This window comes from Rasamsonia emersonii (genome assembly GCF_000968595.1).
Source record: "Rasamsonia emersonii CBS 393.64 chromosome Unknown ctg1118621759679, whole genome shotgun sequence".
In the NCBI taxonomy this organism is placed as follows: Eukaryota; Fungi; Ascomycota; class Eurotiomycetes; order Eurotiales; family Trichocomaceae; genus Rasamsonia; species Rasamsonia emersonii.
The window spans coordinates 1-132,033 of record NW_013563337.1 but is presented as its reverse complement, the minus strand read 5'-3'; the positions used below and the strand labels follow the sequence as shown (position 1 = coordinate 132,033).

The window sequence follows — 132,033 nt, the reverse complement described above, 5'->3', positions numbered from 1 at the left end:
CCGCCTCCCCCAGCCGTCGATGGTTCGGATGTCGCCGTCCTCAAGCGCGTTGCGGTCCCTGACAAAGCCGCGCTGGCCAACATGAGGACCGAGGTGGAAACAATGAAGAAGCTGAAGGGCCACCGGCACATCGTCACCTACATTGACTCCCATGCCTCCCAGCTCAAGGGCGGCGGCTACGAGGTCTTCCTCCTCATGGAATACTGCGCCGGGGGTGGTCTCATCGACTTCATGAACACGCGGCTGCAGAACCGGTTGACGGAGCCTGAGATCCTGACCATCTTCGCGGATGTCGCCGAAGGTGTAGCGTGCATGCACTATCTCAAGCCGCCCCTGTTGCACCGGGACCTCAAGGTCGAAAATGTCCTGATCTCCCTGTCCGGCAGTTCCCCTGTCTACAAGCTGTGCGATTTTGGATCCGCGGCGCCTCCACGACCGGCGGCCACGTCGGCTGCTGAGGGCCGTCTCATCGAGGATGACATTCAGCGACATACGACGTTGCAGTATCGAAGTCCCGAAATGATCGACGTCTATCGAAAGCAGCCGATCGACGAGAAGAGTGATATATGGGCCTTGGGGGTGTTGCTCTACAAGCTGTGCTACTACACGACCCCATTCGAAGAGGTCGGCCAGATGGCCATCCTCAATGCGAGCTACAAATTTCCCGCCTATCCCCCGTTTTCTGATCGCTTAAAGAGGCTGATCGGTGCGGACCATCCTTATCTTGGTGTCTGTTTCCTGGACTAACTGGTGTCGGCAGCGTCTATGTTAATGGAAAACCCGCAGAAGCGACCCACGATTTATGAAGTCTTGCGGGAAGCTTGCAGCATGCAAGGAAAGGAGGTTCCAATCCACGATGTATGTGACATTGTCCGTGGTATGTTGCAGATGGGTTAACTAACGTGTGCCAGATTTACTCCCAACGCACCCAATCGGAAACTCGTAGTTACCAGGAACTTCCTCCGTCGACCACTGAAGCGCCCAAGGTCGGTGCGATCTTCTCACCTCCGATACAAGAGACTCAGATCATCCCCGATATTGCTCCGATGCGACGAGGTCGTCCGTCGAAGCCAACTTCGCAACAGAATTCTGCGAACCCCAGCCCGTCTCCATTCCGGGGAGGAAATTCCAATTCCAACGACCCTTTTGCTGCCCTGGATGGCGCAAGGCCGAAACTCGAAAATACGGACGAACTGTCAGCCCGGTTCCCGACACTTGACCAGTTCTCGCTGCTGCACGAGAAGAATGGTAAATTCGAATTCGAGCCTACTGTGACCGAGACGAAACTCGATGCTGCCGAGGACTTGTCCCAAAGGATCACGAACGCGTTGGCTGACGAGGCGTTCGTAAAACGTTCCTCTCCGTCGAGGATACCAAGCCAGGAACCCACTGGGAATAATCACCAGCAGGGGTCGTCGTCTACCGAGAAGAGACAAAACGAGTCTCTCGACCAGCGCGGAGAATCAGCCAGAACCCAGACACCGCTGCACCAGCCCGTCCCGCAGAAACCCAAGATGGTCGACGCCGGTACCATGACGGACCCTCCCCCTCCAGGGCCGGAGATCACGTCCTATTCAAACCGCCCCATCTATCGATTCCCACCACCAGGGCATGAGCGGCGACCTTCGAGTCAACCATGGTCTGTTGAATTGGAGAGATCACACTCTGGTCTCGGCAGCGGCGTCCCTTCACAGACGACGACTATCCACAAAGTGGAACCGAAGCCAAAAACATCGTCTGAGAAGATTTCCAATGCACCAACCTCTTCGCGACCGTCGCTGGAGGTTACCAGACCTGCCCTCATCGATCTTGACGATGCCGTCTCTCGACCCAAGTCAGCCAATTCCCGGGCTCGCCCTGCAAGTGTTTTTGCGGGTTCGAAAGTCGATTATGCGAAAGAGCCTGATGTCCGTGGCTCATCGTTCGATCAGCACAGACCCCAGTACGAAGACGGAGAACCGCTCCGGCACATGCGGACCGATGGGGATCGGGACCTTGACCGTGCGAACATCACATCGGATGTCGACTTCCTGCGCGCACGAGAGGAGGAAGAGATGAATCGCAAGAAGGAGAAACGGCACAGCAGTGGTTCGAAGCATGTCAAACGGTCCAGCCTGTCCTTTCTATCTGGGCGATTTGGAGATGCGTTCCGCCGTTTCGAGCAGAATGCTCAGGACAAGGATGCCGGTAGCCAGCCGCCATCCCCGGACGACGCAAATAAGCCTCTGACTCCGATCGCTGGGTCTGAAATGACGGACACCAGTGATGACGGCTCCGGTGACAACGATCCTACCGATATTTCCCCAGAGATGCGGCGAGAGCTGGAGCGCAGGCGCCTTTCTCAGGAAGAGAGACGCGTGGCGAACGCTGCTGCTGAGTATCGACTCCGTGTCGCTGGAAAGGGGGTCGGCGGTCGTGATGGCACAAAATCGCCCGTTATCCAAAGCAAAGTCCAGTCCCTTCTCCAGAACAGCAACCAACCTCCTCCCCCCAAAACGGCCTCGGGCTATGGACGGTATACCGACGCGAATCCTCCTCTGCCGGCAAGGCCGTCTGAGTCCCAAGCGGAGAAGGAGTACGCGCCGCCGCTGCCGGTGCGGCCGAAGCCACCACCGAAGGAGATCAAGGTTCCTTCGAGTGGGTCAGAGGGGCTTGTGAGAGATCAAACCGCCACCGACGCGTCGCAGCGTTCAGTTCAACGGCCCGCGGCGCCTCCCAAACCGAAGAACCTGAGACCGGGCGGTGCGGCTGAGACACCCACGAATGAGGCAGGACCAGTCAGCCCTACGTCTGACGACTGGGAGGCGAATTTCAGCCGGCGCTATCCGAGTCTGTCCGGCCTAGAGCTGGTGGAGACGGAGATCGAAGTGCCGAAAATGTCGACGATCCGGACGCGGGAGGTGTAGTCGACAGCATTGTCGTTTCGTCTGTTAAATTTGTGTCACTTTTGTCTCCCAGTGCCATTTTGAGTGTGCTGCTACATGCGTGTAGTATTTTCCACGGAGCATTCGACGAATCTGATCGGTTCCATTCAACGCCATTCCATGCCATTCGATGCATACATATATCCAATTTCCGATTCTCTGCTGGACGGACTTTGTTGTTGTTGTTGTCGTCGTCGTCGTTGTCATTATCGCGGAGTGATGATGTCCTAATAGCCATCTACAAACTGATACTACCTACCCATTATTATAAGCTTTGTTTGCTACTTACTTTTGAGTTGGAAGATGCAGACACGGGTACTGTATGTATTGTACTGTACATCGGTGCTTGAAACGAACGTTCTCTTTCTTTTTCTTGGGATAAATTTTTTTTTTATAGACAGAAGATATAATTGAAGAATATCATTGAGCTTGCATAATAATAATCTGGAGTGGAAATCATGTCAGGAGTCATTATTATATTATCAAGCGGGCAGAGCCATCATGGCATCGGATATATGCTTGTCGAGAAGGGCGAAACCAGCGCCGTCTCTTACCGGCTGTGTGCGAACACTGTGCGATCTAGAAAGCAACTCCGGAGAAACAGCAGGACGCTATGAGATTCTCTGCATTTGCAATAGATGCTGTACACTGTCGAAGTGCTATATAATGCTGACACGGCCAATGATATTGATCCTGATAGGCTTGTGGTCTAACCACGATAGGCTAGCGCCGATCACCTTCTTGCGGCAGCCGGAGGTCCAACTCCGCGCTCAGCGATCCATCCAAGCTATAGACCATGGACAACGGGGCATGAATATATGCCCAGATATGTCTTCTTCATCACCTTCTGATGCCATTCTGTCTTAACGAAGCATTTACTAAATCATAGACTTGAGAGCCGGGATGGCGCCCATCACGTTAAGCACAGTCGATAGTGAGTATCCATCCATCAGAGCAATCAAGCTTTGACGAATCTTAGCTATCCTTCGATGATGTGCCCTCGCGCTGACCTTTCCGGTTCTGCTTAGACGACCTGAAAGAGGTCATTCAGCATCTTTATGAGATCCAGTCCGCTGTCCATGGCTACCTTGGTCCTGAGACCCAGACGGAGCTGGTGCGGAAGTTGTATGTCTGCCATCCATCCATTATATACCTTTTGTTTGTTCTGAAGAAATCATACCCTTTCTGACTAAAAATTTACAGACAAAACCTCACTCTCGCATTATCGACGCTGTCCACGCACACCCGTCCCGATCCGACCTACAACCAGTCTCTGCCCCCCGACCGCGACTCGTATTCTCGCGACGACCCTCCGCTCGCCAGCATCCAGCTCCCGCCCGAGATCATCGACTACGTCGACGCGGCGCGCAACCCGGACATCTATACGCGCGAGTTCGTGGAACTGGTGCAGCGCGGCAACCAGGATCTCAAGGGCAAGAAGGAGGCGTTTGCGGGGTTCCGGGACGTGCTGGCGCGGGAGATGAGGAGCGCGATGCCCGAGTGTCGTCGCGAGGTGGATCGCGCGGTCGCGGCGACGGGCGGGATAGTCACGCCGCCTGAGGCGGAGGAGGAGGAGGGAAAGTCATGACGGATCTGATCTGAAGAAGAAAAGATGATATGATCTGCGCATTTCTAAGATAAAACTGGGTGAGAGCGTTCTATCTTTTTTTTTCCGTTCGTCTGATGATACCGAATAAGTTATAACGAGGTTTTGTCCAAGGCGTTCTGGGAAGGAATATGTTTTATATTGTCAGGTTGATGTTGTCGAATACTCAGGGCAGTTGATTTGTGTGCATTGGTTCGACTATACATTTTCCTCGAACGAGGTGAATTCTGGTCGTTGCTTCATGTCGACAAAGAGTTCCTGGCCCTATTTTTCGCCGTTCTTTGTTAAAGTTCTTAACGACAGTCGTGGAACGATGCCATTGGACTCTGCTCCTGGGATGCTGTGCCCCGACGGTGAATCCTGCTAAGAATAACAGGCAAACTGGAAGCGGGGCCCTTAGCTGCTGCATTCTTACTGCTGATTGGCCCGGCTGTCTTCTTTGTCAGCATCCGCCCCAAGCTTGGCGCCTGCCGTATTTGGCGGCTGCAACCTTCCGATCGCGCCTTCCCGTTTCCGTCCGCGATCCTCGCCTCACCTGCTGGGCGTTTGGTTTTTGGCTTTTTCCTTGACACTGTTAGTGTTGGTCCCAATGTCGGCCGCAAAATGATCAGCGATGGCCACCAATGAGTCCTGTCGCCGCGTTCCTAGGGCTTATTTCACGCATGCGCTCCCTCCAGCACACAGTCCGTTCTCACGCTGCTAGTCCTCGCTGGTTGGCGAATCCGGGCGAGGATTCGCAGACTGGGGGCTTTCTCCGCAGAGGCCTGTCTGACGATGCTTCCTTCGGCGGTACAGGCTAGCGCACTCCGCTAATGGCCTCAGTTCAGTGGGGAGTGCGTCCTGGTGCGCCCAGCCGGCCGGTTTCCTTTTTGTCTGACTCGTGGGGGAAGAGCCAAGGCTGTCGGCCTAATCATGACTCTGTCAAATGCGAAAAAGGACGCTTGCTCTGCTCTGAGCCTCATTACCTCTCTCAATCGCTCTCCATGCGTGTCATGTCGAATCGTCCAAAGCTATCTCCACTGGCGGACGCTTTCCTGACAACCACCGCGGCCATGACCGCGGCGACCATGTCCGCCTGATAATTCTGCTTCTGACGTGGGGGCGGTACGGCATCTTGTGATCTGACCAGGATGGCTTCGAGCGCGGCCGCCTCGCCCAGCGATGGCATCTCCGGTGGTTACACGGGCGACAGTTTGGGGCTCAAGATCACCATGGCCATGTTCATTGGGATCGGCTGGTACAACGCCATGGAACTGCTCATCCTCATCTTCGTGACCTTCAAGCAGTTTCGCGGCCTGTACTTCTGGTGTTTACTGGTCTCCGCGGTCGGCATCATCCCATATGCGCTGGGCTTCCTCCTCAAGTACTTCCAGTTGACCTCGGCCACCTGGCTCTCCGTCACGTTGCTGACCATTGGCTGGTATGCCATGGTCACCGGGCAGTCCATGGTCCTCTACTCGCGGCTGCATCTGGTCGTGCAGAACCCCAAGATCCTCCGGCGGGTGCTCTACATGATCCTGATCGACGCCGTGCTGCTGCACATCCCGACGACCGTCTTGACCTACGGGTCAAACTTTGACCCGGACAACGACCACTTCATCAACGGCTACAACATCATGGAGAGGATCCAGATGACCGGATTCTGTCTCCAAGAGTTTATCATCTCCGGCGTCTACATCCGCGAGACCGTGGGACTGTTGAAGGTGGATCCCGAACCGGGCAGCCGCTTGATCATGTACCAGCTTCTTGTCATCAATCTTCTGATCATCCTGATGGACGTCGGCCTCCTCGTGACCGAGTACTTGAGCTTCTACATCGTGGAAACGACCCTCAAAGGCACGATCTACAGCATCAAGTTGAAGCTGGAATTTGCGGTGCTCGGGAAACTCGTCAACCTTGTCCGCAACCACAGCTGGAAGCCGGAGCCGGTCAATGCCAATGATGATGGCCATTGTTCCGTCGAGCTCCCCGATTTTGTGGACGCCACCCGGGTCACGTCCGATGTCACCCATGCCACTTCGCCCTTGCAACACCGAGCTCGGCAGCCTCCGTGGATGGATCCGTATGAAGTCTTGATTGCCGAGTTTGAGCATTCGAATTGGGGTTCGGATCGGGGGACAGGGCCGTCGACGGCGTCGGGCAAAGGGAGCAGAGATAGCCGTGCTACTGGCCTGGACGGGCTGGAAGCGCTAGATTCTATCGACGTGACGAGTATCAGTCGGACGAATATGGATCACCACCCGGGGTGAATGGTGATTACTTGGGAAATTTGCAATTTACAATCCTCATCTGATGGAGCAGGTTCAGCCGTCTCTGATAAGATGTGGGCGACTGAGATATGTACTGTACATGCTCATGAAACACCGATCTGCGCCTCCAATCAGCCACGAAATGGCGGTTGCTCAGAGCCCGCCTCAGACGATCCCAGCGTCGTTAATCGACATGGGACAAGGACAGCTACTCGACTAGAACACGCTCGACGACATGAAAAGAGAAGAAAATTCTCCACAGCTCGCCGTTCTGCGGTCGAGATGGAATACGAGCCGGAAGATTCTCGAACCCCACTCAATTGGCGTCGACAAAATTAAAATTAAGCAGGTAGCTGTTTTGCGGCTTGTGCGGACTTCGGACATTAATCTAGATGAAGATCTAGGAGGAACCACGATCAACTCGCCTCTTGGTGAATGGTTTATGGTACTTTTACGATGCATGATCTGATGATATCTATGATAGGAGCAGGTTATGGAACAACTGGGTGAATGTGGTATAAACTGCATAACGGCGTGCACATATTACAGTACAGTATGTATGTACAGTGCAGTGCATTTCATCCTACCGTCCTTCCAGACTAATACGAATACTAATAAAATAAGCTATTCTTGTCTCAGCCACAACCAGCGCAACTTGTGTGTAGAATATTCTTCGTCGTCATGATACTTATGAACAAACATTGTGCCAGCCGACTAATTAGGTTCAATTTCTCCGCGCCTTTTTCCCGCGGGGTCTCCACGCGGCTTTTGTCTGTGAGCCAGACTAAAACAAACGCAGTTAACAAGACTCCATCTGTCTGCTCAACTGCCCAGTCATGATTCATCGTGGATGTTTGTCCTCCACGAATGCCGATATTTCGCCGTCCACTATTACCGGCTACACGCGGATACTGTCCAATTACGCCGCTGGAATGGGGAGTGATTGCGTCACAACCTCTGGAAAGGGAAAGCTCTGACAGCTCCCCAGGTACAGTACCTACCTACCTAGCTAGACTGCTAGAGGTCCATGCTCGATTTCTACGAGCTTGTCCCAGAATTCAAGCTTGAAGCAAAACACCTGCCCGTTTGGGGAATCAGTGTTTCTACAACATGTGGGGAGCTTCATTTCCTCCGTACCCACGTGCGCGGATATTTGAGAGCTCTGCTTCCCTCGTCAATTCAATTCCCTTTATCTGTGGGATGACATTCGTTTGTTCGCTTTTCTTTTTGTGAACGTTTCACCATGACCCGGTGGTATAACAATCTTGCGCTGGGCCTGGGGTTGTTGAGCCTGGGAACAGGCGCGAGCGCTGCAGCGCCCGCGTGCTCTTCCGCTCCTGCAACGCTCCATCTCCCGGATCCGCCGTATGACAACTACTTCTACTCGGACTGCAATGTCGCCGCGCAGGTCGTCGTGACCAGCCCGCTTCCGGACAGCAATCTGACGCTCATCAGCCCGCGGCTCATCGTCGCCTGGCCGGCCGGAAACAGCGGCGTGTGCGCGTTCTTCGCGCCGCAGAATGGCATCAATGGCACGCTGGGCATCGAGGTGGTGAATTCGACGGTGGGCAACCCGCTGGCCGCGACGTACCAGCCTGCGTCCTCGAATGCGTCTTATCCCAGCGTGGGTGTCACAGGCGTGATCCGCTTCAACTCGTCAGCTGTCCTGACGATTCCGATCCTGGGGAGCATCCGGACGATTCGCGACTTTACTGAGGGCCCCAGTCTCCTGCGGCCCGAGATCCAGGATGCCATCCAGTTCACGGCCACGCCGGGCGGGGGCGCCTCTCTTTCGCGGCTGTGGCTGGACAACGTGACGACGACGCATCTGAACTTTACGCCCGTGGCCAACACCAGCGCGGTCGAGATCGACGGCAAGACGCTGAAATTTGCTGCCGGCGACTACATCTTCGCGGCGGACCTCAACTACCCGCAAATGACACAGTTGACGCCAGCGCAGGTGCTGAACGCCGAGTCGTCGGGCCTGATCACGCAGGATCCGGGCGACACGACGGCGCTGTCCTTCCTGTCGTACTCGACCAAGCTGCTTGCAGGGGCATGGCGGTTCCTGACCTACTTCGGGCGCGACTCGATGATTGCCGCGCTTCTGCTGGAGCCGGTACTCAGCTTGGGAGAGAACGGTGCGATGGAGGCGGTTATCGGGTCTGTTCTGGAGCGGTTGAACAAGACTGATGGGAGTGTCTGTCATGAAGAAGTCATTGGGTGAGTACACCACAAAAATGAAATCAAATCTGTCGACGAAAAGCAGGCTGACCGTCAAAGTGACTACGCCACGTTTTTGAACCTGCAAGACAACATCACCAGTACTGCTGCGTCGTGCACCTACCAGATGGTATGCCACCGGGCATGGTTCATTCTAACGGATACCAACTAACAACGATTGCAGGTTGACCCGGACTACTACCTCCCTGTCTTGATGAAGAAGTACTTTATCGACAATCCGGTCGGTCATTCCCGGACGGCCGCTTTCCTGAAGTAAGTGCCCTTTTTCCCGCAGTATTATTACACCGTTACCAGGCATTCAGCTAACAACTGCTAGCACCACCGCAGGATCCTTCAGTCCCGCAAACAAGGGCCTGACCTACGGCCAACTGGCGACGATCAACGCCGAGCGAGTGATGCGGCTAGCAGCGCCTTTTGCAGGGAAGAACAACCAGACCAAGGAGAATCTGGTGCACTTGAAGCCGGGACAGATCGTTGGTGACTGGAGAGATAGTACTTACGGTGGGTTATAACCCCCTGCATGGATTAAATTACTACTCCCGGGCATGCAGCTGATAGTGATTGATGCCAGGCATCGGCGGAGGGCGCATTCCCTACGACGTAAACACAGCCCTGATGCCAGCAGCCCTGCGAGCAATCGCCACCCTCTCCCGACAGGGATTCTACTCATCGCACCCAGAATGGGGCGTCCTCGCAGACGAATACGCACAAGTCTGGGAAGACGAGACACTACAATTCTTCGAAGTGACAATCCCCCAAAAGCAAGCTAAGCAGCTAGTCTCTTCCTACGCCAACACAATCGGCTTCTCGGGGCCCAACCAGACAGACACGATCGACTCGGACGTACACTTCTACGGCCTGGCGCTGGACGGCTATGACAATCTCAGCCAAGTGGCAGTCATGAACACGGACGACTGCTTCCGGCATTTCCTCCTTAACACGACGGGGAGACAGGACCAGCTGACTTCCTTCGTCAACCAGACAGCCAACAACATCCGTCGCGTCTTCCCTGCTGGACTGACGACGAGCGCGGGCTTACTAGTCGCCAACCCAGCGTACGGCGACAATCCAGTGTACGCGCAGAACTGGACGTCAGGCGCCTACCACGGAACGGTAGTATGGTCATGGCCAATGGCAATGATGGCGAAAGGACTGGAGCAGCAGCTGGGACGGTGCCAACCTCACGGGGATATCCCGCAATTCTGCCACGACCACTCCGTCTACGACAACCTCAAACAAGCATACAACCTCCTCTGGGACACCATCGAGGCCAACACGGCGCAGCTCTCGCAGGAGGTGTGGAGCTGGGTGTACAGCAACGGTAATTTCCAGGTCATGCCGTTGGGTGAGATGCCTCCGCCGCCGGGGCAGGCTTTTCAGACGGGTACGTTACCCTACAACCTACTAATCTACAAACAGTATCTACAGTATCGAAGACGTGAAGGTTACTAACAGATGGTTTCTTCTCTTACAGAGTCTGATATCCGCCAGCTGTGGTCATTGACCTTTTTGGCTGTGAAGAGGAATCCTTCTTTCAAATAAACTAATGAAGAAGGAAATGAGTAGGTGTTGATTTCAATACTTAGCTAGCTAGGACAGAAATCTACTGTATATACATGCGTTGTACAGTATATAAAATACCTTCTTTCTTTCTATGCTGCCTAGGACAGACAGGTACTAGCATAGCATACCTAGCATAGCATAGCATAGGCAGAGGAACAGACTAGGAGTGAAGGACCATTGGGTACCTACCTACCTAGGTATGTAACTACATACATACATGTTTGTACAACATACATGCATTCATGATACTCGACTTGAACTGAGACAGGACAGTACAACATACATACATACACATCGAGCGCGTTACAAGACCATCACATATTTGTCGTCGTTTGTTCTCATGTTGTATTGTACTGATGGTTAAGGACAATAGAACCAAAAACAACAAAACAAAAATCAAATCATGAGCATAACAAGCATAACGCATCACAAGCATGGCATACGCAACAAGCATCATAACACAAGCAAACACACGCAAGCTCATATCTTGAAAAATCGACTCCCCTCAACCAGCCCACTGGCCAGCTTCGACACGGCCACCCAGTCCGGACTGTACTGACGGATCTCGTCCAGAGCCGGAATCACACCAGGCGAGTTGTCGTCGCTCCACAGGCAAGTCGCCTTGCCGCTCAGCTCGCTGCTGTCACCCTCCCACTCGACATCAACTGTCCATGTATTCTCCCACGTGCGGCTCCACAGTCGGATCTCCCTCAATCCTGCAGGAGAGGTCGTGGGGAACCGCTGCTCGTCGACCGCCGATCCGGCAACTTGGAATCGCGAAATCGGCAAATCGAACTTCAGCACGCACGCGCGCGTGTTCAGGCCCGTGATCTGGAATCGAGCCTGATGTCTGTTCTTGCTGTTACTAATATCGTCCGTGCGAGTCACATTATACGACACCCAATCTTGCAGCGGCGGTTCCTGGCCCTCGGTGCCAATAACATGCGGCGCGAGCCCGTCCCACGAGCATTTCAGACGATCTGTCTGCCATGCACACGTCACATTCTGGTCCGCGGCACTTGGGATCCACTTAATCGCGTCGTTCACATAAGGAGGAATGCCTGTCAGAGAAGCGCGATTGACGCCCGTGTCGAGGTCCACCTCTTGCAGGAAGAACAGCTTGAGTCGGTTGCTGGCCGAGAACGGGAAGGCAACCAGATTGTAGATCAGGGTCGCGATGAAGACAAGGAACAAGAACGTCGGAATATGATACGTGTACCGATGGATGAACGGCAGAACAGGCGTGAAGAGCAGCGTTGTGAAAGCAGCAATGGACAGGTAGGCCACCAACACCGGACTGCCGTCCTGACCGGTCTGATGGACAGCAGCCGTGACCAGCAACGCCAATTGTCCGATGAGAATAATAACGATTGGAGCGATCAGAAGGAGCTGCAGCACCCATGTCCATTTAGGCAATCTGGCACTCCATGGCTGCTCGTAGCCGTATACATTGGGATCCCGACCCCGCTCCTGACCCGCGTCCTCAGGAGTGACAATGTCGTCTTCTTCGACCTCGACTCGGGTGTAGTTTGCAAACGTAGTCCGCTGCCCGCCTCGCAACAGAGACGTCGATTCCGATGGCTCCTCTTCCTCATTCGGGACAGCACCCCCGACCTCGTCGGCAGACGGCGACAAGAGACGGCTGCCGAGACTGCTGGCTCGTCTCGATCCGCGCCGGAACTGGCTGGCATACTCTCTCTTCCGTGGCAGCGCAAACAGCTCGAGATAAGACACCCATGTCGCCAGGAACGTCCCGAACGTGTAGAAAAGAATGAAATATCCAGCAGCTAACCCATCCCGGTTCTCGTATACGGTCGCGACGACAAGAAGAACCCACGTCAGCACGAACATCCAGGTCAACGTGTGGATGCGATGCAGAGCCGTTGGTCGGGCAAAATTCGCAACGCGGGCTAGAAACCATGCAGTGAAGACCCAGGCTGAGACCATCATGCTCCACACCGCATACTGGCTGCTATGAATGATCAGAGGGTTGACCTTGGTCAACAGAAAAGCCAGCGCGACGGTGACACCAGCAGAACAACCGAACAAGAAGGGGAATCGAAAGAAACCTCTCACACCACGCAGCGAGACCTTCTCATCGCTGTCGTCGATCGTAACCTTCATGCTAAACAGGTACATGCGGTCCACGTTGGACAGGATGATGCTGGTGATGAGCAACGTGAGCGGAGCCACGATCAGGAGAGTCACCGAAAGAGCAAAGAGCGTATGGAGTTGGAAGACCGCAAATGTACTGCCGAAGAGATCGAACCAGACAGCCCGCGAACCTCTCCCACTGGGCACTTTGCCCGGCCCCTGAGGTTCGCCCTCGAAGTCATCGCTGGAGTCCGAGACCAGTCCCTCTGTCGTCGCAACTGCTGCCGACAACATATGCCACAGAGAGTCCTTGTTCGTGTGTCTTGCGTCGTCCTGGTCCGTGTGGTACCGGGCTCTAGGTTCCATGAACGCGACATCCAATCCCCGCAGACCGAGATCGCCCTCAAAGACAATATAGTCGGTCTGGCTGCGGATCAGACCCATCTGAAAACCCGCGTCTGATAACACAGAGCCAAACGGATGCTCAGACCTCTCGTAGAATCGAGTGACCTCCGTGTCAGAACTGCGGAACAGCGTGGCTCGTCCTCCGGCACCGGCGCCCTCCAGGTTCAGGAAGGTATGCGCGAACTTCGATATGGGATGCTGACTATACACGCGCGCGCCATTGAGAAAGTCCTCCTCGCCATTATTGAGCAGGATGACCAGTCCCCTCCGCGGCTCGTGCCCTGGCGTGGTGAAGTACTTGATCAGCTGCAGACAAGTGACCACGCCGACTCCATCGTCAGTAGCACCGTAGCCCGTAGACACGCTGTCGTAGTGCGAATTGACGAGCACGCCGCCCTTGCCAGACGGTCGGCCATCCGGTTGCTCCCACCAGTTCGTCTTATCGTCCTCCGAGCCTCGGATATACACGATGATATTCGTGCCTTCGAAGTAGACGCCCAGGTCCGATTGCGAGAACGTGAGATTCGACCGCAAATCGTCGAAGACAAAAACCTCGGGCTGGCGCGCGTCCTCCGCGCCTCGTCGAAGTCTCCGGTCAGCTGCCGACAATCTTCTCCTCTCCAGGATGATCTCATCTATCCGGTTCAACAGCCAACTCCGCACCTCGTCGTTGCGGTGGGAGTTGTACGGATGGAAACCGCCCGTGAGATACTGCAAGTCGCGCCATGCTTCGTCGATATCGAGGCCGTCGGGCGCGGTCTCTGGCGCGGCAGGAAGGACGTGGTGGACAACGAGCAGCGGGGCGAGCAAGGCGACGTAGACGAGGGTGGTGATGATCGTCACAGGCCACCGGTTGAAGGCCAGGGGGTTGCACCGCCGTGGCTTCGTAGGAGCCATTGGGATTCTCCTCTCACGCGGAAACCGGTCTGGGGGTCGTCATTGAAAGGGAAACGAGAGACACGGAAGCACAATTGTGCTTGCTAAGTAGATTGCAAACGAGGGGTTGATAATCTCCGCGCGCGTTCCATCCAAAGCGGAAGGTGAGATTAATTTAAGGTATCCGCAGCTGCAGTCAGGTGGGTCAGCCGAACCAGAATAGCCCATCTCGACTGCCATAGCAGGAAGTTCATCATATCCATCTTACGAAAGCTTGCACGATTGTTTAAAATAAAATGCAAAGATCAGTTGGTGTCTCTAATCAGTTAAATAAATCAGCTGCAAATCTGTGTCTGCCATAAATACTAGAATAGACCAGTACAGGCCCGAAATATGTTGCCCAATAAATACCACCGTGATGTGAATGTCCTTTGCGAGAGAGATGGATGGATAGTCCCTGATTCGCTCGCGGAAAAAGAGGTATCATGTCATGTCATATATTCTCCAGTCACGATCGAGAAATAATGGTGTTCAACCAATACAGGACATAATAGAAAAAGGAATACGATCAGAAAGTGCCGGAAGAATGCAGATATTAGACTATATCTGTACAATGCAATCTCAGCTCGACCGTGCCGCCTCAGCATCCCCAGAGACGCCCGCCCAGCCCCATCATAAGGTCTATGGCTTCGCCATGAACTCGACATGGGCGGACGTATGTAAGACCATCGCGAGAACACTTCCCAGCGCCGCCAGGCCGCTGTAAAAAAAGCACGGCGTAGAAATAACGTCGTTAATGGTAGACTGCGTATGTTCTCCTAACGTCACTGAAGAAAGGAGGAATCGACGGATTCGCTTTGCACATGCCGAAGTGTTGCAGCCCCGCTTGAAGAGCTGACCCATAATATAAATGCTTTCTTTCCCTCCCTAAGAAACAGGCCAGTATCACCTGAATTATACAAAGACGTGCAGAGACCACGAAAGCGAAAACAGCGCGGAATCGAATAAACTGAAAAAACATCGGGGTATCAACCATGAGGATGTCTTACGTCAACGCCACCATCCCCCATTTCATCATCCTCTTCGTCATGGATGGCCGCGGCGTTCATTAGGCCAGTCACCTGGCCCTCGTCTTCATCGAGCTCTTCGTCGTCATCGTACATTGTTGCCTCCGTCTCCTCGTGGAAAGGGACGTAGTTCCGATTTAGAAACTCTCGCAGCCGTGCAACGCCCTCGCCGCTGAACACACAGAAGACTTCACGCTGCTGCTGCGTAAACTCCGGGGGAGCCTCCCGGCAGAACGCGGTGAGGTCTTCTCGCAAGAAGGCTTGAACTCCCGTAAGACTGAGATGAGTAAGCCGGGGACAGTGATTCAGGAGGGCATGAATTCCCTGGCATAATTGTCAATAATCGAATTCTACGAGAGAAAGAAAAAAAAACTTACCTCCATAGTCAAATTCACACAATAGCTGAGGTGCACCCGCTCCAGACAGCTCACGCCCAGAGGGTCAGGCGAGGCTCTCGACCGCGCCAAAGCCAGGATGCTGCGATCCGTTATGGACTGGCATTTGACCAAACCGATCCTCCTTAGCTTCGGCAAGGTTGCAAGCTGTTGGACGCTAGCGTCGGTCAAGAGGTTGCAGCACGCCAGGTCGATGTATCGAATGCGGTTGCAGGACTTGATCAGCTGAATCACCGCAGAATCGGTGATGTTGGAGCAATGGCCCAGATGCACATAGTGCAGGTTCTTCCCCAGTCTGCAGATGGCCAACACGGCGCGGTCGGTGATGAATTTGCATTTGGCGAGAACAAGGTTCCTCAGGCGTGGAGCCGAGTTAATGATCCGCTCGACAGCATCATCCTTGACGCGTTCACAGGCCGTCAGGTCCAAGATGCGCAGGCTCTCAAAGATCATACCCTCCGGAAGTTTTAAGAAAGCCGAGTCATCGATTTCCACGCAATGCGCCAGTCGTAATTCTCGCAGGTTCCGGAGTGTCGAGAGGAGCGTGGTGACCGAAGGGCTTGTAACCAGCTTGCAGTCATGTAGATCGATTTCGAGAATGGACGGGCAGTTTTCTGCGAAGGAGACAACGGCCTTGTCCGTGACTTGAACGACGCCGTTCAGTTTCAACTGAGCGGACAATCTTAGTAAACTCAACGTAGAGAAAAAGTATGGAGCAAGAGAAAAAAGAAACACTCACCCTCTTCAACTGCCGACAATTCTCAGACACGACGATCAAAGACTCATCCGTCACCTTAGCACAGCCGGTGATGTTCAACCCTTGCAGCCGTGGACAGTTCTTGGCCACGGTGAACAAGGTATGGTCCGTCAGGGACCGAAGCTCCGATACATCCAGAGCCTGAAGATACCGATTGCCCTCCACCAGATCTGACACGCCCTTGTCCGTCAGCTTGGAGCAGTTGGTCAAGGTCAAGCGCTCGATCCGTTTGCACTGGGTAAACGGCAACACCGTTCCATCGCTCACTTTGTCGGTCAAGGCCGAGAGATTCAACCGTTTAATGAGCTCCGCATACGGGAAGAGACTGTCCGGCTTCCCTACCGACGTCACCACACTCCGCAGGTTCTCGAACCGGTTGCACGAGGGCCGATGCCATAGAATTCCCACGCAATTTGCCGCCCATTTCTGGCATACCAACATGCAGTTCAGTAGGTCCGCCGGGGAGCTGAGTTTCGAGAAGATGGAGATCAGGATCTCCGGAGGGAGACGCATGATCGGAGGCACGACGACATTCTGTCCGTTGCTCACGTTGAGATCGCGGAAGGTTGCCACCCCCACGGACGACTGGGAGTCGTTGGCCTGGGCCATGAAGAAATCTGTGTCATCGTCGGCAGCACGTTCGGGGGAGGTCGAGGTCGAGGACTCGGAGGGAGCTTCGCTCGAGAAGCGAGCGGCAGGCCGGGAGCGAAGCATTCTCGCGGCTAACTGCCAACCAGGCCGACAGTGAACACGTCCTCTTATACAGCAGAGACGGGCCTGTTTACATCAACGAGAAATCCCCTAACCAGCTGTAGTGTCCTGTCTCCGACCCAACGATTGAAAGATGCTTGCCCACCCGATCAGACGTGCTTGTTCGTTCTGTACAGCTCAATGATTCGTAAGCGGTGTTCGTCGTTTGGAGGTTGTAGCAGGTCGACTGTCGAGAGGCAGCGGTCACAGGGCAAGACCAGGCAGGGCGTGTGAACGTGATCGAGGTCGTACAGCGGTGTCTGGGCTCTATCAAGGGAGGAACCAACGCAGGACTGGCAGCGTTGAAGGGGGGAGGAGGCAGCAAGGACTCGGGCCCAACGCAGTCACTGGCTAGGTTAGAGACGGGAATGGACAAACACTGAGAGACAAAAGCATAGAGGATTGAGCAGAGGTCGGATCCGGGACAGGAGACCCGGTCTGCAGGGCGATATCAGGAACAATGAGCAAGGTTTGGGCGGGAGGCGCGAGAGCATACGCTCCGGCGGCAGTGAGGCAGGCGGAACACAAAGTGGGATGCGGCACCAGGAACCCGCAGGCTGCGTGTCCAGCAACAGTTAACAGCTTGCTTGGTGATTCGAAATTGCAGCCACAACTGAAGGGCTGAGTGACTGCCAGAGCATGAACTAATTAATGGATAATTTCACCAGATGGCAGAGGGAAGAGGATGAATAATCGCCTCAGCACTGCGTACCTGCTTGGGATGTCCCGTGCGTGCAAGGGACGCTGGGTGCCAGACGAACAAAGGCGCTTTTGCAGAATAAGTAAGGCTGCGCATGGGCGGGTCGGTTGACGCCATGCGGATGGAGAATGCCTGATTTATTCTCTTAGCCCAGTCAGCCTTAGAGGCTTAGACGCGGCCCTCACGAGACCGGCCCTCGATCACACGGCCTTGGTCAGTACAGCAATACTATGCTACATGACGTTGACTGAAGGGCTGACTAAAGGTCGCATTTGACAACATCATCCTGAAACATTCCTAATGATGGCGATACAGGGCCACCGTGAAGAGACATGGAGCAGTTGAATCGCACGCTACACGTGAACTGCGGTATGTTGACACCGGAGAACATCCAATCTTATTTCACACTTCGCACGAGTCTGCCACCTCTAAATGATGCAATATCTGTATGTATATGGAACAACAGATCTATACCGTCCAGTCTACAAGAAACAAAACTTGACAACTTCATTCACTGCACCAGTTTCCTATCCGCACCCTTCGCCCACTCCCGCAGGACATTCTTCTTGATCTTCCCCGTGCTCGTCTTGGGCAGCTCCGGCACGACCTCGACCTCGCGAGGGACCATGAACTTGCTGATTCCGCTGACGTTCCTGGCCCACTCGATGATGTCCTTGCCCTCGACACTGCGACCGGGTTTGATGGTGACGAACGCTTTCGGCCGTTCGCCCCATTGTTCGTCGGGGACGGCCACCACGCCGGCCTCGAGGATGTCGGGATGCGTGACCAGCATGGACTCCAGCGCTAAGGAGGAGATGTTCTCGCCGCCTAAGGAGGGAAATGTGCGTTAGTAAAGGACTGACAGGACTTGTACTCCGTTAGTGAGAAACGGGCTTACCGCTGATGATGATGTCCTTTGCGCGATCCAAGATCTGAATAGCCCCGTCGGGATGCCAGACGGCCAGGTCGCCCGAATGGAGCACACCGCCAGCAAAGAGCTTCCGCGTGGCCTCAGGATCCTTATAGTAGCCCTTGGCACAGATGTTGCCCTGAAAGACGATTTCGCCCAGCTCGAGACCGTTACGTTCCACATCGATGACAGTCCCCTCGGGGACATCAGTCTTGATGACGCGAACAGGAAGACTGGTGACGAACCCATGGCCCTGTCGCGCCATCTTCTGATACTTCTCCTTGGGCGGCAGCGTCTCCCAAGCGGGCATATGGTAGCCCTTGGTGATGGGGCCGTATGTCTCCGTCATGCCATACACGTGGACGGGATGCAGGTTCAGGTTCGTCATCTGCTCGAAGAGATGGGCTGTGGGCGGACTAGCTGCCACCGTCACTCGGACAGGGTTCGGGAGCCTCTCCGCCTCCTTTGCGGCGCACAGCAGAGTGTTGACCGTCGGGGCGGCATTGAAATGCGTGATGTGTTCATTCTTGAGCAGATGCCAGATGAACGGGTAGTCGATCTTGCGTAGACAGTAGTGCGTGCCTCGAACGGCCGTGACCGCCCAGGGGAATGTCCATCCTGAGAACCTCTATCAGTCACACTGCACCAGACAAGCAGTGGGAAAGATATCACCAACCCATAGCATGAAACATAGGCAACGTCCAGAGATATCGACAGCGGCCCGTATGAAAATTCAACCCAGACTCAATGACATTCCCCATCGCAGCGAGATAGCACCCGCGATGCGTGTACTCAACGCCCTTGGGCCGTGCCGTCGTCCCGCTCGTGTACGCGAGCGCAATAACGTCGTCTTCGTCAGGGGCATGGGCCTCGAGGCCTTCCCAGCCCTTCGCACCGGTCTCGGCGTCATATTCCAAGCCCTCGAGGACGGCCTTGTCAAAGGGACCGCTGAGCTCGCCCTCCGTGGCATTTGTGTCCGTGTCCACGATGAATGGCACGTCCGGGTGCTCCCGTCTGTACGAATCGAGGAGGTGCACAAACTCGTGGTCGACGATGATGGCGTCCGCGTCGGAGTGGGTGAAGATGTAGGCGACATCGTCGGGTTTGAGGCGGTAGTTGACCGCTGCGATTGTATCAGTACGAATCGAAAAAAAAATCAATGCGATTTGTTACATACCAATATTCACAGCCCCCGCAGCAGCAATACCAAAAATCGACTCGAGGAACGCCGGGGTGTTTGGGGCAAGGATCCCGACTCTCTTGAAGCCATGCTTCTTGAGATAGTACGCCAGGCCACGGGCGCGATCCGCCGTCTGGAGATAGGTCCTTCGAATCGTCTTTTTGTTTGCGGTGACGTGGTAGATTGCTTCTGCCTGTAACACTTTCATTCAGAATCGAGTCCACCTTTATAGATATATATAACGCACCTCGGGTTCAATCGCAGCAGCGCGCGGGAGGAAAAATGTTGGAGAAAGGGTGTGATAGTTTACAGGTCGAGAGGGAGAGTCCGACTCCTTCGCAGAAGCAGTCTCAGTCTGCGTCTGCGTCTGCGTCTGAGACGAAGAAGAAGGGAGGAAATGGCCCAGCAGGCCCGAAAGACGGGTCTTTGGAGAAGACATCTTTGTAGTAGCAGAAAGCAAGAACACACAGCTAACAATATTACATGAATAAATGAAATGAAATGATACTCTCTTCTAGATGATATAATAATTATAGTAAATAGGTACTAGGTGACGTGATATAAATGCAGCTACTGATCTACCACTACTAATTACCTAGGGGCTGCCTCGGACCGGGGAAAGATGGAGACAATAGAATGCGGGGGAGGCAAAGCTAACCCCGACCCGGGGCCGAAAGCCAGGGCAAAGTTCTAGGTAATCTTGGGGGCAGAGGCCGCACAGCAAGCCGGGTAGCCTCGGGTGGGGAGAGAAGCGGAAGTTCCAAGGTTAACCGTTAAGCAAGCTGCTGGTGCCGACTGATACAACCTTCTACATATACGTCATGTTTCTCTAAGCACCTAAACTACAATTACAATTCTAGATCTAGATGCTAATGAACACTAGGCAATTGATCTTGACTAGTTAGTTACTAGTAAGTTTAGGGACTTGGTAAACGGGCACTTTTCACGAGAACTCTCTCTCCATGCGGATGCCAAGAAACACAGTCAAGTCAGTCAGTCTATGTAGGTAACGAGCTGCATAAATTATACAGTCTCAAGGGTCCGGAATTTCCTTGGATTATTTATTGATTGATTGATTTAACGGGTCAGTCAGGAAAGCATGCCCTGTTGAAACCACCATTGCTTTGCTCTCTCTCTTTTTTTTTGTCCCAAGCGACTCCGTGCAGAAAAGAAAAAATAAACAACTTTCTTGGGCCCTCCCATGTCCGTTTCAGCATATCATTTGATTTTCTTTTTTTTTTAAATTTCATCAGGTAGGAACCGTGAAATGAGAGGAGGTTGACGGCGCGCCGTTCAGTTCCGCGATCCTATCCCTCCATTCTTTCTAAATACAACAACCAAACCAGCGTCAACACCAGGTATCTAGTATCCGTACTCAGCCAGCTGGCTCTTGATCTTCTCATCCACATTCGCCGTCTTCTGGGCCTGTGCCAGCAGTCGTCGAGCAGCCTTCTTGCGCTCGTAGTAGGCGGCACTCTTGACCTTTCTCCGCTCCTCCAGTCTGTTGAATTAGAGTCAGTAACCACCCAATGGTAACGATTTCCCGACAGAGCAACAGTCCGTACCTAGCAACAACGTCCTGGTATTTCCAGCCGACCTCGTGGCTCAGTCTGCCAACGGTGCAGTACTTGCGACCGGGCCGGAGACGGAGGATACGCAGGGCCTGGGGGACGACAACACGCTTCTTCTTGTCGTATGGCGGAGGAATACCCTCGAACACCTTCAACCGTTCCAACGCAGCAGCACCACGGGCAGTCTTGTGCGGGATCATGCCCCGGACGGCCTTGTAGAAGATACGGGACGGAGCACGGAAGTGGAAAGGACCTGTAATCAATCGCGTGAGCTTTTGTTCCCAAACAGAACGCTGCTTGTTGCAGCACGGATTATACTCGGTTCTCACCACCTCTTGTCGGGTTGTAACGAGTGGCCTTGCGGAGGTAGGCATGGTACTTCACTATATCGCAGAATTCCAGTCAGCGTCTGTATTCCCCCTCGACCACCATCATTTGCATTATTTTTTTTCCTGCTATCGCTTCCTTCCCATCCATTGCTTCGGAAACGGAAGATACGCAAACATCAGATCCGGGTTGACATACACTTCGCGCGGAAGAACTCGCCGGAGATGTTGAGAGCTTCACATCGCACGACGACGATCTTCTGCCCGTTCAGCAGCTGCTTTGCCACAATGCTGGCCAGGCGACCCAAGAGGTGTCCCTTGCCGTCGATGACGACCTGTAAAACATCAAGGCATGTCAGCCATCAGTCACCAGACCGAATAATATCAAGAAATGAATTGGAGTCGACGGTGTCGAAACGCGTCTCGGGGAACACGTACAACTGGCTCGAAGGTGGACATCCTGCTCTTGTCACCGGTTCTACAAGGAGAAAATATCCAGCAAGACAAAGAGCTGGTTGCTCTGGAGGTTGGTTGTCGACGGGTTGTTGGCGTTTGTGGTCAGGTTCGACGCACAGCACGAAGTCGGGATCGTTGGCAGCGAGGGCTAAGCGAGGCTAATTGTGCGAGGGTCGTCGAGGGTCCCAGCCCTAACCGGGCCGCCGTCATTGGCCAGCGGTCACATGCATGTGGGTCCATCCCGATAGGAAGGCCGCTACGGAGCAGATCACATGACTTGCTGTCCCTTATCATTTTCCGCCTGCAATAAAGTTACAACGTTTGAGTCACAGCCCAATTCATGCGGAATTACATTATTTAAGGCTGAAGGATCTTGCCATTGGATGAGGAGAATACCTCGTCTGCTCAGCTCACCATGAGGATCACGTAATTCAGAAACTGTGTTTCCGTTCCTGCTTCGCAAGGTGAAGGAACGACCACCGATGGTCACCTATCGAAAGACACGCTTTGTATGCGTCTCCGACACTCATGCCTACATACCCTCAGAGGCGGGATTCCGGCTGCCACCCGGAGATGTCTTGATCCACGCCGGGGATCTCACGAAACGGGGCAGTAAATCGGAGCTGCAGCGGACCATGCAGTGGATTCGGGATGCGGACTATGAGGTCAAGATCGTGGTTGCTGGTTAGTGAGAGCGTCTCATCTTGGAGGCCATACTAAACAATATCAAAGCTTATAATAATGTCTGTGTATGTTGACTGATGAATGACCGTAAACGGCCGCAGGCAATCACGATGTCACACTGGACGCACCGTTCTATGCGGAACATGGTCCTCGTTTCCATGACCAGAAACTGGAGAATGCAGAGGAATGCATGGAACTTGTCGAGAGATCGCCGTCGGTCATCTTCCTCCGTCATGCTTCAGCGCTGGTCAAATTGACCCGTCCAGATGGACCCCGGACCATGTTCAAGGTCTTTGGCTCGCCGTATTCGCGGTTCCAAGGAGTCTGGGCCTTTGGATATGACTCTGCGGAAGAGGCGCAGCGCCTCTGGGACCAGATTCCCCTGGACGTGGATATCGTCGTGACGCATACGCCTCCCTTGGGGTATTGTGATCATCGTCGAGAGGACGGTGATAAGGCAAGATCGCTTGGTTGCGACGGCCTCCGTCAGGCATTGAGCAGAGTGCGGCCGATGCTTGCGGTCTGCGGCCATGTGCACGAAGGCCGTGGCTATGAGAGAGTGCGATGGGATGATAGCGATGATGGGGCGTCGAGATCCGCGCAGGAGGCAGCACTGCCTCCGATGGGGAGCAAGAAGCAGAGTCTGGTCGACTTGACAGGCCGAAAACAGCGACGCCTGGAGAATATCAGTTATACTGGGGCGGCCAATGCATCATCATTGCCGCACGGTACAGTCGGTATTACTAATAATGGCGAAACCCCTGAAGGGGTGATACCAGCGAGGAAAGAGACCTGCATCGTCAACGCGGCGATCATGGCCACAAGCTTTCCACACAAGGAAGGCAAGCGATTCCACAAACCGATAGTCGTTGACCTGGACCTTCCCGCTTGGGACAGCGACCTCAACCCAACTTGACAAAAGACAAAAGACACGAAGGGATCATTCCCGAAGGACATCTATCCGTTGTATGCATGCACGCTGTATGTACAGCTGCCATTGCCATGACGTACATGAGATAGATCATACCCAGAGGGAGAATGTTCCCGAAAAATGACATTTTGTTTCTTGTTCAGCCCTACGTGGTTGGCTATTCTGGAATGCATAGATGCCTGCCCTGGGAGGGAGATGCATTTTTCTTCGACAGTATGATTCTTCTTCTTCTGATGATGATGATGGCAAACTACTTCATGCCACATTTGACGAGATAATAGATGCTATGCATGGAAAGTTCTATCTATTCATTCATTCTGTCGGTGGGAATTTATTTTATGAACAGATAAGTTGTCAGACTGGGCTGTGCTGTGTGGCTCGTACCTAGTACTACTCCTAGTAGACTGGCAGACGAATACAAGATGTCACCAGGAAGCGAGTGGTAGGACAGGTGTAAATAAGTAGATGCTAGCAGAGATGAGACGGCGATGCGTGCACACTGCTAGCCATCTCGAGGTAAAGACACTATAATAATAATAATTGGAATTTCCGGCCTGAAGATAACCCATTATTAATCTTATTACAAGATGTGATTGCGACCAGTGCATAACTCTCATCATCGTCATTATTAAATTATAATCTTTGATGAGGATAATAAATAGAATACGGAGTATAATGTCCAAGTGGTGTATACACGTCCGTATGACCTCGATGATCATGGAACAAGGATGATGACCTGGTAGTTGGTAGTTCTGTTTCACAGGCGCGTGGAAGAACAACCAACACAAGTGGGTGATAAGACAGGGACGGTAGCTAGCTCATCACTAACACTGTAACCATTGTCGCAGGAAAAATCAAAAAGGTATGTCCATGTGCCCGGTAGTGCAACATACACGTAAGTAAGTACCTCCGGCGTACTCCGTACCTAGCTACCTTGGTAGGTAGGCAGGCACGTTGTGGATCGAGGTACTGCCTCGTTTTTAACCATTTCTGGAATGAGGAGAGACGGACACGAGGCTTAATAACTAAATGCTCTTGTGATAAGGCAAGGCGACTGAGTTGACCAGTAAGAAAAAATCAAGCAATGGGATATTGTCCATTATTTGAACAGGACAGCCAGCTTACAGGCCAGCGGCCAAGTTCACGAATCACGCCAGAGAGGGGCGAATGACTGGACGGCAAGGCGAGACGAGGTTGGAGCGGTGCATGACTGGACTGCATGACCGGCCTCGCTGCGTGGCCAGTATGGTGATTATTGGACTGGATTTAGTGACGGTGATGCGGTGGGCTGCCTAACCATGGCGGGGCGGCCCCTCCAATCGATAAGAGAGCGACCTGCCTCATCAGCGTGCGCTGGACAGGCCTCCCATGAAGTACAGAGTAAGCTGGTGATTAGGTACTCGAGTCGTATGTCGTATATCGTATATTCACAAATCTCGTCACAGGTCATCATGAATGAAAGAGAATCGTCTCGACTCGCTCCGTTCTGTTCCCGTGATCGATCGGGTGGCTCTCGGCGTTGCTGCAGCCACACGGTGAAACAGCCTCAGGCCTAGCATTAAGTTTTATGATCTGGCAAGCACTTACGAGGCTAGCTCGCTCCAGATCAGATAGGAGAGCCATTTTCTGTCGCGGGGCGCGCAGTTACCGCCGCAGGAAGCGTTGTTTCTGATTTGTACTGGACAACACACGCATGCAGACATCTCCACGTCGGGTTAGACGCCCGCCACCCTTCTACCCCTCAGCAAGGATTCGAGAAAGTACTCCTCAAGGACAGGGAAACAGGAGAGCTATAAATCGGTAGCAAATAAATTGCTGGTTCTCTGCCTTCCAGGACGCAGCTCCGACCAGGACGCAGTTCGAGGACCAGAGGTGGGTGAAAAACGCCCGACGCGTCCTTTTTCGCGATGGAGCCGCCTCGTGGTTGCTTCCCAGCCGGTCTAGCAGCTCTCTGGAGAGCAACGAGGCCAGCTGGCTTGGACACGCGGTGGCCCCTGGAGCGGACACTGAGACTCAGGCCCTCTCGGCATACTAGCCATCCTCTCCGTCCGTATCAAGTGGACTGCTCTATTCAGTAGCTATCCAACGGTGATGCACCTGCCTATCACGGCGCGGCCGATGGACACGATCAAACGGAGCCATGCCGCAGTGGAAATGGCATCTCCAGCCTGCCAGCCACTGGTGCTCCGTATGTAGGTACAGCCGGGCACCGGAACAGCGGACCACGACCGGTGCGACGGATGTGCAGGATCCAGGAGAGGAGCCTCTGGGGCAAGGCGAGGAGAAGACGACGAGGGACAGGATGATTGGAGGCGGTCGAATCAGGCTCTGAATCCGAGGAGCGCGGTGATCGGGGACTGTCCTGGCGCGTCATTGCCTGCCCTGTGCGGGCGGAGCATGCCTCGTCACTCGTCCAGTCTCCATGGCTACCTGGCAGCTTGGCTGAGGATGGAAAAATAATGGAAGTGGGAGAAGAGATTAGCCTGCTCCCCCTGGGGATCGTGACCCGGGCGTGCCTCTCGCTAAGGAAACTAGGCGTCAATCAGGAGGGTGTCCTGACCGGCCAGCAAGTAGGCGTCGCTGGTGAAGCGCCTGTGGAGATTCTTCAAAGGCTGGAGGGTTGATCGCGTAGAAAATGGCGATATCGATCGAGTGATCAGAAGACGCCGTTGCGGCTGCTGCGCAGGTATTAATCGTACCAAACCGCCCTGCCAGCGGCGTTTCTCTGCCTTGGGAGCATGAACCTGTCTCCCTGCCGTACATAAATCGACCCCTTCCCTGGGAAGCGATTATTGCATCACAGCTCCATCGCGGCCAGCTCGGTGATCGGATTACCCCGCCAGCAATCGCCTTCATCGCGGAACCCCACGTCTTGTCCGGCGGGGCGAATCACTATTCCTGCCCGTTTTGACCGCTCCTTGACGCCGATTCACCAGAGTGGAGTGCAGTTGGGTTACTTGGGCAGCCTTCACCGCTGCTTTCTCTGTCAAGGAACGACCTTCTATTCTTACTCATCCGGTCCTGTCATCGCACGTTGTCACCTCCGGGTCGAAACGTCCCTGACCACATCGCCTCTTTCCAACTCCTACCCTCCACTGGCATACAGATCCTGCAACAACCATCAGCGTTACTAAGCATCAGCAATTTTTGCTCTCCTCCTCCTCGCGACCAGCGAACCACGTCTCAGCCCGCCTAAAGCCGACCAGGGTGGCGCAGCGTCTGTCCCCTCTCTCGCTTCCAGTGCCTTTGCACCGGTGCCTTTCGCGCACGCACCGCCCTCTGGCAGCGGTTCCTGTGGCTCTCGTACAGTTGCAGTGCCTGGATCGGTGGATCTTTCCGTCTAGCTTCCAGGCGGGTTTCTGCGCTCTTCGGCCCCAGCAGCCCTCGTCCAGCAATCAATCAGCAAGCCCTGCCAACTCGCCGTCCTCGGCCGTCATAAACATCGCCCGCACCGCTGCACGCCATCTCTCCTGCCTCCATTGAATCCCTGTCTGCGGTGCATGGGTTCCTTCCTTTCGTTTCGGTCGGCGACGCTGTGAAGGGACTTTCCGCAGAGTCCTCCATCATGTGTTGATTCCTTCCAGAAACCAACGCCAACCTCCGACCGAATCGTCCCACGTTTCTTTCCCCCGTTCTGCCATCATTCGATTGATCTCCTCCCTTCCGGTACTGTTCTCACGGATCGGATTCATGCTCGGCTGTCAGCCGCCTCGTCATAGTATATCAGAGTCTCCATTATGTCCAGCTCTCCCCCCACATTCGACCCGTACCTCGTTCTCGGGGTTGATAAAGATGCCGGTCTTCCAGAGATCAAGGCCGCCCACCGAAAACTCGTGCTCAAGTGCCATCCTGACAAGGTGAAAGATGAGTCGTTGCGGAGCCAGGCCAGGGACGAGTTCCAGCGCGTGCAGGAGGCCTACGAGCTCCTCTCTGATGAGAAACGCCGCGCCCAATATGACAATGAGGTCCGTCTGGCCCAACTGCGGAAAGAGAAGATGGAACGGTCGTCCACGAAAGCGACTAGAGGCCGAGAATATCGTGATGGACGCTTCTACGAAGAGCGCACCCCGGCTAGTGCCAGCTACTATGATGATGTCGATGAAATCCGGCTCTCGGAGGAACCGCGGGCGCACTCTCGGAAACATGACGACCATGGGAGGCGATCGCATTCGAAACCCACAGAGGAGAAGAAGAAGTCGAAACCGGTTCCTCTCAGCACCCCGCGGGCGTCCAAGGAGAGCAAGGAGAGCATTCGCGAACAAGTGAAGGCCAGCCATCATGACCGCGCCAAAGATCGGACCAAGGAGCGCCGCAGAGACTTGGACGACAAGTACGAGCGGACGAAGGGTCCCTACGTCGTCAGCGACGTCGAGGACGAGTCCTCGGCGTCATCAGATGCTTCCCACAAAATCTACATCAAGGTTAATAAACACTCGTCCAAGTCTCCCCGGTCCCGCGAGCCTGATCCACCACGCAGCAAGCCCGAACCAGAACCATCTCGAGAATCCGAGTATCGACGGTATGATGCGGATGCAGCCGTGGATGAGGGCGCGGACGACTATGTTGATGAGTTGCAATCCAAGTTCGACGACCTGGAAAGCTCGGTCAGGGATTATATTGAACGCTCCAAACACGATCCTCACGTCGAATACGATCATCGACGGCCCCAGTTCTCGCGTTCACCGCACACCTACGGCGGGTACGAATCGAGCGATTGGTACGAGCGGGAGGCCACACGGTATTCTTCGAGTCGCTCGCATCGGAGAACGGAGAGTGCCCGGGTTGCGACCTCGTCGCCGCCGCCCCGGAGATCGCACGAACGCCTGGACGATCCACACCGGACGTACGAGCGTACAGTGCCCAGCATGCCCACGGCGCCGACGGCTCCCAAAGTCTCTTCTTCCTCGAGGCCTCCTCCCCAGCCGACTCGATCGTCGACTGCACCCTACCCTCGATCTCGACGCGAGGGCTCCAGCTGGTCGGAGCCAAGTCCGCTCTACAACATGGTCAATAGCGTGGCTGATTCCCCTCCTCCACGGACCAAGTTGAGGAGCGCCGACCGCAATGACTCGGGCTATTCCAGTCCGGGGACGCCTGAGATGCCGCAAAGCAGCAGCGGTCCGAAGGTGAACCGGTACAAGATCGTGGATCCGCCCGAGACGATCACGATAGAGCCGCAGGAGACGCATCGATACCAGCGGAGCACGTCGCCGATACGGTCGGAGCGTCCATCGGTCACCACACGGACGCCGTCGTCGAAACCCTCGCGCAGCTCGACAACGACGACAGCACCGACCAAGACGTATACCTATTCACCCGAGACAGGAGTCCGGTATGAGATGGCTCGGCCAGCGGCCGCGACGGCGGCGGCAGCGACGACGACGACGACGACGACCAGAGCGCCTCCGGTGCGAGTGGTATATGAAGAGGTTCGGTATGCACCGGAGATCAAACTCGAGAACATCCAATATGCGTATCCTCGCTACGAGGACGTTCGTTACACACGGCAGCCAGCCTACTGAGTGGGAATACGACAGCACGGTATTGCGGGACCATAATTTCCTTTTCGGATTGCTCTTTCGTTTTCACTCGATGGGTCACACGCACTGCTTTTGTTTAGACGCATTTCGCAGGCATGGCACTGGCCTGCCACGCTGAATTGATACATTTTCAAAGATGGTTTATTGAAAAGAAACCACAGTAAATACAATTGATGCATCATCTGTCCTGGGTGAGGAGATTCGGTCATGTTCGGCGTTTGTTTCGGGTGTTCTTTTTTATCTCTCACCAGTGTCGGTATGACTGAGTATGAATGAGCATTGCTGGGCAGGCGGGATGACATATACGATCTGATATGTCTTTACTGTCTCTCACACGCTTACTAATATTATGCACTTTTGGTTTATTTCGACTGCGGGCAGTATGGTATGGTAAGGTGTGGTTGGGGTTGGTTGGATTGGAACTGAAATGAGTCGTACTCTGGCATGGGTTTGGTTGGTTTGGTTTGGCTTGAGTTTCTGCTGGCGTTGTAGTTCTCTTCATTTATTTTTGTGTGAGTTAGTGGTATTCTTTTTCTTGGGTGAAACTGACTTATTGACTACATGAAATGAATATTTACTATATTTCTGAACAGAGCAGAACAGCTGACAGGCATGCAATATGACAATGACATTATCTGAGACTTTACTTTCTTCGTTTTATAGGACAAGAACCATCAATCAGCAGTCAGTCAATCCTCTCCGAAGACTGACTGACTGCATTAAGCCAACGTAACGTAATGCAATGCAATACAATCAAGATAAGACAAGATGAGATAAGATAAGATACAGGGGTGATATATACTCCGTATATTTTGTCACCACAACACCGTTATAAACAAAGATTGGTAAATACCTTTTTTTCTGTTTTCTTTTTTAGAAAGCGAAACAGAAGTAAATATTTGATGTATGTACCGTACATACATACATACTCCATACGTACAGACATATGCATATGTGCATGAGTATTACGAGTATATGTTTGATCACTGCTGCTTGATTTGATATCAAGACAGTACAGTACAAACAAACCAGTCTGTAATTATGGTAGACAGTAAGGTAAGGTGAGCATTGAACTGAACTGAGGTGATTTATATGATGATGTCATCGACCGACCTCCATACATACAATTCCAATTTCAGTAATAAAAGTAAATAATTGGAAGTACTGTAGATGAACATATATTATTATATTAATATAATAATCCCATCCCACCCTTCCCATGCAAATTTGTATAGTACATAATATAGTATATAGGAGATCCCATCCCTCCCTTCCCAGGATCATGAGTGTTTAGTACATGCAATTTGTATAGTACATATAATAAGCCCATCCCACCCTTCCCTGACTGATATGAGTATTGATACATGCAATTTGTACATGATATGATATCTATACAGGACCAATATCCTCCATTTATCTCATCCGTACATGACATGATACATGATTCATGATACATTCTCGTAATATTGTCTGTCACAGACAGACATACAAAAACAAAAAGTACAGGATATTAAGATAGTCAGTCTGGTATAGTACATGAATATTATTAATATAGTCGAATATTCACATATGAAGGCGGAGTTCATGTGATTTTCGAACTCTGAAGAAATCTTTTTTTTTGTTTCTTCTTTTTTCCTCTTTATGATGGTGAGGGACGCCTTCATATGGAATCGAAAAGAAAAAGAAAAGAAAAGAAGTTTCCAGTCTCAGACTGGATGGATTGGATCCCATTGGGAGTCCCAAATTGATCTGTCATCTGGCATGGCACAGGCTCAGAGATGGTGTCTTCCCATACTTGCCTGTACCATGCCAGCCGTTTCTTTCTTCTTCCTCCACAAATATTCTTTCTTTCTCTGTGGCATGGTACAGGTTCCAAAATGTTGTCTTCCCAGACGTGCCTGTACCATGCCACACACTTTCCGTTTTGTTTGTATTCCTCCTCTGTCCGTTCACCATCCCCTCCCTCCTGTTTTTGGGTCGACCTGATGGTGATAATCCACCACCATCAGGTCACAGGAGGGAATATGGTGATGGTATTGGTGTTGGTGGTGACGACGGTGATGGTATGACGTCTTACCAGTCGACCGCCCGGCCCCTGACGATCCCTTCTTCGACATCCGGGGGGAATTTCGGTATCGCCCCCGTTGCGATGAAGTGGATGATGGTGATGAGGCCGGTGGCGCTGGCCCACTTGGAGACGGACGTGGTGTTGGCGGAGGTGTCGGATATGGATTCCGACGAGGAGGTGACCGACAGGCAGCTTGGGGTCTTTGGTTTGGCCCCGAAGCTGGTCGGTTTTGTTGGTGTTTGTGTTGCTGCTGCTGCTGATGCTGCTGCTGCCGGTAACGTGGCTTTGCAGCAGGAGCAGGAGCAAAAGATGGAGTACCAGTCATGATAGTGTCTTGGTCTCTATCAAGCCGGTGTCGGTACGGCCTTGTAGCCGGAGTAGAAGAAGGTGGTGGTGGGACACCGGTCATGATGGTATCTCCGTCTCTGTCAACCCGGTGTTGTCGGTACGGCCTTGTGGTGGCCGAAGGAGAGGGGAATGAGGATGGAACACCAATCATGACGGTATCTCTGTCCCGATCAAGACGGTGTTTGATGAATGGCGGTCTCTTCGCTTGATACGGCATCGACTGCGGCCGCTTCAAGGGCCCGTTGATGTATTGGGCACCAAGAGCATTTTGGGGTACCGCAGGAGCAGGTGCATAAGGAGGAGAACCGCAAGGAGAGTTGTAACGAGGGGCTCCCGTCATGACGGTATCGCTGTCCGCGTCAAGAGGGTGCTCTTCCTCGTCTTCAGTGAGATCAGACATTACGACGTCTGTCTCGGCGGAGTCGATATCCATTCTGTCTTGGATATCGGTGATGGTGAGGTGGTCGGAAGTGAAGGAGTTAGGGGTGAGGGTGTGGATTGGAGCTGGCATCGGCATGGAGATGATGGTAGTAGGATTGGCATTCCATGCACGACGGACGTCCATGATTGACGAAGAAAAGGACACCATGTCAATCGGATGGGCCTTTTGGATTTGATGAAATTGGCTTGCAGAAACGGGGCCCATGTCAAACGTATGGGTGTCTCTGGGTTGACAGTTGATTGCAGAAAAGGACGCCATATCAGAGCGGATGGGTTTTTCTGTCTTTGATTGTTTTGTGTGGTCTGAAGTTCTTAGATCTTGAGAGTGTGTGGTTTGTAGAAAGTTCAGAGTAGCAGGTTTGTAAAAAGTTCAAATGCGTTTGTAAAAAGACTTGCAGTTGCGATTTAAAAAGCACTTTTGTTTGAAGATTTGTTTGAAGCTTTTTGGGCTTGAGGAGAGAAAAGAAAGAAAGAAATCCTCCCTGCTGAGGACATGGCCTCCTTATAGACAATTCCTGACTCATAACTTGGTAGCGAGAGCATCTGCCTGGCTTGTACATGTTGCAACCTATAATGAACCAAGGGTCGAGGAGTCGATGAGTCGAGAGGACTTTTTTTTTGTTGATTTTTGTCGGTGTACATGTCGAAGCAGACACTTTTATATTGGATATAAAGTATCTCAGGACCGCAAGAATCCGGGGTAATCAGGGGCAAATGCCAGTTCCATGGAACTGGGGTGTTATGACACTGGATTGAGCAATGCTGCCTGTCCGTGCCTGTCGATGTCTGCGACGTCATGGCGGATGTAGACGTCATGAGTTCAAATATAGGACTTTTGACGATACTGCCTAAATATAGAAGCGCATAATCAGCAGGAAATTCACATGCAAGACTCTGGGGTAATCCGGGGTGAATACCAATTCCATGACTCTGGGATATACTGCCTGTCGATGCCTGCCATTTCACGGCATATTGTAATCGTCATCACTTCGAATAAGTGTAATTTTCAACATACTGACCTAAAAATAGACGCATATAGTCAGTATACAGAGTAGGGTGCAAGCTCAGGGGTAATCAGGGGTAAAAACCTATTCCATGGATCTAGGTATGTTGCCTGTCGATGACTGTGGTGTAGACGTCATGACCTCAAGTAAGTGAATTCTAAAATTACTGCCTAAAGATAGACAGCAATGTGTGCTAGGTCAGAATGAGTGGCAGCATCCCCGCTCGGCGGATGGAGGGCATGCAGAGTGAATGGTAGGTGTTGTCTATTCTAGCTGATGTTTCCCTGTCCGGCCTCGGCTGTAGAATTCGAGCTGGGCGTATTCGAAATAGATGTCTATTTCCTATTGCTATGAGAATTTGATGCTGCCACACTGAAAGAGATCTCTATCTCACCGTTTTGAAAGCCATAAACCGCAACTGATCGGTAACCTGGATGAATTTTGATGATTTTCTCAGAAGATGAATTCAAAATCTACGTCTCTGCCCCCAAACGAGAACATAGTCATCAAGTATTTACATGCCAGCAGCTGGGAAGAGTTCGAAATCGATGCAGGAATTTTCAAAGGGTATGGATGCCTCCAAATATATCGTTCCAGCCTGGGCAATGAACTTATAGAAAGAAAGAAAGAAAAACGAACTTGTAGAATTACTTTTTGCATCTAGCATTTATCGTCAATAATCGTGCCCGCTCACAGTTCTGCTTCGTCATGGCTCCGTCCAATCCACCTGCTCTGTAACAGGAGCTGCTCCGTCTTTGGAGTAAGTGATGCGGAGACGCAGACGAAGTTTAGGCGGCAGAGGCTGTAGAAAAATTCCAAGTCAGTAAACAGCTTCATCAATAGTAGACAAGGCATAATACTCACCCCATTGATGGCAGCAATCTTCATCCCCTGAGTTCCCTCCTCTCCTCCATCAAGATCCGCCTTGGTGATCGCGCTGAGTTGTAGCCGCTGGCTCTTGGGAACGGCCGCCTGCAGTCCAACACTGGTGAACCGGTTGAAATTGGAGGCGTTGCGGAACCGAGCCAGGACCTGCGCACCGGTGCCGTTGGGATTGCGCTGCGCCTGCAGCGTGAGAACGAGGTCGTCTTTGCTGAATGCCGTGTGCGCCGTTGGGCCAGCAGATGGCGAAGCGGCTGGAGCAGGAGACGCGGCGCCGCCCAAACCGCCTAAGAGGTCTTGAGACGCGGAGGTGGAGGCAGGGGACTGAACCTGAGGACGTGCGGAAGGTGCCGCCCCATTTGAACCGAGTAGATCCATCATCGCACTGGTATTGGACGAAGGTGCTGGCTGCGAAGGAGCCTGCGAAGGAGCCGGCGACGAGACCGATGAGTCTCCGCCGCCGAGAATATCGGCCAACAAATCTGCCGTATTTTGGGAAGTACCGTTGACAGCAGGCGTGGTCGTGGGAGCGGCGTCGCCCATGAGGTCTAGCAGCATGTCCTCCGTTTGTTTCGGCGGCTTCTTTGACTTGTCCTTCAGCATCCGGCTCTGCCGCTTGTTGGTCGGCTCCCCAAGCACTCTCTGCTCTTCCCGGATTTCCGGCGGCGGCATTCGCTCAAGAACGCCCCGTCGGATCTGATCATACCCGAAAAGATTGGTATACTCGACCGCCCTCTGTTGCACCTCGACGTTGAGATCGGCCGTGCGGCTGGCCAAGAAACGGCGGATTCGCTCCACTTGCGCCGGATCCGACATCCGGACTGAGAGCTTCATCGCCGCGGTTGTGATATATTCCGTGACGGTCTGCGTGGCATAGGTGCTATTGAGGATGTTCATGAACAGGTCGATGATGTCGCTCTCCCGGACCTCCTTGACCAGCTCCTCTTCCTCATATTGGCCGCCACGGAGAAGGGCGTCTCCATATTCCCCGATGACCCAGGCGGCCGCAAGCGTGAGACCCTCCTGGGTGATATCCTCCTTGAGACTGGCATAGAGCTTCTGCACAGCATACGTCTGCAGCTCCGGCGTCGTGGCGATGAGGCGCACGAAAGACGACAGGATCTGCTCCTTGACATAGCTCCCAGCCAGTTTCAGGACTCGCAGCATTGTATCGACATGCCACCGCTTGTTGGGCGCGAACCGATCCGCTGCAATGCCGATCTGGGTCGTCATAACCGGCTTGAACTCATTGTCAGCCACCTCCAGGAACGCGAGCAGTTCCCGCACCAAAACTCGGACGTTGCTCTCGTTAATCAGAGTAAAGCTCAGATCGAGAGCCCGTCGGCGGATGCTGATGTCCGGGTCGCGCAAGCATTCTAGGATGGTGTTGCGGTGGCGCTGAACGGCGTTGGGTTCGACGGCGACGACCTTGAGCAGCGTGTTCAGGGCCACGTATCGGATGTTGTTGTCCTTATTAGCGAGGAATTTGCCCAGGATATTGACACCCAGGACGCGGAGGCCAGAATCCGCCTCGATGTCGAGGATGGTGAGGACGGCTTCATACAGGATGGCATTGCCAACGTTCTTCGACGACTCTGTGTTGGTTGCAACCTGGGCCAGAATGTCGTTCATGAGCTCACTCGTGGCTGAGTCTCCCCTTCCTAGCACTCGAAGGAAGCGCAGAATCTTGACCTGGAGGAATGGATCGGTGATGCCGGAGACATCATGCTCGGGCGCATATCCAGAGGTCGTCAAGCTCTTCAGGGTGCGGACAAGCCCGCCCGCCAGCGGCCGGAATGTCTCGATCACACCTTCAGCGCCGTCCTCCGACTCCTCCGCGTGCTCGCAAAGGTCGATGGCCAAAGTCAGCCCACAAAGCAAAACGCCATGATTCCGATCCGAGAGGAGCATCTTAGCTTTCTCCAGGAAGTGTTCCTGCAAATCGGGGACCTTGCGGCAGATGCGCATGGCACACAAGGCGGCCTTCCGTCGGATATAAGGATTAGCCGTACCAAGGAGGCTTTCGACTTCGGTGAAGAGGTCTCTGGACATTTCGACGGAGGCGATGTTACCCAAGGTGCAGAGGGCGAGGCCGACGATGTACTGGTTGGAATGATTTAAGTCACTGGACTTGTCAGCAAGGCCCCGGCTACACGTCTCCAAGCTGGCGGCCACTCACTTTTTCAACGAATTGGTGACCAGGGTCAGCACCTCTTGGTTCTCATCCAAGAGCAGCATGGTCCCCAGATACCCCAACCGTTTGTCCGCAAAACGCGGAGATGCCAGCAACTTCAGACATTCGATCTGGCCGAAATGTGTCCGCTCCCCCAACGTGAAGAGATACAGCAACTTGGCGACATTGTTTCTCCTGTCCACCAACGACCAGTGTGAGCAAGACCAATTCCCGACCGCCGGGCGCCTACTAACCGGACACTGGAATCATGGCTCTCCTCCCGAAAAGACGCCCGGATGGCAGCACTTTCCTTCTGGATAACCGCCCGTTCGTCAGCAATCGTCTTGGCGGATCGGACGTTGCGGATGAACTGCTTGACTGCAGCGAAGGTCAGAGTCCAGATAAATGGCAGTGGAATGGGTGATTGTGTGGGGAAATCTTACGGGAGGTCATCGCGGTCGCTGGGACCCCCGACGGGGTGAGGACAGCACAGGAACAGTTACTGGGGGTCTAGGCTGAGAAAGAACGGCGAGACCAGGAGAAGAGGGCTGGAGTCCTCTGTGCAGACGGGTGTCCCGATGGCAGATGCGGGTTGGGTTGGTATCTGATGCGCGAGCTGGCCGCTCTCCTGACGCCAAGGCAAGGGTTGGCAGTCGTACAGATTATCTGGCACGAGGCCCGCGTGTGTGGCTTGCCCGTGGCTTGCCTGAGGCCGCCCGCGTGTGGCTGGTGCTGCAGAGTGTGGCTGGTGCGCGGCAAACTGGCCATCCCGTTTGGGAAAAGCGCGTCACATGACAGTCACATGAAAGTGGGCATCTGGCCGCCGAAAACGGTTAGCCGATCCGACCCCTCGTCTGACCAGCATCTGACATCTCTTGCTGGGAATTATTATTAGGAATGGGTGCGTGATTATTGCATTCTGTATCGTATGCACATCGTCTTTGTTATGGAGATATTTTAAGCAATTGTTGTTCAGCCGCACGGGGCCGTCAGGACAGCCAGCCGCAGCCTTACCCACCGGGTCGAGACGGGAAGGCCCAGGCTGACGTAGTGGTTCGTTAGTTGGAGATCCTTTTCTAGGGCAAATCAGTCATCGACTCCCTATGCATCCGCCTCCTTTTCTTTCTTGTTCTCGTCTCAGGAGATATGCAACTGCGGACTTCTCATCCTCTCTGATGGTCAATTAATCGATCCAGCAGCGAGCATGTCGACGACTTCCATGTCCAATGGGGCGACCTCCTCCCAGGTCCTGCGGGCTCGGCAGCTGAAACCCAAGGCGGAGGACCATAACCTCCCTCCGTCTCCTGAAAAAGTTGCAACAGAGGCGTCAAGGTTAGGTCGAGTTGCTGGAGTTCTATGGTTTTTCATAACCTCTATTTCCTATATGGCTTCCTGCTAACCCACTTGACAGTGGCACGTCGACACCCGTCCCCGACGATGCTCCCCCGTCCGTCCGGTCGATTTCCTCGGCGCGCAAGCAGGTTCGAGCGCGCCATCGTCTCTTCCATACGATCAACTATGTCCCCCGAGTCTCCCACTTCGATCCTCGGAGCGACTATCACAACTTTCGGGGGTTCTTCACCCTGTTCTGGATTGGCCTCTTCATCATGGTCGTCACCACGGTGCTCCGCAACATCAAGGATACCGGTTATCCGTTACGGGTGAAGGTCTGGAGCTTGCTGACGGCCAATGTCTGGCAACTGGCTTTGAGTGATCTGGCTATGGTCGTTAGTACGGTCGTGGTGTTACCTTTACAGCGCCTGATGCGGACCAGCAAAGGATGGCTCCGCTGGTCCCGGGGAGGCATGGTGATCCAGAGCCTTCTCCAGTTGGCGTGGCTGACCCTGTGGATTAAGTGAGTTGACCGGACGAGGCATTGAGAGGACAGGTCTTGCTGATGATTAATTGGCTAGATGGCCCTTCATGTTGCACTGGACCTGGACGGCCCAGGTGTTCTTCACGCTACATACGTTGACCATGCTCATGAAGATGCATTCGTATGCATTCTACAACGGACATTTGAGCGAAACAGAACGGCGCCTCTCCGAACTGGACCAGCCTGACTCGGCCTCGGCGTCGATGGCGGCGGCGGTGCGGTACCCCAGCTCGACGGTTCGGGAGAGCAACATGGAGGAAGTCTTCGAGCTAAAACACCAGGAGCCGCTCTCCAGACTCCGAGAAGATCTGGCCACAGAGCTCACATCTCCACTGGGGCATGTGACATATCCCCAGAATCTCACCCTGGCCAACTTTGTGGATTACTTGTTCTGCCCCACCCTGTGCTATGAGCTCGAGTACCCCAGAACGAAAGAAATTCGCTGGTCGGAGGTCTTTTTGAAGACGTTGGCAGTGTTTGGGTGCATCTTCCTGTTGACGCTCACGAGCGAGGAGTTCATTTTACCGGTTCTGAACGAGGCCAGTGGAAGGCTGGCAACAGTCGGAAGCGTCTCGGAGAAGGCATTGATTCTGGCCGAGACGACCAGTATGCTTTTGTTCCCGTTCATGATCACCTTCTTATTGGTCTTCCTGGTGATCTTCGAGTACGTGCTGGGTGCGTTCGCGGAGATCACCCGCTTTGCAGACCGCCACTTTTACTCGGACTGGTGGAACTCCTGTGACTGGTAGGTTGTGAGCATGGAATGGATGTTGAACCAGATGGCTGATCGATTGTCTATAGGCTCGAGTTCTCTCGCGAGTGGAATATCCCCGTTCATCACTTCCTTCGACGGCACGTCTACTTCTCTTCCAAGACATATTTCTCACCTCCTGTGGCCATGTTCATCACTTTCCTCGTGAGCGCGCTGGCTCACGAGTTGGTGATGAGCTGCATCACGAAGAAGCTGCGAGGATACGGGTTCCTTTTGATGATGTTACAGCTGCCCATCATTGCGGTGCAGAGGTCCCCTTTTGTCCGTCGGCTGAGGACCTGGAATGTGAGTCTCACTTGCGCAGTGTGAATCATCGAAGCAGTTGGCTAATCATCTCTTTCTCCAGAACATTTTCTTCTGGTTCTCTATGATATTGGGCCTTTCTATGGTAAGCCAGCCAGCCAACGTTTGTTCCAGAACTCCAACTGACATCTTACTCCCAAACAGATGTGCGCACTGTACGTGCTAGTCTAGAGTCGAACGCTGCTGTAAGGTCTGCTTTTTCTTCTTCGGCTGGGCCCTTTTGATTACACAGATTCTGGAGATCAACACTATTATATTATATACCCCGCTCTTCACCATCCCTTTCAAACCCGTGTGTTATTATCCAGCTTTATTTTTCTCTAGGGAGGGGTCTGGGGTCCCCTTGGCGTCCGGTTGAGAAGCGTTGATATTTGCTGTCGCTCTCGTTGCCTTATACCCTGTTTTTTTTACTTTGCTGTTGTCGGATTGGATAGAAGTCTCCTTTAGTTTAGCTAAACGGGTGTTGTTCTTTCTCTCTCTCTCTTTTTTTTTTCTCACTCTTTTTGATCAATTACTGGTGTACCTTATAGAAATGAAGGTCATTCTTCTAGCACCGGTTATACAGAAATTAAAGAGCAGGAGGGGTAAAAAAAAGGATTAGAGGAAGAATAAAGAGATCACGATTAGTATTTCATCGACATACCGTACATACATACCCACAACTTCTAAGAGAGCTCGAATGTCTGGACCTTGCTTATGGAGCCAAACGAAGAACAGGAAAAGGTGGGGGGAAAAAACACATAAACATAGTGAATGCTCATGAATTTTGCTGTTTTTGTTGCCGAGGTCATCTTTCTCTCTCTTTCAGGAGCCTACTCGCTTCTTCTTCTTCTTCTTCTCCCTTGCCAGTGGCATGTAGGAGTAAGGGCCTCAGCTATCCATGGTGTGGAGTGAATGTTGTGTATTTGGATTCCCCAGGGAACTCATTCTTATCGTGCCGATTTCTCTCATATATCTTGATAAGAATCGTAACTTGGATTTTTTTTTCCCGTACAAGCCACAAAACAGCCTTTCTGCATCACCATCAAACAGGTCAGGCGAGAGGCTGAGTGAAGCCGACTTTGACTCGACGGCAATAATGAGTGGGAATTGTTTTGTTTGTGCAAGCTCTGTTGCATCTACTCCGTAGTGCGATAGTAAGTTTACATTCCCGAAGTGGCGGCGAACGTAGGTAGCTATGCGTGTATCATTATCGAATCAGAAGTGGTGCAATGCTCCTTTTCCCCCATCGAGAATGGTACTATGTGAGCCAGTTCTATATCTATATCGACTTCCATGTAATCGCTTCGATTGAGCCCCAGTTTCTGCCGGCCATTTATTTGAGAATCAAAAACCTTCCAGTAATAATAGATAAACGCATTTATTCCCGTCACAAGCCCAGACAGGCTTGTTTCGACCATCCCTGAGAATCCGCAGCCTATTTTATTCATTCGAGAACGCGACGTTTTTCAATGTCGTCTTCATCTTCAATTCGAGGCCGAAAGCGAGGAGATGAAGATGAAGTAAGAAGAGATGGGAGTCCTTCCGTGAGCTTTTTTTTTCTTTTTTTTTTCCTTTTTCATTGGAAAAAAGGAAGAGACCTTCAATGAACAAGAGAAAGCGAAAGCGAAAGCTGGTGGTAGGTATAAGTGTTCGTCTCCATCACATTTTGCAAAATATATCAGCGGCCAAGTTTCTTCTTCTTCCCATCTTGGGGAAGATGTTCAAGGAACGTGAGCAGAACTGGAACGGTGCTATTGTCTGCCTTTTTTTTTGAAGGCTTGTATTTGTTGAACCGGTGATCAGCATTATACTTGAGATCCGAAGAGGAGAGACAGGCGACGGCAAGGCTCACTGCTCAGGCACTTCCAAATATTCTGAGGAGTCTGGCGCTGGAGAGAGAGCTCGAAGTATCCTTTTGCGTATGGTCTGAGAACAGAAATGGTTCTGGGAGAAGAAACGAAGCGAGATCAAGGATGAGTAGGTTGAAAGAGAGCTGGGGAGACAAGGATTGGGGATTTATATGTAAGGTCATGTGCCATTTAGCTGGTGAATGGTCACACTCGGTAACATCCATGGCTAATCAAAAGCGAAGAGCTCTAATTGCTATTGAAATTTACCCTAAGACATCCATGGATTTCAAGTATCTCAACAGTAGACTCCCGAAAGTATCTCAAAAGTAGACACCCAACTCCCATCCGTAACTGGAACATCCAAATCCCAGGCGTTACAAGAAAAGAGTACTCTCACCGACGCGCCCTATATCCGTAATGACGCGAATCAGTCCCAAAGAAAAATTCTCAGATTCAAAGTGTTTCACTGATCCGATAGTTTCCCAAAATCTCCAGGATCTGGGGGATCCTCCATCTTTCGTCATTTCTTTAAGATTCATGAATACGCGCTGGACACGCGCTCACAGTACAGGTTACCAAGGTCAAGGAAACTGATAGCAATGCAATAATGGACACGCTGTGACAATGGCCCCTGGAAAACGCTTCCTGCGTTTTCTCCTTGTGGATCTATAGTTCATGCTTCACAGTGCGGAACGGCGTAAAGCAAACACAACATTTCTGTAAAACCCATTTGGATGCAAGATTTGTCTACAAATGCTCGATCGGTTCTTCCGGTAGTAACTCCTCCCTCTCTTTTGGCAGGCATGCCTTGAGCGGAGGCCGAACGATGTCGTTGAATAAAAACGTGCCGTAAACAAGCAACGCAAACCCTACGACCTGGAGCCACTTGAAAGTTTCCCACCCAAGGCCAAGAGACACCAGCCAAATGAACAGGGTGCGGCAGGTGTCAATGGTGCTGCGAGAGGTTGCGGAAACAGATCGAGTGACAGACAGACCAAAGAAGTTAAAGCCACTATCCGCAAAACCAGTTAGCTAATCAAGCTGAAGTACTTGTAAAACAAAAACTATTCTCGATATGGAAAGGAGCAAGAAAATAAAGGAGGGCATAACGGGAAAAGTCAACATACCCAATGCTAATCATAATCAGGATGCTGGACACAGCAATAGCTCGGTTAGTGGTAATCTGCCTCCAACCTTCCTTGGCATCAAAGTAACCATATTTGCCAGCTTCAGTCCGTCCTATGGTCAAGTGAAGAATGATCATCGCGATAATTGTCACTGAGAAGCCAAATACCCCCTCCCATCCCACAACACTCAGAGGGGCCATTGCATAATGCTCGAGAATCCACTCCTCCAGGACAAACTGAAACGCCGTAAAGATCTGGGCAGCTGCAATGAGTAAGACACCAATGATGGCCCGGACTGCCTCTGGTGTCCGTGCAGTCGTATGAACGTCACGGACAAGCTGAGAGACGGCCTTGATGCCATCTTCAGGGTTATGTACAAGCTCGCCGCCTTTATCCCCAAAAAACGCACCAGCGAGACCGACCAAACCGACACCTATGACAACCACCACCAGAGCAAGCCACTGGTACAAATGTAGTTTCCGACGGAGGAAGAGGACGCTGAAGAGCCCCACGAAGAGGACGAGTGCTCCACGAGTCATCTGATAGATGCTGGCTGCCACGAAAAGCAATCCCACATTCATGAGAGTCGTACCGGTGATATCGCAGCATGCTGGAGCAGCCAGCAGAAGAATCTTCCATCCTTGAAGCTTTGTTCGTCCCTCGTCAGTCGCGACCAGTGGTTTCGCAGCAGGGTCCTCAGGTTCAGTGAGGGTTCGATCTTCCTCCTCATCATTGTCGACATCGTCATTTCTGACAGGCCGGTAGCCACCAGCAAGGAGAGGAGCGGTTGAAGAAGAACGGGAAGAGATATAACGGGTGTATAGGTAGGAGCCAAGCACAACAAGCCAGCACCCCATCTCACCGACAAACATCTGGGCACTATGATAGAGTACGTCATCAGTTTACACTCTTTGTACTCACCACAGCTCACTGAAGGAAATGAATAGTTCTGGAGAGAAGTTGACTGCACATACGTCTGTATTACTGGCTGCTCAAAGAGCTTCCGCTGCGTCGGATCAGGGGAATCACAATTTCGGACACATTGCATATCCTTCCGGCAATTAGACGGGACATCACCGAGAAATTTCGAGAAATTATGGGACTGCAAACCTGGTATTTGTTGAGGATGGTATTGCAGACACCTGTCACCAACATCATGGTGACAAGGAAGGGGATCACTGCTCGAGAAGTCATCTTGGACCATGTACGAGCTGCCGAAAACCAGATTAGGTCAGCCGAGAGAATCTGATTCGAGACCAACTTTTGAACAGTGGTATATAAGATGATGGATTGAACCTCTTGCAAGGTTCGGATGATGATGCGAGGTTGACGTTGCGGACCTGAGCCTCTCCTAGGAAGGCAGTCACACGGGGCTTATCGGGATCACCTGACTAATCCTTATCAAAGCTCCACTCCGCCCGGCGGGAAAACGGCCCGAAGCCGACTCCAGCCAATGAAATCATGCCTAGATAATTGCTTATTTACCTGAATCTTACTTTGTCGAGGGGAGCTACTAAGTACCTTACTTGGTCTGTTCAGAAAGTTAACAAGGAGTTGTTTGGATGAGACATCAGTTAATTGCCAAGGACTCATGATCAGCTCTTATTAACATCATAATTATTTTGAGTTTTTTAGCCACTTGACTCACCTCGCCCTGTATTCTCCTATGTCACTAGCATATCCGATACATAGTATGGACATCTACCCCGTAGGCTGCTTATCCTCTCTCCTATATTTAGGTTTGATCTAGTCCTATGCGTCATTCCTGCGTCGTGGATTGATTAAAGATTACGGTAGATGAAAACCAGAAGAACAGTCAAGTCTGATCAATGCAAAAAAAAATTGCTTGGATCCAACTCGGATCGTTATCTCGTGGCATCGATGGTATCCTATGAGACATGACGCAGGCAAAAAACATAACAAAAATCACAGCGACCAAAACGTCCATCCATCCTTCTCACAGTCGAGGCATTCTAAAAAAAAAAGATGGGCCATAACCGACTTTTTCCACCCCATTAACGCCTGGGCTCGTCCACAAAACATTCACGCGAAGATCAAAAGTGGAAGCGAGACATTAGTGGAAATTAGAAGGGGAGGGAAGACGTAGAAGAAAAAGCAGAAAGAAAATAAACTGCACAAAACCCCCCGCGCTGACGAAATACCTAATGTACAGCCACCAGCCATATATGTGCGCCCCGAACGCAAACGCAGTCCATGTTGAGATCGCCTGGATCGTAAGAACATTACCAGAAGTGGAAAAAATACACTAGCTCGAGATAAAGGTCAGGCCACCATCATCACCACTGATTGGATCGGCCTCTTTACGTTCAAGAGCCTCCCAATCAATGTCAACCCACGGGTCCTCTATGAACATCCGATCCCCGAGCGGGCCAGGGTGAGAGAACCAATCGGCGGGAATCCAGTTGTCATCCTCTGGTCCGCCAATCTTGATGACCACGTCCTCCCTGGACAAGTCCCCATCCTTGGGGGTCTGTGTGACGGCGCCGCCGCTATCAACAGAATCGGGAGTATCTTCAGCCTGCGCCAGAGTGAACATGTCCGCATTGAGGAATTCATCAAACGGATCGCCGCGCAGCCCGAAGTAGTCTTCATTCCTAGCAGAATCGAATACCTCGCTAATCAGGTCGAGAGATACGGTACTGTCCGCCCACCCGTCCTTCAACTGGGCGTCCTCCGAGGTCACCACCTGATCGGTAACCTTTTCGGATTCTTTCTTGCTATCTTTGCTCGGAGTTGGTCGGTTTGAAGAAGGAGCTTTTCCGGCACCCATCCGCGGTGTTGGAAGCTGATTTGATGCTGGAGACACCGATTTGGGGCCCGCCTGACTGGAAACACGTCCCATTGGCGTCGTTCCGGCAGTGGCCGGGGTCGCGCCCTCGGCCTTGATTTCCTGCTTGACACTGGGGCCGGTCGCAGACTTAGTCGCGGCACGCTGCACGTCAGCGGCTGCCGGTGGCTTATTCGTGGCTTTTGTTTCGGACTTCTCCTTTTCTTTCGCAAGATCGACCAGGGCAGATTTGAAACTATCCAGTGCATACTGGAGCGGGTCCTCAATTTGTTCCTCAGCTTTGTGACTTTCCTCAATGTGCTTGTCCAAGGCAGCCTGACTCGGAAAACCTTTGCTGTGATGCTCGCACTCGGGAACAGAGCATGTGAAGGATTTGGCCTCCGCATCTGATGGCTTCGAGGCCTCCGGTTTCGCTTGAGCGGCGACTCCAGTTCCGGGGGTAGTTGGTGTCGTGGTAGCTCCTGCATGGCTCTGCTTGCGTCTCTTGGAAGGGGGAATCTTCAACTTATCGGGAGAAAATCCACCAGGCCCATAAACATGTGGAACTCCCTGCGGAGAAGGTGCGCCCAACGGGAATGGAGGTTGTGCAACCGTAGGCGCCGCTGGGACAGCCTGGTTCTGTGCTCGGCGAGCCCGCTGAAGTGCTTCCTCCTGTTGTTGAAGGGCCTGCAGGTTGGTGGCATTGAGAGGAGCCATGGTGGGCTGGCCGCTCGGCGGCTGCGCAGCGGCTCCTCCTGGCCTCTGACTCTGCTGCTGATTCTGTACTCTGCTGATCATTGCAGCAAACAAGCCTTTGATGTACGCGATTGATTTTCTCAGGTATTCGGGCGCAATGGAGAATTGGTCATTAAGTGACCAATCCGGATCCTTGAACTGCCTCATCAGTTGTATCCGCTGTACCCGTGGAAAATACCAGTCAGCTGGTGATCACACAACAGTCATCCGTAGATGAATCAGGGGATCGCTTACCATGCTAAACAAGACCTTAACATTTTTCTCTTGCCCAGGAATCTTCGCAAGCCACTGAACCAGTGTGTCCAGCCTCCCAAGCATATCTGTGGACTCCCGGAGCTGCCGAGCCATCGTAGCCTTATCCTCCGGCGAGACAGTCACCGGCTCCGGCGCAGGGGTGTTCTTGGCCATCTCCGTGTACAGATACTTGAGCTTATCTGGGAGATGATTCCAGGCTTCCTCCGCAGCAGCTTTCGTGATTTGCGGCCGTTGTTGCCGCCTTATTTGGGCCTCAAGCTGTGCCCGCTGCTGAGGAGTCATGGCAGCTAGCTGCTCCCGAGTGAAGGGTAGCGGGGGTCGCGCAGGAGCAGTAGCCGTCGTGCTCGCTTGGGTCGTGGTAGCCTGCGAAGCTGGCTGGGTCGTGGAATTTTGAACTTCGACCACCTCATCGCCATGAGGCCTCTTCTTGGTAGTCGACTTCGCCGCTGCCGCCTTGGCATTCTTGCCAGCCACCATCGCGCCCTGAGCTTGAGCTTGAGCTTTCGCACCGCCTGCCTGGGCCGTCTGCACCTGTTGGTTCGACTGCGGAGTTTGTGGCGGAGGTTGCAATGACGGCGGCTGCTTTTGTTGTGCCGGATTCTGAGGAGCGGCGGGCTGCTGCGGGTGGGACGGTTGCTGCGACTGTTGGCTTTGGTTCATCGCTTGAGCCGCGGCGGCCTGGGACGCGGCTCGATTATGAGCATGTTGCATGAGCTGCCTCTGGCGATGCCTCTGGATCAGATCCCGCAGCTGCTCATCCGTAAAATTCTGAGCCTGCGGCCCCAATCGCTGACGAGCCGCCTGAATATCATTGGCCGTAATCGGTCGCATTGCAGGAATATTGATTGGCGGAGGCTGCTGTTGCTGCGGCTGACCAGGCCGAAAGTTCTGCGGAGGCATGAACGGTTGTGGCGGGCCGAGATGGTTCAACGGTCCATTTTGGTCAGAATTTCGGCTGGCCATCGTCTGAGCGAGATGGAGCCGTTGGAGTTGCAGTAACTTGGGAAGATCGACATTTCCGAGAACCTGGGGGTTCTGGGCCACCCACTGCTTCAGCTGACCCCATGTCTTGACCGTCTTGGGTATTGGCGGATTCATATTCGCATTCGAGTTGAGTATTTGAGGAGGGAATGGAACGCGATCCATCTCCCGGATCTGCTCAGGAGTCATATCCATCTGCGACCGCATAATCTGCTGCTTGATAAATTCATTGTGTTGTTGCTGTTGTCGCTGAACTTGCTGCTGTTGTTGCTGTTGTTGCTGCTGTTGCTGGGACATTTGTTGACCTTGGAGCAATGGGTTCTGTGGCTGGGCACCACCCATGCCGGAAAGCGACTGCTGAAGCGCCAAGGATGCCCGCATGTTCTGATCACTGACCAACTGTCCATTCTGTCCCGGTTGGGACATGTTGGGTTGCATGAGCATGGACTGTTGGCCATTGGCTCTGGCCATGGCCTGACTGTTAGCCAGAAGACGACGCTGGTGGTTCATCAAAAAGGCATTGATCTGCTCCGGAGTCATCTGCGACAAGCGTTCCTGGACGGCGGGGGGTAGATTCGGGGGAATCTGCGGTCGAGACTGCATCGTGGATTGTTGGCTACCTGGCTGCTGGCCGGCCATGCCGGGAGGTCGGGAAGGTGGCCGACCTTGGGACGCGGTCTGCGCGGGAGACATCTGCGGGCCCATTGGGCGATTTAACATCGACATTGCGGGACTTTGCTGGGGAAGCGTCTGGGGCACCTGAGAACCGGCTTGACCCCCGGCTTGCGTAGTCATGACCATCTTCGCATTGTGGGCGGCTTGGGCGCGTGCTTGCAACTGTGCCTGTGCCTGTGCCTGTGATTGCGCCTGCGCCTGCGACTGTGCCTGAAATTGAGCGGCCTGTTGGATACGTTCTTGCTGGACACTTTGGGCATTTTGGAGGTGTTGCTGGGCAAGAAATTGTTGCGGGTTGACACCAGGCCGACTGGTGTTCGGCTGGCCGTTCTGTCCGAGCTGCTGTTGTGCACCACCTTGAAACATCCCATGAGAATTGGCAAACTGCTGTGGATTCATCTGCGAGGTGCTTGCCGGGACCACCAGCTGGCCCGCTTCCTGAGAGCGGAGCCCGTCCGCTTGTTGACCTTGAATATTTTCGACACTGCCCATGAAGGAGGTCGGATCGAGGTTCTGCTGCCCGTTCATCGGGAGGGCTGAATTGCGCTGCAAACCCATCATGTTCGGTACCATCTGCCGCTGTGCCGAATTCATCATAGGGTCACCACCCATCATGGCGCCGTTGGCACGAGCCATCTCCATCCGGTTACGCCGCATCCGCAGCTGCTTCAGAGCCTGGGTACGAAGGTACCAGGTCAAGGGTTCCATGTTCTTCTGCGCAAGCATCTGCTTCTGTTCAGGTGTGAGACTCCGTTGGACGTTCATCTTAAGCCTCTCGAGATCCTCCGGAGATGTCTTCATCAGGATCTGGTTTGCCATTCGAGACACCTGTTCGAACTCCTGCGGAGTCAGCATGCTCAAATCATCCCCTGCTGGCATCCCGGCCGCAGGCCGATGTTGAGCTTGTTGATGCTGCGGCTGCTGTTGCTGCTGTTGTTGCAACGTCGCTTGCTGGTTGGGGTTATTCATCCCCATGCCCATGGGCTGCTGCACAGGAATGGGAGACGACTGCATGGGTCGGGTCATCTGCGGAGTAAATTGAGGTTGGATTTGATTTGGGCGGACTCCCGGCATGCCACCGGCAGCACCTGCTTGTTGCATCATTCCGCTTTGCATAACGGCGGCCTGCTGCCGAAGCCTGGTGTCTCGAATGGCCAGAAGTTTGTTTGTGCACTCTTTCTCATAATCCTCCTGTAAACCGATAGATCAGCACACGATCATGATGAATCCGTTGCAGTGTTTGTTTCCGGAGAGAAACAAACCTTTTGATTTGCCTCACGGAAGGCTTTCTCCTCAAAGGTGAGAGCAGCCTGAACGGCATTTTGGAGTTCGACGCGAGGCTGGATCAGCCGGAGAGAGCTTATCCTGCAACAAGCACCGTTAGTCTCGAGCCAGTATGGTAAGACTGGAGAAGCTCCATACATTTGGAGGACCTTCATAGCCCTTTCCTGGACGGGCACTTCGGCGCGCCATCCAGTGAATGGGCCTTGCGACTGTAGGGCTTGGCCGACATGTTTGAAGACTATTTGATTATTCATGCTGTCACCCTTCTGTGGTTGCATTTGGCCATGGGGATTGGAAACACCGGGTATGCCTCCGCCGCCCACATTAGAATAATTTGCAGGATTCATGTCAGAAGCCCTGGAGATGGGCAACTGTGAAAGATCCGCGGTGGTCTTCGCCTGACGTCAGCATTCGCCGGATGCCACACCAAGAAACCAGACAGGAAGGTCGTAAGGGAGGCTCTGGAGAACGAGAGGAAGATTTCGAGAGTGGGATGCGCGGGGAGCGAGTGATTCAGCGGTATCGGTCGGGGAGCACGGCCAGCGAGGGCGAGGGATCTCGATCTTCAGCGTGGCAGGTCCGGTGGTGGTGGAGTACGGCCAGGCTCGTATTCTCGAGGCGTCGCTATGGCTTGTCACGGTGACACAACGCACGGGCACCGCTGGAGGGGAGGATGAGAAGCAGATAAGCAGGGACCCGGGATGTTGTCACAGGAGGACGGTGGTGGTGCAAAAGAAAAGAGGCTTTTTGGGCACGAGTCAGTCCGGGCAAAGGAAGGTCGGGCAAGCTGGTCCAGGGCGGGTGACGGGAGGCAGCGGTGGCGGCCTTGATAGGCGGAGCGGTGCTGGCGGGTCCTGGGGGGGAACAGAGCAAAATTGCCAGGCGGACAAACCTTGAAGATGGCGGTTACTCGAACGAGAAACCCAAACACACCGGCAGTCTGCAAGCAATACGAAGGTTGCGCGGGCCAGGCGATGGCAGTCCTCGATGCCTGCGCGTCTGAAAGCCTGCAGAATCGAATCTCTGCAGACGTGGAGGCGGAGGGGGGGAATAATGGCGTCGTTTCAGTTTGGGAAGATCGGGATCGGGCCGTAGGTAAGATGCGGATGGGCCACAGGAATGGGCGAACAGAGAAGGGAAGGGAAGCCAAAGAAGACGCTTAGAAAGGGGAAAGGCAATCGTCTACCGTGCGTCTCCAGCAAAACTGCACGGGAGGGAAAAGGAAAGAGAACGAACGAGAGGAAGGTGGGTGTAATAATGCGAGAGAAGAAGAGAGAGGCGTACGAGATGAGATGGAGGCAGACAGGACAATTGGGAGGCGTAGGAAGCAGTAAACGAAGGAGAGCGAAACCACACCTAAGCAAATCAAAGGACCTCAGGCGATGACGGAGCCCCAGCTGGGGATGGGAGGGATGAGAAACGATCAGTGGCAGACAACGACAGGCCGAGACGCAACGGGGAACGAGAGCCGGGCGGACAGCCAGTCGGCTCTGGGAGATCGGTTTGGCGTGGAATTAGTCGCTTGGTCCCTGCCCGTTAGGATGGTTAGTCTTAGACCACGGGAGCGATGGGGCGGTGGGACAGCACGGTCGTTGCTTGAGTCGCTTGACTGACCAGCTGACGGCCCCTCGCCCAACACTGGACCAGAAGCAGGACAAACGCAAGAATTGCTGACAGGCAGGATGGCCGCCTTGAGACGAGTGCAGGACGAGTTCAGACGCACGGCAGACGGAGGATCGGATGGATGTCTGACGGGTTCAACGGCATGAATGATGCCCTTGAGGCGCTCTGGCCTTGCTAGTCTTAGCCTATGTAGCTTAGTGAATCCCGGGCTACGATCCCAGGCCCCAGGGGGACCACCCACGAGGCCAGAGCCCTGCCTAGGGCCCCTAGACGGAGGGGACGGTGAAGCGCTCTACTCCTCCAATTCATTGCCAGCAAGAATGTGGAATATTCTACGAGATGGTTCTCTATTGAAGGCAATAAATGCCCTCCATATCGTCTTGTTCAGCGGCGTCCTTCACAGCCTCCCACGCAGCCTGCCCGCCCAGCCCCCTCTGACAGCAGACTATTCTTATAACCTTCCCGAGTCCAAGGAACGCCAGGCAAGTCTACCCGCTCGCACTAAGCCGAATAGGGACCACGGCCAGTGGGCGCGAATATTATTAATAGCTCACCACCGAGTCCTCAACCACCGCCATAGCAACGGTAGAATACGCCTGATTGTAGCGATCAATCGAACCTGATGCGTGTTCACACCCGAATACGCAACGTGGTGGCAGCCAGTTCTCACAAGATGGCCAATTGGTCGCACAGACGTCATGCTGCCTGTGCGGCGGACTGTCAGCCTTGCCGTCCACAGGCATGTGCCTTGACTGTATGTGGAAGGCGGTGGATGAGCCTCACGTGACGCCGCTTTCATCATCCGCATGCGCATCAACTTCCGCCGTCTTATCGACACCACCATATCCGAACCATCAGCCTTGCTTCTCCGATCAATCTTCCGCCGTCCTGATTGCCGTCGGTCCCGTTGTCCTGCACGCTGAACTGCAGCAAGAATAGTGATGGCTTCCAGGAGTCGGCAATAATGCGTTGATGATTCGGGTATCTCGACTGGCTTCCAAATAGTTACTCCCCCTTAGTACAGCATGGCCGTTGCATCATCGCCAGCCCCAGTCGGCTCCGGCGTCTTTGTCTCCGGTGCCCTTTTCGTCATCTGTCTCCTCGTCCTCTTGCTCCTGCGACGGTTCTTGACGCTTCGTGCGACGCCCGCCTACATTGTCGTCCCCGTCTTTCTGTCATTGGTGCTGCCTGCCAGCGTCGTGTTGCTCGTGCCCATCGACCTTGCGTCGAGCTCACGCGCCGGAGGAGCCCCCAAGGGCATCTGGCTACCCGACCGCGCAGTTCTGGTTTTGTGGCGGATCGCCTACTGGCTGATCTTTGTCTTGACCTGGTTCGTCTCTGGCTGTGTTGTTTCTCCCGTCTTTCTATCCAGTTGCCTGCAGTATACTCAGAAATTTCAATCCAACAGGGTCATTCTGCCACTCCTGGGTGAATTCGTCGATTCTGGATATCGGGAACCCAAAGACCGTTTTCTATACTCACTGCGCTCCAATGCCCGCTATCATTTAATCGTCCTCGCTTGCAGCGTCGTCGGCCTCATCTACATCTCGATCCACAATGGATTCGACTTCACCTCCATCAAGGCCCTTGTTATGGCGCTGGCCTACGTGTGGGGTCTGGTTCTGGCCATTTACCTCATGGGCCATGGCCTGGTCTCCATTCCACGTTCGTTTCTTCGGAAAGCCAGCAATGCCGGCACCCTACACAGGCTCCAGGCGCATGCTCCCAAGGTGTACGACCGCCTGACAGATGCCATCAACGAGCTGGAGGAGCTGGAGGCGCAAGTAGCCCAACTCCAGCAACGTAAGACGGGCAGTGCTCGAGAGTTCCAGGACTGGATCGAGGAATTGGCCGAGTATTCGAGTCTGCCGGAGTCTCGCCCGGTGGCTCTTCAGTCCATCATCAATAACTCGACCAGATCGGTGCCCGCGGTCATAACAGAGCGATACATGGCGGATCTATCGAGACGTCTTCAGCGGGCTCGGCATCAGAAAGCGCGGTTTGTCGATGAATGGGACCGGCTGGTGCAGTCGGCCGCGGACTACCAAGCCATCGTAAATTCCTCCGCTTCCAGGAAGCTCGACTTTGGTCGGCCTGCGTCGCATGCCGCATTTCTGTCTCGAGTGGGCTTCCTAACCCCAACCTTGCGGTACCATGTCTACGTGCATCTGCTCCCCAGCGTCCGACTCATTCTAGCGGCGGTTTTCTCGGCCGCTTCCGTGTGCGTTGTCTGGTCTGAACTTATCAAGAGCCTTGCTCCGCGCCTCTCGATTATCAGCCTCAGCTTGGTCCCGCGTCCGGACGATGGCGGTCAGATCGGGTTTGGAGGACAAGTGGTGGCATCCCTCTGGCTTCTGTACATGTGCGCCGCCGCTCTGAAGGGCGTCAACGACGCCAAGGTCTGGGGCAATCGGGCGCTCGTCCGCCGGAATACCTACGGTGAAAGCGCGTGTTGGTACGCGGGACAGATTGCCCGTCTCACAGTGCCTTTGGCCTACAACTTTCTCACCTTCCTTCCGGAGGAAGTTCGTCGCGACACCACGTTTTACCGATTCCTCGGTCGGTCTATCGATCTGACTCCGTTGGGGAAAGGCTTTGATTATTTTTTCCCGATCTTTGTCCTTCTTCCGGTGGGGGCTACGATGTTCAATCTATACGGTCGCATCCAGAAAGTGTTCGGATTCGGCCTTGTCGAAGACGATGACGACGATGCCGAGAATCCAGGCGGATTTGGGACCGGGGGCTGGCGGGAAGGACGGGCGCTGATTGAGCGGGAGTTGAGCGGCCTGGGATCCTTGGGCCTCACGTCGAGAACCCACGATCCCGTCCGAAACGGGGCTCCTGGCGCTGGAAATGCCGCTCGCCGCACAGCACCGACCAGCTGGGCTCCACCGGCGGAACGATTCTCTCGAGTCTCTCGCTCCGGCCGAGCGACCGCAGCCTCCTCGCAGCCTGTCCTCGACGATGAGGGCGAGGAGAATTTCTTCCAATCCTTTGCCCATCGGGTGCGAAACACGTTCGAGACTGCTTCCGCGCCACAGTGGCTGCAAGCAAACCTGTCAGGTTTGCAGCGTCCGCGATGGATGGCTGGCGACGGCAATGCGCAGGGCCGGGGCGGTGGGCTCTTTGCGAGGTTGTTTGGGGGTCCTTCGGCGGAAGGACATGTGAGGCTATAGAGTACAATTCTCCGGATGTGTCTTTCCATTAGCTAGAGAGTATGGCAAGGGCGTTTGGGTAGGTTCTTGCTTTTCCCCACGTATGTAAAGATGGAGGAATACATACGCCAGCGCACTTTACTCTACTTAGATGTACTGTACATAGCAGATACTTTTTCGGTATTCTTTATTCTTTTAGACTATTTAATTAATTATTCTTTTTTTTTCTTTCCTCCTCCTGTCCTTCAAAATTCAACGGTCCTAGTCAACACACGACACATACTAACGGGTCTAAGTGTGTCTGTTAAAAGTCCCGCTTACCAAATTGCCAGGAAAAACAGTTCCGAGCGAGCAGGAGGAGAAAAGGGCGGTCAGCGATCCAGCTGCAAGCGCGAACATCCAACATCCCTATCTTTTTTCTTCTATTCTCCCTCCACATTCCTCTGGACTCTTAATAATGGCATTAACCTTGTGGAGCCTTGTCTAGCCCGTGCGGCGCTTGCGGCGTCTCGCGGCAAACCCGCACCGCGGCAGCCTGCCTAAATCCGTAGGTTGTTCTTTTCGCTGCCTGAGGGCGAAGGCGAAGAGGCCCGGATGAGGTTGGCGACGGCGAGGTGAGTTACCAGATCCGTCTCCGTCCTCACCACCTTCGCTGCCTGGCACAGGCTCCATGACTGTGTCGTCCTCCTCACCCGCGACGCTGTCCTCCCTGGGTGAGGCCTCGATTTCTTACCTGGACTGGCTGGCACCGGGCCTCTCCGTTTCGCTGCATCATCTCATCCACCGCCTCACCACGGTCGGATCCTCCCTCGTCCACCAGCTCGCTCCACCCCAGCAGCCCAGCGGTCATCTGCCTGCTCTCGAACACCTGTCCGTCGCAGTTCTTATTCTTACCGTCCTTGCTGGTGCGCTGGTTGTGGTCGCCATGAGCTGGCGTGGGCCATGGAATTTCTGGCGCCGCGGGCCAGCGTACAGCAGCACCGTCCCCGTCCCGCCGCAAGTGAACGACAGCGACTTTTCCTACCTCACGCCCGACGACATTGTCGATCCGCCCCTCGTCCACGAGCAACCCCCGTATACTCAGCACCGTCATCCGGCGCCTATTGATCCGATCGACGAAAATGGGCCAGATATCTTACTGCTCAAACACCGCGGGGTTACCTACCCGCTGCATTTCCCTCCCTATGCCATCGACGACGGCGCACTCACTGTGGGCGAGGTGAGGCGGCGTGCCGCTGAGAAGACGAGGACATCGGATCCCCGGCGAATCAAGATGCTCTACAAGGGGAGGCTGCTGCGGGATGACGCACTGCCCTGCAAGGATGAAGGCCTGAAACAAGAGTCCGAGATTATGTGCGTTGTCTCCGAGGTGCTGCCCGGGGAGAGCTCGAGCGATCTCTCTCTCAGTGATGATGATAAGTTGAGCGAGCCTCTCAGCCACGACGGCTCCGACCACTACGCACGACATGGCAAGAACAAAAAGAAGAACAAGAAGAAAAAGAAGCCGAAGACCAACCAGCGACCGGCGAACACAGTGGCAGATCCCACCAGCTTGGCTCCACCGATGGACCAGCGGCCCTCGTCTTCTGGCCGTTCATCGGCCGCACCTTCGCCAGCGCCCAGTCTGCAGAACTTGCGGACGGGACATGACCAGGTAGAAGCTCTCGCGGGATACTTCCGCTCTTCTCTGGTCCCCTTGTGCGAGGACTACATCTCCAACCCACCGGAGGACCCTAAGGCGCGGGAATTTGAGCATAAACGGCTCAGCGAGACCGTTTTGACTCAGGTGATATTCAAAGCTGACGAGATCGAGGCTGAGGGGGTTCGGAATGAGCGCCGGGCGCTGATCAAGGAGGCGCAGGCGATGCTGGCGAGACTGGACCAGGCTGCGCAGGAGCACAGTTCTTGAGGTCGGCTTGATTTTTTGCTTTGTTGCATTTCCAGCATTCCTTTTTTTTTTCAACTCATACGGAGAAGGCTAGTTCAGTTGGGTTTCCACGGTAGATCGCCATGACTGGGACACGGTTAGGGATGAACTGGGTATGAATCTTGGATTTGAGACGGAGTCTCTTACCCTTGATCTTACGTCTATACCCACGGGAGAAGGGGCACCTGGAGTGATTCCTTGTACCTGTTTGCTCTTCGGGACCTGACTGATCGGTTATCCATTTCTATCGTTCTGCTTGATTGGGGTTGACCTCTGGCTGGTGGGTGGGGGGTGGGGGGATTTTAATACTTTTTTTTACCATCGGTGATTCGATTTGATTTGCATGGGGAGATGGCGTTGTGTCTGTCTGTCATACGGATGATATGTTGTCATCTCCGGCAACGTAGATCTTTGATGGACTTATTTATCCTGCTCCGAAATAATACTGAGTATAAAATACGGGATATCAAAATCCTACATATAGGCAAAGTTCTTGAGGTAATAAAGGTTACAGCTGCTGAAAGAAGCCACCTTTCGTTGCCCATCTAGAATTTTCAATGGTCGCTGGTCGCGGTTTTATAAATAGCATACAGCCACGGTGGCCATGCTCAACCATAAAAAAATCCACCTGATAAAAAAGGCAGCCAAAGATGAGATGAACCAGATAGTGACGATAAGATTGGGACCGTATTATATCACGTGTTGCTGGGGTGAGCTATGGCATCGATACGGTGATCGGAGAATATATATATTTCCTTATCGTCACGGTTGGGATAAATCGAACATCTAAAATCTATCTCTATGGGAGGGAGAGAAAACAGCTTCTTGGCATAGGTCTGCACCTATTGTTCCTCCTCCAGGACCGACAGTAGACAATTGTCTGAATTTTAACGATGACATCGCTGGTCGTCTGATCTGCTTATGCCTGGATGGATGGCCATGCCAGGCGGGATAATCGTAGGGTGAACGACGTTGTCGATTCCTGAGGCAGAGACGGCAGCGATGGCCCACCAGGTCAACCCGGGAGAATGGTTCAGCGCAAGTCATACACCACCGCGTATGGAGTACTCCGGACTAGTAGCATTAGCTGGCAGTTATTTCGTACGGGGAACGCCATCCCGTCCTGATAAAAGCGACTCGATCCGATGTGATTGCTCAGGCCGCGAGCCCAGGCCATCAATGTGGCTGCCCACTAACGAGCAATTTTTATTTGGCTGCTGGACATGAATCGCCGACCAGCCTGCCCGAGTCTGCGGCTGCAGGCGATCGCCAGTGCGGAACGATCCCACCTGGCGAAACCATAGGATGATACCGCTGCTGCTCTGGCTTTGTTCCGAAGTGACAATTGCCCACCAGGGGCATCCCCCATACTCCATCCAGTATGGAGACCTGGGCACGCTGCCAATAACCGGCAGCGGCGCGCCGATTCTAGACTGGAAACGGCGTGCTAAGCGGTGCTAGCCATCGCGCTTAGATCCTCGCGGCATGGCGCGCTCTCCCCTGGGGGCTGGTCCAGTGACACCAGACGCCGTTCTGGCCTGCGATTCGTCTCGCCTTCTGTCCCTTCTCGCTGTCTTCCGCCTTCCTGTCATCCTCTGCAGTCTGCCCTGCACATTCCTCTCCCCTCTCCGCTCGCCAGCCTGGAGAGACTGAATTGACCTGTCACGAACCAGAAATCCTAGTGTTTCCTTTGTCCCTCCCCCTCCTGTTTCTTCTTATTTTCTTCACGCCACCATCGCTACGCCCGCCCGGTCATCTTCCGGGCCCGTCTGCATCTCTCCTGACCGGCCTGGTTGTCCTGCAGCTTGCGCCGCACCTTGCATTACTCCATTTCTTGCCTACACTCGTTCTCTGCGACGTGTTTCTTCAGCGGTGGGAATTTTCCTGACACGTCCACACGCCCCTCTTTAAACCTCTTCCTCTGTCCTTCGTTTCTTCTTCTCCCTCTTTCCTTGCCGACAACGCAAGTTCCGCTCCCGCGTTGATCCAACCAACCCGCCTCTCCCCCCTAAAAGCCATATCTACTCCGTGCCGACCTTCGATCTTTCCTGCCATTATCTGCCACTCCCACAGCGACAGAGGGAATTCGAGAGAAGGCTACTGGAACACCAACGTCTTATCATCGGTGACAAGACGATTGTCTGGGGAAAAAAAATTAGGTCTCGTGCTTCCCGCTCTGCTGTGACCTGCGGGACACCCCTCTTTCAGCTACCACCTTTGTTATCTCGTTGACTGTGTTTCTGTACCGCGCAGCAATCCATCCTGAAGAATCTGCCTCCACAAGAGTCCTGCTGGTTGGAGATCAACGACGGTCCTACCCGACCCAGATCCATTGCCAGTGCTAGTCTGGGTGTCTCCACTCCTGCCGCCTTTTTTTCCCTCGACGTAACGGACGAGTAGACCCCAAACATTGCGTGCCTGTTCCCTGCCCTCTTTGTCTGGCCCTCTGAAACGCGACTGTCCTCATTTCTACGAGTTGCCGCTTCCCAAGGGCCGTCGCCATTATTTTCTCTCCGTCGTGAGAACCGCCCCGATCTCTGTTCCCCTCGATTCCCAGCGGTAGGCCTCGGCAGGTGTTTAGGGGTAAGTGGGGCTTGACGGACTGCGGACCATTTTCTCGCTGGGCTGCGATCGCAATGTCCAGATAAGCAGGCGAGGGCATTCAGAAGGAACAGAACTCTTGTTATTGTGTTTTCCCATCGCCCGCGGGGTTCTTGTCTGCTGAGCTGGCTTTTTGCTCGCCGGGGCTGCCGCTGGGATGGCTGGAACAACCGCTGCAGTTTACTCCGGAGATGCTCTGACATCGCCCCCTAACGGCAATGCTTCCTGGGACTATGCGGTTCCCGTTGGACCGGAGGTTGGTTACTCTTTGTCTTTCGTTCCCTCTCCATCCCTTCACGTCTTCTCTCCTGGTCCTTTTGTTTCTGTGTCTTGCCGCTACATTTATGGTCCTGCCCATGTGGATCCACAAAGCAAAGGGTGAGTCCAGATGGCAATACTGATGATCTACACCAGGCCAACGATACCACTTCCAAAAGAGCTTCCAACGATTCGGGCACCGCCTATCAGAGATCCTCCCATCGACACCGCACCCCCACCGGAATTCCGCGATCTCGCAACTCGTCGCAGTCTGGAAGACGGGATAGCAGTGCGCACGACTCGCATGGGCGCGAGATAGGACCGCCGACAGCGGCGAGGGATTCGGGAGATATTTCCCATCATAATACGCGGAAGGGCGATGGCGCCGGCAAGTTCTATAGCTCCCCGGATCCCGAAGACGACGACGACAACTGGATCCATCGAGACAAGCTGGCCCGCATTGAGAGCGAGGAGCTTCAGCAGGCGGCGATGCGCATCCAGCGGCAGGTCCGTGCAGGGAGCAAATCCAGCAGTTTGCGCGGCCGGAGCCACGATTCGCACAGCAACAGTGTCAATGGCACTGTCACCACGCCGCCGACGGAGTACACAGAACCGTGGCCCAGTCTCCAGCGACAGCAGCTCGATTCGCCTATCCCTCTTGAGGATGTCGAACAGGATGCCCCGACGGAAGCAGAAAGGATGAATTGGGACCTGCGTCGGCCGGAGGAGATTGCGGCGGAGTCTCTGGACGAGAATAGCGCCTCCAAATTGTACAAGAGTCCTGGGCTGAAGAAGAGTTCGTCACGGATCCCCGTTCTGACGACCAGTCCCCATCCTATATCCCCGGACCAAGTTGAACGTGAGTTTCCTATCATACAACGCGCACGTACTCGCACGCTGGGAAGCGGAGACGAAGGCAGTGTGTCCCGCAGAGCCAGTGAATCGGTAGTTGACAATCCTGAAGCGTCTTCCTCTCTCCCTGCGGAAGCAACCTCGACCCCTCCATTGTCCTCCAGCCGCCCCGGTAGCCGAGCAGGCCCGCAGTCACAGCAGCAGTCGCAGCAGCAGTCGCAAGCCCAGTCGTCCCCTGCTAAGAAGACCCCCGCGAAGAGCACTCCGTCCTCGACCGGCCGAAAGACCTCCGCCCAACACCGAAAAACGTCGGCGACGCAGAAACCGCGAGCACCGTCCGGCAGCAACGCCGCTAAAGACCGCCCCGCGACGCGATCCGGCGAGAACCGGCCAACGACCGCTGTCAACCGTCCGGAAGGCGATCCGCCATGGCTGGCGACCATGTACAAGCCGGACCCGCGACTACCCCCCGACCAGCAGATGCTGCCGACGCATGCGAAGCGGATGCAGCAAGAGCAGTGGGAGAGGGAGGGCAAGACGCCGTCGGCGTATGACCGCGAATTTGCGCCGCTAGCTGTTCGTCCGGACGATGACCAGCCGCGCGCGAGTCCGGAGCCGGCCAAGGCAGAGCCGGAACCTCAGGAACATCAGCAACAGCAACAACAAGAACAAGAACAAGAGACCACACCAGCAGCAGATCAGCAAGCGTGGCCGCTCAAGTCACCCAAGAGCCCCGAACCGACGAACCGTCCCGGGACGAGTGGCACGAATTACAGCACGATGCCCAAGGTGCAAACGGGGCCTCCGGTCGGGCTGCTGGTGCCGCAGAAGGCGCAACCGCCGCCAGCGGCCGTCCCGGAGCCCGTGAAGGAGGAGAAAGGTTGCGGATGCTGCATCGTAATGTGACAGCTTGTCCATTCGCCGTAACAATAGCTGATTCTTCTCTTTACTGCTTTTCTCTTCAAACACCTTTCTATCACCTTTCTAATACCCAGTTTCTCGAAGTGCTGCCGTCTCTGTTAATATTGGTTGATCGATTTCGACTTATGCGAGCTTGTGATTTATTTATTCAGCGAGCCAGGGCTGGTATTCTGCTTGTTCATATATCCGATTCGCGCAGTTGATTTTCACATCTCACCGGCGTCAGCTGTCGAACTTTCCTTTTCTGTCCTGCTTTTTTATCCGAATCTGTTTCATTCCTTAAGATTCCCTTTCTGTGTGTGGGTTGTTGAACTATTTTTAATCATCGAGGGGTTTTGATATCCGCTTCTGCAGCAGCAACTGGCAGCACAAGAGCGAGGACTAGACCGACTCTGCTGTTGTCTTCGCATTGTACAGTACATTAACTTTCATATGACGATTCATGAGTATTTCTTTCCTTAGATAAGATACCTTCTGATTGAGGAGCATTTCTTTTCTTAGATACATTCCGGATTGAGAAATGTGAATTCGCGGAGTCGACCTATCGATCTAAAGAAATATCACTAGAGCAATCCTCCTCGGCCATGGGATTTCGTTCTAAACTTGCAGTCCTGTAAGTCGAGTAATGTAGTACATGCATGTAATTAGGTACTGATCTGAGCAATCGGATAGATAGGATCTGCGGAAATCGATTCCATCCATCCATCCATCATCATCATCCATCATCATCCATCGGGTTCAGCTGGGCCAGCCCAGCAAGCTTATGTAATCCGACATCGGCCGGAGTCGGAGTCGGCGAGATCCACCCCGCTTGCTTGCTTGCTTCGACTCGGGCACCGCCTTTACTCTACGCATCATCTGGTTCATTGCGCACGCCATCATCAGAGAAGCTTACCAAGCCCCTCGGCGTATTTACTGCGCAGTTATTTTCTTCTATTAGATTTTATTATATAAGGTAATTGATCCCCACCTGCGTTTATCCTTCTACCTCCTAATAAATAACATCCGTTATTCTTACCAACAAAACGACATCGGCATCCCATTTGTTCTATCCTGTTCCAACAACCAAACCTAGGTGCTTCAGCTTCAAATCAAACTAGATATCTAACAGATAGATATCTAGGGAAATTTATTTTTTGAAACCAGCCCACCATTTCGTCCATATTCTCCCGCCTCTTCGGCAGCTTTTCTGCCGCCGCCTCCAGACCCGTTTCACCAGGCACCATGTCCGCAGCCAAAGTCAAGGCTCAGAACATTATCAATGAGAACCCTGTTGGTGAGTCATAAGCCCAAAGCCCTCTGGATGAGTATCTTGTTCTTTTCTGACAGTTCTGTTTGTCTAGTGGTGTTCTCCAAATCCTACTGCCCCTACTGCAAAGCCACCAAGGCGACGCTGAGCGGGTTGGGCGCGCAGTACTACGCGTTGGAGTTGGATCAGATCGGTGCGTACATAAACCCCCACACCAACAAGCAATAAAAAATTCCCTGGAGGAGTAGAGCAAAGCTGATATGTTTGTTTGTTTGTGTGTGTGTGCAGACGACGGCCCCGCCATCCAAGACGCTCTGGAAGAACTCACCTCGCAGCGCTCCGTGCCCAACATCTTCATCAACAAGCAGCATATTGGCGGAAACTCGGATTTGCAGGCTCGGAAGGAGGAGCTGCCGCAGTTGTTGAAGGAGGCTGGTGCGTTGTAAAACATAAACAAAAGAAAAGGACACGACACAGGGGTGATGATACTGGGGAGGTTAGTTTGGGATAATAATGGGGATGGATATAACAAGAAATAACAAGGAATAAATAAAATAGTCTGGTGCAAGTGCTGTATGGTATATACAGCTGTTTTTGTTTGTATTTACGTACGTACTGTACTTTACGGCTTTGCTGGAGATAGTAATAATATAGCCGGGATAACTAACGCCTTGATTGATTTTTGATTATCTCCGTATTATACGAATACGACTTTATTTGTGATCACCTTTGTAGTGTAGGGGCCAGGACAATGGAAAGAATAACCGAGTGAGCGCAAGACTATATTGACACAAATACTACAGTACATATAATATTGCTTCGCTTACGCTCCGCAAATTATATTATCACAAGCCTGCGACTCGCTCCGCTCGTCTAGGCTTGTTTTAGATCACCTTCTGAATGACCGTCCCTACCGGCCGCTCCACTATCCCCATAACCCCCTCCACAATGCTCTCGCGCGCCGCCTCGCTGGCCACCGTCTTCCCTGCCAGATAGTTCAGCCACAGCAGACGACTGATCCGCTCGTCGGAGACACGGCCTAGCCACCGCAGCGGCTGCGCCGGGTCGGGATGATGCAGCGCGTCGAGAGCCCCCTCCTGCCCGCGCAGCAGGAGCAGCACCTGGCCCTTGGGGATGTTCTTGCGGGTGCCGCGGCCGAAAAGCGCTTTGAACTCGTTGACCGACTGGCCGAAACTCTCGTCCTCGAACTCGCCTGCAGCAGCAGCAGCCGCATGCTCCTTAGCTTTCGCGTTGAGTCTCTGCACCCGCGCCATCATCCCCCGCACCCAGCCGTCGCGCATGTGCATGAAATCCGTGTTGCGCGTCGGCACGATCCGGATCGCCGTCCGCAGGTTCCCTTCCTTCAGGATCTTCTCCCATGCGTCCTCGCCCTTCTCCGGATCGAGCAGAAGCTGCTTGAGCGCGTCCCGCTCCGTCGACACGAGCGATGTCGCCGCGACCGCGCCGCCCTGCGCGGCGTCCCCGGTAGGAGGCTGCACGGCCGTGCGGACCAATCGCTGCTGCAGGGTCGCGAGATCAGACTTGGCGACGTACAGCCCCACGACATAGACCTGGATGGCCAGGAACGAGACGGTGCGGATCCCGAGACCGAGAAGCTGGTATTCCTCCTCCTGCGCGTCAGGAGAAACGGACAGCTCCTGACCGGGCTGGAGAGACGAGGCATCGATCGTCTTGGGCAGCTTGATCGTCGACGGGAAGTGCGGCACGGTGCTGTTGCCCGTCTCGACCTGCTCGACTCCGTCCTGGCCCTGGATGCGAATCACCGACGGACTGCTGGGGAAATCGGCGCTGGGTCCGTCCAGCTTGATGCTCCCGTTGCCAGATTGTGGTTCCGCCTCATTCTTCTTCTTCTTCTCATTCTGCTCGTTCTCATCTGGTAGCCCGAACACGTTCAGCTTGATGATGCCGTACATGGCGAGAGCACATGCGACTATTCCGGCGGCGGAGCGCACCATAGCGCGCTTGTACTGCGCGGTGTCATCTTTTGAGGATGGCGTTCTTGACAATGACTTCGACAACCGTAGAGGATTATTGCTGCTCGCAGCAGCAGGTGAGCGGAACGCGCCTGTTGTCGCGAAAGAACGGTATAATAGCTGATGGCGATGTTGTGATAGCGGGGCGAGGCGGGTCTGTTGCTGTCGCAGACACCGACAGCAGGTCCGCCACGAGAGAGGACCGCCGCGGGATGCCGGTGGTATATTCATCTTCGTTCGTAACCCGATTGCAAAGATAATCAACAAATGCGAGGTTCAATATTAATAAACGACGGAGGAAGCGGATCCGTCGTCAATTGAGGCCGCCAAGCCGCAAGCAGAAGCGGAAGCGGAAACGGAATCCGGAGTCAAACCCTGCACGTGATCACCGAACCCTGAGTGTGATATGAACATAGTTAAGTGTAAAGATTGCTTTGTTACCTGTCTATTCTGGCAATGAGCTGTGGAGGATATAAAATATGGTATTTGATAGCTTATGGCATTTTCTATACAATCAAACAATGAAACATCAGCGCATGTGGCTTGTATTGTAGTTCCACCCATTCCTTGGAATGAAATAACCCGCTGTTGGAGAACCGAGAACGACATGTTGCAGACTTGGCTGAGGAGCCAATGCTCTTTTTTTTTTGCCCAGTTTGCAACACCTGCTATAATTCTCCTATCTTCGTTATTCAGACATCTCGATGTTATATGCGCTAACACAAAAACTACCCAACTTCTGATATGCTTCTGATATAAAAGTCCCCAACAGTCCTAACTGTGGTAAATAAACGAAGAGTAAATATTTACACGAAAAAGCACGTAACTCCGCAAGCACACGCAATCGTAAATTCTATTGTCCATGTTGATGACTGTCCAATTCACGGCAGTTTCCGCAGAGGATGATTCCGCATCGACGACACAAGTTGATAAATGAGTCCGAAGTAGCCATCTGGGGTTTCTGCAAGGCCTCATATCCGGTAAAGGATCCTGTCTCCAGCAGCTCCCTTATCCCTAGATACATGTGTCCGCTTGGGTAAGGGACTAGCTTGCGCCAGCACCGGCCACACTCGTAGTCGATCTCTTCATCGATCTCCCCTTCTTCGACAGAATCCCACATGTGATTGCAGTTAAAAGGGTCCAGGTCGTCGATGCTAGGTTCGCTTCCAAAGTCCTCTCTGGCATCCTCCCAATGCCAGCCCGCATCCAGATTGATGAGAGGCTCCGGTGCTGGTGCACCCTGCTCAAGCACGACGGATGTCTCCGACTCTGTGTCAGCGTCCGAATTGCCCTCCATTTCCCGCTCGTAACGCTCATCGGCCGCGGCGTTAATCTCTTCTTCGAATGCCGCGGCCTCCTGTTCGGCCGGACAAGGCCTGGCTCGACAGACGCGGATCGGGCCTGTGCACCACCAGCACCACTGGGCACCGCAGCGGCATTGAATGTGGCTGCAGCCATACATTCGTCGCACTGCTGCTCGACACTTTGGGCAGCGTTTGATGCCCCACCGTTGGAGGAGGTCCGCGATCTCAGGGTCAATGTCCGGAGTTTCGGAGCAAGGCGTCCCGGGGTGGGCGAGTTGTTTGCAAGAACAACAGATGAGAACTGCGCATTTGGGGCATGGAATCGAAGGAGCCACTTCGGGGGCGGAGAGTGGAGGCGTCGGAGGCGGGGTTTGGAGGCCCGTAGGAACAGTTTGATTGAGGTTGGCACCCTTTTGAGCTGGGATCCTGTCTTTCACAGCCGATGTGGGAAACAGACGGTATGGAATAAATGCTGAACAGGTGGGAATGGGGCAGTAGACTCGATTGGGTGTGCTCCATTCCTCATACTTCTCCTTGAAAAGTGTCACTTCTTCTGCTGAGAGGACGAGACGAGCATATGTGACTGGAATTGGGACGCAGCACCGGGGAGGCATGTTGGCCTCGTTCTTGTAGGCATCCACGAACAATTTCCGAATACAGCTGTTGCAGATGGGCATAGAACAGCTCTTGCATGGTCGAAGGACTTTCCCTTTCTTCCGATCGATGGTTTCACAGCAGTAAGAGCATTTCACGTCTGGAGGGGAAGTTGGAGGATGTGCTGGCGATGTCACGACGCTGTTTGTGTTGTGATTGGTTTCATACTCGTCTTCTGGGTTGGCTACAGAGTTCTCAGGATCATGCGCCCTTGACTCTGTCGTACCATTGTGTGCGGAAGGATGATTGATAGCGGTATTGTCCAGATTGCGATCACCCATCCTTTCAGAACCATGAATGGATGTGGTGACAATGTATTCGGGCCAATTTCCGAGAGACTGAGCAAGTTGCGCACTTGCAGATGGACGTCGCGTGTCTGTCATCTTCACCACCACACTGGAGACAGGAGTCTCCTCCGCCTGTCGGGAGCTGTTGCAGCCCATTGTTCTCGCGGGATTGGAGGTCAATTAGAAGGAGAGGTTAAGGATGAGGTTGTCCAAGGCAGAAATCCTTCTCCTGGCAGGGGCATGGGTCTGGTGGAGGGAGAAATGTTAGGTCGACCATACAGAGGGAAGACGGGAATCGAATTAAGCCTGTACTGTGCAGAAGGTTAGAGAATCCCTGGGAGGTGAACAACACGTACCGAGGGGATATATAAGCCTGTCTCTGTGGATGGCCTTGAGGGAGAGTTTCTGCATTGATTTGCGAGCCAGCGTTGGCAGCGCATTAACTCTGGCAAGGTTGACTGCATGAAGCACCGGATAGCGGAAGTTGCCTGTCAGACAGCATCGCCAATCAGGCTGGCGATGGACAATGGTGGATTGCAGGTCGGCCATGAGTCACCCTGCAAAATAAGGCACTGCAGCCTTGCCGTTCCTCTGGATGCAGGGAGGATTGTTCTCGAAGCCATAACGGGCAGGGCAAGCTGCAAGAGAGTTGTGCAGGAAGATAGCTGCTGCTACCTGCGCGTGAGCTGTGCCACGACGCTCCAGTCACCGAGTCTCCAATGACAAAACCACCAACCAGCAGTGCTGTCACGCAGGCCTGCATGCAGAGCCAAGTCGAATAAGAATAAGGCTGAAGAGCAATTGTTGGTTGCGTGGATCAACCCTTCCATCAACGAATCGCACCCCGCCTATGGATGGGTAGTGTATGGATATACACTAAGTACGAAATCGGGTAATTCCGACATCATCATTATCCGCACGTTGTCACCAGTATGTAAGGAACTTTCTCAGGCTTAGCTTGCGACGAAAATGGTCGATCCAATTGAGTCCGGCAGTCTGGTTGATTCCTCCGTGGTTCGTGACTCACAGAGCCTCAGAATGGAGATTGTGCACCCAATGCTGAGTCAGAGTCTTGTTTGATCTTCAAGACCAAAATTGCGGAAGTAAACATCTCAGTCTAGATCTCGTTTTTCATCTATTAATTCTCGGGGTATACTCACAGGGTGAACGTAGTCTATTCAATCCTCAATGCAGCAGACGCATCTCCCCACCCCAATTCTTCAACTCATAGACATCTATGAACCAGCTGAACATATTGAAAAGAAAATGAATGAAAATTTGGAGTCCAAGCGCAAAGAGATCTCATATATCCAACGTCTGCAGACTTATGATTCTATTCATATTTAGGAAATCTTGAGGCTATCCCAAGGCTGGGCCATGACTCAACACACGCCTTACGCATCGTAGCGTGAATACCGAGATTTATCAAAGATTGTTTTATAATCTGTCCACGGAGAGAAGGTCCATATGGAAAGGAATTCCGTGTGGAATATACTTGCCTAAGTAGTTAGCAAAGAATAATATTTTACTGATTTACTGGCTCTATTATTGGCTCTCGGATTCGCTTCAAGCACGGCAGAGCGGCGCATGGATCAACTCCCATACGGAGTATCGTTTCTACCTAGTCACTATTTAGTTTGACCATGGATCCAGAACCCTCCATACAGGGTAGTGTATATGACCTCCCTTTCATTTCTCGTGGCGTCTCGGCCGTTGTCTGCAAAGTCTCCGATTCAGCCGCAATCAAGGCTCCTTACGACACCGATGAAAGCCGACGTCAGCTCGAGATCGAACGTATCATCTACGAGCGCTTGGGCTCGCATCCTTATGTCACAAGACTCCTTTCTATCCACAATGGCATGATTGTTCTTGAACGCCTTAAGTATCCCCTTCGCAAACGACTTTGGGACCTTCGTGACGCTGGACAGCTTGCGTCAATTCAGGACGTCCTTCCTACGCTGGGCTTTTCAAACTGCGCAGGCGCTTGAACATGTTCACTCATGTGGCGTGTTTCAGGTTGATGTTGGCTCGCACAACATGCTGCTGGATTGGGATGAGAATGAATGTAAAGTTATCCGATTTCGCTGGATTGTCAATTCAGATATTACTGCTTCTTGCTTGCTTGCTTACTTGCTACTGTGCACAGTACAGTACCACTTGGTCTTGCCGTAGGACCAGACACACATATGTGTACTGTATATGTGTGTGCTGTGAGGCTGATAAGCGATCACCCTCGAATAGATCTAGATCCATACTATGATTGATTTCTGGTGGAGATATTTTTCGCATTCATCATGGCTAAAAATTTTTTCCCCCCTGTACCTTTCTCTATGTCCACGTTTTGTAACTAGATCGTTCTTTTCTTGTTAATTAGTTCCTTGATATCAAACGTGGATGGAGATTCTCTTCTCACTCTGTATGCATTGCAAATACCAGGTAGGTATGCATGAATTATTTATTTATTTATATATACTGGTTCTTCCTCAATCAAGCAAACAAACAAACTAGCGAAAAGGTCTTTCACGGGGTAAGATGGATGAAGGATGTAATGTACGTATTCTTCTCGTCACTCTAGAAATATATAGAGAATTTCCTATTTAGGCATACTATATACAGCGTCTGGGTTCTCTGCACTGCTTTCAACTGTACATTATACTGATTTTAGTTGTTTTTTTTCTTTGAATGGTATATAAGTGTATGGGTAACTATTCTGCTTAACGATAATGTGCTACGGTGTCAATAAAATCTTGATCGATCCGGTAGGATACTCTCTACTTACAAACGGATCAGACACCTCACCATCACTTGTCCAAGTCAACAACAATAAATCATGTCATTTTAGATAATTCTTACTGTGACTGCCTCTGCTCTACGGCCTACTCTGAAAAGTGACTGTCAAAGTCCACAAATCGTATTTCATAAGCCAGTAGCTATGGGTCATCAAGTTGTTTATTGATTAAAAAACCATCAAGATGCGAGTCTAATTTATATTCGCATGGCTTTTTACCATCATTTCACTCATGTCCCATCCCATGTCCATATCCTGGTCCCGAGGCCTCCCGGCCCTCAATCAACCAGTTTATTTCTTGGAGGCCTTCTGGGCGGCCTTGGTGACCTTACCAGCACCACCCTTGGACTTCTCAACGGACTTCACGACACCGACAGCGACGGTCTGGCGCATGTCACGGACGGCGAAACGGCCCAGAGGCGGGTAGTCGGTGAAGGACTCAACGCACATGGGCTTGGAAGGAACCAGCTTGACGATGGCGGCGTCACCGGACTTGAGGAACTTGGGGTTCTCTTCGACCGACTTGCCGGTACGGCGGTCGATCTTCTCGAGCAGCTCAGCGAACTTGCAGGCAATGTGGGCGGTGTGGCAGTCCAGGACAGGAGCGTAACCAGCACCGACCTGACCGGGGTGGTTGAGGATGATGACCTGGGCGTTGAAGGAGTCGACGCCCGACGGGGGGTCGTTCTTGGAGTCACCGCAGACGTTACCACGGCGGATTTCCTTGACGGAGACGTTCTTCACGTTGAAACCAACGTTGTCACCAGGCTGACCCTCCTTGAGCTGCTGGTGGTGCATCTCAACGGACTTGACTTCAGTGGTGACGTTGTTGGGAGCGAAGGTGACGACCATACCGGGTGCGATGGTACCGGTCTCGACACGGCCGACGGGGACAGTTCCAATACCACCGATCTTGTAGACATCCTGGAGGGGCAGACGGAGGGGCTTGTTGGCCGGGCGGACCGGGGGCTCGATGGCGTCGATGGCCTCGAGCAGGGTCTTACCGGTGACCTTACCACCCTTGGTCTCCTTCTCCCAGCCCTTGTACCACGGGCACTTGTCGGAGGGCTCCAGCATGTTGTCGCCGTTGAAGCCGGAGATGGGGACGAAGGGAACGGCCTTGGGGTTGTAGCCGACCTTCTTGATGAAGTTGGAGGTCTCCTTGACGATTTCGTTGTAACGGTCCTGAGACCAGTTGCAGGTGTCCATCTTGTTGAGAGCAACGATGAGCTGCCTGACACCGAGGGTGAAGGCAAGCAGAGCGTGCTCACGAGTCTGGCCATCCTTGGAGATACCAGCCTCGAACTCACCAGTACCGGAGGCAATGATGAGGATAGCGCAGTCGGCCTGGGAGGTACCAGTGATCATGTTCTTGATGAAGTCACGGTGACCAGGGGCGTCTATCCGGGACAGTTAGAATACGCTTCTACGTGACGAATCATGACAAGGTTAGGAATACTGACCAATGACAGTGACCTCATACTTGGGGGTCTGGAACTTCCAGAGGGCAATGTCGATGGTGATACCACGCTCACGCTCAGCCTTCAGCTTGTCCAAGACCCAAGCGTACTTGAAGGAACCCTTGCCGAGTTCGTTGGCTTCCTACGGGGGGGTGTTAGAGAGCGTGTCCTCTACACAAATACGGCCGTGAAAATTCTTACCTTCTCGAACTTCTCAATGGTACGGGAGTCAATACCACCGCACTTGTAGATCAAGTGACCTATTTTGCTTGTATGAGCATCGACGCCGGATGGAAGAGGGCGACGGCAGGCGTCTTACCGGTGGTGGTCGACTTTCCGGAGTCGACGTGGCCGATGACCACGACGTTAATATGAGTCTTCTCCTCCTTACTGTGGACGCAATGCTGGTCAGCGCTGGTCTGGGACTGACCATCGATGATGGACCATCATCGACGGTCTGGACGATGCAAAAATTTTTCGCATCTCGAGAGCAAGCTTACCCCATGGTGACGACTGTGTGAAGGTTTTTTGAACTTTTGTAGTGCCTTTGTCAGATACTAGAAGAGTTCAAGAAGGGTGCTCAGGTACTACGGCCAATGCGTAGAGGTGCTGAGGACCAAACTTGTCAGTAAGAAGATGAAAACCGATGGAAGGGCTCGGAGGGAGGGAGGGTTTATACGTACTGAAGCAGACGGGGAGAGGAAAGGAAGAAAAATTTTGTGGGAAGGAAGGAGGGGAAATTCTTATATGGAGGGGCAAGCGAGGAGGCGACTAGCCGGCAGGCTGCGTTTGTGGGCTGTCGGTGGACGTGCAGCGAGCCAGCCGTCGGCGCATCCTTATCATTGGGCATGGAGGGGCCTGCCCCACTTCCGTTGTACGGCACCAGCGCAGAATCTTCACTGGATGCCCCTCTGCTCGACCCCTCGTCTGCTTGCTATGATTCCCTGCGCTGCTACAAGAGCACACAGACCAGATTCCACCCCAGAATGCAGAAAACAGGAAGAGAATGAAAAAATTTTTGAAGGCTGGCGGCAAACCACTGCCTGCGGTCCATCAGCAAAATACCCCTCCTGTACCCACCGCTGTGTGTCTTAGTCGCGGAAGTACCCCTCCAAATTCGGGTTCTGCTGCAGGCAAACTGGGCAGCAACGTCAACGCAGCCCACATCGGTCGCCGTGGCTACGCGGATTACCTCAGGTCGCTATTTGGTTGCCTGGAAATTGTCGTCCTCTGGCGGACAAAAACCCTGCTGGGATCTGGATGCTGTTGTCAAAGAAACCTGTGGCGGCTCGTTAGTGGCGGCTAGGGTTCCACTGGGGCCAGCCCGATCTTCGCTACAATGCCGCGATAGAGGGGTAGCAACGAAAACTTTTTTTCTCGCTTCCCACCTTGATTGCCACTCCAGGGAAAGTAGTTTTTGATATTGATGCGATTTGTTTGCTGTTCTTGACAATGGTACTCTCTTGATTGGTTCTAGACTGGCAAACGATAAAAATTTTTCACTGAAGATGGCTCCTATATACACGGCACAACTGCGGGGTATCTCAAAACATGCATCTTCTCCAACGATGACACCATCCAGTAGAAACGCCGTCTTCAATGCAAGTCTTGACCGCCTTTAACCTTCTCCTCTGATATGCGAAAAAAAGAAAAGAAATTGCTTCGGAAAAAAAAAAGGGTTGCTTTTCTCGTAAAAGTCGAACTTTAGTTCTCTCTCCAGCGGGTACCGCAAGTGGTGCACTAAGTTGTCATGGTCAGCATATAAAAGAATTCCTAGCAGCGAGCACATTAAAACTCCGTTCGTACCTTTAAGAATGTGGTCATCGGCTCGTCCGCACTGCGAATCTGAAGCTGGAAGAAGTACGCGCGGTCGCCAGGGCAGCCTTCTGCAGGACATTGAGCTAGCACAAAGAAAGTCAGTCTCTGGCACACCAGAGGTTCCCGACAAAAAGGACGACTTACCGGCCATGCTGTCCGCATTTTTGAACTCCTCTTTGCCGCCAAACACTTCTTCCACCTCCTTCTGCTTCATGGGTGTGTCTTCGAAGTAAGCGCGGTCCAGCACGTATTGATACGGGCACGTCCGACACTCGAACCGGTTGATGCCAAGAGGATATTGAGAAGAAGGCTCGGCTCGAGAGACGGTGAGCGCATTGCTGCAATTGGGACAGACTAGGTCATCGTTAATTCCCATGTCCTTTCCCGGTCCGGACGCAACCGTGTTCAGGGAGCACAGGAGGATGCTGGAGGAACGTACAGGTCAACGGCATTTTGAAGCGGGATCCTGCTTAATCTGACAGAGGTCGCAAGCTTGAACGGAAGAGACCGTACATGTATCCAAAATACATGTTCTGGCCAGCAGAAGATGGCAGTTGTAGCCCTTTGGGATCCACTGGCAGGGAGTTGTCGCACTCCAGTTTCTAATTAAGCCGCTTTTGACGGAACCCTATTCCAGCACTGCTGGCTTGCCGCGCGGCAAACGCAATGCATGCCCGTTCGACGTTGACGCCATAGGCGCGGGGGAAGGCGGTCAGCCAGAGACCGCCTCGGATGAACATATTATCCGGGCGGCTATCCACTTGAGGAAGAGCATGGCCGTTGTTGACGGTCAATCATCCGCCTGGCATTGTATGTAGTTCGCAGAAGACGAGAAAGAGTCGACATCTAGTCCAGTGGTGGTCACGTCCACCCAATAGCTACCATTTTTGCGAGACGGGCCTCTCGCCTTTTGTGTACATATACCTATTTCCCTTCTTGGTTGAAGTTTTGACCCCTCGCCGTCTGAACGCGCTCCACCCGCCTGCCAACCCCTCCTCCCATCCCAGCCTGCCGTCTACTGCCGCTTTGCTAGAGTCAACTCGATAGCGACGATTTGAACCGATCTTCATTGCAGAAATATACCATAGCCTTTCTGGGAGCTGCTTCTTCTCTGGGACCCCTAGGAACGTTGATTCTAGGCAACAATGGCCGACGATGAGGTACACTAGGCTCCTCCACAGTCCTTCTTCAACACACTTATAGATCACTCCTTTAGGGCGCATCTCCGCGGGAGCTGGTTATCGAAGCATGTCGCCGCGACCAGCCTCACCTGATCGAGCAGGTCCTAGAGGGCATGGCCGACAAGAGCAACGAGGAGGTGGCCGAGTTCTTCAACAATGTCAAGGACGCCTTAGGCAACTATGCGCTCCACATCTGTGCCATGTACGGTAGCTGTAAGTAACCTGCCAGGGAGAGCCAAATAGTGCTCCGATCGCCGTTGCCTGCTTGTAGCTAACGTGCGATCCTCCCGCTAGACGACGTGATGGACGCCCTTCTTGACATTCAATACTTCGAATGCGATCCTCTTACCCGCGTCGACCAAGAAACTCCATTGCATCTGGCGGTCCGTTTCGCCAATGAGAAAGACCCAAATCTGGGGCTGGAGATGATCGAAATGATGTGCGAGGCTGGCTGCGACCCGCGGGTGCGGAATAAACACGGGCAGAAACCGGCGGACTTGGTCTATGGAGACCACAAAGAGATCAAGCTGGCTCTCCAGAAGGCAGAATACATCTTGACCGAAGGGGTCCAACAAGGCGATGAGGACGAAGCCGCAGGCAGTGCCAGTGATAGCGAGTAGGAGGAAGGCCTGCAGGAGCAGTAGTTGGAGTGTGCGGAGCCTTGTTTACTACATTATCTTCTGGTGGTGCTAAAACCACCCCTGGCTGCACTGTTCTGACTACCGTCGACATTTATACCCGGTGTGATGAGTGTTTTGGTAGCAAGAAGCCGAACATTTGCGTTGGCTGTTTCGCAGCCTGGCTACTGGCTCATCTGCGACCTTCCTGCTTTTTTCATGTCGTAATGACGTGCCACGACTCTACATTCCGGTCTTTGACATTGCTGTTATCGAGTTACCCTGTGTGATGAAGACCTACCTGGTAGATACTTGACGATTCTGTTGAGTCTTGGTTAAAATATCCTATTGTGTGTATAAAGTTCAGATAAGAATCCATTCAAAGAGAGCTGCATAGACAGTCTTATCTCTCGAGAGATGTGTGCATTTTCTGAGTATTGAAGCAATGAGAACTGAGTCTTAGTTCGTTAAAACGTCTCTTCGTCATATATCTATATAGCTATCTGCCAGCCCCTGACTCCTATATTCCTCGGTTTTTCGCCTCTACTTCTCATCATCCATCCTCGGAACATTATCCCATCCATACTTGAGCCGGTGCCGATACTCGCCCACCATCTCCGGCGTGATATTGCTCCCGCCGCAGACGATCACGACGACACGGGTGTTCGGATTCAGATTTTTAACGACCTCCTTGAGTCGCACACTGGTCGCCACGTCGACGGAGACCCCGCACGCCAGCTCGACTATCAGTCGACTGTCCTCTGCCAGTTGCACGACGCCCCTCGCGGCTTCGGCGTCGGAGGCCACGACGCTGGTGACTTCGATCCCCGGCGGCGGGGAACTGGCGTTCTTGAAGGTTTGTGCAGCGACGCGCAGCGCGCCCAGCGACGTTGCCATCGATGTGATGGCTGGGAGGGACTGGAGTGAGCCCTTCTCCAGGGCATAGGCAAGCGAGTCGGCGCCTTTGGTCTCGACGGCTAGGACTTGCACTTTTTTCTCAGCGGAGGCGGGGCCATCCTGGACTTGTTGTTGCTGTTGCTGCTGTTTGCGGATATGCTCCTCCAGACCGCGGATGATGCCGTTGAAGAGGCCGCCTCCGCCGACGCTGCAGACGATCACATCGGCGGGGAATTTCGTTGAATCTCCGTCCTCTCGAGGAGGAAGCTGGGCGACCAGCTCCGGGACCATGGTCGAGTTGCCTTCCCAGATATGCGGGTGGTCGAAAGGGGGCACATAGACGTTCTTGACCTGCTCATTGGACGTGACGGACACGTCAGGAGCGCCTTGCTGCTCGCCCTTCGAATTTGTCTGCTTCTGTCCGGGGACCTCGATGAAGTTCTCGCGGAGGTAGGTGTCGGCCTCATACCAGCTGGCGCCGTGCTGGATCACGTCCGTGGCGCCGGCATCGCGCAGCTTCTGGACCATCATCGGCTTCGTGGTCATCGGGACGACCACCGTACACGGACAGCCCAGGTCGCGCGCGGCAATGACGGCGGCCAAACCTGCATTTCCTCCCGAAGAGCTGTAGAAGTGGAGCTTTTTGCCTTGGCTGGAGGGGTCGGACAGATGCGCGAGGATCAAATTGCCGATGCCTCTGCGAAAGAGTCAGCGTCGTTTCGAAGTGAGCAGCATATATATCTCGACAAGAATCGACAATCTTAACCCGACTTGAAGCTCATGTGCTTGCTACCTATGCACTTACCGTGACTTGAAACTCCCCGACGGCTGTAGCAGCTCCAATTTCAAGAATATTCTACTACAAAAAACAAATTAGTAAATGCCTGGAAGTTCGCTTTTTTCCACCAGTAAATAGATACAGGTACGTACTCACCATCCAGCCGCTTTCGAAAGCGGAGCAGACTCAATCAGGGGAGTCTCAATCCATGGCTTTTTGCTCTGCGAGGGAGATGGTGGTGGTTGATCTGCGATTGAAGGCATTTGTTGCGGACTGGTTCGTATTTTTCGCTAAACAATGCACGGCTAACGCATGTATGCACTACAATGTACTGTACGTTATATATGAGGTGTGGATATATTTCCGATGGCTCATCCACGACGAAATCACCCGATACAGGCCTACTGAGGCAGTATTTGTATAGAAGTATGAGGTATATCTGGTTTGCCCCCGTGTCGGTACTTGTCCGATAAGGTGATGACGCGCTCGGACCATCACTCCGCTCCGCCGTCACGCCTTTCCAATGATCATGGCGCCGCCTACTTTGCCGTTTTCACCACCCTCGTTGACTTCGAGCGTTCCATGGTTTTCCGGTCGGATCCGGAGGGCGATGCCGATGGAACTTGGCCATTTCAGTGCAATTTATTTACACGCATGGTCGCTGTTCATGAGACAGATACGTATACATCTACAGGACATGTATTCTCTGGTAGTTATGTCTATTGATATCCGCTTCAGGCTTAATTACCCACACTGACAGCTATCTGATACCTCCCCCCGTTTGGTATAATGATGGTTCCCGTGTTCTTCCCATTGTCCACACGCATGGCGTTGTTTACGGGCTGCCCGTTCAGTGTCACAGACAGGTTTTTCTGTCCCGCTGGCAGAGGAAGGATGACATCCCCGTTCGTCCCCGCGGGCACCTCGAAGGCCAAGACATAGCTTCCGTTGCTCCTCTGCCACGAAGCTTGGAACTTGCCCAGTGCCGTGGTGAAGCCGCCCTCGACAGACTGCAGATCGCCAAACTGCGGAGCGAGCTTCCAACTCGATCCCAGCGGTGCCGTAACTGACAAGCCCAGCACGTAGTTGGTCAACGCGGACGTGGGACCGGAAGACCATCCGTGCGAATGCGAGACATACGAAGCATCATAGTCGTATCCGCGGTTGCTGCGGTATCCAAAAGTCGCATTCTGCAGGTATCCCTCGATGACGGTGCTTTCCGTGCCATTGGGGTTGTTAATGTACCAGCCCCAACTGCGCCGGATGAGGTCCAGGGCCCGGTCGGCTCGGCCGGCCACAAAGTGTGCCTGGATTTCAAAGGACGAGATAAACGGCGAGATGTTTTCTGGCAGCTCTGGCGCGACGGCACCGATGGGGGTCCAGTTCTTCGTCAGCTTGTCAGAGATACTGGCGACGCGATCTTCATCTGCCACTCCGAACAGGACCGACATGCTGTTCGCGTCTTGCGGATGCAAGGTCGTGGCGGTTGCGTTGTCTTTAAAGGCGCCGTAGGAGTCATCGAAGCAGTACTCATTGACTGCCTTTTGGAGATTTGCTGCCCTCGTTGTCCAGTTGCTCGCCAACCCCGTTGTATCGCCTGCCCATTCAGCCAGTTGGGCTCCCGTTGTCAAGGTATGATACAGACTGTTGGACCCTTGTCAGTTCTCCCATCTCCATCCATCAACGGCGGAATTCAGGACATACATCATCTGAGCCTCCGAGTTGTTGTAGCCTTGCTGCCACCTCGCCCAGTCTCGTGTACCGGTGACATTCAGCAAGCCGCTGTTAGGGTCCACCTTGCCATAGATGTAATCCATAGCCTTTAGATACCCGTTCCAGTTTTGAAGGAGGAACCCGGTGTCGTTGGTGAAGAGAACGTAGTTGTAGGTACCGATCATCGTCCACATATGATAGGTATCCGAGCCTTTTTGACTCAGAGGGGGACCAGATTCGTCGAAAGCGCCAGTTGTTTGATCCTATATTCTATTCGTAGGATGGCTCTTATAGCGTGTTGTTGCATTCTCTTACCTGTGTGTTATACATGACCTGAAGAGCATTCTTCACGCTCTCCAGATCCCCTATGCTGACGAACGTCGAGGGCACAGCAATCCCCATATCTCCCGGCCACACAGCACGATCCCGTTTCGCTCCGTCCACGATGATCGTGTCTCCCGGGCCCAGGAGGCCGTCGTTCTCCCACCCGGAACTCACAAACGGGACCCGACGGCCTGTGTTCACCGGGACCGCGTTCGTCTGGACGGTGTACGCTCCACTGTACCAGATGCGATTGAGCAGTTCATCGTTGGAGTGGAAATATCCCTGGTAGGCCCGCAAGTTGGACCAGGTCGGCTGGAATGCGATTTCCAGGGACACGTCGGTGATGTCGATGCTGGTGGAGTTGCTGGTAGTCATCAGAAACGCAGTCAGATACCGAAATCCTCCGCGCAGCTTGTCGTCAGGCATCGTGTACGTCCCTTTCCCTGACCTGGTGATATTCTGGGCCAGATAGCCGTCAGGGCCCTTGAAAGCGCCATTGGACGAGTCGGACCACTCGCCAATCCAGTTCTTGGCCTCTGTAAACGCCAGGGCCAAGGTGCCAGCGCCTGTAGCCGTATAGTCCACCGTGACTATGCCGCCGACCTCTAGGCCGAAGTCGAAGACGATCTGGGAGCCATTGCCTTTCAGGACGTATTTCCCCGAACCAGGCTGATAGGCCGGTTCACCGTGCGAGGAAAGAATCTTTTGCGGTCGAACCGTCCTGGAGGACGGAGCGTAGATGTTCTTCTCCCACGTCCCTGGAAAGGCCGTGTCAGCTGGGCCGGTGCACGTGGTGTTCCTCCAGCATTTCTGCGCGCTCGACAAGCTGGAGAAGACCAACAACCACCACAGCTGCAGCAGCGATAGCAACCTCTGTCTCAGAGCCATTGCACTCAACAAACGCTTTTGCTGCAAAACGTCCCAGAGCACTGGCCTCTATATCTTACTGAATTCGCATTGGGATCCACCCTCGTTTATGAAGGTCCAGACCGTGCCATCAGGACGCATGCAGAGAGCAGCATTATCCCGAAGTCTCCTCCTGCCTTACACACCAGATCGTTATAATATATCGCAATTAATTAATGAATGATCCGATTACCCGAGCGCCTCAGGAAAATTACTCGTTTCCAGTGAAAAAGGCAGCTCCCGATGTTCAGACCACAGAACGTGGAGAAGTTAGGTACACAAATGCATACAAAGGAATTGACGTCTATTGGTGGGATTATTATTGACACGCCAGTCGACTCCAGGGACCAAAATACCAAATCTGCTTAGACTCGTACTTAGACCGTATTCCACCACGCAATGCAGCAGGCGATCGGCGGAATTATGGCCCTTTTCGACAGGCGCGAAAGCAAACCCCAACGGATTAACTCCAGACTTCCCCGCAGTCCAGCGATTCCGTGTGGGGAGAAATCGGGGGGATACCAAACACTCCTCCATACTCTGTACAATGGTCGACGAGTCGACATGTCTCGGTGCAAAGATTTCCGAAATGAGCCAAAATTGAAGGACTTAGACAGGGGGTCGTTTTCCGAATGGCGTTCGGACAATAGACACTAGGGGAAAATGCGATGCCGCAATGATCGGAAAATTACAGCACTGGCACATGAATCAAATAAATAAAATGCGACTCGGACGCAAAAACGCCTTGCAGACCAGTGTGTAACTGGCTCTGCCTGCCTGCCTGCAGAATCGAGAAAACTACAACAATAATGCGTCTGCTCAGAAGTTTTCTGGCAATCGTGCCCATCTCGGCGGCACTTGCAAGCCCCAGCCCCAATGCAGCAGTTAAGGTGGATGGCAATGTCTGCACGGTAAGCGCATTGGGTAACAAGAGAGACGACGTGCCGAATATCCTGGAAGCCTTTCGACGCTGTGGGAACGGCGGAACAGTAGTCTTCCCCGAGGACCAGAACTACTGGATTGCGACGAGATTGAACCCCGTCATAAACAATGTAGTGATTCAGTGGCATGGCATATGGACGGTAAGCAAGGCACACACAGTCACAACATGAGGGGAAAAAAAAAGGCTTGAATATATATTGATTATTGGATTATCAGTTCTCCGACGACCTCAACTACTGGCGCAACAACTCCTACCCAATTGCCTTCCAGAACCACCACGCCGGCTTCGTCATCACGGGGCAGAACATCACCATCGAAGGGTACGGGACGGGAGGAATCAACGGCAACGGGAATGCCTGGTACAACGTAGAGAAGGGCGTCACGCAGCCGGGCCGGCCGATGCCCTTCGTCTTCTGGAACGTGTCCGACGTCGTCGTGGAGGACTTCTTCGTCAAGGATCCTCCGCTGTGGAGTCTGAACATCATGAACGGGACGAACATGCGCTTCAACAATATCCACAACAACGCTACGGCGGTGAATGCGCCGTACGGGCAGAATTGGGTTCAGAATACCGATGGGTTTGGTAAGATCGCACTGGACTTGTCGTTTCGTTCGTTATATACAGCGGCTAATTAATTACTTCAGACACGATGGATGCTTACAACATCGAGCTCACCAACCTCGTCTACCAAGGCGGCGATGACTGCATTGCCATCAAGCCGCGGTCCTACAACATCTACGTCCGCAACGTGACCTGTGTGGGCGGAAACGGCATTGCCATTGGCAGTCTGGGGCAGTACCTGGAGGACTCGTCTGTTGAGAATGTGGTCGTGGACAATGTGACGGTAAGCCAGAAACTTTCTTTCAAGCCATCCACATACTCATGTATTTCTGCCTACCGCCAGATCATCCGCCACAACGACGACATGACCAACAGCGCATACATCAAGACATGGACCGGGGTCCTCACGCCGCAGAGCTCGTATGAGAGCGCCGGCCTCCCCCGTGGCGGCGGCTGGGGAAGCGTCACCAACATCCTGTTCTCGAACTTCAACGTGCAGGGCGCTGACTCCGGCCCAGCCATCTCGGAGGACAGCGGCGACAACGGCACGTCGCCGGGGACGAGCAAGATGCTGATCAGCAACATTGCCTTCGTCAACTTTACGGGGTACACCAGCAACCCGAAAAAGTCGAACGTGACGTCGACGATCTCGTGCTCGAATGTGCATCCGTGCTACAACATCGATTTCCAGAATGTGAACATCACTCCGGGCCAGAACGGGACGGGTCCCGGCTTGGGGTCTTGTAAATACACTGCTCCAGGAGGTGTCCATGGGTTGCCAGGATGCTAGGTCGAAGACATTGTCATATTAGCTCCCTATGATATGCATGCCAATGTCAGAAAGAGAAAACCGCGAGAACTTCCTCATTTGCTAAAGTCTTTTAGTATAATGAATAACAATAACCGTGATAGTTAACTGATGTCAATCAAGACCAAAAAAAAAACTCGGCACAGGAAAAAAAAACCACTCCTACTTAGTTAACTCATAAAATTGAATTAATTTATAACCCAAAAAAATCAACTCTCATGTCATGAGACATGACAAAGCAAAAAGAAATCCAACCAGCCAAGCGTTTACATGCATCATCCGCGAATCGAACGCGGGCCTCATCGATGGCAACGATGAATTCTACCACTAGACCAATGATGCGTGTTTGCTTGGCTGGTTGTTGGTGGAGCATTGGATCGTGTGACTTATATCCATTTGTCACTAGTAAGTACTTTTTTTCGACTTTGTGGATACTGGATAGGGGAGTCACGTGTGCGGGGAGCCGAGCTTTTCCGGATAGGGTATCGTAATTATCATCCACGAGATGATTGGATGGTGGTCTGTGCGTGAACCCGTCTGGACTCCATACGGAGTAATTGGGGCGCGTCAACGCGTCTCGGTCGGCGCAGGAGGGTCAGGAATTCATTGAATAATTAGATCTGAAAGAAACATCACTCATATGCGAGGAAATTTGTTTTTGACTTGGATATTCAATCTTGATAACGAGTCCAAACGCCCTGCTGGTTGGGCTGTGACAAGAAAGAAATATGCCACTTGTGCGCAAACGTCGTGCGGTATGTTTTTCTTTCTCATGAAGCTATAAGCTATGGCAAATCGCTGATTAGATCACCACTCCAGCCAGAGCCGCAAGTAGAGATTGCCGATCCAGCCTCTTCTGCTGCTGCGTCTGAATCCGATGATGTTGTTCCAGCGAACCGTCGCCGGCGTATGGATAGTGAAGAAGAAGAAGAAGAGGAAGAAGAGAACGATGATGAATCAGCCGCGTCATCCGACGGGGAAACGCGCACGCCCAGCAATATCGACATGATGGTGAAGAAGTTGGTGCGGCTGGCCCTGGCGAGCGAGTACTCGCGATTGCCCATCCGAAGGACGGATATCAGCGCCAAAGTTCTCGGCGAGCAGGGCTCGCGGCAGTTCAAGACCGTCTTTGACCAGGCGCAGAGGGTGTTGCGGAGTCGGTTTGGGATGCAGATGGTGGAATTGCCCGGGAAGGAGAAGGTGACAATCAGTCAGAGGAGAGGTGAGTTTCGAACCAGCAGTTCCAAATAGCTTCGTTTTTGGCAGTCGGCTAATTCTCGATATATATAGCCGCCCAACGCGTCGAGAAACCGTCCACTACCTCCAATAAATCCTGGATATTGACCAGCACCCTTCCTGCGCCCTACCGAAGTCCGGAGATATTACCCCCAACCAAGGCACCGTCCTCCTTCAGCGACAGCACCTACACAGCGATATACACATTCCTGATTTCGGTCATAACCCTCTCCGGCGGCTCGATCGCGGAGCAGAAGCTGGAGCGATACCTGAAACGCACCAACATCGACATGTACACGCCTATTGACCGGACGGACCGTCTGATACAGCGTCTCTGCAAGGATGGGTATCTCGTCCGGAACCGGGAGACGGACGGCGGGGAGGAAGTGATCGAATATATGGTCGGGCCGAGGGGGAAGATCGAGGTGGGCGAGAGCGGCGTGGCCGGGCTGGTCAGGGAGGTATACGGACGTCCCGACCCGACGACGACCGGCGAAGCCCGCAACGGTACCCAAGAGAACGAAGAGGAAGATGAATTCGAAAGGAGACTAGAAAGGAGTCTGGCAGCCAGTCGGCGAGAGAGGGCTCGAGGAGCTGATACTGGGGATGAGCCGCCGGACGAGGGGAGGGCGAATAGGCGAAGTCAGCTCAATCGACGAAATACGAGGGGTCGCGCGGCACGGGACGATGAAGATTACGATGAATGATGTTGTCCTACTCTTATACTATCGCTGATGTACTGTACTGTAATTATCTAATGATGTATGTACATACATAAACCATACACTAGTGATCTAATCACGCGGATGATTTTATAACTCCAACGCCATTCCTGTGTTAATTTTACATTCGAGCGAGTGATTTATCAATCCAGATGCAGCAAGATCTTGTTAGGGACTCGACAATATATATACATTGAGTAGTGGCATATGGGCCTTGCGCGAGTTGTTGACCTGCACGCTTTCTGCCACAGCCATTGCTACTATCCAGCTAAATACCAGCCCATCCTCTGGGCATTTGGGAGAAAGAAAGAAGCAAAACAAAAAAGAACAAAAACCACATCCCAGAAGTCCCATCCGTGGACGCCCTTACAACAGTCCCTCCTGGACTGCCTCTTCAGTGGCAATGATGTTTGTTGTGGACTCCTTTCTTCTGCGCGGCCCCTGCCTTCATCGTCCTCTTTGACCACCTGATTCATTCTTTTGCCTTTAGATTTTAGCTTGTTTTGCAGCCTGTTTTTTTTTTGGCTTCCTTTGTCTAGTTTAGTGCCTTAAGAATGCTTTGCCTCCTTAATAGTAAGAGGATCACTAAAGTCCAAGTATAACAATGCATAGTCTAGTATCTTTTTTTTTACCTTTATCTTTATATCCTTAGTGTCCTTACTTTCCTCTTCAGCTTTTACCTTTCCCTTAGGGTCTCTAGGCAGCTTTCTGCTTTAGGTAGATGCGCCAAAGTCCCCAAAAACACAATTGTAGCCCAGCTTTTGCAAAACTGCTGACAATGTGTAGGAGAAATGCTGTCTGGGCCGAGCGGCCCTGGCGATTGACGTCACGGTTCTTCTTCGTAAACACCTGCATTTGTGAGCGCAAGACGGGATGGATGATCTGTTACTGGGTGAGCTGGTAGCAGTGGTAGCGACTGGGAGGAGTGGTACTTACTAGCTCTCCAACGAGCGGCCAGATGATGAATTTGCCCTGCTGGTGGTGCTGACAGTCGCATATCGCCTTCTGACTAGGTATTTCCAGTTAGTTATTACCATGCAAGGAAAAACTCATTACCAACTAGGACATTCAGTAAACGGCGGTTCCAACCCTCGACAAGTCAGTCTCTCAATTCAATCTGACACCGTCGAACCCGCTCGCGGTATCTTTTTTTTTTCTTCATGGAGTACGTTGTACTTTGCCATCCTTTGTCGTCCAGTAACCCCGCTGAAAGTTGGGCTTGATCCTCAAGGACCTGTTGTTTTTTTCACGATGCTCCACGGAGGAACGGAGCCAAAACTGGATGGATTTTCCAGTCGCGGGGAAAGTCCAGCTGGTAGGCCAAGCGGCCGACAGGACGCACGATCGTGAATGGCCCAGTGTATTGGTTGTTGTACTTTTGGGAGAGAAGAGAAGCTATGGAGTATCCGCGATGAAGTCGAAGGAGGACCCTTTCCCTTTCTTGAAGTAAATGGCCTTGTGCTTGGCGCTGTATCTGTGTTTTGTGTAAATGGCTGCTATCTTGAGTGCTTTGTGTGCATTGTTATAAGTGGTGAACTGCTGTACGTCTGGAGGATCAGTGGTGAGACTGAGTGTGAGTGTATCTTTTAACTTGATGCTGTATATTAACTGATGAGGCAAATGTTCTGTAGCAGCATTGGGGGACGAGTTTAGGATAAACTGGAGGTGTGGCAACGTCAAATGCCAATCTGTTGTATCATTAAGAGATGCTATGGCATAGCGAAGAAAGATTTCAATGGTCTCATTCGTTCTTTTGGACTGGCCATCTGTTTGTGGATGATACGCGGTACTATAAAGGAGGTGGACACTGAGACGACAGAATATTTGCTTCCAGAAGTCTCCGAGGAATTTCGGATCGCGATTGGAGATGACAAATACGGGGAGACCCCAATCTCCTAGGAAAAGACGTTCGAGTAGGGCGTCAGCCCACTGCTCGGCTGTCTCGTTCACCAAGCTGGACTAGTAATTAATACCAAGTATTGATCGCAGATAAGAGGGCTAAGTTTTCAAAGTCCCTTTGAGTTGTAGAAGCGGCAGGTCGAACTTCCGGTCTCATCGTATACATGTGTAGCATGAGAAGATCTTTTCTCGGGGCGATGAGTGCAGTACTGCAAAGAAAAAAGAAAAATCAAAGGCACGACTGAGTGCTGCCATGGGTGCGCCATGCCAAGGCTGTATCGATTTCAGAATCAGGATTCCTGTCTCGTATGGTGAAGTTGTACAGTGCATACTTCGTACGGGACGTGAGAAATGTGAGAGATGTAAGAGTGTGGTTTTCTTACATCCGAACCAGGAAATGAAAGGGCGTATGTACAATTCGTGGTTTTCGTAATCTTGGAGTCTTATCGACTAGTCGTATGCCACAGCTCCAATGTTGCACTGTCATTCATTCATGGGCGGAATTCGTTCGTAAAACAAAAATCCACCGATTGTCTCGACAAGGTCTTTGCGACCAAGTCGATGGTTCGAACAACTCAACTGCCTCCGCCACAGGTCGTTGGCTGCCTTTTCTTTCAGCCAGCTCGTCTTCTGCATGTTCAAGATCATCATCGGTCACTGCATTATGACGATCATCAATGGCGTTGCTGGTGGCTGCTTTCTGCTCTTACCAGTGATGAAGGCTCGACGGCGGTGTTGGGGCCCAAGTGACTGTGGTCCTTCAAATAACAGGCCAGCAATGTCCTTTTATAAGACGCAAGAACTGCTCAATCCTGGCAATACACGTAGGGGTGGAGACTACCTTGGTTGAATTCGCTGTCCAGTCCTAATCCATTCATTCATCAAAAGGACCACGTCGATATCAACCGAAGGAAACGAAGTCTATGGAACGGAATTCTGATCGAAGATGACATCCAGAAATCGTGGGTTGGCCAGCGGACTGTTCATGGCAAACATGTGCGCAGTGGGCAATTCGCAGCTCTTTGAGGTTGGCTAACGGAGACATTGTAGTTGGAATATCCCAGTGACAACACACGTTCGAAAATATTATTCGACGTGATACGCCGCCACAGGTTTGCGAGATATAGATCTGATACCGTAGAGGACGTGGGCATGCATCATGCAAACAAAGTACATGTACTCTCAGCTGAGGTTGAAGTCGCGATGACAAAAGGTGGTGGCCTTTGTACCGTAACACATCATGCACCAACGCCATCATGTACAGTACAAAACATCTCCGCATCAGCGACTGCATCGCCGCTATGGATAACTTGGTTTGGTTTTGCTCTCTGTATTTAGAGCTTGTGCGACTCCTCAAAGTATCTCGTGCCCAGACATCGAATGTCCTCTCCCGAACGGCGAGATATTGATCACTTAAGTAGTTTGGTGAATTGTGCAGTTGCACCCTCCACTGCATTAAGTCGTGATTCCAGCGCTGCAACACGGCCGACAAGTGTAGATTTCTGTTTCACAAGATTTATCCCGGCCGGAGTCGTTCCCGAAGATCTGTCCATCTCCGTCGACCTCGAGACTTGCTGAAGACATGGCATCCGTCAGTCGCTTCTTAGCCCATTTGCTTGATGTATTCAGAACAGTACTCTTCAACTTTCTCGACAACTAATAGTTCCCGGTCTTGTGTGCGCAGGGAATCCCCAAGGGAATTCCTGGAGGTCTTTCTTCCTCAATACGAAGCGCGTCAGGGTCTGAATTCAAACCGTAATCCCCTTGACGCCAGAAACCCTTGCTGGATACGGTCATTATCGTCTTGAACGCAGAAACGGTCGGCCAAATATGGCAGGCACACTCTTAGCCTGGAGTTCAGCGTTCGAACAATCTCTGGAGCTGCCCATTTGATATGACGCAGCAACTTCCACTTAACGACAAACTTCCAATTCTTGATGGCCGCTAAATCGCTAGTAGGCCTATAAACAACAGATCGGATTTGCGTTTAACTGGGTTGTCTGGAAAAAAAACCACGAAATCGGAAGGGGTAAAAAAACTTCGGGAGGAAAAACTCCTCGGTTCCTTCCTCAGTCAACAACTGTTCCTGGATTGGCCGCTCTATCGCCGACTGTGAAGCCTTCTTGCTCGTTGAAGGATTTACAATAATGCTGTATGCTGTAAGTGTGATGCCAGCACGTTTGAACTCAACATAGAGAACAATATCCTGTGTTGTGTTCCAAGGTTGTTGAATTTGTCGGTATGGTATTCTCAGAAAGATTCTTCTTTTGCCCGGCAAGGTGATTCGTAATCAGTCACTCACAGAAGATTATCAATCCATGAAATATAAATATAAAATATATAAAGCCCATCTCTATTTATAAGAAGAAGATGATGATGATGACCGTTGATGTGCTCAGAGTAGGTTAAAGAAGAAAAAAAAAGGCCAGCCGGACGGGGAAGGATGGGGAGTACTATATCTTCTCCTCCTCCAGGAGTCCAGCCGTGCAAGTGAATAATTAATAAATCAGCAAGTGAGACAAGTCACTAATCAACAAGCCAGAAGAATAAGTGAATGCAATGATTCCAGGAGAAATTAACTATTTAAATTGCTTTTGAGCCCCGGGTCTATGCAGGTATGATTTATTCATTCACATGTTGGGCAGTGGAAGATGAAAAGGATAAGAGTAAGGGGTTTGAATATGTATGTATTCACTTGTTTCTGGTAGGCAGGTTCTATGAAAAAAAAAGAATACTTCTAAAATTGCTGGATTAACCGAGACATTTTGTCGAAGTATCTGTGGATGAGTGCAGAAAGGAATGGAAGGACGGATGGAGTAGAGAAGTCGGATCGAAGTTAGCTAGCTGCTCGATCGCGGTCAGCGACTACACAACTCTCTGCAAATGCTATGTAGTCTAGTCCAGTTCTGATTGAATTATCTTTATTTAATATCGACCCGCTAATCGACAATGACAATGACAATGACAAATCTACCGCTTGATGCGACCAACATGCTCAACAAGATATCAGAATGGAATGCAGAAAAACAAGAAGGGAAGAAAAAGAAAAGGTCAACAGCATAGACATGCGCTTGCTTGCTCGAAGCAGCAAATTAAACAAATGAATCCTGAAAGATGGAAACGAACGAAAGGACAAGACCCGGATGCATCGATGTGAAAAAAAAACGAAGACAATTTACCTGACGCAACGAAACAAAATGAAGGATGAAGGGTAGACAGAATTACAACGGACGAAAAGAAAAATGTAACAAGCGAAAGGAAGAAAAAAAGAATATGTACAGTACAATAATGTCTGATTGGAAAGACGACCTAGTAAGGAGGTCGCCCAATCCCACCAGCGAGGCCCCTCCGGTCGCTTACTCTTCTCTCCGCGTGACCGGTCGTCTCTGCTGGCTTGCCTGTGCCGGTACTATCACCGCCAGGAGCACGCGGTACGATATCATCCAGCAGCTTTTCAATCTCAAACCGCTGACTGATCCTTGTGTCTCCGGTATTCCCTTGGTTAGGGACAGTTCGGCGGCCATAATCGACAGACGAACCACCTTTCTTGAAACCTGAACCTCCAAGGCTAGTGCTGGAGCGGCTCTTACGCGCGGCCAACGTTCTATTTTGTTGTGGCGTAGACGGACTGTCTGTCTTGCCCTTGACGGAGCCGGCCTTTCGAGGCCCTGGTGCCGTCACAGGACGATCAGACACAGGACGAGACAAACTGGTGGTCGAGTCGGAAGGAAATCCACCGGGAATGGACAGTCCAGGAGGCAATGGCGGAACCGGCGGGATGCCATCCGGGTCGTCTTTGGTCGGCGAGGCAGACTCTTCGTGAGCCTCATTCGAGAGATGAACCATAGAAGCCCTAGGAGTCTCGGAGCCATCTCGACTACTTCTGCCAACGGATTCTTTGAGGGATTGTGGTCTGCTCGAGGCGTTCTCTGGGCCAAAATCGGACGCCCAGGTCCCACTGACCATGCTCTCACTGCTCGAACTCGCGTCGCTGCCAGCTGTAGCAGCATCTAAACGGCCCCTTAGCGGGCTGGATCGCCGCACATTGGTATTCTCAGCCACCGTGAGCATCCGCTTCAAGTCATTCACCCGGAGGGTTGAATCTCTACTGGAGCTCGTAAGAGGTGTATGAGAACCTTCAGGTAGACTGGTATGGCGATAGCCGTATGGGCTCCCATAGCTCCCGAATCCCTGGGAACCGGAGAGGTGATGTTCGTGACGATGGGCGGTAACTGGCGAACCTGCACCGTTCGGAGAGCCGTTTCCATTGAGCTGGCCATAGTTTCGCTTCACCGAAGTGCCGTTTCTTGATCCACTCAATGACGACGTCTTCGCACTCTGGCTCTCCAAGGCTGCCAGGCAGGCTTCCTTAGACCAGGCCGAGCGCATCTGCTCTCCGATCTCTGCTGGCAAGGTTACTTGCTGCGATTGCTTTGCAGTCGAAGCAGTAACATGACCTTTTCCGGTACCGAGAACACTCGATGATCGTCCGGGAGAACTAGGGGGGGTGGTCTGTGGACCAGTTATCACAGACACCGTATAGGCGTTCTCAATTTGACGGACAAGTTCCTCCTTAGCGGTAAAGGGATTAAGGGTCCCCTGGAGCTCAGCCCTCTGGTTTCCATTTCCCGTTTCAGGGGTCAAAACGATCTGGTTCAAGGGGAGTGGCGGAAGTTGTATCTTCTCGAGCCAGAGGCCAGCCTTCTTTCTTCTCGATGTTTCTGCATGAATCGCGCTGCCGACTTTAGACGTCTCAAAGTCAAATTTCTCACTTAGTGCGGCGAAATAACCATAGACCAGACTACCAATATTGACTTGAGCAGCAGGGGCTCGTAGTGATTCGTCTGTAGCCAGGTCGTCCTGCAACCTCAGAATCATAGGCACTCCAAACCGTGCGGCGTTGACACCGAGATACTCGACCAGGTTGACCAGGATCAGGTGGATGAGAAGGATGTCGGACTCCACTGTCGGAGACTCGATTGCGATATCATAGAGTGCCAGGTGCAACCACTGTAGAAAGTTCGACGATGCTACTGTGGACGTCTTCTCTATGGGGGTGCTGGGTGTCGAGACGTGCCGCTTTGCCGATTTCTCCGACAGCGACAACGATCTGGATATCTTTCTCGACGGAGTGTCCTTGACCCTGAGATCGCTCTTGGTCGTCTCAAGCTGCAGGCAAGAAAGGAAGGCGTCTGCATACGCGTGACGCACTCGGCGGTCTGGATCGCGCAGCAGCCACTGTGTCCCTTCCCAAACTTGAATATCGACTTTGTTTCGCGATTCAACGCCGGCCCCAGCTGTGGCTTTCCTCAGGTTCGCAACCACCAGAATGTTCTTGATCGCTTTCAAAGCAGCGATTCTTGCGGCTTCCGAATAGAAGAACGAATCGGTATGCCGTTCGCCCGTAGAATTTGTCGCGGAGGCGGGCTCTCCCGATAAAGTCCTCACCACCGCATCTGTGGACACATCAGATGTCAAAGGTCTGATCCGTCTGAGGATCGCCCTAATCATGTCTGCAATTTGATCTGCGTAGTATATGTGCGTTGCAAGATCACCAATACACTGTTGAAGCAGCGTAACCAATTTTTCTCGGGTAGCAGACGGGAGACCTTGATCTGCGGCACGCGGCTTTTCGTTACCTTCCGCCGCAGCATCAGCATCTGCGCCAGTCTCCTTCGGTTTCTCAGTAAGTTCTGTAGAGCTAGGCTGAGCCGGCGATTGAAGCAGGCGCAGTATATGTTGCACCAATCCAACCAGCACATCGATGACGCTGAGACCAATCATATTTATAGGAGATTTGAGCAGCGAGTCGATTAAGGATGCCAAGGTAATATGTTGATGGAGCCTGTCTTCCTCGACAGGGGTTTCAAGTAGATGTTCTAAGGCTGTGAACAGAACAATGAATCGATCCTGAACGGGACACCATTTGGCGATGAGCTCCATCAAGGAGGTCGCCCAGTGGCCGCTCTCTTGCTTCTCAGCGCTGCGGATCTGATTTCTGCCCACGATAAACTGCAGCACAAGGCCTGCGGCGGTCCGAATCTGAGCCCGGTTGCTCCCTACGACAAAGATGCGCTCCAGGCATCTCAAGGCCAGGAGGCGGACTTCCAGCTCTGCAGCCTTATCCGCATCAGCCGCGGAACCAGCAGCCTCGGCGACGTTGCCCTCCACAGTATCTACGGTCTGGACCGTCACGGTGCTGGTCCGGCGTCGTCGAATGTGTTCCCGCTCGGCCTTCTCCGTGCTCTCGGCCTTCATCTGCAAAGATACCAGGACGTCTTCATCACCAGCATAGAGATTCTCGAGGATGACTGGCACGACAATGCTGAGCTGCTTGCCGCCGTCCGTGCCCAGCGCCTCGGAACTAACGACACTCCGGATTGCCTTGAGGCCCGCATCCCTCCATCGCAGGGCCGTGGGAGGGCTCAAGTTTCTGGACGGCACGCCCGATGTTGGAGAAGCGAAGGTGGCATATGTCTGAATGATGTTTTGATACTGACTAGCATATTGTTGTTCTGCGGCCAGCACAGCCAGATCCTGATTGCTGCAAAAGGTTTCAAAAGTCGAGATACTCTCTTCGACCATGGAGATGTCATTGGAGCGGAGGACCGTCTCGATCACGGCCAGGACTGAGTGCGCATAGAGGGGCAAGTCGCGTGGCAGCTTCTCGATGAGCGCCGTGAGTATTTTGAGCGTCACCTGGACATTTCTGCGAGTACACCAGACGAGGTCAGCCACAACACGACTGTAAACCCAGACGAAGTATGTGCAGCACCACCAACGGCACAACTCACCCAAGCCTGCCTCTCCAGACGTCCCTGGCAGCCCTCTTCACCAAAAACGCTCCGACCTTCTGCAGCTTGCTGCGACGCGTGCTGGCATAGTATAAAAGATAGGAGAGTTCACTGGAATTCGGCTTGACATCCTGCACGCCCTTCTGGAAGCGCGGGTAGCATTTCAGGATGAGGGCCTGGTGCTTGGGTCGGCATGACTGGCGAACGGAATTCATTGGAGCGGCGAGATGAGCACCGCACCACGCACTCGGTGTTGTCGAAACGTTGGAAGGAGAGGGTGTCGCGAAACGCCTTGAGACGTCTAGGGCGTCGTACGCGGAATGACAAGGATCGAATTGAAACGAGCGGACCTCAAGAGCGTCCTTGAGGCAGGGTGAGTGATTCAGCAGGCAGTTGGGAGCGACCGGTGGGAAGGGGGGAAAGGAGCGAGGCAGTGTATGCGGTCAGTCGTAGCCGTTGTTGGGTGTTGCGAACAGACTAGCGGGGCTGCATCTGCAGAGCACATTCATCGTCAGACCAAGGTTGAGGGGGGAGACCAGTCCATCCGCGATGCAGAGCAAGGGACGCGGCCTGGTCGACAGCGTCGAGAGAATAGGGAAGTTGACAGTGGAGGGCGGCGGAGCGCGTACGGAGAGCGTCAGGGTCGCCAGCTTAACTAACGTAACTAACGACGGATTCCGCCCGCTTGGGATCTGTTAGCCCGGCACTGGCACCGTCCGTGGCCGGTGATTGGCAGGAAGAGGATGGGATACTCGCGTGCCAGAGCAGATAAGAGGATAATTATACAGCGTTGAAAGATGGGGATTTCTCTCAAGAAAGTGGAAGGGCGCATCCAGGGGGCAGAAGCAGACCATTGCAGGCTGAGCGAGTCTGAAATAAGGACTCGACGATGACTAAAGGCCAGGCGCCCAGTAGTACATTTTATGCAGCTGCTCAGTACTCCATACGGAGAATTGTGTCTCACGTGTCTCCAGATGACTGCCTAGGCAATTTTAATGTCCATGCATTTCCGTTCTTGGACAGCAGCGCTGCCGCGATACGTTTACGCAAACCCATAAAAAGAGCAACAGAGCAAAATAACAACCCCCGCTTGAAACTTGTCACACCTGCGTTTCGCAGAGCTGGAAAATTCTAAAATTATTGGCAGGATGTAAAAAGAAAAGACATCTCCGCACTGGTTGTCAAGATTATCAGTCGAGCGAGAGTCACGAAAGAAGAACACCAACTCGATATCGTGATCTAGATCGTTCAGGCTGCCAATGCTGATCTGACAGAAGCTTTTACTTGGATAAAATCGGAATTAGAATGTAGTCGACAAGTAACGGCAGTCTCTGAAACCAAGCTCCAGGACATATTTCGTGGTGGCTCCGAATTGGGCATGTCTGCTGTTATAGGCATCGATGATATATGCAAAAGCTAGAAAGGATGTCCCGAAGAGAATTTCGGAAGACAGAAAGATGGTCAGGTGACAGCATTCGAGCATAGACTCTGACTGTATCCTTGAAGCATCAGGACTGCCCAATCTATATCTTATTTGAGTTGCTATTTGAAAGCCGGAAGAAAAGTCGAATTCCAGTTCAAGTTTCTTTCCATTCCCACATCAGGAAATAATAAATCCAGCGTGCATCTCACTCTTGAGTTCAGTTCGATAACACAGAAGACAATCGAAACATGTGGAGACAATTCAAAAAGGCAATTTTTGTCCTTTGATCAAATCAACCTGTAGATAGAAGTGCTATCAAGTACATACGAAGCAAGTCTTGCCCGGGCATTCGACATCATTTTTTTGACACGGAAACAGCACTCGTCATTGATGGGAACAAGTATATGAGAGGGCTGTGAGGTAGTATAAGTGATACAGTAAGATACAGTAAGTTGATAGAAGATAATAAACTCTACCTACTGAATCCTCGTTCGTTGAGTCTGATAGACTGACTGCTAACATCAAGGTATATCAAGGTATATAGAAGTAAATTATACTATAATCAGTTATCGGCCAAGTCATTTGAATTAAATGAAACGGGTCACTGTGGCTCTGTGTGCAGTGATATTGCTTCTTCCCACTAAGTCTTCTTGATTAGAAATCTTCATCTCTCAGTACTTTACATATAATATTACTATTTTTTTTAAAAAAAAATCTTTATGTTCCTCTCCAGGGCAGGTGTCCTCGCCAACCAACCAGCTTGGTTATGCTCATTGCCAGCCATGTTTTTTTTTTCTGATTGTAATGGAAGAATTAGAAAATCCATCCATCTCAGTGGCTTAATATGAAGCTCTCAGTCGTTAATTTCGAGAAGAGAAGTTTGTAGGAGTCAACAACAGCAGCAGCTTCGCAGATTCTTTTTTTTTTCATCCCTTTGACGACGAAGCATTTACTGCCTCTATTGGAATATTATAGTACGCAATTTCGGCAGATACTATTCCATAGTTATACTGACTGTATAATATGTACTGTACTGTACATACTTGAAGGATACAGAAATTGATATGTTCATCCGCACAGAGAATGGTGCGTCTCGATTTGGACCTGTTGCTAAGGTAAGAGAGACTATCCATCCATCTAACAAAGTCATATATATATTTGTAAACAGAATAAATACCTTTGCATTATATATATTTGGCCATATCTCAGGGACTATAATTAATTCAGTCACTGCTTTGCGCAGTGGCAGACTGACTGACTGTATATCTGCTCTTTTTGTCCTTCGTCGATTATATATCAGCTCCTTCCTTCTCTCTTATTTAAAATAAAGCTTGCAGTCTATACTGTGAAGGTCTCCTTCCTCGGATCTTCTAACGTGTTTCTTACAAAATGAAGTCTTGGTATTAACTAACAATGATAAGCCTTGGCCCTTCGAGCTGCTTCTTTTGCCCTTCTAGATCATTATTCTGAGTTTACTTCTCTCTCTTCGTCTACATCTCAACCATTGAGCAAAATCTCTGACTTCCTAGATATATATTAAAGCCCATAGAATGCAATGCAAAGTGCCTTCTTTTGACTTCTTAAGAAGCTGCAGTGCCTTGGCGTTAGAGTTGGATGTTTAGACTCAACTGAGAAGTGCCACGCTCACTGTGGCATAGGCTATCTTATCACAATGAGCCAGAATGGGAATTCATTGATCTGGAGCTACCTACCTCCTGGGAGTCCTAGGAGTCTGACCGTGTAGTCTGGCATTAAGATCGTTGAAAGGACTTATCAATGTTACAATACCGATTTCAGTAGAGGAGTTAGCAGCATGTACTACTACTGTGCTGAGTTTTCTACATCCAAGCAGCTGGGACGTACCTGCAGCAATCTGCCATAGAGGAGAAGATCCTATTATATTCAGCATCACTGTGACAGCACAGTCAAAGAAGAACATCTTGATTAGTTGTCCAAATACAAGAAGCTAAAGTTGGGGAAAGCAAAAGAAGAAAAGGCCATGTTACCCTTGTATAGACAGTTATACCTTACTACTACTCCTACTTATATAGAAATATCTGTTGAATCCCTTTTTTTTCCTTCTAGAAAAAATTTTTTTTCATGCCTGAACCTCCTTTGAAAACCTTGATATTAATCTTCTACTCCTTATGAAAGGTAGCATCTAGAATTGGAAAAGTATGCTCACTATCTGCGCTGCTTGCGGAAAGTCTCATATCAGCGTCATAAAGACACAGTATCTATCTTTTGAACCTTTCGTCGGGCTTTGGGCATAAATATGGGCTCAGACTAGAATAGTTTTTTCCTGCCGTCATCTTCATTAGATCATTAGATAATAGTCACAATTCGATTGCTGTCTTCTTTGATGATCTCTTCTCTATATATAGCGCTGACGGGAGACTCTTCTAAATTGAAATCAACTCCAAGATATGTAATATGTAATAGATTGCCAACCAGAATGGGCTACAAAAGAAAAAATATAGGTTAAATAGTGCACCCCTATCTGGATGATAGCCGGCTGAGGTTGACATGTATATGGCTGTAATTGAAACTCTATTGTTGTTAAACAGATCCCGAAACATATAATAAGATCAGAGAGGAGAATTTAGCCATTGTCATTCATATATGATTTTGGCCAACATCAGCCTCGTAAAGATACCTGTCCACTAAATATATTCTCCTGTGCAGAAAATATACGATATCTCAAGAGGACGATCTCACAAGGGGTGAGGCGATCTCCCTATTTCAGCACTGCTACTGGTCTAATTAAGGACTATTTCCATTTTGCATAGAGCATTTCTTTCATTTAATAAATAAAGAAATAGCTCCTCGATAACAGAGTCGGAATAGCTCTTTTCCACTAAACCAGTCCAATCAATCTCTCCCGGAGTAATATTAGTTCTGAAGAGGAAGTGCTCTCTTTCGGACCTTGGCGCTGCGCTATCACCCATAGAATATGTTGCATATAGAGTTAGTTCCAAGGTTCAATTAAGTGGAGAAAAGAGAATGGAGCTTGACACTGATCTTTACTCTAGGCATATGTCCTATGATGCTGAGACTAATGTCCAACAATTTGTCCTTTTATCAAAGTGTGAAGTAGTACTATGTGTTGTTTTGTTAGTTCGGCTACTACAGTCGAAAATGATAAATTGTGTGGACTACAGGTTATAGAAACGTAATTTAATTTAATAGTTAGTTAAATTTCCTATTTGCTGGGAGGAGTATGCCTGTGAAGGAATTATGCTATGAGTTCTTAAGCAAAAAGGGACAAACACAAATGGCAGACATGATTCGAGTCATTTTTACCGAGCTCCTATCATGGCCATGATCCCAGCATGAGAGCCTGCAATAGTCTACCGTAGTTGGCCACTGATTGGCCTGTGAAATGAGTCATAGATTTAAGGAAGTAATTGAACATACCCAGTGAAAGTACATACATAAATTATACCTTTCAATAAAGGAACTGGATGAAGGGAGAGAAACTTGGTTATACAGTAAGGCTATTAATCGATGGCAAGACAGGAATGAAGGTCTTAGGAAATCCCCTGCATGCTAACTTGGAGTAAATATCCATGTGCTTAACTAAATTTCGAGCTGACGCAGCTCAAGTCCAGTCTTTGTCCACAGATTAACAAAGGGGCCGTGGAAAGACGTGGCCACGAAATGGCCCTGAATCCTTTTTTAGACTTCTCTCAAGCTGTCAACATGGTATGGTTCTAGACCATAGCTCAAACCGACGTAACGATCATGGCCTCCTCGGTCCGCTTCGGACCGCTGCAGGGTGCTGCTAGCCCATGTACAGCAAACGCTGTGATAAAGCACTCCTACTAACGCGTAGGTAGATATAAATAAAACGTGTATTCGATTTCGGACCGAACATGGCCAGGGGTTACGCCGTTACGGAGTACCCTGCGGCTGCAGATTACCTAGGTAGGCTAGCCAGCTGCCAGCGCGTCAGGCAGATCTGTGGGTCTGCCGGTACGGGTACTGACTAAGCAAAGCTGACCAATCACGATTCCTGGTAAGCGACACCGCCGGAAAAACCCACCTGTCGACGATTACATAATGACGCAGGGTCCTGAAGAATAAGTTTGGCGGACACGTGACTGGGGCGCCAAGACTGCATCCTCGCACTTAAGGTATCCTACGGGCACGACGACAGCAGACATCCAACTACCCCAATACATGCTGACAGCTGAAGAACACTTCTATTCTATACGCTATCATCTCTTGTCAATTGCGAGACAGATCGACTGTGGTACTTCAGCTAGTTATGTCCCGTCAGAAATAAGACCTTCAAGGCTAGACAGCCTTCACGCAAGGTTGTACTCCTTGATCAGCTTCTCTGCGCACGTGGCTCCGGTCACGTACGCCACGGCCTGGACGTGACAGCTTGCCAAGACCGGAACGACACTCATGTCAGCCACGCGGAGACCCTCAATGCCCATCAGCCGGAAGTTGTTGTCAACGGCGGCATCAGCATCCCCGGGCTTGCCCATCTTGACTGTGCCCGTCATGTGCCAACTGGAGGACATGTTCTGCCTCCAGTATTCCAGAAGGTCTTCATCGGAATCAGACTTGGGTGCAACCATCTCCGCCACGTTGTCCTTGGTGTAGGCGTCGTGCTTCGCAATCCGGAATGCATCGCGCAGAGACTCAATGGCTGCACGGCGATCGAACGGGTGTGTCAAGAATTTGGGATCAAAGCGGAGAGGCACATTGGGGTCAGACGACTGCAATGTGACTTCTCCCCGGCTCTGAGCATTGTACAGGAAGACAAGCAGACATGAATAGCTGAGAGCGTCCTTGGGGAAATTCGGGATAAACCAGTGAACAGGGAAATGGGTCAGGATCTCATAATGAGGTACGGTTTCTTGCAACAGATAATTCTTCTCCTCGGCCGGGAGCTCTTGGAACTCCTTGGATGCAACGAGCCGGTCCAGCTTGAACCAGCCAACACCCAACTCACAGGCAAACTTGGCCCACGGTCCGGTCCCTTCCCGCTTCCACTGTTCGAGAGCGTCATCCATCGCTTTCTGATCGCCAAAGAAGGCAGCACGGTCGGTGCTGTTGTCTTTCCGGGTGTAAACCAGCGGAATGAAACTGTGATCGCGAAGACCCTTGCCAATGGCGGGAACGTTGTGCACGACGGGGATGTTGTATTTCTCCAGCTGCTCTGCAGGTCCAATGCCAGAATGCATGAGGATCCTCGGCGCGTCGAGAGCTCCTGCTGACAAAATGACCTCTTTGGAAGCGAAATCTACAAACGAGCGGTTAGTGAAAAATCACAACTGGTATGGAACTGCTCGACTGACATTTCTTGCCGTTCGATTCCACGCCTACGGCCTTCTTGCCTTCCAAGATCACTCGCTGCACAGGTGCGTCGGTGACAATGGTCAGATTTTCCGGCGGAGATGCCAACAGGTCTCCTGCCGTGGAGCGGACACCCTTGTAAGCAGAGTTAATCAACACGGACATGCCAATTGGGTTACCGGAGTTGTGGTCTGGGTTCAAAGGAAATCCAGCCTGTTCAAAGACATCAAGCAATGGCGGCAGGTCTCTTTCCCACTCCGCGGCGAACCCGACATGGAGGGGGCCGGAGCTGCCGTGGTCGGAAGCTTTTGGGGCAGCGTATTTCTTGTCGACGCCGGGCGGGATGTCACCGTGGAAGGTCTCCAGGCTCTTATACCGGGCCTGGATGTGTTCCCACCGGTAGTCGTCGTCACCCACAATCCTCGCCCACTCCTCATAGTCGTCTCGGGCGCCGACGCTGTAGACGCCAAAGTTGATAGCACTGGAACCTCCAATGCCTTTTCCGCGCGAGTAGTCGATCTCGCGGTTGTTGAGATTCTCCTGGGCGGTTGTCTTGTAGCCGAAATTCATGGGTTTGTTCTGGAAGGTCAACCACCGTTGCCCGTCGACGCGGAGGTTGCGGTCATCATTCTTGCCTCCGGCCTCAAGGAGGAGCACCTTGGGACTCTTTGGAGTGCGCGCAAGGCCGGAGGCAATAACACTACCAGCCGGTCCACCTATATAGAGTCAGCATCGATCCATGGATCAACCGGGACAGCCGCGTATAGACTCACTTCCGACGACAATGAAATCAAAAGTCGATGCCATGATGTTGGTATGCTTTCTCAAATGCTTTGGTTATATACGACGATCAATGAATGGAAAGCGACAGATGTGTAGCAGGGGGGAAGAACAAGTCTGCAGGCAAGGCCAATCAGCCGGGTAGATGTACCCGCAGCGACAGGGGTATGCACCATCGTGGCTGATGGTCTGAGATGTGTGCAGAAGATGATCTCAACGTGGAATATGCAGGACAATGCCACGCAATTCCCCAATTGGTGTCGCATTTCCGTTTTCCCCAATTGACATACTTCCGTATATGGCAAAAAATCGTCGACGGCAGATCCACCTGCCGATATCATGTACAGACTAAGGCGTTAGCCGCATGATAGTGTTGCCTTAACTCGATTATCCTACTCCATCTGTTTCACGCTCGACACGATGTTAAAGGCAGTGGTCAGCACTACGCGTTGCTCGCTGAATCGTGACTGGGCCAACATAACTCACCGCTCCTGCATGCTGCTGCTACTCCAGCGTATGCAGGGGATTTTCCAGACAACGTGTGCACCCTATCTCCCCTAGCTTCACGATAGCGTGCCCAGACCGCCAGCACTTGAAGCATTGAACGCTCCCATCACTGCTCCATAAACTCCACAAACGATGTACTCCGTACGACGATGGAGGTAGTGATCCAGTGGATGTGACAGACAATTCGGGAGATGAATTAACCAGAGTTGTGGAGCATAAGCATGCTGGTTCCTATTAGAGTCTCCAAGTTAGCTAACCGTTTGACAGGATGTTCCCCCGGAATACCTCCACACGGAATCCCGAAAACACGAGGTTGGGAGATCGACAGTCTCAGATAGGAACCAGACCCTTTTTTTTACTCTTGTGTCGCGAGGTGTTTGGCTGGTTTAGACATCAATCTGATATGATCATCATCGCCAACCGTCGAACTCTTCCCGATGCTCGCATAGTGGCTTCAACGTCCTAGTTAAAACTCAGGCCGCCCAAAATTCAAACCAGAGTGCAACGGTTTTGCCCATAAATCTGGGGCTTGGTCCAGGCCGGCAAGTGTCGCGGTTTTGCTTCCCGCCCGGCCGTGGTCCACATTTGTCCCATAGACCCATCCATCCAGGATGGACGGAGCAGTCGTAGGGTCTTTTCTCGGATATCTTGATTGCCGAGGTCCCTGGCTCACTAGGAGCCAGGGACCTGGGCCAGATTAACGAGGTTGGCGACAGGACGTGCCTCGTATATTACGGAGTACATTAAGGTTGGAAGACACATGAAGACATACTTAACTGGGCTAAGCCCACCTTCTAGGCATAGGGGTGGTGCTATAGTCTCAGACCAGCATGCACTAAGAAGAATACGGAGGATCATAGTATAAAACAAACAATGGTAGAAGGACACAACGCTGGAACCCATTCTTCGCCGTTAGACGTCCCCTTAGATGTCCCCTTCCCGGCCGTCAGCGCCTCCAACTCTTCCGTGAATTCCCGTTTTGTGAGAGGCCTCTTCGAAAATGGCCGAGGCGGATGTTGAATCGTTTACCCTTATGTCGCTGGGCCTTGTCATCATTCTCATCCGGATCTATGTGCGCTGGACGCAGGTCGGCCCTGCCAACTTCCAGCTCGATGATTACTTGATGCCGCTGGCCGGGGTAAGTCCAGCCTTCGTGAGCTTTTCCACCAGCACGAGAGAGACTAAGCCGTGATCTTATTAGATGGTGTTTACAGGAGAAACGGTGGCCGCGTATCTCGTCGGGGCCAAGTTCAACGGCCTGACGAACAGCTACATGACCCCCGAGCAACGGGCGGCGCTGAGCCCGGACTCGAAGGAATATTACGATCGTGTCTGGGGCTCCAAAATCCAGGTTATAGGCTGGTCCTTGTACGCCTGCATTCTGTGGTTGATCAAATTCTGTGTCGCCATCTTCTATTCCCGGTTGACGTACGTGGTCTTGTGTCGATGAACCGAACGGCAATGCTGATCAATGATCTCTAGGACTGGGCTGCTTCATTTCGAGACACGCGTTCGCATCTCATATGTCTTACTGGGTGTGACGTACATTGCAGTCGCACTCTCCATTCTACTCGGGTGCCAGCCCATGAGGAAATACTGGCAGATTAATCCCGATCCTGGAAGTGAGTTCCCTAGAGATCCCATGAAATGCCTCTATACTGACCGTACATCTAGATCTGTGTCAACCGACGATTTCGAAGCTTTACGTTCTGATTGTCGTGATACCAAATGTCCTCACCGATCTCTATCTGCTTTCCATTCCTTTACCGGTACGCTCGTCCTTCCCTTTCGCCTGGAACCAAACTCCCCTAACCGCTTTCTGCAATAATAGCTCCTGTGGAAGGTTAATATCTCTCTGCGGAGAAAGATCACTCTGATGGCCCTCTTCAGCGGGGCTGCTTTCGTGATCATGGCCGGGATTATTCGTGCCGTGGTTATCCTCAAAGTAAGCATGCCAGTTCTTAGGCGTCGATGCTCTTGATTTAACTAACAACTGCTTTTTTTTTACCCTTTTAGTCCGGCCCAGACGGCGCAGTCGCCGGAAGTCAGTGGGCTTGTCGCGAAACATTCGTCTCCATTGTCGTTTCCAACCTGCCCATCATCCAGCCTCTCATTCGAAAGGGCGCCGTGAAGATTGGGCTCAGCGCCCTGTTCAGCTCGTACGTCCGGACCTCACAAAAGAACCCTCTCTCGAGCAAAGAACACCAGAGCGGCCACGAACTGCGGAAGAGGAACCCGCACCCGCTGTCCATCCCCAAGGGCACCGCCTGGGGCAGCGACGAGCACATCCTGGAGCAGGGCGAGAACAATGGCCAGCCGGAGCCTTCCAAGGAAATCACCGTCATCCAGGAGACGGTCATCGAGAGCGAACCGTGGCCCACGGAGCACCCCGGTTCTTCGGCGGGAGCCCAGAGGGATCACTGGGAACGGACTTCTGACGAGCGTGATAATGCAGCCCGCAATTACCAGATCTCTGTCTCGGCAGGATCACATCCTCGCTAATTAGATAGATGGATAGATAGATGCTGAATTGGAGTTGTACATGGACATACGTCTATCTACCTATCTATATGCACAACATGTATCTTTCATGATACTGATACTGGTTTTCTGTCCTTATACCCATAATTGATATTCATGTATGTACTACTGGTGAAACCGTAATTTTTCGTTTTCTTTTTCTTTTTCTGTTCTTCTTTTTTTTTTCTTTTTTTTTTGGTTTCTGCTCACGCCTCGGTATATCTGACACCTGCAAAGGCAATGTCATGTCGAAATCCCATCTTCTTGTTTATATAAGTGAGCCAGCATTTTTTTACCCACCACTATGTGTATAGATTTATGTAATAGAATAGAATAGAATAAGAATAAAAATAAAATAAAATAAAGCTGAAGAAAACAGGCTACGAAGAATATCTCTAGAAAAAAAGTACAATCATCTAGTACGTACTATTTTAACAAGTCTGCTATTAATACTACATATTGGCATATCTTTGTGCTTCAATGTATGTCTCACGTGTCTCGAGATGACTGTCTAGGTATATGCGTTTTGACGATCAGAGGTGCAGCCCTCAGCACCAACTGAGTCAATTCAAAGTTCTTCCACTCCAGAGCCAGAAATCCGCGCGCAATAAATCTGATCATTATTGCATCCCAGGGGCTCGCGAACAGCACTAAGATTGCCGAGTCCGACAGTTTATTGGTCTCGTGCGGAGATGTTGGAGACTGACGCGTGCCGTTCGATTCGAAGCATTCCAAAACTGCAGTTCATCTCCTGAGGGACAGAGTATTGTTAAGTGAAGCTCGAGGCGGGACCCGATAGGATGATATCCCGCGCTGCTCAGTCCATTGCATATCCAGTGTCAACGCAGACGCGGACAGACGCAGCCTGCAACGTCTGACTCATGTCCTCTGTCTCATGACTTGATGCCATGCCATTCCCTCCTTAGCTGCTTTCTCCACGCTGTGTCTCTGCCGCAGTTGCTCCTGCAGCCTCTGCATCTCCCACACCCAGCAAGCGCTCGATGACCTGAGGCCGAATAATGTCCCGGCGAAACGTCTCCTCCTGCAGCAGTCGTAGCGCGCGCAAGGTAGCACCGGGATGCGTCAGGAACTGCGCGTATTCCGGCGTCTTCCAGTAGGAATAGAGATATCTGAGGTAGGCCGCAAACGCCTGCGCGTCGCGAGAGGGCGATACGGTTCCTTGGCCGTCTTCGTTGTTCTCATTGTCGGTGGCAGAGGTGCCGAGTAGATTGGGGAAGTTCATCGCCAGATACGACAGGTAGTAGGGGTTTGCGAGGGACAGGACGAATTCGAGTTCGAGAGTGAAGCGGGGATTCGACAACGTCGGCGGAGGTGGCTGCTGCGGATGCTCGTCCATGGCGAGTTAGACTAGACAGATCACTCGAAAGAGCGGAGAGCAGAGTTGCGGGAATAAAATCGCGATTTTGGTGGGATCAGGACAGGATCAAGAGCTGTCCGTAGACGTTCCAAGGTTGGTTGAACATTCCCGCCGCAGCGGATACAGCGTTAGCAGCCACACACGTGCCTCAGCGCAGCAAGAACACACGATCCAGAACAGAACAACTCTGCTGTTGAAAGCAACTATTTCTTGGTCCTCATATTCATTGATCTAGCTAGATTGTCAATTGTTTGAAACCCATTGAAAGGCTTCCTACTCAAAGAACAGTGAAGACGGGCGGATTACTATGATGCGGCTAAGCGACGCAAGCCAGAACTGTCCTACTGTTCTTTGAAATCATAGCGGATTTCGTTGTCATCGAGTTCCCCGTACTAAACTTCCGCTAAGTATTTGTTCTCATCTTCCTAAACTTGCATCATAAAGTCGAGTACTGCAATGGCGATGTACAACTTGTCCCGCTGATCCTAGTACAATTAACTAGGCTTGATCCCGGCTCGACACTGAGATTGGGAATGACGTCAACGATTTAAAGATTGCTACCTACTATCACGAGCTTCGAAGGGAATGCAGCGATATTGGGAGTCATTGGAACTCTTTGTGAGATGGAAGGAGTCGTCAAGTGATCTGTCAACCTGCATGCGCAGGCACCTGTCAGCTGTACGGATTACTAAGAGGATCGTCATGACAGTGCTTAAAAAATGCTTGGTCTAGACTGAGGCTGTGGTGATCATCAACAGGTAGGTTTTGATCAAAAAAAAAAGGAATCGATCAGGCGATGATGGGGCTGGTCTTCTGGAAGGGCGTTTCAGAAGGCGCAGGAGAAACTCCCTGCGTCGACATGAAACGAACTGCAAGCGCAACGAACAGCGCGTTGCACATACCAGGCCCAGCCACATTGGCCAGACGCGTGGCGACTGGCGAGGACAGAGTGCAGCACTAAAAACTTCAGATCTTAGTTGCGATAAATATTGCCCAATACAGGCCCAGGGTCGCTGTCTGGCTCTTAGCAAGCGGGGTGGCGTGCAGTCAGAAATCAGAATTGCGAATGAATGCCCCGCTGCCAGGAGAATCAAGTACCGCGCACAAAGGAACAAAGAACCAACTGACTGGCGTTTCCTGGCTAAGAGGGGCGCACAGGAATGGGGCTTCCGGGAGGCTGTCCCACGAGGCTCTGGAATGTGGCGCTCGAGCAGAGCGCGATAACACTGGGATGATCATGATCTGATTGCGGCACAGGACTGGAAAAAAGGAAAAGGACATGTGGACTTAAGAAGACATTTGTTCTTTCCGTCGAGTTCTCCTGGAGCAGACGCGTGACCAGCTGAGTCTTGGGACGGGTGGCCTCAACGCGACCCCTGAAGGCGACTAAACTCTGGAGCAGCTCGAGGATAGCCGGGACGGGGCCATCGCCGAACCTTGTCTCCAGCGACTTGCCCTCGACTGCGCAGCCAGGGGATCCCGAGGCTATCTGACCCCTCTTGCCACCGTCCAGGAGATCGCAGAAGACAGCACAGCGCCTCCAGAACTGCCGATTCCCAGGGGCACGCTGCAGGGCACCTCCCTGCCCGAGGACGCATCGTAAGGACTCGTGGATTAATTGATTAATTGCCTGCCTGGGGCAGCTAGACACCGTGCGCTTCCCCACTGGGAAGCCGCCGTTGCCATCCCTGGGCCGCCGTTCCTCGCCCATCATTCGGGCGTGGAGTAACTAGCCGGCCGCTGCCCCGTGCCAACCGCCAGTGCTGGCCTCTCTCTCCGTCCTCCGTATCCTGCACCACCGTCACTCTTCTCCTTTCTTCCTGCGCTGTTCTCCTGCTCTTCTCTCCCATCGCTGTCCTCGCATCGCTATTCCATCGCTTCGTGTGCTGTCCGTCCTCGACGGATTCCTCCGTGCAACCCTGCGGATCCACCGTATCGATTGGCGCTTCAAGTCCTGCTGCATACCTGGCAACCGCGCGGCGATCCTCTCTCGCACCCACCTATTCTTTTTCGTCCAACACTCAGGAAACAACAGGGGGCCTACAGATATTTGATTCTCGTCCCTGCCACGCAATAATAAATCCTGCTGATTATCCACGTTTGACGACGAACCCCGATCCCGCCGCTGTGGTGAAACCTCCCGGCGCCAGAACCATCGCTGTTTCAAAGAGTTCCCACCTTTCGAGCCTGTAATATTGCTTTGACCGTCGCCTGCCATAGAGATCCTCAGGACTTGCTATCGACATCCACCGTGTCGTCACTGCTTAGCCTGCAGTCCTTTAGTCTTGCCGCCCGTGATTCGAACACGAGCGCGTGCCGCGACCCGTTGCCAGTGACTGCGACAGTCCTAACCTCTGCCCGGGAATGATCCCAGCGAGTGACTGAATCGCTCGTCCAAATTGAGTCCCAGCTGGATTTCACCCGGCTCCGCCGCCCATCTGCTTATCAGAGTTGACGCAATTCACCAAGTCCCAAACCACCCATACCCGCCCATCATGTCGCTCGCCCCGCTGTCTGCGCCAGGTTGGTGACCCTTTGTTTCGCATTCAATTCACTGCTCCCAGTCACCGGTGGTTGTCAAGGCCTCCCGCCCCTGACCGCTCCCTGACTCTGGCTTTCTCTTCGCAACCGACGGATCGGTTACGAATCCCGACAACTTTCCCTCTTTATGTCATCTCTCCGACTCTAGATCCTGAAGCAAAGGTTACTGACCCGGTTTGGCCTGCAATTTTGTAGAGCGCAAACAATCTCCCCATCTCAACCTGGGCTCCAATAATCCCTTTCGAAATCGTGCCCTCTCTTCGACCAGCAGCACCTCTCCTGCTTCCCCGGGGCCCAACAGTCGTCCGGAGAGACCACGGTCTACGAATCCCTTCTTAGACGAGACAGAGATGCAGTCCGCACAGGAAGGAGCAGGGAGCAACCACAATTTTGTCGGCAACGCTGCCGAGCTTTTCGTAAGTCGACGACTTTCTTATCTATCGATACTAGGGAAGCGATGGTTAATATCGTTTTGTCTTCCAGGAGAACCTCTCGCTTGATTCCTCAAAACCCAAAGAGCGCAGGCCAGCCCCTCCCCGTCCGGACAAGCCACAGCCGCGGTCTCGCTCCCGAGAACGATCGGACACGCGGGAAAAGGACCCGTTCGACATTTTCGCAGACCCTCCGGATACGAAGCGCCGCTCCCCGTCCAGACCTCGGGATGGACGTCCTCGCCCCCGTCGAAACTCGGAATCGTCGATCATGGAGAAGCCAAAATATCTCGATCCGGAAGAAGAGAAACGACGACGGGAGAGAAAACACCGCGACCGAGAGGGCCGGCACCGCGATGGAAAGCATCGTTCATCACGACGATCCCCTAACTACAAGCTCGACGTGATCGATAAGCTGGATGTCACCAGCATCTATGGCACTGGCTGTAAGTCTGCCGGTCGATTTCCTTCCCTTCAGCGCTAACATGCTCTCTGCCAGTGTTCCATCACGACGGTCCCTTCGACGCGTGCAATCCCCACCGTAATCGCAAAGGTTCCCGAAGGGCACCAATGGATGCGTTTCCGAAAGATTCCAAGAACATGGCGCTGGGCGGCATCGGGCCTAATAACTCGGAGATGGATCTGGCCCTGTTTCACGGTCAAACATCCGAAGGCTACTTGGATTACTCGTCAAGTGGGACGAAGAAAGATGCAGTGCCTTTTGACCCAACCACGCGAATTGAGCCCATTCATGGTGCGGAGAGTATGGGTCTCGGCACCAGTACGTTCCTGGAGGGCACGCCGGCGAGCCGCGCCGCCATCGAGCGACGTCAGAGCGAGAATGAAGCGGAGATGGCGCAGAACGGTGGGCTGCAACGCAAGAAGAGTCTGGCGCAGAAGATCCGGGGCATCAACCGGTCTGCGTCTGCCCGAGTGACATCCCCGGAACCAGTCCGGACCAGTGCCGCAAGCTCTGGACCGACTAGCAGCAGCTCCTACAAGAACAATGACAAGAACCCCTTCTTCCAGGACTACGATGAGGAGTACGATAAGAAGGGGGCCAAGATCGAAGAGGCCGGACGCAGCCGGGCTTCCAGCAGCCCGAAGCGAACGGCTGGATTGGAACGGAGAATCACAGACGACCGACCCAGCGGCTCGGGTGGTGGAGAGGAGAAGAGTAACGGAGGTGGCTTCATCAGCCGGATGAAGAGTATGAGAAAGAGCCGTCCCGAGAGGCGGACTACATCTGATTAAATCTACCTCGAAGCGAGGATCGGTGATGGACATCCGTATGCCCTGCTACACGATCGCACGGCCTGGACTCGCGTATGCCGTGTACTTCGCACTGACCCGATGTGGTTCTTTGTATCTTCTGCTATTCCTGCTATTGTCCTGCCAAGGAATGCTGGGACTTTCGATTTTTTTTTGCTGCACTTTTTCACAGGTTTGGGCAGTATCAGCTGGTTTCTTCTTTTTACTCCCCTCTGGCGCATGGATCTATGGCGACTTCGCTTGATGCGAGAATGGTCGAGCACAAGGCAGATCATTGTTGGAATGGGATTCTGCAAGTCAATGGGCGATGGCATTATTTGTATAAGTTGGTCGTCTTATGACTGATAGGGTTTTCTGATTCCCAGCCAGAAGTTGTAGTTAGTAGTTTGTTTATTTGTATGTGTAGTCGTGCCCAGATTGTTCGTAGGATTTTAATACATTGATTGCACTTTTGTTCGATTCTATGATTTCGAGTATTGAATCAATTTTTCTTTAGACCAGACACACATGTTTTATATGAGGCAGGCAGTAATGGATGCGCACATACGCATCGGGATGTTTCTCCATCCAGCCGCTGCTTTGCTCCCGCTTTACCAAACAACCCCATCTTTCAACTTTAGGACTACATCTATCTACTCCCTATCTAACCCTTCCCTCGAGCATAAACAAGCTCCTACCTACAGAATTGAAATGAGGAGATTCAATTCACATTCGCTAAATAAATAAATCAGGATTGATTGATAATTTAGTTTCCACAGAATTTCAGGATTGGACGCGTTCAACGAACTTTCATTGGCTGATGTTATTTTTCATCACTCCAGTCGCTATGGAATTGATTGATCTTATCTAACGTGAACCATCAACAAAAAAGACAATATGTCTTCTTCTGAACACCCTGCTGCTACTCCTGCTGCTGCTGCTACTGCTGCTTCCTCAGGGGTATACGCTGCTCAACCTGCTTTTCCGCTCCTCGCTTCGTCTTTACTGTCTAGATATTGTCATCATCAGAATTATCACAATCGCAATCATCATCAAGAGGATGATCAGAAGGAGCAGAATGATCATGATAATGCTACTGCAACTATTCCTGCTACAAACGACGCCAAGCCAACGACGGCATGGAATCTCATGACGGATTTTGAAAAGGGTGTGAGGACTCGAGACGACAGCGACAGCTGCAGCCACATCTTCCGATGCGGCACCACGATCGGATTTTCCTGGCTGAAGAAGGAGGGGTGGTGGAATGCGCGTGGACTTCGATCGGTGGAGCAGGAGGATCAGTGTAGGGAGAGGGTTGGGGAGGTGCGTATTGCATTGCCTTTACGTTCGTTGTCCAGGTGTCCTCTCATCTCCTTCATTTGATTGTTGAAGTATATCTGCATATCTGCTGCTAACGCATTACGTCTTTTTTCTTTTATCACGACCAGCTACCTCGAAGACTCCTCGCCTCTCTCCTCCTAAGAAGTAAAGAGAGCAGTCGTTCATCTCCACAACCAAAAGCATTCATCATCCACCCGAGCAATTCCAGCACTTTTGCTCCAGAGACATTACTGCAGGATGTACTGAGTCTTGACCGTCGTCATCATGAACCTGCTGTTTCGTCATTACTATCTCGCGACGAGGCCATCACCCTCCTAGACGCCGTCCAGCTTCTTGCCGTGTATGACTTTCCCAGCGCTGTGCAGGCTATCAGCCAGGTGTCGGATGCGCTGCATGAACTACAGCAGGGACGACGAAAACACCCCTCGGGAGAAGAACAAGAAGAAGAGGAGGATGAACCCATCCTCCTCATCGTCGAAGGCCTAGACGCCCTAACAGAGAGCGTAATCCGCACCTCCAACCCCCTCCGCGGCAGCGCCCTCCTGATGCCTGCGCTGCGGACGCTAACGCATCTATCGCGGGCGTATGCGTCGTTTCTGTCCGTTTTGCTGGTCAATACCCTCGGACTGGGGGGAACAACATCAGCAGGAGCATATCAAAAACCGGCATCTGCTGATAATACTCCCCAGTCCGTTCCCATTACTGTTACAGAAGATCGAACCCGAGCATCGATACTAAATCCCGACGATGGCGGCTTACAGTCTATTTTCTTTCGCTCAGCATCAGCATCAGCAGGGTCATGGTCAAGAGCAGGAGCAGGAACAGGCTCACTCCTCCCAACCCTCCTATCGCGCACCCTCGACCAAGGCATCGACTCGCACCTCCTGCTTTCGTCGGTGAAAGGAAAGAGCGTTGTCGAAGTGATTAAGGATCGGACGGGTGATGGGGTTGGGAAGTGGTGTGTTTGGGGGTAGACCTCTCAGACACCATAATGAAAGCATATGAATTATTTGAGGAAACAGAAAGGAAGGATAAATGAACGCGGTTGACGATGATATAATATTATTATGTACACATAGAGTACAGTGCAATTACTACTAGGAAGTTTATCTCCAGACGAACCCACAGATCTAGATGATCTAGATGCCTAATTAAATTATATCTGAATCTGATATCTGATCTATTTATTCTATGAAGGTATGGATGGATAACATAACATGCATGATTGATTGACTTCATCCCTAACCAAACCCAACCAATAAATCAACCAGCCAACCAGCCAGAAGAAAAGACAGACCAACTCCACCAACTCCAACCCCATAATAAATAAATAGACATAATAGACATAATACAATATATTACACTCACTCAACTGTTTGCTGCTCAGACTCCCTCTCAGCCCACATACGCAAAACAGCCCGCTCAACGACTGCCTCGGCCTCGCGCTCGCACTTCCGTAGATCCTGCTGCACCATGCTCTCCTCGAACAAGACGTCTTGCTGGTGCACCTTCACCCACTGCTTGTGCCGCTCGCAGCGCTTCTTCAGACAGACCCCCCGCGCAAAGGCCTCGAAGTCGTGGTCGTCGCCATCATTGGCGTCTGCGTCAGCCATCTGGTGATCGCCGTCGGCGTCAGTGGCAGTGGCAGCACCATTGTCCACTGGCTCTGGCTCCAGATTTCCCTCTTGCAACGCCTTCTTCCCCGCTTCTGAGAGCCGCCACTCGTCGAACTCGTCGTCGTTCCACGACAGCCGCGAATCGAACCCGCAGATGTCCTTCCAGCCGCCCTTCGGGTCTGTCTGCTTCAGCCGCTCCAGCACGTTCTTTGCCCGCTGTCGCACCAGCGCGAGGAACTGGTTCCGCGCCCGTAGCATCTCCCTGCGATAGAGCAGGTCGTCGCGCTGCTTTCGGAGCTTCTGCAGTTTCGCCTCCTCGTCCAGGGAATATGTCAGGTTCGGAGGGTGGAAGTCCAGGCCCATCTTGTTACTGTGCGCATTGTTCTGTTGGTTGTTGCCATTGGCCTCCCCTGCTGGTGGCGGCGGAGGCGGCGGCGGAGGTGACACCAAGCGATCTCCCAACCTGCGAAATTCCTCTGCGGAAGAGACGCCCATGATGGCGGCCTTCAAGTCCCCCGCAGTCAAAACGCCGCCTCGGCTGCCGAGATCCTCGAGATTCTCCTTGTCATCCTCTTCCTCGTCGTTGGTGGCTGCTCCGTCCTCCATGTTAGAATCAACATCGCCCTCGACACTGTGGCTATCCCTGTGGTGATCCTTTGTCGTTCCGCGACGACCATTAGGACCAGACTGTTGGCCAGACGAAGAGCTCTTCAAATTCAGATGCTGGGTCATGCGTCGAAAGAATTCACGCCCGTGTTCGTCCGAACAATACTTGCTCGGGTTTTTCTTTCTCAGACGGGCCGGTTTCCTGCAGCCTTTTAATCGACACATTGGTTTCCATGTTGTCTTGCCCTTTCCTGCCGCCTGACAGTTTGGACCTAAGACATGTCAGCCCAGAATACGCTGTAAATAGAGGAAAATGAAGTGGGAAGATACTTACAAATATACTTGTCGATCAAGTCTGCGTCTTGCGGGTCAATATTCACACACTTCCCATGGAACCAGTCCTCACAACCACCATCACACCCGATCATCCATGTATGGTTGTCGGGCTTGCGACAGATGCAGAAAACCTCGTCTGCGTTCACATCGCTATCCTCTTCTGCTGCCTCTCCCTCCGGCGCGTTCTTGGCAGACTTCTTCCTACCACCTCTCTTATTTTCGGGCTTATTATCAGGGGCTGGAGACCCTGCCACAGAGGCAGATCCTTGTTTCTTGCCTGCAGGATCCTTGCTCGCCCGAGACGACGGCGTATTAGAACGACCATCGACACTATCAGCATCGAGGTTGTCCACTTTACGTTTCTTCGGCGCGGTCTTCTTGGTTGCCGTGCCTTTCTTCGTCGATGCTGACGACTTCCTTCCACCGGGTCCGAGCTTCGATGGAGCCGATGGCGACGATCTCTCGGAAGACGACGCCCGCGACATCGATCCACCCTTCTTAAGGTCGCTGATCTTTTTCGGCGTTGGGTGTTCATCGGGAAGGTCACTCCCGTCCAGCTGGCCGAGATGGGTAGTGACGCCCTCAGTAGAGCTCATGGGGACTTTATCTAGGCTTGTTGCTGATGGTTCGGTTTTCACTTTCGGTCCCAAGTCTTCTTGGCCGTCTGCTGCTGTAGGCTCTCTGATGCTTTCCAGTTCGTCATAAAGATCAGCCCATGCCTGCTCTTCTGCCGACTCTTCCCCAGGAGTCGCTAGGTAGGACCGTTCTGGTGTTCGCAGTTGACGATGGACGCGTTTTGCTCTGTTAATCCCGAAGAAACCGCTTCGACGCCAGCCCAGGATCCCCACTACTCGACCATTGTTGACTATAATATTGGATCGTGTCATATCATTGTGCACTAGACACAGGTTCTCCCCATCTTCCTTCTTCGCAAAGAGGATCTCTCGCTCGAGCTCTTGCATATCTGGTTGCGATACTGTGTTGAGACCTTGACAGACGTACGAAGGAGCATCGGGAGATTTATCGGCGGACGCAAGACGTTGTAGGATCTGGCGACACTGCAGCTTGAGATTCTGTCGCTCCTTCTCGGGTAGATATCTCCATGCCACCTCCAGGGACACGCCCGGTATTCGAGACTCCACCGTCACATTTTTCCCGTCAATGGTCCCACAGAAGAGTATCGTCGGCACGGCGACATTCAGGTCCTTCAGGACATCTTCTGCCTTCCTCGCTGCACATAGCTCGTTCGCATTCAGGAAAGAGTATCTCTCCGCAGCAGGCCCGTCCGACGCCTCCTGGTCTACCCGGATGATGACTTTGCCTGCGGCGAAGGCAGCCCTTGTCCCGAACTCGTTCAGAAAATTCTCGGGCGTACAATACTGCTCCAATACCTCCTTCCAGTAAGGTACTGACTCCGGCTCGGATCCGTACCAGTAATTGTAGCGAGGGGTGAAATCGTCAGGGCGGGGAGTGTAGCGACCGTAGTGCGGACTACGCGCGAGGTAGGGGTCATTCTCCGGTACCTTTTTGGGGTCTGCCTCGTAGGGATTGACTGCCATCTCCGTAGAAGTGATTGACATCCCACAGCGTCAATCTCCTAGAAGCGTAGAACCATCAACCTGTCAGCTTCTCTTGTTGTCACGCCCCTCGAACTAAGCACAAACACCGGTATCCGAGTGACTAACCCACAACCTGAGCCTCGAGATTATAAGGGTTTCTCCGACGCGGTGTTGCTTCGACGAAGGAGCATGATGTAAGGTGTTGGATGTTTCACTCGCGATTCATCGGTGAGGCCCGTGTCGACACGAGAGCTGAGCCGACGGCTGCTTATGGCGTCTGAGAGCGAAATTGCATTGATATTCCACTCATCCGTAAGGTGCACAAGAACCGAGATGTTGAAGAAACGATGATATTCTGCGTGGACAGGTTGACGTCAAAGCAGTCTCGGTGGGTATTGTGTCCAGTCAGACTGAGGCTTTCCGTCGAAACACGCTGGTTTGCTGACGAGTTTGCGCTTCCAATCACGTCCGAAGTAGTTTTTTGAAATGTCTGCAAAGAGTATGAAAAGGAGGTGTGCAATTCTAATGTCAAGGATCTGTCGCGTGCAGCTGGAAAAAGCGTGGCAGCGGAGTCGGAGTTCTGCCGCGACGGCGCGTTGGCAAGTGCGGGGACTTGAAAGTTGAACCCTTCCCACTCATTTCCTCGATACGGATATTTACTGCCTGCACCGACTTAATTAAGGTCGAACTTCCAGCTATGTCGAACACATAAGCATCATGTTTGATGCTGGATCTCTTCACTGCATATTGAGGAGTACGACAGCACTCGCCATGTCCTAACCAATATCCTACGAGCGGAAGGAAGAAAGGCAGTTTGTTACATGACGAGCTCAACAACCACACAAACTCTAGACTTTTGGTGTCTAAAACGTTTGGACGGAGATTATCGTCCGCTCTTGTGTATCAGTATTCAGTACAATGCTCTACAATCTGTACTCCGTAACTGCCAAGGACAGCTACTCTGCTGCCAGCATCCATCTAGTCTGTTGCTATATCCCATTGGCCTGGCAAAAAATTAAGAGATATTTAGTGTTGCAACGCTTTCGTCGTTCTTGCACAACAATTTGGCATCTCCTCTAGACTCCATGCTTAATCATTGATAAACTGCGGGGACTATAGGCTGCCATGCAGCAAGTGCATGTGATTGAGCAACCAACTCTAGAAGAATTCGGAGTCTCAGGATAATGGATTGATGACCTAGTTGGATCTGGTCAGCTCAATCTTCCGAGCAGGCGATCAGACTCTAGGGATGTGACATGGACTGCGCTGGATGTTGCATAGACTGATGTGTACGTCTAAACGCCCTATACAGGGTAGTTTCCCTCCATGTTTCTATCCGCAGTAGATAGCACACAATTAAGCAGGCGTATGTAGTGCCGACATCGCAGATGTACATCATGCAACTCCGAAATCTCATGTATGCAGGTTGACAGTTAGCCACCTACTGAATCGTGGTTCCAGTCTCTGTTCTCATTCTTGTTGCGGCTTGCATGAGACGTCTTGTCATTTGCTCCGACTCGAGTCCGTCAATGGACCACCACAGGGGTGCAGACTGCAGGGCAGCATATCACAGGCGCCAGTGTAGTCCTGTTTTAAATTCATTGATGCCACTGCACATCTTTCGATTTGAGTCACACTCTCTTTGCATTAGACTCGAGCAGCATGACTTGGTAGAGTTTTTTCGACGATAGCTTTTCTCCGTAGTGATTGGGAACTCCTGGCCTCTCAGGATTAATTATGCGCTATGTTTTGAAAACGTGTCGTCAGTATTCACATCTTTGGTATCTTTCATCTTGCAGACTCCGAACTCCCAATATTTTCTATTAACAGTATGTCACCGGCAAGGTCAATATACTAGGAACTGATAGCCGAACAGCTGCTCACCTGCAAGAGGAACATAACGCATACTTCAACGGATGGATATGCAACTGTTAATTATCACCGGCGATAAAATAATATTAGCTCTGAGTGTGTACCATCGTCAGTTAACACTGGAATCATACGATAATACGTGCCAAGCGACCAGGATCGAGACGGACGGTCTGGAGATATCTGCTGTAAAGGCCTAATTTCCGCCGTATATCCACCCAGAGGTTCTCTGTCAAAAGACCGGTGGCTTATCTGATTGTTTGGTTAGCTCAACTTAGTAGCAATTTGGACGGTTCCATTATTAGGCGTCGATTGATAAAGTAAAGCCACAATAATAAACCTGAAGTCCCAAAGTCCTAATGCTTACCTATCTTCTGGCAACCTGCATGAAGCGCCTGTCTGAATTTTTTTTCCGCTGGGCTAGTAGATCGTAGAACAATCGATCCTTAGCCTTCACAACGATGCCGTCATACGGCTGATCCTTGAGTCCAGGTCGTACCGTTGTAGTGGCAAGATGTCCGTGCATGTTGACATAAGATCTTAGTCTCTGACATTCAAAATCCTGTCATGTTTCGAACTTGTAGTCATGGCGAGTTAGCGCCATCCGATCTATTATTAGATTCATCTTTGGAGAATCAATCAAACCCTGCAAGTCTTGACCTGTTCAACGCACAGTATAATTCGCAGATCATTCAATCTTTATCCACATCCAACGGTCCCAATCTTGTAACGAATCCGGAGTACGGAGTACGGAGTAATCCTCCGTATGCTTGTGCTGATCTTCACCGCTTAAAGGTTATCAGCTCGTTCTCTAGCCTGGTCGAGGTCAGCCCCAAGTCGCATCGCCCTTCTTATTGGCCATCATTCTCCTCGACAGCCACGTTCGGGCGCCAGCAGAGACAGTCTCCAACTATTAGGGTATCGTGCTATGTGGCGCTGGCGTACGGCGTGAACTGCTTGAGTAGGATGATCGGAGGCGCCTCCCGCGACCCATGTTCCTGGCTAGATCTGTGGGGCTGTCAACTCCATTGAACCCCGTTTCAAGTGGATTATCATCAACAGCTCGCGGGCTAAGACGGTTTCATTTCTTTTCTTGACGTCGGAAGTATACAGAGTAGAGACTGTCACTGTGTCTGTCGACCATCTGGCGTTCTGACTGATTGATCCGCCGTTGCAGTCCTGGCCAGCAGGCTCCCAGGCAGTCTCCGCTCCTGAATCCGGTTGTCTCAATGCAAACAGTCAATGGCGTGACCGCACTGTGTGTAAAGTGTGAAAGATCATTATCTGCACCAGTCTTTCTGAGATCTAGCAAACATGTCGAACACAGACAAGTCTGGACAGAAGCGGTGGCAGTTCATCGACTCGTCCAAGGATAATGCGGACAATTTGACCCGAGTCAAGCGCCATGTCATGCAGGAGTATATGCGCCAGAAGCGTCTCGAAGCCCAGCGGCGAGAGGGCATGACAGAGAGCAGCGGTGATGATGGGCGGAAGTCACAGACCAGGAAGCGCCAAAGACCAAGGAGGACGCAGACAGCAAAGTCCTCCAGCTCGACGACAAGCGGGGAAACCAGCAGGCGAATTGCGGTGAAGAAAGAATCGCGCGAAGGCACGGAGGACGAGGCGGAGGAAGTCGTGCGGTTCAGTCTCTCCAAGGAAGCATCGCCGCTGCAGACGATGCTCAGTGCCGCTCGAACAGATCCATTCGACACGCTGCCACTGCGGCTGAGCCCAGAAGACCAGCATCTTTTTGATTTCTATGTGAACGAGATGCCCGCGTGCTCCTATGGAAGCCACTTTCGGACGAAGAAGGCGCACAACTGGTACACGGAGGTCTTTGTGCCCGAGGCGATGAAAGGCGCCCTCACTTTCGTCAACACGATTCTCGTCCACGCCGCAAACACGTGGGCCTGGGTGCACAACCAGACAGAGACCACGAGCACTCTGTTGCATCGACAGCGGGCAATCTCCATGCTGAAAAACCATATGAACAAGTTCCCCCATGATATCTCGGATAACGCCATCACTGCCTGCATGAGTGCCGCCGCGCTGGAGGACTTTGATCCTCGACCAGAACGCAAGAAGATCAGCTGGATACACATGCGACAGGCTCAACGGATGATTCGAGATCGAGGAGGACCAGCTGCGTTCGAGAACACGAAGCTGGCGATGCTGATCAACTGGCAGGACTACATCCTGGCGGGTTACGAGACCAACGGACCCAGCTTTTACTACGAGCACAACCCATCCTTCCCCCGACTAGCTGGGGACGTCATTCCTGCTCTCTCTTCTGCTGCGTCGTTTGTCTCCTCCTTGCCATCTCCACCAAATTCGACCTCTTCTGTCTCTCCTGGTCGCACTCGCACTCCATCTCCCTGTTCACGATCCGCCGTCCGCCACAGTCGTTTCCCACTCTTACCCGAGCAGGAAGTACGACTGCAGTGCGAGGAGTTCATCGACTTCCTCAACCGCTGCGAGCAGCTCGCACAGCGTCAAAGGGGGTCTCTTCCAAAGAGCAGTGCACCCACGCGCCACTCGGTTTTTCAGGAAGGCTCCATCCTGCACCGGATCCTCGCATCACCTCCGGGGCGACGCTTTACCGCGACAGGGAACCGGAAGCAGTTCATTGCACGCCTCGCGTCGGCGATGATGATCAATGCCGCCCTCTGGGACTACCGCTCGTCAATCCCACGGACAGAGGCCTTCCTGAAGAGTCTGGAGCAGAGGGTCCTGGACAGCGAAGTGGACATGAGCGGGTCCGTCGAGGCCCTTCTTCAGATCCTTCTCGCATGCAAAGACGGCTTCGACGAGGATGAATCATCCGTCAACAGTCCTTACTACTCACCTCCCGAGCTCCATCATGACGCTCCCGATTTTTCGCAGTATTCTGCAACGGCGACCTCGCCGTTCGCGAGACCTTGGTTTGTCGGCCGGATGCTGAAGATCGCGAAACGACTCAGTCTGGAGTCGTGGATGCACGTCAACAGTCTCCTCTTTTCGTGCTTGACGCTCCAGATCCAGCAGCCTGTCATGCCCTCCTGGGAGAGTGAGCTGCGGCGCGAGATTCTCGAAGCTCCGTTGACGAGCTACGTGATGCGTGCGTTGCAATAGAGGCCGTCTTTTTTTTGTTTCTTCTACTCTTGTGTTCCCTCTGTATTGTAGATACCACTATATATCCTTTTGTTTTTTTTTCTGGCGCATACGGCGATTAGATATTGTATTGACAGTTGCTGTTCATTTCTTTCCTTTCGGACTCGATCTATTCTATTCTTCTTTTTTTAATTCATTTACTATTACTATGATTATGATAGGGTCAGTTATTAGGGTATGGATATCCAGGAGACGGAGATCGAAATTGATGGACAGAGGTGTGAGGGCGTACAAAACGTACAGTACAAAATGCTTCTACCGCTACGTATTGTTTTCACTTTCTAATACAATGTCTACGCTTTATACGTCTTCTTTTTTTTGCCCCTTTTTATCTTTCCAGAAGTACGGAGTAAGTAAGCAGATGCGCGTAGAAGTGCAGTACTTCTATTCGTAACATACCTAATGTAGGTATCTACTGTATCTGTTCAACTTCGTCTTCGCTAAAAATAAAAATAAAAGTCTCTCGTACCTTGTAAATTGATTGATTGATTGATTCATTCATTCATTCACTGATTATTTATAGATACACCATCGATTATCAATCAATAGCTAAATAAAGATAATGAATAGAAAATATGACACGGAATCTCATGAAAAAGTCAAGAATTTCTCATTTCCCCGTGCAATAAATTGTAGTATATATAGTTGAATTTATTTATTTAAAGGTTGATCGTCCCGCATTTCCCGTCGTCATCTGTGGACTGTGTGGGAGAGTATCTATCTATCTCAACCGTGTTTGATGCGAATGGATCCGTTTCTGCCATCATCACCATCAGCATCACCATCATTGTTGTTTCCATTGTTGATGGCGTTGTTGATGGCAATGTCGTCGCTGTGGACATCGCCAAAAATCTCGCCCACGTCTTCGAGCGACCGGCCCACTGTTTCCGGGTACCAGAACCAGACGATAGCTGCACCGGCCCAGTTGAAGGCCGTGAAGCAGTAGAAGAAGCGATACCCCAGCCGGCTCAGGCCGATGGGCCCGCACTGCGCAAAGACGAGGTTGAGACTCCAGTTCGTGAAGGTCGAGAGGCTGGTGCCGCGGGCGCGGATGGCGGTGGGGAAGATCTCGGACGGATACACCCAGGAGATCAGACCTAAGGCCGTGAAGAACAGCGTGAAGACGAAAAACATGCTGATGGCGGCGCGGAGGGCGGCGGCGTTGGTGGACGAGTCTGGGTTGAAGTAGTGCGCCAGGGTGGCCTCGACGCAGAGGGTCGCGCCCATGCCCAGCATCGACGGGATCAGGAGCTTGCGCCGTCCGATCCGGTCGACGAACGCCATGAAGACCGTGTTCCAGAACACGGCCAGGGCGCCCCAGATGCCGATTATCATGAGCGAGGTGGACGTCGACAGGCCGAGGGTGGCGTAGATGCGCGGACCGTAGTACTGGATGACGTTTGTGCCGGAACACTGCGTGAAAGCCTGGATCCCGCATGCAAGCAGGACTCGTTGGCGCGAGCGAGGGTGCGCAAAAAGCTGTCGCCAGGATCGGGCAACCGTACGGCGTTCGACGTCGATAGTCTCACGGATCCGCAGGAATTCGTGCTCCACGAGATCCCTGTTCGACTCTGCACGGTTCAGATGCAGGCGAGTAAGAACGGAGCGGGCTGTCTCCTCTTTGCCATGCTCGATGAGCCAGCGAGGCGTCTCGGGGACGAAGAGAGTCCCACCGGAAATCAGAAGGGCTGGGATGACCTGGAAGGACAGCGGGAAGCGCCAGGAGAAAGAGTCCGTGTATAGCGAGCAGCCGTATCCAACCCATTGCTGAGATTATCAATATAAATAAGCGCCTAGCTCTATAGATACGGCTGCTTTATAATAAACTTACAGCCACCATGATTCCAACCCCGATCATCCACTGCTGCATCGATCCCAAAAGTCCTCGAATGCGTGGGGGAGCGACTTCAGACTGAAACGCATGTCAGGCAAATACCATGAATTATGGACAAGTCCAACTCACACAATACACTGGAATTGTCGCGGACATCATACCAACCGCCACGCCCGCGATGAAGCGGCCAGCTATGAGCATGGCCAGGGTGACGCAGCCTCCTTGCAGAGCTCCACCGAGAGTCGCCAGAAGGCCGCCCAGAAAGACAACGACCCGTCTTCCATAGGTGTCGGATATGAATGAAACTACAGCCGAACCGACAATTGCTCCGCCTATGATGAAGGTTGGCAGTGTCAGAAGCGTTGCACCTATTTCACTAGAAAGGGGACGAAAAAGCAGACCTGTATACGACGAGACGATTCCCCCCGTGGCAGCATCAGTCAAGGAGCCTCCAAACTTGGCGACGAAAGCAGGCTGGGCGATGCTGGACGAGATCACGCCGGAGTCATAGCCGAATAGAAACGAGCCCAGGGCAACATAGGCACAGCAGAAACTGACAAGGAGGTACGCCATTTGCAAGGCTATCGTTGAACGGTTAACCACAGATCACTAATAATCCAGACCAGATAAAATCAATGGCGGCATCGTTGATATATCGTCGGGTCACCTTCGACCGGCCGTAACAGTTAGTTAGGGAGAGGCAGCTGCATTTACTTGCGCGTTTGTTGCAACGAGAGAGAGGACTCGCTAAAGTCGAAGCGGGGAAGGATGGACGGCTGGAAAAAAAGAGAGAAAAAAAGGACGATGTTTCACATAACCCGTTTGTTGTACTGTACAACAATCAGGTAGAGATCTTCAGCCAAACGAACAGGGGTGGATGCAGATCAGCCAAATGAGATACGACGGGAACGAACGGTCCCGGTTTGCGACATGGATATCCCAGTCGCAGTCAGGGTGCAGAATCCATAGCTGAGAGCTGAATGGAGGTTGAGAAGGAAAGCGATGCAACTCGTCATTCTTCAGAGAGAAGACGCCTGCTTTCTTTTTAACCTGAAGTCCAGCATTCCCCTGAGGATGCTGTGCTGACAGCGGTGGGGAAGATCATGTCAAGCTTAACTTAAAATAAGAGCCGGCCCACATCAGATGTTCCTTAAATTCTCCTGACAGCACAAGACTTCTTGCTCCACAGTCAATGAATGACAGCTGTCAAATTAAATAGTTCGGATGATCAGTGAAAAGCATTAGATAAGAGTCTGATAAGCTTAGCTCGTACCCGGTATTAATACGAGGTCAAATCTACCTAATTATAGCGCAAGATTAATGTTATCTAGCTCCAATAAGTCTCCTAGGCTAACCCTTACATTCATCGAATGCTGCCTGGTGGCCTTCTTAGGTGTCCATCTTATTTTCCAAAGACAACCGACGGAGAAGCAGAAAAGCATGACCCAAAGATTGACCAGTCGACGCGGATTGGAGACGGAAGCATAAGAGTGAAAGTGAACTTCTACCCCAATGATCTCCGTCGCCCAGTTAGCTGTTCTCATTTGAGCGGCAGGGAATGAGAAACACCAAGTGGGAAGTGTGGAAACCTGGGGAGAATGATGATGCTTCAAGCAGCTTGGTTAGTCATCGTCCTAGAAACTACCGACCATGATTATGAAGATGGGAAACTGTTCATCAACAGCACCATCGAAAAGCAGGTAGCGGCGAAGGCCAGTGAATATTAGTAGTCCTCCTGGTCTACGCCGGCTAGGCCGGACACGAGGGGATCCTAAACGTCTGCTGTAAGTTGGTCTGGATGAGCAGCGTTCAATTCGAAGTGTGTCCTCTCGAACTTCATTTCCTGATTAGCACTCACTTACTTTGCAGGAACTTGCCTTGCGAATCTCTTGCGATACGATATCAGGTCATTTATCCAACTGTGTCTTCCCTCGTTCTATAGAATTCCTGAGACAATCAAATCCAATCCCCCTTACCGTTGAGGTAGGCAATACCCGTGCACTCTCAGAAAACTGCGCGTTGGGTCAGGTGAACTCTTGTATAATTCTGTCATAGGACTTCAGCGGGAAGCTTGCTTTTTATTTTTTTAATTTTCCCTGTTTATCTGGGTCTGAAAATCAGAGAGCTTTTCACATGACATAATCTTCAAGGCCGTGGTGAATACCGTGAGGAAATGAGGGCGGCTCCATTGACGAAGTCGTGGGACCTCTACAAAAGAAAAAAAGAAAAGAAAAAGCAGAAATAGTGTAGTATACAAGTGAGTCATTTACTACGCAGAAGCTGCATATACTTAGTATACTTATTAGTAATTAATACCATACCTAACAGCTTCTGCTCTACGGAGTAATAGGAATAATTTTGCCTCTTCTAGCTTCTTATTGTAAGCTTGATTCCGTCATAAATAAGGAAAACCTTAAGTAGTAAAACAGAGTGATTATCTTATCTAGAAACCGGTCTCGTTGCACAATTGATCTAGCAAATAAATTATTTCTTTAAATATAGTATAATACTTGCTTTCCAATACCGTAATTCACTATACAACTATTATGGTCTCTTTGACTCAGGTACCTATCCTAGCTTCATTATGTCATGTCATGTGGCGTGTACAATATGGAATGTGTTGATTGATAATGAAAGAAACCCCCGAACCCCACCCTGGATTTGATTCTCTTAAATCAACGTCTGCAAGACGGCCCGCAGCGGTCGCCATGTCCCACTTCCTTTCTATTATTATTCTCTGAACGATCTTCTTGGCTTTCAGGACAACGATCCAAAAATGGGAGTTACTCACATTGTCTTATTTCAATTCAAACCCGGCGTTAGCGCCGAAACTATGAAAGATGTATGTGCGTTAGAATCTGTCTATCTATCGATCGATCGATCGATCTAAAAGAGCAAACCATATTAATCAGGTTATCTCACAAGGTCTGTGCACGCATGCTCGCGCTGAAAGATCAATGCATCCACCCGTCATCGCAAAAACCTTATATCAAAGCTTCCAGCGGGGGTATAGACAACTCGATTGAGGGGATTCAGGTAATATTTTATTACAGCTGATATCTATCTGTTCCTGCCGTCTCTGTCTTTATATATTTTATGACCTCGCTAATTTGGAACAAGCACGGCATCACGCACGCATTCGTCGTGGAGTTTGAAAGTGCTGAAGATCGAGATTATTACGTCCAGAAGGACCCTGCGCATCGGGCTTTTGTGGAGAGCGTTGGAAGCGTTCTTGAAAAGGCTCAGGTTATTGATTTCACTCCGGGGGTGTTTTGAAGGAAATAAATCTTGGATCCAATGCAGAAAACTCGCTGTAGATAGACGAAGTAAGGAAATAACTGCAGCGATACGCTTTATGGGCTAGATTCCATCCAGACAGACAGACAAACAGACAACAAGGGTAATATCTGCCCATGGATTGTAATTACTCTCCGATATTATTTCTCTCACGTACGTATGCATGGTACTGTACATTCGCACCCCATGGAAAAGCTCCGGTAGTCAAGTGACCATACTCGACACGTAAATAATAACAATGATATTGACATCACAGTTGGCTGATATGCATCAAACCTGAGTCAGTTCCGAAGGGCGATTGTCTGAATCAAAGGAGTCAACGTTGACCTGTGCCTACGGCGAGGCTGCATTCCTTGTTTGTAATGTACTTGAGAATCTCAGTGAGACCTAAGATTCCCCCCCCCCTTCCCCCCCCCCCCTTGTCGATCCATCAACTGCATATCTCTACCCTTCAACACAGGTCTGAAGTGTTGAAGGTATCACGTCAACATCTGGTGTTCTCTACGGAGTACAGTATATTCTTGTTGTTTTCAATAATAGCTTTCTGTCAGTTGACCTCTGTATTGTATTACTAGTTGGAAAAAAAAACGACAGTCGAGGCAAAACTTCCTATACGCTGAGACATATGCCTCCGCCGATCTGCCCTGTATCGAGTTAGCTCCTCGCTATGACCTGCACCACCTGCAGTGTTAATCACATATCATTCTTCCTGCTTATGCAGTCGCCGCGTCTAGATTTAATTAACCGTTAGGAGCAGGTAAGACAAGAGACAAAAGATAAAAAAAAATTTCTTTTTGCCCCTTTTTCCTAGTTTCTTCTGTTGGGCTGGAAAAAAAAGGAACTTTTAAGTATTTATTCCATGAGTCCCTCGTATTATGGCGGCCAATAATAAGCATGCCCATTCTTTGCAGACGTCAGGCCGCTTGGCGGTGTTACGTATGAAACGGTTTTTATAGCGGCGAGTTCCCGTGACAGAATTTTCACTAGCGCGCCCCACAGAGTTCCATAAGGTTACTTCAGCCCCTTGGGCGGCGGTAATAGAATACGCCATGTACTCCGTAGTCTGCGTGCATAGTCCGTATTTTTATTTGGCCGCCCAGCCTCTGTCGCAATTCATTGCTTCGCGACCAGGCTTGGGAAGCGCTTATATTGCCATGGCACTAATGGCGCCAACCGTGTCGATCTTCCACAGCGTTGGACTAACGACATACGAAGTACGGAGTACGGAGTCGATACTCCGTAACCCTATGTAGGCTCCTACTCCGTCGTACTATCTGGCTCACGGCGAATGTCGTGTCCACTCTCCCATGTGGACTTTGCAGCAAGGTTGGTTCCACTGGGCACGGACTAAGCTTTTTGTGACGAGCCAGTCAGCAGCCGTCGGAAGGCATCGATCAGATAAGCCCCGACGATAGCACGCGCTTCTCTCCGAGCAACGCGCCCTTCTGATTCGCCCAGCTGGTTATATTACCAGGATACATTCTCAGCATCGAGGACACCTGCCCGTTGACCTTCCTGGGTCAGCCGCCGGTCAAGCCATGGATTATTAATATTACTTGACGATAACATGCAGCTGGTCAGCCCCGTTGCGAATTGGCCGTTTACTCGCCTGGACAGAGCGCAGGAAAAAGCTTGTTTTCCAGCGCAGGGCGGCCTACGTGATGACTCGACCGTTTTCGGACAAGTGAAAGCACTCGTCGGGTGTCTCGTCGATATCTGTACCCCAGACCCGGAGTGCCTTGTTTCTTCTTGGCAGTGCCATAGTGTCTCTTCAATGCTTAGAGAGAGGTATATTTGTGGTGCTAGTTGGGATGGCTGCGGTCGCTGTGGCGTTGGGTCCGGCCGGGCGCTTGTCCACCCCTGGATTGGAGGCTCGCTCTTGTCGCCGGGCTTCCCCTCCCCCTCCTGCCAGGCGTCGGAGTTAACACTGCTAAATTAATGCCTCAATGAGTCACGGTCGCGCGTCCATCGCTGGGCCTCGCTTAGGGTTCTCCTCTTCAATCGAGCACCGTCCGGCTCGATTGAAATTTATCGACCAGGGACACAGTCCTCTAGCCCTGCAGCTTCGGTATTCGTTCCGATGCCTGCGTCCTGTAGAGAGAGCGTCGGAGTTAAATGTGCTCCGTCCTCTGCAGCTTATCTCCCCGCCCTTCCCAGGAATTCGTCCCCGTGCATCCGCCACACACGACGGTGCGCGCTCTCTCGATCGAGTCTTGCGAGCGAGGCGACTGTCCGCTACGATCGCCGCGAGCGGATCTCGTTTTGCCCGATCCTTGGGCGCGCTGGATGCTCAGAGCGACTCGACCCTGGCGGCAGGGTCCTGCCAGATTCGGCACGGAGCGCTCTCCACTGGCCTGCTGGGCCCAGCGGGCACTAACTGACCAACTAGGAACTCTCCCAGGTCGCTCTTTCTGGTTCGCGGCCTCTCCAGACCTCGACCTGCTCTCCCAATCGAGACCATTCCCTTTTTCTCTCTTTCCTCTGCTCTCCCTGCCTCTTCTCTTTGTCCCCGCTGGACTTTGTTGCGTCCTGCCTCGCCCCGTCCTCGCTGTGTCTCTTCTCTTTCTCCTTGTGGCGCAGTTCTGACATCACGTTCCCGGGCGCAATTGCTCTCACCGCTTTGGCCGCTCGTCTGAATGAACTTTGTCCTGCGGTTCCACTGCTGCGGCCTGTGACGATTCGTCTCTTTTTTTTCCCCGATTCGAACTTCTTTCGTTCGTTTTTGTAGGTCTCTTGTTTTCTTTTGCTAGACGTCCTGAAACTCCCTTCGGTGCTTAATCGACGTCGTGTCGTGATCGCCGCTAGTTTTTACCCGAGAGAGCACGACAAAGACTGTGACTCTTGAGCTGCGCGCTTATATCGCGCCTAGGGCTGAGCCGTTATCAACCCCTCCGTCGTGTCGGACTATCCTATGCAAGTGATAGCTTCCTGCTGTCTCAAGAGTTCTCTATTACTGTGAAACGAAGCCGTTGCAGTGAGACATGATACCGTTCTAATCTACGCCCTGCACTGGTCTTCTGTATTTTCTTCCATGACTCTCTCTGGGCCCCGTTGTACTCTACCCCGCAATGGCTTCGCAGTCCAGCCCGATGCATTCGTCGCCCGGCGAGAACAATGAAGATGATTCAACCGCTTTATCGGAATCGCAATTTCATGCGCAAGAAGATGCGAGCGCAGCGGAGAACCAGGAAGACACTCCAGTGTCGGGCTCTCAGCAGGTAAAACAGCCTCCTCCCATGCAAAAGAGGAGAAGAGTGACTCGCGCATGCGATGAATGTCGTCGCAAGAAGATTAAATGTGACGGGAAGCAACCGTGTACCCACTGTACAGTATATAGCTATGGTAAGAGCTTCTTATCATGGAGCGAGCATCCATCTCTCTCGCTGACAATTTTGCTGGTAGAGTGTACATATGACCAGCCTTCCAACCGGCGGCGCAATCCGGCCCCCCAATATATCGAAGCATTGGAGAATCGTCTTCACAAGGCCGAGGCGCTTCTTAGAATTCTGGCTCCGGACATTAACCTCGACGACCCTCGTTTGGACCCGAATAACCCCGAGCAGCTCGCTGCGATGCTCAAGAGAGACAAGACTCAGGACCCGTTAGTCTCCAAACCTGGGACAGGGAGTTCGCAGCCTGATTCGAGTGCGGATGGTGGTGATGAATCCTTGTTGGAAACCATGGTGGAGAATTCTGGATCCCTGGACCTCGATGACCAAGGGCACTGGGATTATCACGGACACTCGTCAGGCGTCATATTTATGCAGCGGCTGCGAAAGCAGTTTGGCAATATGGTCATCCCCCCTCGTCCTGCGTCACGGTCGCGGCAGATATCGCAAGTCCTGGAGAGTCCCAAGTCCCAGTCGGAATCTCCGCAGGACTCCAACTCGAACTCGAACTCCTCCCTGCCCCCGACTCACGATCTGCCTTCAAAAGAGGTTGCCAGAAAACTCTGCCGCAATACCTTTGACCATGCCTGCGTGTTGATGCGCTTTGTTCACGAGCCCTCGTTCTTTGCTATGTTTGACCGCATATACGATACCCCCTGGGAGCAATTTACCAATGAAGAACACACTTTCCTACCTCTTCTCTATGTTGTCATTGCTGTTGGATGTCTCTTTTCAGACGACGTCGAGAGCACTCTCGATGTCGCAGGTTATGAAGGCGCCATAGGACAAGGGTAAGTTTCCCCCTCTTTCGTTCCAACGTGTTCGTGTATGTGTATATTGATGCCTTTTGCAGGTTTCACTACTTCAGGGCGGGGCGACATTTGCTCGATATCACCGACTGTCGTGACTTGACTTCTTTGCAAGCCATTTGCTTCATGGTTCTGTTCCTTCAGTCATCTGCAAAACTGAGCACCTGCTATTCGTACGTTGGCATCGCGCAGCGCGCGGCATTACGACTAGGCCTCCATCGCTCTGTTACCGCAAATTTCAACCCTGTTGAACAAGAACTGCGAAAGCGGATCTTTTGGGTTATTCGGAAAATGGATGTCTACGTCAGCACGCTCTTGGGGCTGCCCCAGATGGTGAGCGATGAAGACATCGACCAAGAATATCCATTGGAAATCGACGATGAGTTCATCACCCCGGAAGGGATCTTACCCATGCCACCTGGTCGAATCTCCTTGATGGCGGGTGCGAATGCACACGCTCGCCTGGTTGACATCATTGTCAAAGTGGTCAAATACATTTATCCGGTTAAAAATGCAAAACACAGGTCCAAGGGCGAGCACACCTACATGGTGAGCCATTCGAAAATCCGGGAGATCGAACGGGATCTTCAAGCCTGGATGGAAGCGTTGCCTCCCGCCCTGCGACATGGTGACGAGGTGTCCACCGAGTGGGAACGGTGAGTGGATCAAATCTGTATATAAAAATACGGGATTTTGCTGACTCTGCGATCATCAGCATGCGACAACTGCTCCGTATCAGCTACGCGCATGTCCAGATGTCCATGTATCGGCCCTTTTTGCATTATGTGTCGAACGGCTTTCAGTCGCAGGGGATCGATAAGCGGTCCTATGCATGTGCAGCAGCTTGCGTGAGCGTCGCCCGTAATACCGTCCATATCACTGCTGGGATGTACAAGAAAGGTCTCTTGAACGGTTCCTACTGGTTCACCATGTATACAACGTACTTTGCCATTTTGTCTCTCGTGTTCTTTGTTCTCGAGAACCCGGATTCGCCGTCAGCCAAGGATAGTGTGCTCAAGGACGCCTTGGAGGGCAAGAATACATTGGCAGGATTGGCCAAGAAGAGCATGGCTGCCGATCGATGCGCTCAGAGTCTCAACGTAAGTCGCCTCTTTTTTTTTTTCTTTTTCATTCATTGATCGTGACGATGAGCTAACCAGAATCGTGCAGTCTCTTTTCAAGCATCTCCCCGAAAAATTAAGAAGCCGCCAGAGCTCTTCTGCTCATCCCGTGAATCTGAAGAGACCGAATCCTTCGAATAATGTCACCAGGCCGAAGGGGCAACGGACGCCTTCGAGCGGCTCGCAATTTAGCATGCCACAACGTGCCCACACTTTCCCAGCGCAGTTGATGCAGTCGAGGGCGCCGGCAGAATCGGCCAAAACACCAGCGGCTGTTGATGACAACTGGGCATTCGATCCTCGATCCTTTGCCAAGGAAACCTCGACCGGAGTCTCGGGAGAACCTCAATCATCTCCATCCCCAGCATTTACGAGCGATCAAATCAATCAAACTTCAGGTTCTCCGTTGACAGCATCGCCTGGGCAACAGCCGTCTTCGACCCAGCCACTTGATGCCGCACAAAATATGCCGGATCTGATGCCTATCATGTTTCCATCGGGCGATCCTTTCGCGTACCCAACCCAGCCTATGTCCACCTTGGAAGATGGCCATTTCAAAAATGACCGTTCGGGCCCGTCCGCGCAGTTTCCCATGGACGCAACCACGCAAAGCGGCACGGCATCATCGACAGCGGGTAATGCCACCCTTCGGTCCTCCACGCCCGCTGTCGATACTTTCCCAAGTCTCCAAGGTTTCCCCAGCGAAATCAGAGTTTCGACGACGCTGCCGCCTCAATTTCAACATCTGAATCTGCAATCTCAAGTGCAGTCGCCGGCATCGCATTCTTCGACTCCGGCCAGCAATGAAATGATCCAAAGCCCCGACCTCGTCTCCCTTCCCAATCAGAATTTCATGTGGCAGGGCCTGAGCTTTGGGGGTCAGAACATGATGAATAACCAGCCGCAATCCCAACAGCAAGCGTCGGGCCCGAATGACGTGCGATTCGACGGTGTCAGTACGAATGGTATCAGCCCCATGGGAATGGCCTTGGACATGAATGTGAATTTCGACGACGTTTTCGGCAATGTTGGCATGAGCTCTGGCAATGGATACCCTGGGAATGATGACTGGAGTCAGTGGATGAATGTTGGAGTTTGAGAGTTCTGGTTTCATGCAGACCTCCACATTGTCACTGGCGTATGACGGCCGAACTTTTTAGTATCTATTCTTTTTCTTTTCCTTCGTCGATCTGGCTGTGTTGTTCTGCTATACTAATGTCCATGGAATGTGAAATGGACTTGGGACTGTGACGGTATACATACATACATAATTGCATGGAAAGCATATATTATGCCCCTTGCCCTGCCCTTTTTTTTTCTTTTCGCCTCCTTTGTGATCTAGTGACCATGATGTTATTCCTCCTGGCGTTTTGAGATGGGCACAAAAGCTGCAGAGATTGCGTTTTTTTTTTCCTTCTACACGGGCGGGTGGAAAGGGGAAACGGCGGTTCTGTGTATTTTCGTTGTTTCCGACAATATAGGGGTTGATACCAGCAGGATGCATGAGTGATGAGGGCCTGGATATACTGTATCTACTTCTAGCAATGTTAATATGGTTTAGATTGAAGCGTGGTCTAGCGTGGTCTGGCAGAGAGGAAGTTTGATATTTCATGTTCCGACGACATTAGCAGTGGATTGTCTGTAGCAGTGTCTGTTGATGATCTGATTCTAGATCGTCTCCACTTCGGACGGAGCTCTCCCGTGCCCGCAGACGCAATCGTGCCGCACAGCTCGGTCGGAGCGTCATAGCTCTTTGAACAGCAGTCTTTTCAAGGCTTCCACCTTTATCGCGATATCAATTGATTTAAGAGACTTGTGATGCAATCTTAGAGGCACCGAAGTCAACCAATTCCTCGCTTTTCTGTCCTGTGGACACCTCCTGCCGCGGCAGGCACTCGAGGCCAGACCATGCCGGCCCTTCCGGGAGCATCCTCGATCTTCACATGGATCTTGTACCTCGTGCCGCTGTACATCTTTGTTCTCTCCCCGCTATTGCGCACGATCTTCCCATCCGAGCGTGCAGATGGCTTGCTGGGCGATGACGACGACTACGATGACGGCCAGCTCGTGCCGGCGCTGAACACTACCGACGACAGCTTCATCAGCCCCGAAGACGATACGCCGCTCAATTGCCCTGCGGACGAGTACCGCGTGCATATCTTCTCCCGCACTCCGCTGGTGATTTATATTGAGAATTTCTTGAGTGATCAGGAGGCGGATCATCTAGTTGCTGTCAGGTATGTTGGGTCTTGCCGTGGCGTGGTCGCAGCATTGACAAGCCTTTTTTCTATTTTTTTTTCTAGTGAAGGGAAATATGTCCCCTCGATCGTCTACGATGGTGTCTCCGAGCGCGTCGACCCTTCCACACGGCTCTCCGACCGTGCTTTGCTCGAGCGTGACCATGTCGTGCGTTGTCTAGAGGAGCGAGCGCGATCCTTCCAGGGCTGGCGGCCCAACCTGTACATTGAGCGCATGTGGGCTCAGCGATACAACGTCTCGGGCCACTACCGGCATCACTACGACTGGACGGGCTCGTCGCGACACGCAGACCGCGTGAGCACGTTCATGGTGTATCTCAACGCGGACTGCACGGGAGGCGGCACGAATTTCCCGCGACTGCCCAAGCCCAAGGCCCCGAAGTGGTGTCGGTTTATCGAGTGCGATGGCGAAGACGAACACAGTCAGCACGGAGGACGAACGGACAGGAAACAACCCAAGCCGGAGGGTGTCACCTTTAAGCCCATCAAGGGGAATGCCATCTTCTGGGAGAATTTGCGCCCTGACGGGACCGGGTACCCGGAGACGTGGCACGCGGCCTTGCCAGTGGAGTCTGGGACAAAGGTTGGCCTGAACATCTGGAGCTGGTATCAACCGCCGGTTCGCAGGAAGAAAGGACGTGATTGAGGTCTTCTCGTATGGAATACGAGTCCATTCGCACGAAGCAGATTGACTGTCACTCGGAAAGCCACATGACAAGTATCCGGAGGAGGAACTACTTGTGCTGCCCAGCGGGGAAGAGAGCGAGCAACTGTCGAGTCGTTTACAGCCGCATCCCCTGGACTGGGCACTCTCAGTCCTATCATGATCCCAGACTTGAGGGAAACCTGGAAACTGCCGTCGTGCATCTAACAGACGCCACCTATCCTAGGTGTTTTAAATATATATATATTTGTATGGGTATCTATATGTGTATACGTGTATATAAGTACAAAGCTCAGCGCAGACAGGCAACTACTGTTGCATGTATAGAGAAGCAGAAGAAATGGCGATAAGACCATCGCATAGACAACAAAACAGTAAGCACTTCCTGCTGGAAGCTATCTGTATTCTGGAAGCCATCATAATCTTCATGAAGACTCCAATTATGGCGCTTCTCACCGGTTCTCCGAGTGTCGAAACATTGCAAACGTCGCTGGTCATTCTACTTATCTTCTTTCCCCCCGCAATATATTATTCGTCTTCTCCTTCCTCTCCTCCATCCTTCCCTTCTCCAACGAACAAACGCCCTTCGCCCATCCAACTCGACCAGGCTGAGTGAGCTTTTTTTTTGTCTGTTTGGCGCCCGCCGCTCGCCAAGAGATCCAGCTTCGATGGGATTTCTTGGACTGGCTTGGCTAACTTGGCCGCCGATCCCGCGCGAGCGGCCAGCGGCCAAGAAAAAATTCGCACGCAAGAGAAAAGCCAAGTAGCCAAGGCAAGGGAGAAGGGAAGTTAGAGAGGAGAGGGGGCCAAGAACGAAGAAGCGCGGGCAGGAACAAGCCCACGAGGAGCACGCAACACAACACGAGGTATTAATCAATTAATTAAAATTGATTAGCCTGTAACTGTCCCGAGAGGAGGAGGAGGAGGAGGAGGAGGAGGAGGAGGAGGAGGAGGAGGAGGAGGAGGAGGAGGAGAAGATC

General features: G+C 52.1%; 40 protein-coding genes across 40 annotated transcripts; 20 read left to right on the top strand and 20 right to left on the bottom strand.

Annotated features, from left to right (window-relative positions):
• Positions 1-3,351, top strand: T310_0515 (Serine/threonine protein kinase; the record flags this gene model as incomplete). The annotated part of the gene is made up of 5 exons (XM_013476649.1): positions 1-706; positions 761-858; positions 912-2,902; positions 2,992-3,244; positions 3,322-3,351. Coding segments are annotated over 5 exons (3,078 nt in total), but the record flags the coding sequence as incomplete, so codon positions are not given.
• A 476-nt stretch (positions 3,352-3,827) lies between these two features.
• Positions 3,828-4,512, top strand: T310_0514 (RNA polymerase II mediator complex protein Nut2; the record flags this gene model as incomplete). The annotated part of the gene is made up of 3 exons (XM_013476648.1): positions 3,828-3,858; positions 3,965-4,049; positions 4,128-4,512. The coding sequence occupies 3 exons, from the start codon at positions 3,828-3,830 to the stop codon at positions 4,510-4,512; spliced, it is 501 nt and encodes a 166-aa protein (XP_013332102.1).
• A 1,229-nt stretch (positions 4,513-5,741) lies between these two features.
• Positions 5,742-6,779, top strand: T310_0513 (Integral membrane protein; the record flags this gene model as incomplete). Its single annotated transcript, XM_013476647.1, has 1 exon — positions 5,742-6,779. One exon carries the CDS (start codon positions 5,742-5,744, stop codon positions 6,777-6,779), a length of 1,038 nt encoding a protein of 345 aa, XP_013332101.1.
• A 1,243-nt stretch (positions 6,780-8,022) lies between these two features.
• On the top strand, positions 8,023-10,565 carry T310_0512 (uncharacterized protein; the record flags this gene model as incomplete). Its single annotated transcript, XM_013476646.1, has 6 exons — positions 8,023-9,002; positions 9,063-9,132; positions 9,187-9,275; positions 9,340-9,524; positions 9,595-10,407; positions 10,498-10,565. The coding sequence occupies 6 exons, from the start codon at positions 8,023-8,025 to the stop codon at positions 10,563-10,565; spliced, it is 2,205 nt and encodes a 734-aa protein (XP_013332100.1).
• A 501-nt stretch (positions 10,566-11,066) lies between these two features.
• On the bottom strand, positions 11,067-13,982 carry T310_0511 (zinc metalloprotease; the record flags this gene model as incomplete). Its single annotated transcript, XM_013476645.1, has 1 exon — positions 11,067-13,982. One exon carries the CDS (start codon positions 13,980-13,982, stop codon positions 11,067-11,069), a length of 2,916 nt encoding a protein of 971 aa, XP_013332099.1.
• A 660-nt stretch (positions 13,983-14,642) lies between these two features.
• Positions 14,643-16,894, bottom strand: T310_0510 (Ubiquitin ligase complex F-box protein GRR1; the record flags this gene model as incomplete). Its single annotated transcript, XM_013476644.1, has 4 exons — positions 14,643-14,888; positions 15,011-15,352; positions 15,406-16,092; positions 16,163-16,894. The coding sequence occupies 4 exons, from the start codon at positions 16,892-16,894 to the stop codon at positions 14,643-14,645; spliced, it is 2,007 nt and encodes a 668-aa protein (XP_013332098.1).
• A 1,247-nt stretch (positions 16,895-18,141) lies between these two features.
• On the bottom strand, positions 18,142-20,159 carry T310_0509 (AMP-binding domain protein; the record flags this gene model as incomplete). The annotated part of the gene is made up of 5 exons (XM_013476643.1): positions 18,142-18,458; positions 18,529-19,158; positions 19,217-19,663; positions 19,718-19,913; positions 19,968-20,159. 5 exons carry the CDS (start codon positions 20,157-20,159, stop codon positions 18,142-18,144), a joined length of 1,782 nt encoding a protein of 593 aa, XP_013332097.1.
• Positions 20,160-21,082: 923 nt separating this feature from the next.
• T310_0508 (60S ribosomal protein L16) lies at positions 21,083-22,076 on the bottom strand (the record flags this gene model as incomplete). The annotated part of the gene is made up of 4 exons (XM_013476642.1): positions 21,083-21,221; positions 21,286-21,544; positions 21,817-21,952; positions 22,056-22,076. 4 exons carry the CDS (start codon positions 22,074-22,076, stop codon positions 21,083-21,085), a joined length of 555 nt encoding a protein of 184 aa, XP_013332096.1.
• A 479-nt stretch (positions 22,077-22,555) lies between these two features.
• T310_0507 (Phosphoesterase) lies at positions 22,556-23,673 on the top strand (the record flags this gene model as incomplete). Its single annotated transcript, XM_013476641.1, has 2 exons — positions 22,556-22,757; positions 22,859-23,673. The coding sequence occupies 2 exons, from the start codon at positions 22,556-22,558 to the stop codon at positions 23,671-23,673; spliced, it is 1,017 nt and encodes a 338-aa protein (XP_013332095.1).
• A 3,752-nt stretch (positions 23,674-27,425) lies between these two features.
• Positions 27,426-29,210, top strand: T310_0506 (DnaJ domain protein; the record flags this gene model as incomplete). Its single annotated transcript, XM_013476640.1, has 1 exon — positions 27,426-29,210. One exon carries the CDS (start codon positions 27,426-27,428, stop codon positions 29,208-29,210), a length of 1,785 nt encoding a protein of 594 aa, XP_013332094.1.
• Positions 29,211-29,981: 771 nt separating this feature from the next.
• On the bottom strand, positions 29,982-32,209 carry T310_0505 (uncharacterized protein; the record flags this gene model as incomplete). The annotated part of the gene is made up of 7 exons (XM_013476639.1): positions 29,982-30,089; positions 30,154-30,261; positions 30,354-30,392; positions 30,544-30,617; positions 30,718-30,828; positions 31,034-31,210; positions 31,306-32,209. 7 exons carry the CDS (start codon positions 32,207-32,209, stop codon positions 29,982-29,984), a joined length of 1,521 nt encoding a protein of 506 aa, XP_013332093.1.
• Positions 32,210-33,795: 1,586 nt separating this feature from the next.
• T310_0504 (AP-1 adaptor complex subunit gamma) lies at positions 33,796-36,209 on the bottom strand (the record flags this gene model as incomplete). Its single annotated transcript, XM_013476638.1, has 3 exons — positions 33,796-33,891; positions 33,954-36,120; positions 36,151-36,209. 3 exons carry the CDS (start codon positions 36,207-36,209, stop codon positions 33,796-33,798), a joined length of 2,322 nt encoding a protein of 773 aa, XP_013332092.1.
• Positions 36,210-37,348: 1,139 nt separating this feature from the next.
• On the top strand, positions 37,349-39,683 carry T310_0503 (Sterol O-acyltransferase; the record flags this gene model as incomplete). Its single annotated transcript, XM_013476637.1, has 7 exons — positions 37,349-37,476; positions 37,556-37,999; positions 38,058-38,765; positions 38,822-39,077; positions 39,139-39,180; positions 39,240-39,250; positions 39,626-39,683. The coding sequence occupies 7 exons, from the start codon at positions 37,349-37,351 to the stop codon at positions 39,681-39,683; spliced, it is 1,647 nt and encodes a 548-aa protein (XP_013332091.1).
• Positions 39,684-41,674: 1,991 nt separating this feature from the next.
• On the bottom strand, positions 41,675-43,212 carry T310_0502 (uncharacterized protein; the record flags this gene model as incomplete). The annotated part of the gene is made up of 4 exons (XM_013476636.1): positions 41,675-41,939; positions 42,055-42,487; positions 42,647-42,926; positions 43,165-43,212. The coding sequence occupies 4 exons, from the start codon at positions 43,210-43,212 to the stop codon at positions 41,675-41,677; spliced, it is 1,026 nt and encodes a 341-aa protein (XP_013332090.1).
• Positions 43,213-44,320: 1,108 nt separating this feature from the next.
• T310_0501 (uncharacterized protein) lies at positions 44,321-49,047 on the bottom strand (the record flags this gene model as incomplete). The annotated part of the gene is made up of 3 exons (XM_013476635.1): positions 44,321-45,757; positions 45,833-48,700; positions 48,772-49,047. The coding sequence occupies 3 exons, from the start codon at positions 49,045-49,047 to the stop codon at positions 44,321-44,323; spliced, it is 4,581 nt and encodes a 1,526-aa protein (XP_013332089.1).
• A 2,042-nt stretch (positions 49,048-51,089) lies between these two features.
• On the top strand, positions 51,090-53,592 carry T310_0500 (LMBR1 domain protein; the record flags this gene model as incomplete). The annotated part of the gene is made up of 2 exons (XM_013476634.1): positions 51,090-51,170; positions 51,436-53,592. The coding sequence occupies 2 exons, from the start codon at positions 51,090-51,092 to the stop codon at positions 53,590-53,592; spliced, it is 2,238 nt and encodes a 745-aa protein (XP_013332088.1).
• Positions 53,593-54,241: 649 nt separating this feature from the next.
• T310_0499 (BAG domain protein) lies at positions 54,242-55,480 on the top strand (the record flags this gene model as incomplete). Its single annotated transcript, XM_013476633.1, has 1 exon — positions 54,242-55,480. One exon carries the CDS (start codon positions 54,242-54,244, stop codon positions 55,478-55,480), a length of 1,239 nt encoding a protein of 412 aa, XP_013332087.1.
• A 2,776-nt stretch (positions 55,481-58,256) lies between these two features.
• Positions 58,257-60,115, top strand: T310_0498 (uncharacterized protein; the record flags this gene model as incomplete). Its single annotated transcript, XM_013476632.1, has 2 exons — positions 58,257-58,477; positions 58,537-60,115. The coding sequence occupies 2 exons, from the start codon at positions 58,257-58,259 to the stop codon at positions 60,113-60,115; spliced, it is 1,800 nt and encodes a 599-aa protein (XP_013332086.1).
• Positions 60,116-61,354: 1,239 nt separating this feature from the next.
• T310_0497 (Glutaredoxin Grx1) lies at positions 61,355-61,918 on the top strand (the record flags this gene model as incomplete). Its single annotated transcript, XM_013476631.1, has 4 exons — positions 61,355-61,406; positions 61,474-61,572; positions 61,668-61,814; positions 61,857-61,918. The coding sequence occupies 4 exons, from the start codon at positions 61,355-61,357 to the stop codon at positions 61,916-61,918; spliced, it is 360 nt and encodes a 119-aa protein (XP_013332085.1).
• A 345-nt stretch (positions 61,919-62,263) lies between these two features.
• Positions 62,264-63,604, bottom strand: T310_0496 (uncharacterized protein; the record flags this gene model as incomplete). The annotated part of the gene is made up of 1 exon (XM_013476630.1): positions 62,264-63,604. The coding sequence occupies one exon, from the start codon at positions 63,602-63,604 to the stop codon at positions 62,264-62,266; it is 1,341 nt and encodes a 446-aa protein (XP_013332084.1).
• Positions 63,605-64,226: 622 nt separating this feature from the next.
• On the bottom strand, positions 64,227-65,774 carry T310_0495 (RING finger protein; the record flags this gene model as incomplete). Its single annotated transcript, XM_013476629.1, has 1 exon — positions 64,227-65,774. One exon carries the CDS (start codon positions 65,772-65,774, stop codon positions 64,227-64,229), a length of 1,548 nt encoding a protein of 515 aa, XP_013332083.1.
• Positions 65,775-68,697: 2,923 nt separating this feature from the next.
• Positions 68,698-70,371, bottom strand: T310_0494 (translation elongation factor EF-1 alpha; the record flags this gene model as incomplete). The annotated part of the gene is made up of 5 exons (XM_013476628.1): positions 68,698-69,806; positions 69,870-70,008; positions 70,068-70,126; positions 70,186-70,256; positions 70,367-70,371. 5 exons carry the CDS (start codon positions 70,369-70,371, stop codon positions 68,698-68,700), a joined length of 1,383 nt encoding a protein of 460 aa, XP_013332082.1.
• Positions 70,372-71,570: 1,199 nt separating this feature from the next.
• Positions 71,571-72,136, bottom strand: T310_0493 (DNA-directed RNA polymerase; the record flags this gene model as incomplete). The annotated part of the gene is made up of 4 exons (XM_013476627.1): positions 71,571-71,606; positions 71,673-71,767; positions 71,829-72,038; positions 72,124-72,136. 4 exons carry the CDS (start codon positions 72,134-72,136, stop codon positions 71,571-71,573), a joined length of 354 nt encoding a protein of 117 aa, XP_013332081.1.
• Positions 72,137-72,829: 693 nt separating this feature from the next.
• Positions 72,830-73,485, top strand: T310_0492 (Ankyrin repeat protein; the record flags this gene model as incomplete). Its single annotated transcript, XM_013476626.1, has 3 exons — positions 72,830-72,844; positions 72,901-73,078; positions 73,160-73,485. 3 exons carry the CDS (start codon positions 72,830-72,832, stop codon positions 73,483-73,485), a joined length of 519 nt encoding a protein of 172 aa, XP_013332080.1.
• Positions 73,486-74,025: 540 nt separating this feature from the next.
• Positions 74,026-75,420, bottom strand: T310_0491 (L-serine ammonia-lyase; the record flags this gene model as incomplete). The annotated part of the gene is made up of 3 exons (XM_013476625.1): positions 74,026-75,076; positions 75,185-75,238; positions 75,314-75,420. The coding sequence occupies 3 exons, from the start codon at positions 75,418-75,420 to the stop codon at positions 74,026-74,028; spliced, it is 1,212 nt and encodes a 403-aa protein (XP_013332079.1).
• A 477-nt stretch (positions 75,421-75,897) lies between these two features.
• T310_0490 (Alpha-L-rhamnosidase B) lies at positions 75,898-78,082 on the bottom strand (the record flags this gene model as incomplete). Its single annotated transcript, XM_013476624.1, has 3 exons — positions 75,898-76,801; positions 76,862-77,133; positions 77,186-78,082. The coding sequence occupies 3 exons, from the start codon at positions 78,080-78,082 to the stop codon at positions 75,898-75,900; spliced, it is 2,073 nt and encodes a 690-aa protein (XP_013332078.1).
• Positions 78,083-78,909: 827 nt separating this feature from the next.
• Positions 78,910-80,394, top strand: T310_0489 (Galacturan 1,4-alpha-galacturonidase; the record flags this gene model as incomplete). The annotated part of the gene is made up of 4 exons (XM_013476623.1): positions 78,910-79,182; positions 79,259-79,625; positions 79,688-79,887; positions 79,948-80,394. 4 exons carry the CDS (start codon positions 78,910-78,912, stop codon positions 80,392-80,394), a joined length of 1,287 nt encoding a protein of 428 aa, XP_013332077.1.
• A 332-nt stretch (positions 80,395-80,726) lies between these two features.
• Positions 80,727-82,355, top strand: T310_0488 (uncharacterized protein; the record flags this gene model as incomplete). The annotated part of the gene is made up of 4 exons (XM_013476622.1): positions 80,727-80,817; positions 80,855-80,894; positions 81,219-81,634; positions 81,703-82,355. 4 exons carry the CDS (start codon positions 80,727-80,729, stop codon positions 82,353-82,355), a joined length of 1,200 nt encoding a protein of 399 aa, XP_013332076.1.
• A 1,410-nt stretch (positions 82,356-83,765) lies between these two features.
• On the bottom strand, positions 83,766-84,535 carry T310_0487 (uncharacterized protein; the record flags this gene model as incomplete). Its single annotated transcript, XM_013476621.1, has 2 exons — positions 83,766-84,329; positions 84,434-84,535. The coding sequence occupies 2 exons, from the start codon at positions 84,533-84,535 to the stop codon at positions 83,766-83,768; spliced, it is 666 nt and encodes a 221-aa protein (XP_013332075.1).
• Positions 84,536-87,578: 3,043 nt separating this feature from the next.
• Positions 87,579-91,278, bottom strand: T310_0486 (uncharacterized protein; the record flags this gene model as incomplete). The annotated part of the gene is made up of 2 exons (XM_013476620.1): positions 87,579-90,978; positions 91,064-91,278. The coding sequence occupies 2 exons, from the start codon at positions 91,276-91,278 to the stop codon at positions 87,579-87,581; spliced, it is 3,615 nt and encodes a 1,204-aa protein (XP_013332074.1).
• Positions 91,279-96,796: 5,518 nt separating this feature from the next.
• Positions 96,797-98,603, bottom strand: T310_0485 (Glucose-methanol-choline (Gmc) oxidoreductase; the record flags this gene model as incomplete). The annotated part of the gene is made up of 3 exons (XM_013476619.1): positions 96,797-97,743; positions 97,799-98,512; positions 98,570-98,603. 3 exons carry the CDS (start codon positions 98,601-98,603, stop codon positions 96,797-96,799), a joined length of 1,695 nt encoding a protein of 564 aa, XP_013332073.1.
• Positions 98,604-100,083: 1,480 nt separating this feature from the next.
• T310_0484 (uncharacterized protein) lies at positions 100,084-101,585 on the top strand (the record flags this gene model as incomplete). Its single annotated transcript, XM_013476618.1, has 6 exons — positions 100,084-100,221; positions 100,285-100,511; positions 100,566-100,705; positions 100,758-100,852; positions 100,951-101,028; positions 101,100-101,585. The coding sequence occupies 6 exons, from the start codon at positions 100,084-100,086 to the stop codon at positions 101,583-101,585; spliced, it is 1,164 nt and encodes a 387-aa protein (XP_013332072.1).
• Positions 101,586-102,525: 940 nt separating this feature from the next.
• Positions 102,526-102,960, bottom strand: T310_0483 (RNA polymerase II mediator complex subunit Soh1; the record flags this gene model as incomplete). The annotated part of the gene is made up of 1 exon (XM_013476617.1): positions 102,526-102,960. The coding sequence occupies one exon, from the start codon at positions 102,958-102,960 to the stop codon at positions 102,526-102,528; it is 435 nt and encodes a 144-aa protein (XP_013332071.1).
• Positions 102,961-105,476: 2,516 nt separating this feature from the next.
• T310_0482 (uncharacterized protein) lies at positions 105,477-107,207 on the top strand (the record flags this gene model as incomplete). Its single annotated transcript, XM_013476616.1, has 4 exons — positions 105,477-105,504; positions 105,718-105,938; positions 106,006-106,399; positions 106,453-107,207. The coding sequence occupies 4 exons, from the start codon at positions 105,477-105,479 to the stop codon at positions 107,205-107,207; spliced, it is 1,398 nt and encodes a 465-aa protein (XP_013332070.1).
• An 894-nt stretch (positions 107,208-108,101) lies between these two features.
• Positions 108,102-109,683, top strand: T310_0481 (uncharacterized protein; the record flags this gene model as incomplete). Its single annotated transcript, XM_013476615.1, has 3 exons — positions 108,102-108,527; positions 108,653-109,503; positions 109,632-109,683. The coding sequence occupies 3 exons, from the start codon at positions 108,102-108,104 to the stop codon at positions 109,681-109,683; spliced, it is 1,329 nt and encodes a 442-aa protein (XP_013332069.1).
• Positions 109,684-109,909: 226 nt separating this feature from the next.
• T310_0480 (PHD transcription factor) lies at positions 109,910-112,662 on the bottom strand (the record flags this gene model as incomplete). Its single annotated transcript, XM_013476614.1, has 2 exons — positions 109,910-111,039; positions 111,102-112,662. The coding sequence occupies 2 exons, from the start codon at positions 112,660-112,662 to the stop codon at positions 109,910-109,912; spliced, it is 2,691 nt and encodes an 896-aa protein (XP_013332068.1).
• Positions 112,663-115,845: 3,183 nt separating this feature from the next.
• T310_0479 (Sigma-70 region 2 family protein) lies at positions 115,846-118,125 on the top strand (the record flags this gene model as incomplete). Its single annotated transcript, XM_013476613.1, has 3 exons — positions 115,846-117,628; positions 117,843-118,030; positions 118,090-118,125. The coding sequence occupies 3 exons, from the start codon at positions 115,846-115,848 to the stop codon at positions 118,123-118,125; spliced, it is 2,007 nt and encodes a 668-aa protein (XP_013332067.1).
• A 282-nt stretch (positions 118,126-118,407) lies between these two features.
• Positions 118,408-120,088, bottom strand: T310_0478 (Sugar transporter; the record flags this gene model as incomplete). The annotated part of the gene is made up of 3 exons (XM_013476612.1): positions 118,408-119,448; positions 119,513-119,593; positions 119,645-120,088. The coding sequence occupies 3 exons, from the start codon at positions 120,086-120,088 to the stop codon at positions 118,408-118,410; spliced, it is 1,566 nt and encodes a 521-aa protein (XP_013332066.1).
• Positions 120,089-125,880: 5,792 nt separating this feature from the next.
• Positions 125,881-129,230, top strand: T310_0477 (C6 transcription factor (Mut3); the record flags this gene model as incomplete). Its single annotated transcript, XM_013476611.1, has 4 exons — positions 125,881-126,992; positions 127,055-127,666; positions 127,726-128,110; positions 128,181-129,230. The coding sequence occupies 4 exons, from the start codon at positions 125,881-125,883 to the stop codon at positions 129,228-129,230; spliced, it is 3,159 nt and encodes a 1,052-aa protein (XP_013332065.1).
• An 809-nt stretch (positions 129,231-130,039) lies between these two features.
• On the top strand, positions 130,040-131,035 carry T310_0476 (Uncharacterized protein; the record flags this gene model as incomplete). The annotated part of the gene is made up of 2 exons (XM_013476610.1): positions 130,040-130,368; positions 130,435-131,035. The coding sequence occupies 2 exons, from the start codon at positions 130,040-130,042 to the stop codon at positions 131,033-131,035; spliced, it is 930 nt and encodes a 309-aa protein (XP_013332064.1).
• Positions 131,036-132,033: the final 998 nt, after the last annotated feature.